Below are 105,833 nucleotides of genomic sequence, written 5' to 3'. Positions count from 1 at the left end.
CACACACACACACACACTTCTTTGGGTTTGCTAACACATGCATGCACAGTGCACACACCAAAACAAGCAGTGTGATCATTTTTATATCGGTGAAAGAATGGAGCAGACACACCCTCGGTATCAGCAGCAGCCGTGGCGTACGTGAGCCTCTGAGGTAATGTGTGTGTCTGTGTGTGTGTGTGTCAGGTGATTGGAGCTGTGCGGCATTGATGAACTCGTCAGGTGTGGTGGTTTGCAGGGGGGTGTGGTCGGTATTAGGAATGCGAACGTCCAAACGGGTTTTAATAGAAACCGGAGGAGCAGCTTATTTTATTTCATTCTACAGGGCGATGAAGATGATCCTGAATCGTGTTTGGAGACGACCATGGCACTTTGACTGTGTGTTTCTGGAGGTTTACAAAGTCTACTCCACTCATGGCAACAACAAAATAAAACAACTGAGTGAAACCTAACAACACTATTCATCGTGACGCCTTTATGTAGGCTACCACAGGAAAGTTAATACGATCACGTCATGTTTTGTTAACAATTGATGTGCAGTCAAATACAACCGCACCACAAAGTACAACCTCATAACAATCTGTACAAATCAAACCATAAACAAATGGACTGCTGGTACTGGTGTTTGTTCATTCCAGCCAAATTCATCCATCACACTAGTGCTACTTGTCTCATAAAACGCTGTGGTGCATAGCACATCATGGAATTTATTTTTTACTAACCATTTACTAACATTTTATTTACTCAATTGGCTCTATGCGCAGCTCCACTACTTCCTGAACTTAAGGCAGCTCCTTTGTTTCCTGTCTTACATTATTGGACAAACTGATTAATCCAGGTGTGTCTGACCATTGTGACTACTCAGACACACCTGGATTAATCAGTTTGTCCAATAAGGAAATAAAAGTGCTGCCTTAAGTTCAGGAAGTAGTGGAGCTGTGCATAGAGCCAATAACCATTCTCCACAGCTCTTTCTTCAGGGGCCCGTTTCAGAAAGCAGGTTCAACAAACTCTGAGTTAAAGCCTTAACTCTAGGTAGTGTTCGGTTTCAGAACAGGTGAAACCAGTTAGTTCAATCAACTCTGAGTTACTTTGACCCTGAGTTTAGCTCGTGCACGAGGAGACGAAAAGCCCTCATCAAGCGAAAAAAAAAAAAAAGCCTTGCCCCTCCTAAAAAAAAAAAAAAAAAAAAGTTTTATCTGGAGAGTTCCACTTATTCAACATTGTGTGTTTGAGCAGGTGCAACTCAACAGGCACAAACAAACTTGGCGGCAACTAAAGATGAAATATAATAATAGCCTATAGTTTGGGTGTGGTATACAACTAAAGATGAAATATATTAAAAATATAGTTTGGGTGTGGTATACAACTAAAGATGAAATATATTAATAGCCTATAGTTTGGGTGTGGTATACAACTAAAGATGAAATATATTAATAGCCTATAGTTTGGGTGTGGTATACAACTAAAGATGAAATATAATAATAGCCTATAGTTTGGGTGTGGTATACAACTAAAGATGAAATATATTAAAAATATAGTTTGGGTGTGGTATACAACTAAAGATGAAATATAAAAATATAGTTTGGGTGTGGTATACAACTAAAGATGAAATATAAAAATATAGTTTGGGTGTGGTATACAACTAAAGATTAAATATAAAAATATAGTTCAGGTGTGGTATACAACTAAAGATGAAATATATTAAAAATATAGTTTGGGTGTGGTATAATTTTTACACATAGCCAGATGTTGTTTAACCTGCATTCAACATATGTTATTAGAATCAGAATAACTTTATTGACCACACAGGGAAATTATTTTATTAAGGCTCCCGAACAGAGAAATAATTAATAAATAAATGTTATTAAATCTTATCAGCAAAAAAGTCGATTTTTCAGCTAACCCTGCCAGTAGCATATTTAAATATATAGCCTAACTTAGCCTATATGAAAAGAAAAGCAATTTGAACTGCATGCTTGTCCACAATGTGTCATGTGAGCGATGTGCAGGCTGAGAATATTGTTGCAGAAAAACAGGAACGTTCAAACAACTCAAGGAGGATAAAACATCCAGTCGAGGTCTAATAATCCTCCAAACACGTCCTGTCTGCCGCTGCTTTCAGTCTGCAGGCTTCAGATAAAGAGGAGAAACTTAGTTTAGGGTTAGTTGAAGGAAACCTGCTCCCGACCAGGTTAGGTTCACGGAGTGTGTTGCCATGGTAACTGACTCAGAGTTGAGCTGAACCGGCTTTGTGAAACCGAAAACCCAGAGTTTCCCCTTAACTCAGAGTCAACTAACTCAGAGTTTTCACTAAACCTGCTTTCTGACATTTGTAATGCACTTTTGTAAAGTCACACCTGCCAAACAGACAAAGCAGTCAGTTCAGCGTCGACAAAGGTGTGCAAAATTTCCACAAACCCCTTGAAGTCGCTTTTCTAAACACACACACACACACACACACACACACACACACACACACACACACACAGTATACACCCTATGTTGCATAATGCACTCAGAGCAAATCATGCCCACTGTGCAACACGTAGGCACGGCCACGTTCCCCCAGGAGCTGACAATGGAAACATACAAGTAAATAGGGCCAAGCAATCTCGTGACTCACTTGAGCATGTTAAAAAAGTTATTATATTAAATTGCTTATTATGCCTTCAAGTTTAAGGTTCATTTTACATTATAATAAAAAGACAGGAGCATTAGTATTTATATAAGTTTTGGTATATTAATGATAGAAGGAAAGATTTAGTTAGACTTTTCAAAGGCAATACTGAAAAAGTACACTGTGCTGTCAGTGTTGCTATTTTAACATTTTTAAAACATTTAGTTTTCCCAAACATCAGATTCTTAGCCACTGAGTACATATAACATGTAATCCTACAAGACTGTACATTTTCAGTTTTCAATTCTGAATGATAACATCCTGTCAGAGGCCAAGAGCTACAGCACTGGTCCTAGTTTGGTGTAAGAACATGATATGAAGTTTGTCTGTGGTTGAACAGAAACATTTAAAGTTTCAGGGGCCAGTGAGATGGAGATCAGGCGGCCACGATGGATCAAGCAGAAAAAACACACGATGATTAATTTGCTTCCAAATGTCAGTGGTGCTTTTGCAGCAATCGTCCAATCAGGACAACTTAATAGAATTTATAACCTGGTTATTAGTCATAGATGGTGGTGGTGGTGAGACATTTGTTGTTGATTTCAGTTGACCATTTTGAGCCGATCACAGACAGAAATACTAAGTTGATTTCTAAACAACCAGTTAACCTGTGACTTTGTGTGCGTGCTGCTTATTTGTCGATGTTGCATGACTTTGCTAAAGGGAACAGTGTGTCAGCAAGTTGTGAGAAGAGGAACATGCAATGTGAAAACTTAAGAGTCCTGTCATGTGAACGATTCATTCAGATTAGAGAATAATATGGAAACAACTCAGTTCTTTCCAGTAATTTGTGCCAAAATTACTTTATACTCTTTGCAATGTAATAGTGAAAGCAGAACCCAAAACATCTGATACTTTGAGACAGTCATCTCGAGATGTGTGATGGCCGTTTATTTTTTTCTTCTCCCAATTAAAAAAAATATTTTATGGACAGAACAATGATTTGATTATTCAAAACAATGTCTCAATACACAGTCAGAACGCCCACACTGGTCTTAATGTTTTAGCTCAGGGATAAAAAGACCAACCATTATTAGTTGCAGCTTTGAAATAAATTAAAAAACAGCCGACCTTTGACCCCTAACCCCACCAACTACACTTGACTGGACTACATACGACTCAAGAAAATCTCTTGGATGCCTTTCTTGGATGCATACATACTATATGGTGGCGGGATGTGGGTATGTAAATGTGGGGAAATGTATTTATGTATGGTGGCGTGGCAGACATGTGGGTATGTAGCCTAATTGTGGGAATGTATGTATGGTGGCGGATATACGTCTGTGGTTTTTGATGTCGTGTTTGTAAAGTGTTGTGTGAAATTTCTCGTGGCTGTACGGAAAGTGAAAACAATTATCCTGGAAAGGACATTAAAATCTAATCTAGTCTAATCTAATATTTTATTAAACATATAAGACATTCAAATGAGACAGTTTTAGCCGCTGTTGTCTTGTGTCAAACTTGTTGTTCTTCTATTTTATTTACTTCTTATTGTATTCGTTTAAATGTTTTTCCAATTGCTGTTACAGAAAATACACTGTTGTAAAAGTTTGCTATAAACATTTGATGGTGGGTTAAATGTTAACACAACTTGTAATACTTCACAAACTTTTAAAGATAACAAACATCGGCACTAGAAATGTGTCAACCCTTAAAGTCATTAAATCCAGCTTGAAGGCGTCACGTGGCAGCTGGCAAACGCTATCTCTGTAGCCCTTCTATTGCACATTAAAAACTACTGTACGGGCACATGAACTTTCAGCATCATGTTGTTGACGCACATTATTTTACTGTGTGGTGGAGCACAGAGAGTGAAAGGTGCATGGCTAAAAGGGCAAAAAAAAAATGTCATTAGGGAAATTCAAAACCACAGCACTTTGGGTACAGGCTGCTGCCTATTCATCCGCTCACAAACCAAAGTTTTGATCCTAACTCATGCACCTGGAGAGTCAGGAAGTAATTGACAGCAGCCTTGGTGAGCGATTTCTTTTACCGTTATACAACTTAACCTCTGCACAATGTTTTATTATAGCATAAAAATGAATTTGCCTCCCCATTTCCTGTCTATCTCTACTGTCATCACTATCAAATAAAGGCAAAAAGCCGAAAAAATATACTTTAAAAAAAAAAAAAAAAAATGAATTACACACACTGTTTGATTCAGGTGACAATAAAAGACTGTAGACAATGTTGTTCCTTTCATTCTGCAGGATGATAAAAACTCCTAAATTATTGTCTGTATAGTATTGTAATGTCTGAGAGTAGAGTTACCTAGAATGAATCCATATTTGTAGTTTCTACAAAACTGCAAAAATATAATCTTTATATACAGCGAGAAATGTCGATGTTTTCACATTTCATAGAATGTGCAATCGATCTAGAAAAAATGTGAAGATGAATGAGTAATGAAAATCATTAGTTGTGCCATTGTTTTCCTGGTTCAATATAAATAGCTCTTCAGTCAGTATGTCACATGGAGAGTTTCAATGATCCACTTCATGAAGAAAAATGCAGAAACAAAGTCCTCTGAGATTATTATGCTAAGCATGAGTTAATGCTGCATGTTTTACACAAACACATATTGCGCTCATCTCCTAAATGCAACCTAGAAATATACTGTATATTGACAAAGGTTGTGTATTTTTCAGGCCACATTCGTGTTAGCTGTGAAGCAGCTGTGAATGTAAACAAGTTATTAGAAACACGATTAAGAGCTTAATATGAAAGTTATTTCACAGCTCCACTCATTAGTCTCAGAATTTTTTCCACATCCTGCAAATGTGCTGCAGTTTGCTGCTTGTGGGCTGTGGGATATGACGACAATTCAGTTTATCTTAAGTTTATTTCTTCATGTTGACCCCTGAAATCTAAACACAGGTGTCGTAACAGAGGTCAGAGATCAACATCCATCCCACTGTCTTTTTCTTTCAGTCTATCTTCCACGACGCTCAGGTTCAGTTCACGTGCGCTGATCTGTTTCCTATAAACTACTGCAGCGGCCTCGACGTAAACCCAGAAAGCTAAAGAACAAATGAATGGAAAGTAATTTGCTAGCGTTTGAGTAAACACGGAAAGCAGGAGGGGGGAGGTCAGTCACTAATTGTCGGCATTCGTCTGTGTTCCTGTTGATGCAGGACAGGAGTGCCTGTGTACACTCCTCAGGCCTGAGAAGAGACAAAGGGTGACACACACCTCTGCTGTTTACGTTACTCTCAGACCAAGTCAGCTCATTGTCCTATGGAGAATGCCACCAACTGACTGCATTATACTGAAGTGGTCGACTCAAGGCGCATTTGTTGCATGAATCACGCTTGCACAGTGTGATTAAAAGCTTTCAGCAAGTTTACGCAACATACGTTTACAATTTACATCTTTAACCCAGCAAAAACTGACTCTTAATTATTGTAACTAACAAGAATCTATTAAATGAAACACACTCTAAAATCGTGAAAACAGTTCAAAGATGCCTTGTTAGAGGAAAGCTGGGTGAGTGAATAATCTTATTTTTACTGGGGAGAACGAGCTTAAGGAGTGAAACATAAGAGGGCTCTGTCCCTGCAGCAGGAGAAATATAAAAGAACAAGACAAAAAACAAAGGAGATGGTTAGAGTGGGGTGGCGATGTGCCCTGGTACCATCACAAAACAGAAACTATACTCAGCCGCTGGGAGAGGGGGAGGAGGAGGAGGAGGAGGAGGGAGGGTGAGTTAAATGAATGTTGTAGAGATGAATAAAACACATTTTTTAGAGACTATGTTTTGACTGTGATCATGATAAGAGACAATGTTGAACAGATTTAGGTTAGCATGACGGACAACCAGTTTGTAGACGTAGACGTAGCTATACTGTATATGGGTGAGGCTCCAAACTACAGATGTAGTTACTTCAGGGAGCTTAGGTGAGTGTGAAAACTATCCAATAGCAAAAAGACAAACTGTAAAATGCATTTAAAACAGATTAAAATATTAATTCCTCAAACCCCACTCCAGTTTATCCAGTGCAATTCGATTCATGATCTGTAAAGTGAAACACTTGAGATACAGAAACATCTCGTGCCACAGTTTCACCAGCCTAACCTTCCTCATTCAGTCAATATCAAACTTGAAACTTAGTTAGAGGCATAAACATCAGCAAGGACCTTTTCCCCAACTACACTAGTCAATCAGTAGAAACAAAAAACGGACTGAAGCCAACCCCAATACTTCACCAACAAAGTAAAATATAACTTTAGGAGTCGGAGTTGTCTGATGTGACTTTTTGTGCTTTGAGTTGTTTTACATTTCCACCTGTATAACCGTGACCAACTTTCTCTTCAGGTCATGTGTGTGTGTATGTGTGTGTGTTTCCATCACTGTGCTCTTTATGACTGGTGATCGGGAGAGCGTTGGGACTAAGGGTGGAGGAATGGTTGTTGGGCAAAGGTTGAGTTCATGTTGCCCTCTTAGGCAGCCACTATGTAAGCAGACTTAGTCATGGTTGGTTTGTCGAGTTGAGATTTTGTGATTAGAGGATGACGAAGATGTTATATAGGCCGCAGCAACGCAGCGATGCAGTAGTATCTGTAAAACAACTCACACAGACACTTAGAACCGAGTTACGAGCTCTGTTCATGTGAAGGTAATATGTGTCTTTTATGCCTCTAAATGAATACCAAAACCTGCAGTACTGGTTAATCTGCAGTATTAAGTAACGTGATGCCTTCATGCCCATTGTATAATAATCAATGCCACACTGAGGCAGTGTCGTAGTGGAGATTCCTCCTGGATTTTAGTAAAAAAAAATACAACATGACACCAAAGATGGCAGCCATGATGATACTGTGTTACACTTTCATAACCCTCTGCTCTGTGGTTACAGATGGAAGGGGCCAATCAGTCAACCTGTGAAGCCTTTAGTGGTTTATTATTCCTGAGCTGATATTACAGTTTAGTCAAGATGACACTGGAAACACACAGAGCACAACACTTTCGTCTCATGTACAATGAATGCTTTAGGTCAAAAGCAGTAACACCCATGCAACTACAATAAAATGCATTGGAGGAACGTGCAGCAGGTCAAACATGATCCCGTGTAAATTAACATATCATGGGATGAAAGGTGTGACGAGAGGAGCAGGGTGTGAAACCTGGATAAAAAAAAAACTTTCAGTGGTTTGGTGCAGTACAGTTATATCTAGTGTTATCTCATTATGTTAATTTTTGTACCTGTGCATTGCAACCTGCAGAGAACCGGGCTTTGTGACAACTGTGTGTACTGTACAGTAAAGCTGTTTTCACACAGTAATCGTATAGGAAATGATTAGATAATTAATTAAGATTTGAAATAGTACAATAAAACTGTAATTCCATAAGTGGTGGTCATATTATCAGAATAAATTGATACTGAGGCGATGCTGACCTCAATATCTACATGAGGCGGCTGGATAAAGCTAATCCAACCTTTTGTCTTCACACACACATACACACAGCACCTACAGGTAATGCCTATGTGTGTGTGTGTGTGTGTGTGTGTGTGTTTAAAGGTGTGTCGGCAGCAGTTCCCAGGTCGAATGCATGTGGAAAGAACAGGGTTGAAGTTCAGCAACACTGCAGTGCAGAGAGTTCAATAACACTGTGAACTGTCACTCTTCCTTTGATAACACGTTACACGTCAATAAAGACACGCATTTAGCAGAAAATCTAAGAGAAATTGGTTTGTTTACGAATCCAACGGCAGTGACGGACTGAAGTTTGTTGACCCTAAAGATCTATTTGACTTCAGGGCGGCAGCGAAACAGTCGGCCAAGCAAACGTATTGTAAGAGTAGCTGTTAGCTTGGATCGGTCAGTTGGGTGCAGTCACAAAGGCTTACATGGCTCATCCCTGCGTTTAATGACACATTTATTACATTCATTCAAGAGGAAGGAACTCCAGAGTGTGGGATCCTTTCTAACTGGGTGACACGCAACACTGCAACCATGTCATTAGCCTATCATTACCTATTTTACATACAGTAGGTGCTCCCTCTAACATTAGATAGCCCAGATAAATATGTGCTATCACGCTTAGCGTTGTGAGGTCAGGGCGGGCTAAACTAGCTGACTTAACTATATTCAAGCCATACAATTATTCGGTCCACCAATGTGGTGGTGGGTCATGTCATGTCAATGTGTCAAGATAGAGACCAGTCTTGTCCATGCTGCTAGTGCACGGACGCTAAAACTCTTGGTAATGAACAGCAAAGAGAGGAAAAACAAATCATAAGAAGGAAATTTTTGAAATTACTATGGTTTTCTTACCTATTCATTTCATATTTTATTAACAATTTCTATATATTTCAACAAAATGTTCAGTTATTTGTTGGTTGAGTCATTACTACTTTTGCGAAGCTGTTTCTAAACAGCTCGCTTTGTGTGTTTAGAATTCAATTTATATACAGTTTTGTATTTTTCTATGACACATATTTGCAGATTCTGTCCAAAAATCTATATTTAAATAATCAAATCAGTATCAAATCAATCAAGTAATCTAATTTTGTCTTACGTTATGATCAGATAATGACAGTACACCAATGGCTGTTTGATATATTCGGGGCAGAGACATTAAGATGGGTTTCATGAAGCCACTATGTGTGTCAGTTTTGTTATGGAAAAACGTTAACCTTAATAGCACCAAAGGCAGTAAAAAGCCCACCCAACTGTTAATTCATTACTAAATCACTGTGCTGCACACCTTTCAGACGTGATAACACTATCAGTGTCAGCAGTAACATCAGATGATTGTGTGTAAAGGTTGACTGCCCTCACGACTCTCACTTAGCTAGATGGGGGACAGATAGAAACCCACGCCCACACCTCCTGTCAGCCACAGATGCAATCACATCTTTCGCTGGGTGTCATCATCTCATCTCATTACACAACAACAGCATGTATCTCCTCCAAGGCTGAAATGTTTCACCGCTCCCACGTTAGCCAACAAACATCTGGATTAGGATAAATGCTGCCAAACCCTGTGTCACATGGCGAGGGAACGCAGTGTGTGTGGCTCATGGGGAAGCGCTGACTGACTATTAGACATTATCACATGAAACCATCACAGGATCTGGTGACAGACGTTTTGGAATCTCATCCTCATTGATACTGGCGTCAGCTGATGTGCAGCACATTGATCAGAGCCTTTAGAAACGCAACTGCATGTTCAATCAGTGTACATGAAGAAAACATGACATGTCTGTAGAGACAAGTGAGCCCAGTCCCAGCACATGAACATGAACAAAGCACACGCTCTCATGCACACCCTGAATGACAGGCACACAGCGAGGGACACTAAAGGCCTTGCAGTTATCCGGTTCACCAATGTCATGTCATGTCAATGTGTCAAGACAGAGACTATCATGTCCACGCTGCAGTGCACAGACACTAAAACTCTTGGTAATGATCAGCAAATAGAGGAAAAACAAATCATAAGTCAGGATAAGAAGGAAATGATTGTGTAGGAAATTCCTCTTTTTTCTCATCTATTCATTTTATTTTATTGACAGGGTATTAATTGACACCAGTTCCTTCAACCTTGTGTAAAACCCTGGTGGTGATGCTGCTGTTTAAGTTCATGTGCATCTGGCACTATGTCTGTCATCTCTTTCACAAGGTAAATGGTGCAGCATAAACAACTATGGTATCCTCCAGGTATGAAATGAATGTCTTAACACTGTACAGTACAACACATCAGGAGCCAACCAGACCTGTGAGGTTGGACAGCGTTGTGGGAGCCACACGTGTTTGAATTTGTTTGAGGGTTAAGACTGAGAAGAGGGTAAGTGTTGGATTTTTATAAGGTTGGAGTTCAGAGCTACAAACTGCATTACTTTGATGATGGGTCAGCAGGGAAACAATAAAAGGTGTGTGTGTGTGCATGTGATGTGTGTAGATAACAAGATCAGCCGTCTCCCTCAAACTAAAAAACCCGTCGGACCTGAACGGTCAGGACTCAAGAATCCACCTTTGCTCTCTTTGCGCCTGTTGTGTGCACGAGTGTACACACAAGAATCTGAGGCTTCGTGTAGCTACCTCGTTTGTGCAGAGGGTGTCATGTTACTACCTTCAGACAGGCAACAGGTGAGCTTAGTGCAATATAAATACTGACACCACCCTCACCATGTGGCAATATCCTGAATATGTATATACGTATACTGTATATATTATATATTACATGATTTCTCAATAAAAAAGTGAAGAAACTGAAGATACTGAGCTTAAATGACTCACTGCTTGGCCATGTAAACATAATCAACAAAGTCTCAATGTAGACAGGCATTTAATAATTAATCATCTTTACTGGACACACATAGGAATTCAACACAGCTGCACCAGTCTGCTAAATATCATGTTCCCATTCCCATTTTTCTCTCCTGTGCAGTAGAGAAGTCGTTGATTTTCTTATGGAATATCCAAACATACAGTATGCTGTGTCACTGAAGTGTCACTTGCACTGACAAGTATGACAAATATGACAAGTATGACATGCAGTTCACTCAAACAAAAAGTGAATTGTAGAACAACAACAAACACTTCTCGATCTGTCATCATCAAGGCTATGTAGTGGAAGGGGAGACGCCCTCAGTCGGCGTGTTTTCAAACTTTTAACAACCGCAGCGTCGTGGGGTTAGGGTTAGGTGTCCTGATTTCCACATCACATGACACAGAAACGTTCACTTTCAAGTTAAGTGAGAAAAGCAACCGTTTCTGGGCATCAAACGTGCATGGTCACATGTTGTTATTCAGGTGTGTGTGTTTGTATGTGTTGTTTCCATCACAGGAGTGTGTGTCTAATTTGGGACAAGAATACCTTCTAGCACAAAGTGAACAAAGTTATACTTTACCTGAACCCTGGACCCCAAGAAATATGAATTTACATGATTAAATGATCATAAATAAACCAACAACCATCAGTGGGCTGTGTAAATCTTTGTCTTATGAGAGTCTATATCACTGCTTCCCAGTTTAGCCTAAATCTGCAATGGTTAAAATCCAATATATTGGTGTGTAACATAACTTGATACTGAGTGAGTGGTAATAGGATTGGCACAGACCTGACATGGAGCTAACGAAGGGAACCAGTTCCCCTACACACATACTGTACACACACACATAGAACAGATTTATTTATTGTCGCTAATTGCAACTGCACACCGTCAGCTGACTCTCCACACCTGTTTCAGGAGACGACACGCACAAAGCTTCCCCTAACCTAACCAGATCATAGCCAGAGTCTAAACAGCAGCCAGGTCGTAGGCCGCTGTATGCAAAATACCCAGATCAGAAACGCCGGCCTTGTTCTCTCAACCTGTTCGGTAAGCACCACCACACAACGGCTCAACTCCTTCAGGCTGCCTTTATTTCCATCTCCTGCTCCTCCTCCTCCTCCTTCACCTCCGGGTGTGTCTGAGAATCTTGTCTGTTTCTCTTTTCTGCAACAGCACACCTATGAGTCTGTGTGTATGTGTATAGTATGTGTGTGTGTGATTGTTGGATCCCCCCCCCTGGGCTTTTAACCCAACCTGTTGTATCCCTAGATGCTGTATACACACGGCCTCACTCGCTGCAAAGAGCAGCTTTACTGTCTTTATGTACAGATGACAAGATGGACGGATGAATAATGGAAGAAAGAACAAGGTGGGATAAAGGGAACGACTGAGAGAAGGGAAGGGATATGACTAATAATGTCAACAATAAGCATATACACACAGACCTGACCCATTTAATTTACACTATGTAACCTTCCCTTTTTATACACTTTTAAATTAAGAATTTTATTATTTTCCCCTCTAGTATTTACTTTTTGCAAATGTCGTTCCTTATTTGTTTGGTAAATAAGTAACAGTATATCATAATACTCTGGGAAAAGTTCAATCCCATTGTTCATTTCTATATTATTACATATTAGCAGAGTGTCATATAATAAATAAAGGGTCCATCCGTGCGTAAAAGTAAAAGTAAAAGTCGCCGCCTCAGGACTGGCCTCAGAGAAACAATAAGAGAAAAGAGTAACGTCAGCTTTCCTGTGAGACCTTTGCCCTAATCAATTGCGCCTTTCAAACATACGCTGCTCTCCATCCCCTCTGACCGTCCACGGCAGCTTCCCTCCGCTTCGGCCCTCCTGTCCTCTCTCTTTTCAAGGTGTTACCGTGGCGATGAGTTGAGCCACCTGAGGCCCTGCAGTGTTAATTGCCATGTTGGCAGTCTCTATGGTAGCGGAGATAAACAACGTGCTTGGTAATGCATCACCGCGGCGATAAACCCCGAGCAGCTCTTATAGGAGTTGTAAAAGGTAAGTTCACCTGAACAGATTGTTGGGAGAAACCGACGACACGTAAACAGAGGAGCTGAGTCACACGGACCACAACACCGACCGCCATCTTGGTAAACACTGAGCCATTTCTTTATTGTGATGAGATTAGCTCTTACCCATGTAGATACCTAACCTGCCTGCGGTGATGTAGCGTTTAATAAATAACCCCATTTTATGACCAATATGCCGCCAAAAATAAACTGTTCCAACATGTGACCGTAACCACAAGGTGTTAATATTAAACTGAACATTAGAATATTAATATTTTAACCACTGTGCTCAGTCTCTCCTCTCTGTGTGTCCCCCGATGAAAGACAATCACATCATTGAGCAAAGAAAGATGCATGCATGATGAAAGTCCACATTCCAGCGCTGCACCAGTCCGACCCGCTCGCCCTTCAGCATTCCAGCTACAAAACTTATCAGCATCCATCATCACAACCTCCGTACTCTACTCTGCAAGCTAGAATACTAGTTTGTTCACACTGAATCTTTATTTTGGCCTCAAACTTCTTCCTGTTCATGCTCCTAAATTTAACTTTTGGTCGACTCACATCCTGTCCCATCCATATGTCCCAGCCCCGCTGCCATACAATCTCCCTTGTTCATGCATCCATTCATGGGGCACTCACTTAATTGTAATTCACTCATTCAACAATATGTGCATTATCCTCCCAAGGTCATGACTGTGCAGCCACATGCTCCTGTAGGTTAAGGCATACGCACGACAGCCGCTGCCCTTTGTCCCTGTTGGGATGGTTGAAATTCCAAGTCTGTGCTCACAAAGAAATAGTGAGACAAACATGAAAATTAGGCAGATTTCCACATCCTGTGCAGAGGTAGACACGCACCACAGGCTCAATCCCTTCCAAACAAAATGACAGAAACAGAGCAAACAAAGGTGCAGCTCCGTGATTGACACACCATTAAGCACCTCACCACTTTACTAAAGTTGCCCTGACAAGGTATACGCAAAACTGTAGTTAGTATATACCTTTACACCGGAGATTGAATGATTTGTTGGTTTGTAGTATTGAAGTACTGAATCATAACTTCCCTCAATAACCAGAGGGATGGAGGGATAAGAGAGGAATAAGAGAAGAAAGATGGGCCATAGGTCCAGATCAATCTATATTGTTGTGTTTTATTGATTAATTTATTTTACATGTAAAAATCAGTTCAGAACAGACATGATGTCTTCTTTGGCTTTGGAAAACTTTTGGAAAGTCTCAAAAAATAAAAATGTTATTCCTCATATTTGGCTATTCTTGTTCTTATTCTATTTTTTATCTCTTTGTTTTTTATTTTGGCACATAAATATGTTTTTAACATATACGATGCACACTGTTTTAATATCTCGCTTAGTGTAATATTGATTTGCCTTACGCAGCTGAATCTGTGAGCTTTGGATGCTAAGAAGACTCTTAAGCGTAGGTCAGCTCGATTTCCTTCTTAGTGAAAGATCTTCTTAAGCTAAGAGCGACTCTGAGAAACACGTCCTTCTTTCACAGCGTTCTTCTTCCTCTTAAGCGCTTATCGCTTAAGAGCTTCTTAACGAATCTGAGAAACGCGGCCAAGGGCATTCACCTCATAGTGAGGGCCTCTGGCTAAAAGATGCTACCAGGTTGCATTTTGGGAAATGTAGGAAGCAGCTGTCTTGAAACTTGACCAACAGTAGCGTCAAAAGGTCAGGATGTGCTGGCTTCTGTTGTGTTTTCCCCCAAACATGAAAATGGAGTTCGAAACAACTTCACAGGTTTACTTACAGTTTGTCTTGCACCTCTTATTGATTTCCTATTCCTAAACTGTTTAGTATATGTTCTGAATTTCTTGCATAATACAGCTTCATTTTTGTTAACGCAAATGATGGATATAGAGAAAAAAATGAAAAAATTTTTACCCCTGTTGCATCTGAAGCAACTAGACTTTTCAACACAATGCAACACAATCAAAGAAATGATCCATCCTGATACCAGTCCTGCTGGACAACAGCATCTCTACTACTGTGCTACTGTGACAACTCAACAACACCAAAATGGTCTTTTTGGTGACATTAGGGTGAATAATAAAAGTAAAGAACATGAGAGACATATTATAACCTCGAGCTGAAAGATCAAACTGTTATTTCTGGGGTCTTTCTCCAGTGGGGCAAAGCACTTAAAAACACTGTCTCTGTAGAGAGGCAATCTGCATCTAATACAAACCAGTTTAATTTGTTGACGGTGTAAACAGCACCTGTGTTTGATTGTAAACCTGCTCTCAAACACACGAACAAAGTCTTTACACACACACACACACACACACACACACACACACACACACACACACACACACACACACACACACACACGCACACTCTAAAAGTTATTGTCCAACCCCCCGTCCCAATTTTGCAGATTCAGCTCCAGGAGACCCTCCTCTCTGGTGTCCCACTGATGTCAAAAACACTGAGACATCAAGTCCTGCCTCAGGTGACTTCACTTACTCACACAACTTTGTGTTTGGGGGGAAAAAAAGGACGAGAATCCACCAAAAACTTTGTGAATGAATGGATTTAATTAGCACTAAGGTTTCTGGTAGTGGCTTATTCTTTATCCTTGAGTGACGTGTCTGGGTATTAAGGTGAGGAGGTGAATCTGTAACCGCAATACAAATCCTAACTGGAAATACTGGAAATGTAAAATTCACCAGTTTTACTAAAGGGTACACGTAGCCTCACCTCTTATGCAAACAAGAAAGATACCATCTTCCCCCCCTTATTGTCTTTCTAAGGCACAACCTAAACCTAAAACAAAGTCTTATATTTGTCTGTCTACGTTTATACTCTGTACAAACACAGAAAAATCTCAACAGCATCTCCTTCTGTTTGTTAAGTCTTGACAGGTCTTGTCTTGAAAATGCATCCAGGGTAGTACACTATAGTCCTGGCACCTACTGCATTGGGAAAACTTCATTAGATTTCAAACATGTACTGCTTAGGCTGTAGTTTGAGCATGTTAATTCCCCCTGAAACTTTTATCTGAAATCCAGGCACGAGATGACACTACACTACAGTATCATGATAGTTTGTCTAGTAAAACAATGATATAACCGTCTGATTCTGCAGTATCAGGATAACTGAGGCCAATGTTTCCCTGTATACATTTTTCAGCAGGGGTCTGCCCATTGCCGCCGTCTTGAAGTTGCAATTACAGCGACTGTGCAACGGGCTTTTATTGTGAAACTGGAGACACGTGGCAACACCTGACTGAGCTGAGACAGAGAGAGAGAAAGAGGAGAGAGAAATTGCTGTACTGTAGGTAGACTGGCTATCAATAAGTTAGATCTATTTTATGACCTAATCATTTTCACTATGAACTGTGACTATACTGTCTATCTGCCGTATACTGTATGACAAACCATCGAGCACACTGGCACAAATCTCTTTGGATATTGATAACACTAATTCGGTCACACAAACAAATCAGATCGTATCACAATACTGATTAATGAGGTTCCCACCCTGCACTAAAGCTCGGTCGCGCCTCAAGTCTAAAACTGCGTGACGTCCGCTGACATTCAAGTCCCACTGTCAGCTGCTCAGCGATGGAGAGAGTGATCCAACGAGGGAACAACAGACTTATTATGCAATTTCATTCTCCTCACAAACAACAATATTTGGCATAATGACATTAAATCCGTAACCGACCTTCCCATTGGACGCAAACCAAGGAAAGCATTAACTTTGCTTTTAAGTCATTGTGCAACTGAAAAGGTGACTGCACTGGTATTTGGCTGCTTGGTGAAAATGCCCTCCAAACCCCATCAGGCAAATTATTAAAGAAGAAAACGTGGGTTAGGTTTGACATTTGCAATTAGGCCAAGGTTCCTATAAGTGAGAATAAAAAAAGTGAACGTTTTGTACTCCTGGCATACCTGGAGGATGGATTATACCCCGTTTCATTAACCACTGGAATGTGCTGGTGATTCAGTCAGCGACTGGGCTGGAATTTTTCTCAAGACCTCCATTGTCAGACTTGACCAGAAGCTGGACGTGTCACCTGCTCAGTACAGCTGGCTCATCATAAATCAATACCAGAATAAACGTCTTTTCTACAAAATCATGAGGTGATGGTCGCATCTTATCTCATGACTGCATCGTGTGAAAAGAAGCTGTAATTAAAATTAAAAGGGGAAACGTGATGTTTAGTTTACTTTTTGCGGTAAATGACATGTTAGCAGAAAAAAGTGTAAAAAAAAAAAAAATGTGAGTATGATTCACCGTCAAACTATGTTTATAGCCTAACACCTCCTTCATCCTGCCTGTAAAAACTGGCTGATGTGAAAAAAACAAAAAACATACAACTTCAATCCCCCACCAACTGATGCATTAGTGTCCGCAGAAGATAAAGAAACAAAAAGGCATAAACTTTGCTTACCAACATGCGACAATGAAAACACACACACACGGACACACACATGAGAGTGGGCAAGTCATGTAAATGTCAACTCTGTTGGCATGAGATTTATGCAAACTCGGGTTTCTCTAGTCTCTGCTCTCGCACACAGAAACTCACACAGACGGAAAGAGCTAAATTGGGTGTGGATTCACCCAACAAGCAATGGAAAAGTCTTAGGTTTCCCCTCATGTTTTCCCTCGTTTGTAGCTCCCACCATGCTTACTGGGACAAGAGAAACCAGTTTTTGGTCTCTCTCTCTCTCTCCCACACACACACACACCTTTTGAATCATTCATGAACGCTGCTGACCCCCACACCCACCCTTCACCTACCCCTGAGGTCTACACTATCACCTACACCTGCCCTTCCCTGCTCTGCTCCTTCACCTCATATAGAAATTACACAAGCATTGAACCAGCTCCCTCCCTGTGTGTCTTTTTCCACTGACTCCCTCACTCCCGCCCCTATAATCAATACAGTCCAGGAGGAGAAGGAGGAGGAGGAGGACAGGGAGTTCCTTCTTCCTTCCCTTCTTCCTAAAAGTCTAGTAAAGTCAGGTAAGAGACAATTATTCACCTATTATCCAGTGAGCCAAACAGCTCCCGAGTCCCTATCGGCTTTCCACTGCCTCTAAACACCATTGACAAACCACTGTATCTGATATCATATGCAGTCTATAAACACATCCAAACCGGTTTACCCCAAAACATGTCGTTATAAGTTCAGAGGATATCACAGTGGGAGAGTTATTCAGCTCCTCAGGCACAGAACATACAGACACATGACAGGGTAGGCACGTGCCATTGTTTGCCAATCGATGTCTATGTAAAAAGAAACCAAACAACTTGTGTATTTTACTGTCCACATGCTGAAAAAACCACCTAAGGGAGCTACAACCTTGCCTGGAGGCCATTGTTTCTATAACCCAGTGGCCTGACAGATTCCTGAAAATTATAAACTTTCCCAAAAGATAACATGTGTTGTTTTGGCCAATAAAATTAGAGCAGATCACTCTCACCCAGCACACTACCTCTTTAATCTCCTCCCATCAGGCAGGAGATATAGAAGTATTAAATGTAGAACATCTCGCTTTAGAGACAGCACCTACCTCCAAGCCATCATACATTTGAATTTGCACTAATCGCACTTTCTCCTCGCACTGGCACTTATGCTGAATGTGACGCTGCTGGGCATTGTCCTCCCCATATATTGCATTGTACGGTAGCCTGTTGTGTGTATCATTTATTGTGGTGTATGCGGGGTGGGAGTACTGCATTGTTTCTCTGTGAGAGCAAAAACCAAGACACATTCCTATCAACTTGATTCTACTTGTTGACATGGCAATACACTTTTTAATCTTGAATCTTGTTAGTGTCTAATAGTTATACACTTTGCAACAGGTTTCGTCAACCTAAACCATGCAGCCAGCTAGTAGGCACAGGTGAGCAGGGCCGTTGCTAGGAATTCTGGGCCCCCTTAAAGAATACTAAAGTGGGCCCCTCCCCCTAACTTTTCCTTTTTTTTTCTTAGACTACGTACGTATGTATTATCGTTTTTTATTTAGCCTTCTTTGTTTGGATGCTAATGCAGCATTACACTGCAAAAACTCAAGTATCTTAGCAAGAATATTTGTCTTATTTCTAGTCAAAATGTAATTTCTAGTCAAAACAAATCTCATTATACCTAAAATAAGACATCATATTAAAAGTAGCTTGTTTTTAGACACTTTTTTACTTCTTTCAAGCAGATTTTCACTTGGAATAAGTAGAAAAAATCTGATAGAGGAGCAAGTTTTTCTTTCTTAGTACTACAAGCACAAAAAACTTACTTTCACTGGCAGATTTTTCTATTTATTGTGAATTTAAGTGAGAATTATCTAAAAACAAGTTATTTTTTAGGTAATGAGTCTTATTTTAAGTGGAAAGAGATTAGTTTTGACTAGAAATGAGACATTTGGACAAGAAATAAGACAAATATTCTTGGAAAGATGTTGAGTTTTTACAGTGTACTATGAGTATTAGTCAGGGTCTTACGCAGAATAAATCAGTCATACAAAGATTAGACTACTGGGGTTTTTTATGGGCCCCACTGGGCGCTGGGCCCCTAGAATTATCATCACCTTTCTCCCCTATACAACGGCCCTGCAGGTGAGGTCAGGTGTGAGGTCAAGTCAAGTCAAGTCAAGTCAAGTCAAGTCAAGTCAACCCACCTGTGCTTCGTCGTCGGCGCCGCTGTTTCTGTCCAACTCCCCGATGTAGTACTGCTCCATCCACCGCCGGGCGTTCTCCGAGTGCCGGTGCGGGGGTCCCTCCATCTCGGGGCTCACGTCCTTGCCCGAGCGGCGGAGGATCAGCGCCTCTCCGCCGGGGTGCATCCTCAGGAAGGCGGTGACGTCGTACACCCTGGTGCCTAGCAACACCCAGCAGGACTCCTTGGTGCAGTGGCCGTTGACCTCCCGCTCCGTGAAGAACCGGGGGGACGTGGACGGGGACATCCTTCCGTGATGTTGACAGACAGCTGGATGGATGCAGAGTGAGTGAGTGAGTGAGAGCGTCCACCTGATGAACCGAAAGCTTAACACACACACACGGGGAGGGAGAGAGGGAGAAAGAAAGAGAGAAAGAGGAGAGAGAGAGAGAAAGACCTCCTCGGAGGACCAACCGTCGACTTGACAACAAGAGCTCAACTCAGCCGTTTACACCCCAACGGCCGTGACAGTCTGAGGATTCGCAACTGCAAGTGAAAGACAGGGGGACCGACAGGGGGGCGGGGTCTGTGAGGCGTTCAGGAGCGCCAACAAAAGTCTGGGCGAAACGACGGCGTAACTTTCGTAACGCTTTGCATAAGTTTCAAAATGCGAAAAAGTGTAAAGTTTTGTCTTTGTTGGGGATTTATACTCGTTAATAAGTAATTTTCAACTAATATACAACAGTTTTATCCACCTTTAAGCTGATATAAGGTGAGTTTTTACATAAGACTGTGAGGGGGATACCCAATTACGATACGTCCCCTGAACGCAGCCAGCGAGACGCACCTGTTGCTGAGAAAACTGTCCCGAGGCTACAGGAATCTCCTCTCGTTTGATGTGTAGAGTAAAAGCTCAAATTACCCACTAATTAAATCAAATCTCAATCTAAAAAAACAAAACAAAACAAATTAATATATTTTGTTATGAATAATTTAAATCGACGCTGATCAGAGACGTGCAGGTGCAGATTGACATAGCATTCAAAGAACTGTCATGTTAGTCCGTCATCACTTCCTGATCCACCAGATAAGATGCCTGTCCATACTCTGAGGCATGTAACGCCCGGTTGCTAACACAAACAAGTTGATAACGTAAAGCTAAATGACCCAATCTGCAGTAAACCATACATTAAATCGCCAGTTTGTCCTGACTTGGTATAATACAGGCTAGCTAATATACCAACTTCCAAAAAACTTCCTTGATCACGGTTTCGTGCAAGCCGCTCACCCCAAATCTAAAACAGAACATTTAAAAAACAGATAACTTATTAACTTTTTGAAAATATGCGATAAAATTAAGGATTTTATCTATTCCCCTCATAAACTAAGGGGCGTGTTGTTGTTTTTTCTACGCACCCCCTTCGTCTTTATCTTCACCGAGCAGACAGGCGGACTGATGCTGCCTTCAAGTGGTATGGGGAATATGACCCACCACAGGTGCACCCCGAAATGAAGAACGCAAGAAAATTAAGATTATAAAAAATATAGGCTAACACGTGTTTTTATATCAGTCACATCCCACTGTTAGGTAGTGTAATGTTTAGGGGACAGACAACGTGTCAGTTTTTTTTTTCTTTTTAGTAGGCTATAGGACGCCATATGTAGGTTACCCTCCAAGATATTATCAGAGTTCACCTAAGGAGACATGAACTAACCGTAGCTTACAACTGTCTTAACGAAATAATATAAAACAATGAAATAAATAAATAAATAAATACAAACAAGATTTTAAAGCGCAACTGGAAATGTAGGAGTTCATTTGACAAAATCAGGGAAGTAGCCAGACCCAGCTCTTAGCCTATGTACTGGCGCCGCCTTGTGTGTCTGGGTGAACATGCAATGAGCTGTGGGTGTCATCATGAGGTCATGATGGACAGAGTGATGTTAATCATATGCAAAAACAAAACAAAACAAACAAATGGCTGGACAGGGACTAGCAGAAAAATAAGGGTGGGACAAGAAAAATAAAGTCTGACTCCAGGTGTGTCAATCTTATCTTATTTTTTAAATCTAAAATAAAAACACAGATGGCATATCAGCTGCAGGAAACCTCAGTGCCCTGGTGCATGGTTGCTGGTTGGACCTGGCTAACCATGACTGACTATCAATCAGAGTGAGATCACACCACTAACCATAATCTGATTAGAGTCAGTAGAATAGATTATTGCATAAATTTGTATAATACATTGCATTGTCTTATCAGTAACTAAACCCCACAAAATGCCACATTTGACCTGTTTGAGGTAGGGTGGTGTAGAAAACAGCAGGGGGCAGGAGAGGATCAAGATAGGCCTAGAGAAAAGCTTGAAATAGAGGGTTTTGAGAGAGTTGGCGAAACATGATACCTCTTGTCTTCTTTTTTTTTCAAATGAAACCTGTGAAGTCTTTAGTCTTTTATTTTGGCAGATAGTTTAACAGCAAAGTGATGATGAAACCATAATGAGCTGATGATGACTAAAGGGTGAGAAGGAACAGCACTCGAGGTGTTAGCAGGAAACTTTCACACACTCATTTCAGCTTTGTTTTTAGAGACAGGAGACAGGGTCTGTCAGAGTCGACAATTAATAAACTATGCACTGACTGGTGTTATTGATCATTGCAGGAAAAACAAGAGGTAGCAGGCCGCATTTCTTCTGTGTATTGTTCCAGTTAACCAACTCTTGTTTTTTAAAGACAAAAAGTTCAGATAATATCTCCATCTGTAGCTCTGGAATTAAAATGGAAAAGTGAAGTGATTTGATTACACGTTTTAATAAACACATATTCTCTTTTGTGACATAGATCAATATGAATATTTTAATCTAATTCCCCCCTTAACCCTTTTTTTTAAGGAAACATTGAAACAGGAAATTTGAAACATTTTAGTCCCTTTTACTTACAAAAAAGAAACAAATCAGTAAATGCAAATCCATTTCGTAGATTCCTGGAAACAGCTTCGTAATTTGATACTAATTGGGGTAAACTGAGAAGAATTAGCTCACTCACTCCTAATTAGCTACTTGCTAAACAATCTTTCAGTCTATGCTCGGCAGATCAGCAGGATAGACAATTATATATATACTATATGGAAATTACTGATAATAAACAAAAAACAAATATTTTCTCTGTGTGTAATTGGAGATTTACAGCATACTGTCAACTTTTTAGACTTTTTTGTTAATCGGCAATCGGAGGGAAGATAAATCTGAAGGGATGTTACTGTAGATGATTAAAGAATTAAAGAGATAATAAATTTCTAAAATTTCTAATAAATTCTCTAACCCTAAATTTTATGTTTCACCCAAATTTTCCAATTGTTATTTTTTCCTGCATATAGATAAATCCACTCCATGTGAGTGAACCTCAGCCTGTGGGTTCGTACCCAGATGGCATGTGTTTGAATGATGTTTACTGATGTTTTGATGCGTTGCCAGTTCAGCTCTTCTATTTTATTATGTAGGCTATAGTTTGTTCTTTATATTTTACTATTTTATTATGTATAGTTTATATTCTTATTCTTTATATTCTTATACTATATGTTGTTATCGTCACTGTGTGTCTGTGTAATGCTGCTGCTGCACTGTAATTTCCCAGATTGGGATCAATAAAGTATATCTATCTATCTATCTATCTATCTATCTATCTATCTATCTATCTATCTATCTATCTATCTATCTATCTATCTATCTATCTATCTATCTATCTATCTATCTATCTATCTATCTACGGTATCTATCTATCTATCTATCTATCTATCTATCTATCTATCTATCTATCTATCTATCTATCTATCTATCTATCTATCTATCTATCTATCTATCTATCTATCTATCTATCTATCTATCTATCTATCTATCTGTCTATCTATCTATCTATCTATTCTCCTCTTTCTCTTCTCTTCTCTTCTCTTCACAGAACAGAAAACACACCAGCAGAGTGAGAGAGTGAGTGAGTGAGTGTCCAGTCGTCTATTGTCACTTCCCGTCACTGATGTGTGTAATATTGGACTGACTGATGATATATAACGCATCGGTGCCTCACATTGTTCGGGCACGTCACCTTACACTGTGTGACGCCTGCTGCTTTCCTCCCTCCCTCCTTTACCCTGACACAGTCTTTTGTCCCCCATTGCTGTCTTTTTCTCCTCTTTTGTCACATTTCTCCTCTTTCTCATCATCTCCCACTCCCCCATCTGCCTCTTTCCCGCTCATCAACCTCCCCCAGGTTTTATTTTTTACCCCTCATCCTCTAAAATTACTTCTGCTTCTAAATATAACCTGCGACAACAAAAGAGTCCTCAGCAATAGGCTGCATGTCACTGTGTGTAACCCGAATCTACATGCAAGTGTGTGTGTGTGTGTGTGTGTGTGTGTGTGTGTGTGTGTGTGTGTGTGTGTGTGAGACCTCGATGTGGTGATGTCAGAGGTAGGCGGGGTTATTTTGTGTTTTTAGAGGAACGATTGGCCTGTCATCTGGCGCCCGGTCATGCCGGCGTGTATAAGAAGACAACGATTCACATGCTAACAATCATTTTCTTTGCTGCAGAGCTTCAACACGCATCCATGGCAACCGTTGTTCCTGTAAGTATCTCTGTATGTGTGAGTGTGGTGTGTATATATTTTTTTTATTTTTTTATTTAGGCATGTCTAGGTAAAAAACTGTAGAAATGTCTCAGTTATGTCCGTTATGTGCTGTGACTGATGTTTCAGGTAAAGGTGAAGAACTCAGTCAGTGGAAGTGACCTATAGAGGTTAAACTGTCTACAACATCCACATTTTTAAGAAACCTGATTGATTTGTGAAATGTAATTGTGTTATTGATGCGTTCTGATCAACAGGTTTTGCTTTTCTCTGCACATGACAACTCAGATATACTGTAGCACAGTGGTTCCCAACCTTTTTTTGGCTCGTGACCCCATTTTGACATCAAAAATTTCAAAAATATGTGCTGCATTTTATTTGAACTTTATATTCGAGAAAGTGAAAGTATAGAATACAGTTGTTTAAGATTGTGTGTGGTGTTTTTAATAATCATTTTTTAAAAGAATAATAATTAAAAGAATATTTTTATCAGTAATTTTTTAAAAATCAATTATTAGACATTTCAGGCGACCCCAAGGTTGAGAAACACTGCTGTAGCAGGTCAACTATTGTGTGTGTGTCAGTGTGTGTGTCAGTGTGCATGAGTAAACAACCGTTGGAAGGCCAGAGTACACGATCAAGTGTCGGTCCTGTAAATGAATCTGCACAGCTGAATTCACTTTGTGTGATCGGCCCTGTTTGTGTGTGTGTGTGTGTGTGTGTGTGTCTTGGGTTTCTGATGGAGCAGGTGATTAAGTCTGCCAGAGGAAGACAGTGGCTCGTACGCTAATTAAAATGGTGTGATATGTGCATGAGTATCACAGTTATGTTCTGGTAGATTAACATGTCGGATAGGGATGGCGACAATAATTGCAATTTATAAATAAATGATTGCCAGTATTTCCAATGATGCATCAGTGATCAGATGGTATGTAGTGTGAAAACAGAACAGAGTCAGTTGCAAATACTCACTACAGTTCATCAGCCACTGAGCAGAGGATGTGGGGAAACAGATTTGAGATCACAACATCTAATAACAAACTACTATACTCTGTCTCTCTCTCTCCTTTTTTCCATTACTGTCAGTTTGCGTCCTGCTATGCCATCATTCAGCCCCTGCAGCTGTTTGGGAAAGGACCCAGGGGGGGCAACTATCTGTCGCTCCTCACATACCGGGGCCCTCGCTGCACCCCGCGACCCCGCCTGACATGCCACGGCGCTCCAAAGATGACCCTGCGGCAGGTCTGTCGCCTGCTGAAGCTGATGAAGCAGGTCGGAAACAGAGACGCTGCTGCAGCCGCCGCCCCGTCCAGGTGAGGAACCGTCCTCCAGGAACAGACTGTGATCGATCAGCCAATAATACTCGATTTACTTTTTTTAGAAGATGATGTAAATGCCAATACATAGGAACCTCTGTCCCGGGACTCTTCCATCATTCAACCATCTGAGCTTTATGCAGCAACATGTTTAGTGAAGTCAAAGTTTATTTATAAAGTACATTAAAAAAAAAAAACTTCAGTTGAACAAAGTGCTGTGTGCAGTTATAAAAATGCAATATAGTTAATCATGGACAATATGATAATGAATAAAAAACAATAAAAGGAATAGTAAGAACTCAATTTAAAACAAAATGTAGAATAAAAGAGAAAAGTAAAAAAAGGGAGAGTCATGGTTAAAATGGATGTTTAAGTCTAATACAAAACAAATGTTGATAAACTTGAGTCACCATTAGGAACTTGTAATTGTAACAAACTTGTAATGATTAAAAAGTAGAAATATGGTAGATAGAAAGATAGAAAAGTTAATATATGTAGGAACAACTTTGTAATGAATGGTCCTATATACAAAAGGTTTTAAAATGAACTAATAATGTCAATTTTGGTTAATAGAGGATATAATATAATATATACACTGTTGTCCATAAAGTTGTAAGAATTTTGTTTTCAGACACATTCCTCTTTTTATTCATATTTATACACATCAGTAATCACCTTTGACCGGGTACAATGGTTGCATACTGAGTCCCAGTTATCAGTTTTGAGATGATATACATTTATCTATCAAGAATAAATCACATTGTCTCAATCATGACATGAGAAGAGGGGAAAAAAAACTTTATGGGCAACAGTGTATATAACTAATTAATCCTAATTATATCATAAATAAGAAAGTGGCACCTTAAAACCCCAGAGCTTTATGAATGTAAGTAATGTCATCAAAACTATACCCTCTACTTGGGATGGTGTTGTTGTTTGTTTTTGTTTAGTTGTTTGTAGAGTAAACAGGTGTCTGAACACACTCAGCTGTTCCTGCGAGGTGTCCACTCCACAGCAAATGTTTTTTTTTAATAAGCAGCGATTATTTTGGGATAATGAATCTGTGTTGAGTTATGTGTCCATCCCTCACACTCATTATTACACTACTGATGCATTTAGCGGAGGATAACAAACAACAACTGGCCTGTTTGTGCTTGTGTTGGCCGCCGCCACACTGGACTGTGATCACACCACCAGCACTTCTCTCGAGTCGGTCCGAGGCCACGGGAGCTTGTGTTTTAATAATTAAACGCTCCCATGTCCCTGCCAGAGCAAACATTCAATCACACTTCCTCCTCTCATTTCTCCCCCTGTGTGTCTGGTTTCTTTCTTTCTCTCTCTTTCTTTCTTTCTTTCTTTCTTTCTCTTTCTTTCTCTGTGCACAGGAAACAAGGGTCTGCTGCATCACCCACCCCGGCGTCGCCCGGCACCAAGGCGGAGAAGAAATGCATCCCGAGCTGCCTCAGACAAAGACGCTGTATAAAACGTGTCGGCTGACCCATGAGCCCTGGCCGACCGCGAGCACACAGCAGATATCCACTCACCTCCACAGTGACCTGGGAGCTCCTCTGGTGGACATGTTGATTCAGATTATCCCTCTTTGGACAGCTGTAATCTGAGGATGATACTGGAGGATGATGACTTGCGGTCTGTCAGGAGAGGATGACTTTTCCCCCCCAAACGCCCCTTTTTCTTTAGAAAGTGAAGTCTCTTTTGAGATTAAGTTTTTTTTTAAAAGACAATTTTTTCTGTCTTTGTTGACCCACTTCAGTTTCTAAATGCAGGACAAACATCAAACTTTTCCCTCTGATCTACTGGAGGAACGGACCAGACGATCATCCTCTTATCATCCTCTCCATGAGACTTTTTAATGCAGCTTGTGTGTCGTCTTTTCATATCTTTTATCAAGATCATTTTAATTGCTCTGATAACTTTGTGTTGCCTTTATATTAACCATCACTGTACTAATATATAATAAATATGTTTTCAATAACCAGTCAAAACGTAATCATGTTTTTGTGAATATCTTAAATGTGCAATAAAATGTATAGAATGAAATGACATTAGAAAAAACATATTACAACTTATTCAGTCTTTGTTTGAACAGATTTGAAAGGAAATAGGGAGCTCATGTAGGGACATAATAACTACAATAAAAGGTTTTGTGGGTTTTAAAGTTTGTTTGTTTGGGGTTTTTTATACTGATACTGATTTCCGATGATGGATTAACAGAGCAACACAATATGAGTACGAGTAAATCCTGAGTTTTTACCTTCCACCGCAATCTACATAATCTCAAAGACGTATAGATTGTGACATATAGAAGGCGGATAACTCAAAAACAACATTAAAAAGCGGGAGCATCAGTGGGTTTGTGTTTATACCAGGGTCAGAGTCAATAAACCCCTGTGTCTACTGCAGAGTCATTTGACCCAGGTGTGAATGCGGATTAAACTCTTTTCCATCGTTGGCAAGACACCGGGTATTAGTGAGTCTTAGCAGGGTTTTTTTTTTTTACTTGGCTTGAAAACAGCAGCAGCTGCTGAAACTGTACAACAGGCAAAAACAAACACTGATCTATTTGTACAAATTTGATCCAGTTCAATCCAAATGTTGCATACGGTCCAGAGCAAATTGAAAATCTACAAACTCTTGAATGTGATGAGGTATTAAAGACTTGACAACTGCAATAAAGGATCATTTCTGAACACGATGTCATGATGTTACAGTAAAGCTACCTAACCTAAGCTAAGGCCTTTATTATGATTTCACACAGTAGCAGTTTGTGAGCCCAGTTCATTGTGACAGTGTGACACTGACACCATCTGCACTCAAGAACCTGAAAGTGAAGCAGCAGTAAAACTAAAACACTGGTGTTTTTCTTTTGGGTCAAAATGTGTCTGACTTCAAAAGGACTGAATATGAGGATGATGCTCAACGGAGACAAACAAAGTGTAAGTGATAACATCGATAATGACTGTAGCCTATTAAAGCAGAAGTAAGCGATCCGGTCGTTTTCGCTAATGCTGCGTTCCAGGCAGGCTTTTGAAATCGTAAATTACAGCTTCAAGTCACAACTTACGACTTTGTAGCCACTCGTGTTTTTCCGACCTGTTTTACCTGTGAAAGTCACTATAACGGCCACTCGTAACTTCTGACCTGTGAACTCCTACCAGATCGAACTGATACAACTTCACAGGTCGGAAAAACAGGAGTTACGAGTTTCCTTGAACGCACCATAACAGTCCTCGTCCCTACGTCGCCACATTCACGGCGTTCCTTGGCTGCACACACAGCCCTGCATGCCGTTCTCTCTCCTCATTGGATAAAAACTGTAGGATACGATAAATGTTTTCTCCTTGACTCAGAGCAGAGCAGAGTGACTGAGAGACCCGTGTTTCGGTCCAAACACTCTATGTAAGTGATTGATGTTGGAAGATATAACTATTTAAGACTTATATTAACACAAATATATCACTTACTTCTGCTTTAAACTGATCATATTCAGGTGGAGAGTTGTGGCACTTAATGAAGCTGAGATATGATTAACTAAACGAGTTAGGCTACACCTGTAATTAACCTGCTATTTAAGTCAAAATGTGAGAAAAAACACTTTAAACTTCACAATGTATTTGTAAAATGACTGGAAATCGTCCTATATACTTTTATCTCATCAACAGAGGCCCCACACGTTTACCATCTCTTAATCTGCATAATAAATTGTACAGTATTAGGTTTAAATGGGTGAGTAGCTATCATGTTGACTGAACCACAGTTGGTCGGAGGTGGTCAGATGGAAAAGTACTCACTGCAATAGGACCACAAGGTGTTTGTTTGTTTACCGGCCAGAATTATTCATCGATGCACTAAATACTGTGGAAACTACAGCTCACCTATACGTTTGTACACGTGTGTGTGTGTGTGTGTGTGTTCATGTGATACCGGAGAACAGAGTCTGAGTGGACAGTAGCCACAGCTGAGCCGACACTTTGCTGCTTCTCATTTCAAGGCCAAGATGCTAAAAACGTACCAGTGTTCCTGTGCACCGGGGGTATAGGATGTGTCTCTGTCTATATAAGTATATGCATGTGTGTGTGTGTGTGTGTGTGTGTGTGTTTGAGGGAGGGAGGTTGTACCTGAACGTGAGCGAAGAGTCAGGTTGACGAACAGGAAGCCAAGGCTCTGGTTTCTATACAAGGAGGAAGCTGATACATCAGACCCCCCTCCTTCCTCACTCACCCTTACTCCCACACACAGACACACACACATAGACACACATACATTATTTGGATTGAAATAATATTGGTAACACTTTATACTAACTATTATCCATTAGTTAAGCAGTATATTATATTATATACACAGTTATAAACGTTTAACCATAGATTAATAAGCTCATCTATGATAAAACATCTAACACTGGAGTACACATCTGAATTATTGTATAAGTGCAGCATTAATGTGCATCTAAATAGTTTGTTACTTTTTGAATAATCTTATTAAGCACTGACATTTCCTTAATGACTGGTTTATAATGGATATAATACTTAATTTGTAGTGTGTAGTTACTTTAAAATTACAGATATTTCTATACCATGAAAACTGATCCACTGTAATACAAATTTCCTTCATCAAACGTGTTACCAAAATATTGTCTTAAGTGGAGTAAGTAGAGTAAATTGGTCTCTAATTTGCCTTTATATTAATAAGTTGAGGCCAACTAATCACTAATTAAGGCTGCGGCAACAGACACATCCCCCCCCCCCCCCCCCCCCAAGGTGCAGAGGAAATGGAAAGCTGAGGAGGCAAAAACAAAACATAACACAAAATTATCACGTGTCACGTCTTCGTCAACGCGTCTTTTGAAACTCAGCACGGTCAAATTTATGGCATGTCAGAGAAGCCGTTAACAGGCAGGTTAACGATGTGTTGACACGATGGGACTTCAGATGTTTCTTCACCTGCAGGGCAGCTCTGTTTATAACAGAGGTCAGAGGTCACTAATGTGGATCACGACCCCAGACGCTGTTTTATCCTGACATGTTTGTTTGACAAAGCATTTCTATCATATAGTTATTGTTAAATAGAGAATTACTGTTTATACTTTGTATGATAATCACTACAAAACACAAAGAACCAACATTAACTGGACCGCTTTGAAAACTGAATTGAAAACCACTGGTTTATATGATGAAACACAACGTTGATGAAGGTAACAACCACAAACTGCAATGCCTGCCACTGGAGTCAAACTGTTGCATCACTCTCAGCCTTATTTACTGTCTAAAATGACGTTAAAACATCTTGTGCTGTCTTGAGCACTGACAGTTTACACACATTGTTGTTGTTTTTTACAGCTGATTTTCGTTGTTCAGTATCTAAGCTATCTCTAAAACTTGTTCTGTGAAATGAGGGCTTTTATGCAAACTTGTTTTTCCTGTTTTTTTTTTTTCCAGGATCTGCTCTACAACCCGAGTTTACAAAACCAGCAAAACTACCTACAGTACTTTAGGGTAAAAAAAAAAAAAAAAAAGGAGGTGGAGCCCATTTTTACAGTTTCACTCCAATAAAACTAGTTCCTGTGGGGAATTTTATTTTTTACTTCATTGATGCCATTGCTTTGCTTGCATGCGCATTTAAGTTTAGTGACTTTTTATGCTCTTTTTTAAAATTTCAATTAGTTTCCTTTGGATCATCAACGACACTATTGTGAATGTACTGTCTACATTTACTAATTCCATGTCCTCTAATTATATCAATTACATTATCATGACACTGTGGCTCCAGTGAGCTTCAGGTTTAAATCTATATTTACAGACATTTTTGGCCTCTTGTGGGAATTAATATCCCGTGACATTTGCCATTTATGTTATCATTTCAGTGTCCTCTTTCTCTTTTTATCTGTTGCACTTTGTTCATCGTTCTGGATGTTGTAAGGTGCTATATAAATAAATAAAATAAATAAACGTTATTATTAATTGTAAATTAATAGTAAAAACAACCCACACACTTGTTAAAAGATAATAGGACAAACACATTTGTACATTCGGCAAACACAGGGCAACATGGCGATTCATTTGATTTGGAGTTTTCCAGTATTTATCTCATTTTATCTCCATTTTGGTCTCCACCACCTACTGACATAAACATTTTGGTTGTTAAATGTTATTTGCTAACTTTATTGAACCTGTGGGCGCTGAACTATTTTATTTTATTTTAGCTTTACACAACAAGGCTCAACTTCCACTGCTCTCATTACTGTGTCATAACACAGAGTGCAGGTGGGACATCATTTGGGAACATTTGAGTTTTTTGGCAATGGTTTTGGTTTCCAGCGTGGGCTCTAGCACATACGAACGAGGTAGATGTTACAGGTCGGAGTTTAAAATAGAATCAGTGGAAAGTTTTTACTGATTACATCGCTGTGTGGGAGAGAGGGCGACGCTGAAAGAGGAAGGCAGGTCACTCAGCTGAAAATACAAAAATACCAATAAAACATTAGTTTCTTGATCTCTTATGCATGTACTTCCTTTATTTTTATTAGATTTATTTATAATTAATAACCCAATAAGCTTTATATGCATTCTCTGCTTTATCAAAGTCGTATTAATATTATTATAATGGTGTTATTATTTTATCTTTTTAGCACTGCAATGTAAACAAGGGTTTTTACATTGAAACTACATAGTAGACTTTGATTAAAAATACTGTTCAATTTCCACATTAAACCAATTTACAGAGCAACAGAGGTTCAGACAACTGCAAAAAAACAAAAAACAAAAACATGACAATTAAACACATCAGACATATTCATTCTCCCATGACATCCGCATTTTAATATTACAGGTTATTTTTTGCACCTTTGTTTTATGTTTAGGCACTGATGTTGTTTTTCCAAGTCTTGTCTTGTTTTAATGTGGACATTTGTCTCACACTGGTTATGCATTTTGTTGTGTGTATTTTTAAATCAACTTAAAAACTACAAAGTTTCTTTAAGTAAATTAAATTTCTTCTTTTGATTGTCAACCATCTTGTCAACATGAGGGAAGTTATTTTCTGTTTCTTCATGTTCATGTCCATGCAAGTACATTTTAATCAAGAACTTGTGTTTTTTATGTTTTATATTATAAAGCTGACTGTATATTATAGATTTTTATTGTATACTGTTACATTTAAATAGTAAAATATTCTTTTTACACAGGTATATTTAACAGGGAGCAGCAGTTACTGGCTACTTAAATGATCTCCACCTTCACCATATAAACAACATTAAAATGCATCTCTAATAAAAAGCCCATATGTCAATAAATGATGATATAATGGTTTTTAAATACAGCATTTTGGCTTGTAACAGAGTATTTTAAAGGGATAGTTCAACATTTTGGCAAATTGGCCCATTGCATAATCCCTATAGTTTTAGCAGTAGGTTCGTTACCATTAATTGTTGGTGCAAGCTAATTTTAGAACGGCAGAGCAGAGCCGCGAGCTGCTCAGAGCTACGCGACGGAGGCTCATGGGATTGGTTTCCCTCATCAAACTCATCAAATACACAATCCAACAACTCCAAAACGCTCTGGTGGACAAGTTGTGACCTGCACATTCACCACGCTATGAGATAATAACACAACGTTACAAGACAGAGTTGTTTTTGAGGCAAATACAGAGTCTGCTTGCCGAAAAACTGCCCCCGACGGGAACGCGCATCAGTGGTTTTGCATGAATTTACTTCTAAAACAACTCTGTCTGGTAACGCTCCGTTATTATCTCATAGCGTGGTGAATGTGCAGGTCACAACTTGTCCACCAGAGCGTTTTGAAGTTGTTGGATTGTGTATTTGATGAGGGAAACCAAGAAATCCCATTATGAGCCTCCGTAGCGTAGCTCTGAGCAGCTCGCGGCTCCGCTCCGCCGCTCTAAAAATAGCTTGCACCGACAATTAAAGGTAACGAAACCTACTGCTATGACTATGGGCCAATTTGCAAAAAAGGGGCAACTATCCCTTTAACAGTTTATGTCAGGATATTAATACTTCCCCGCCATCTTGTCGTTACACTTGGCCACTTGCTTTTAATAATTTAGAAATAATCTTCATTAGAGATTTTTACTGGCCCATGTCGACACGTCTTTTAACATTCATGAAAAAAACAACAACAGATTCTCACCGTTCAAAACCTCTCACACTCCTGCAACAATGAAAATATAAATTCCTGTTCCTGCATTTCAAATGTTTGTGGCATTAGACAAAATAAAAGCACTATAGGCCCTTTGTATTTCGTATTGTGATATACTGTAATAAAAAATAAACAATGAATTCACTCCATTCAGAGGCAAAGTTCATCTAAATAAAAATCATTTATTTTCATTAATATTATTATTATTATCATCATCATCATTCTATCTAGAGAGAGTCCACCATGCCACTTTCAGAACTGGAGTAGTGCTAAGACGTCTGTCTGTCTGTTGGGGGACATGATGGAGGGAGGAAGAGGAGGAGGAGGAGGAGGAGGAGTAAGGGTGGAGGAGTAAGGGTCCAGACAGACGGATGGATGAGCCGGGGGGTTTTGGGAGGGAGGGAGGGAGGGATTTGGGGGGGCTTGTACAGGCTCACACTCCTGATCATTCTCCATGCTGATGCAAACAAAATGGGGATGATATAAAGGAGGGATGGAGGAGGAGGAGGAGGAGGAGGAAGAGGAGGAGAGATTGAATTGTCTTTAAAAGTAGTTTGTCCTTGTTGACCTACATGAGACTGAGCTGGGAGGACAGGAGACCATTTGAGGGGACGACTGGAGGGTCGGGGGGGTCGGGGGAGCAGCTTCAAGCTCATTGGTCAGGCTGCTGGACAGGGAACCAGGACAAGCCAATCACAGACTGATACAGAAGAGGAGGGTGTGTGTGTGTGTGTGTGTGTGTATACGTGTCTGCATGTGTGTGTGTGTAAGAGTCGTCGTAGTGTGCTTGCATTGATGTTCATGTTCTTGTCTGTGTTTGTGTGTATCCGTATGCATATATCTGTGAGTGTGTAACTGGTCAGAGTTACTTTGATCCATTGTCACTGTACACTTGTCAAAGTTACTGTCACAACCGGGTACAAAGTTGAGGTAACAAACATCCTTCTTCTTCCACCTCTGTGAAAAAAAACAGAGAAAGAGAGATCAGATTAAATCACTTCAATCTCTTTTGATATTTGTTTTTTAAATTTTTTCTGTCAAGATCATTTTAATTGCTCTGATAACTTTGTGTTGCCTTTATATTAACCATCACTTTACTAAGTTTTCAATAACCAGTCAAAACGAAATCATGTTTTTGTGAATATGTTTTTTTAAATGTGCAATAAAATGTATAGAATGAAATGACATTAGAAAAAACATATAGTCGTTTCTTATTCAGTCTTTGTTTGTTTGGACTGATTTTTTTTTTTTTAAAGAAAATAGGGAGCTCATGTAGGGAGATAATAACTACAATAAAAGGTTTTGTGGTTTTAAAGTTTGTTTGTTTGGGGTTTTTTATACCGATATTGATTTCCTATGATGGATTAAAAGTGCAACACAATAGTAAGTACTAGGGATGTCACAATTACTTGTTTTCACAATTAATCGTGGTATTAAACGCCACAATTAATTGATCGTAAAGATTCCTAAATACCGTCACTTCCCAAATAAGATTATGTTCCATATCGGCTGATGTGCGCAAAAATAAAGGTGAATGCACAGACATTGAACATTGAATTGGTAGGAATTTAAATGTTAGCGTGTCATTTGTATTAAAAAAAACACAAAATAAAACAAAAAATGATTAAAATAAACGTAAACATTTGGTATAGATAACAATTTATGACCTGAATATTTCAAACATTTCCCCTGGGGATTAATAATTGGTCATATATTAACAGATACTTGAAATATTTTGTGTAAACAATGAGTAATGTAATTATATTTTGACTATATTTGATTTTACACATTCATAGTGTTGTGAAATTAATTAATGCATAATAATCGTGACAATCGTAATACCGTGATTATTTCTCTGACAATAATCGTACCAAGAAAATGTATAAATCGTGACATCCCTAGTAGTAAATCCTGAGTTTTTACCTTCCACCACATCGATCGATCGATCTATACAAAAAACAAAACATAACACAGTAATTTTCAAGTGTGTACCTGTGTTTCATCGTGCTGTAGTGTTGCCACTGGAAACCATGTTGTTGTCAGAGTTTGACAGAGACTGCTCCTTTACTACTGGGTCTGCAGGAGGAGGGAGGAGCAACTTATTAAAACCACATTTTTAATGTTTTTACATTTTTCTGGTGTTTGCTTTAAAGTGTCAGTGTCCACAATACGAGGATATATTATTGGTTTTAAGAGCTAAAAAAAACCCATCTAACTGACATTTTACAGCTTCGCTCTGGAGCTCTAATAACGGCAGGTCGGTGTCAGCGAATCAGAAGAGAGGAGGATCAGGGAGTCTCTTCTGATTGGCTGACTGTTTTCTACATGGCCCAATAAAAATATGGCAGTGAAAAAGAACCCCAACAAATCCTGCAAGGTGGGTCCAGGTGGGCGGGACTTATCCAAGATATCTAAGGGTAGGGATGGGGATCGTTTAGTGCTTTTGAAACGGTGCCGGTGCTTAAATGGTGCCCAAACCGGTGCTTAAAGAATAGAAAACAGACCAACTTTGTCCAAAAACAGTGCCTTTTTATTTTTTAAAGCAGAAGTAAGCGATCCGGTCGTTTTGGCTAATGCTGCGTTCCAGGCAGGCTTTTGAAACCGTAAATTACAGCTTCAAGTCACAACTTACGACTTTGTAGCGTTCCAGGCAACCCACTCGTGTTTTTCCGACCTGTTTTACCTGTGAAACTGCACTATAACGGCCACTCGTAACTTCCGACCCGTGAACTCGTACCGGATCGAACTGGTACGACTTCACAGGTCGGAAAAACACGAGTTACGGGTTGCCTTGAACGCACCATAACCTCTTGTCAGCCGACGGAGTTAGCAGCCCCCGCCCTCGTCATGGATCTATTGGTCCTCGTCCCTCCGTCACCACATTCAGGCGCATCCCTTGGCTGCACACACACACAGCCCTTCATGCCGTTCTCTCTCCTCATTGGATAAAACTTGTAGGATACGAGAAAAGTTTTCTCCTCGGCTTACAGCAGAGCAGAGTGACTGAGATTCGGAAGATATAACTATTTAAGACTTATATTAACACAAAAATATCGCTTACTTCTGCTTTAAGGCATTTTGTGACGTGCAAGTTGAACAGAATATTGATTAAAATAATATAAATACAGCTAAGACTAAGAAATAAATTAACCAATATAAAAAAAAAAACTGTCTTTGACTTTGTGATTTTGACATCACAAAGTCACATAAGTCCTGACGACCTGTTTTAAGGCTCAGTTTCTGGATACAGGCTGCAAGAATTTCTCTGTGGACCGAGCTCTTTGACACTTTCACAATGTTGATATTGATCTTAGACTTGCTTTATAATCAAGTAAGTTGTCAGGCTCCAGTACAAATATGTATAACTCCAAATATTAATACTGTACCATTGTGCGGATGTGGTGTGTGTGTGTGTACTTACAAAAGTAGGGGTGCTCCATGGCCTCCGTGGCCGTCAGTCTCTGTTGGTGGTCGTAGCGTAGCAGCTTGTCCAGCAGGTCCAGAGCTTCAGGACTCACCAGGTGCTGGTTCTCTGTCTGCACAAACTGTTCCCAGCGCTTCCTGCTCTGCCTGCAGGGACACACAGCGCACACTGACACAGTCTGATGCTACCAGCGCTGCAACGGGGCTCCCACTCTTTTCTTGAAATCATTTTCCAGGACTTTTCCAGGCCATTTTCATGTTATTACACTAATCCTCCATCCCATTCATGCTTTGGAGAAGTCTTTTCGACAGTTGAACCTTATTTTGTACATTTAACCAGTTTGTTTCTGTGTTTATTCCTCTCTCACCCCCAGAAATCTGATTCAAAGATGTGCAGTCTATGGCTCTAACTTATCTATGAAATAATCTCTTACATGCTGCTTAGAAATGATGACAAACTTAATCATAGCACAATGCAAACATGCGGTCCAACACTCATCAACTCAAAGTCTCTAGTTTTCTCACTAGGCACTTTTTTGGAAAAGAAATCCTTAGTGGGGTCTGAAAAGTCAAATAGAGCTCTGGTAGCTGATGCCACGGTGTGATTAATAACTTTCCAGGACAACTCAAGCTGCAGCGACATTTGACTTTTTTTCTCGTTTTCTCTCTTTAGTCCTTCAGTGCAGAGGGCACAGGTCAAGTTTAGGATTTGAGTGGCACAAAAGGAGCAATATGTTAATGAGTGGGTCCATGTTTTCTTTGTAATTTGTGTGTGCGCAGATGCTGCTTCTTGATTAAAGAACAACATGGTGACTGATGTAAACAAAACAGGGATCAAAATGTTTTTTAAAAGTGACTTTGCTGTGTTTTATGAGGAGGTAAAAGTCTCTTCATCACGTTTGTTTCACGGCTTCAACTTCTCACAGTTTGTTTTTGGTGAGAAACGCTGACTGTTGGGAGAAAACTCTGCAGGGCGTCTGCAAGTAGCAGCAGAAAGAGTCAGAGTCACCTCCAAATGTTGCCCTGGACAGATTACGTAAGAGCAGCTGCAATTAGAGGCTGCGGTGGAAAAGGTGAACTCATTATTTGTAGTGCAGTTTCAACCCAGCACGTTTCATAACAGGAGGCAGGACGACATGTTTGTTACACAACTAATAAGGACGAGTAAAGGCCGAGCTTCTGCACAGGGGTGTCGCATACTAACTTTTTTCCCTTTTTGCCTTCCTTATTTCTTGATATTTTGTTATTGTGGCTGGCAAACAACACTGTGGTGAATTACTGCCACTAACAGGAACCGAGTGGGAGTCAGGAAAGCAAACGTATGAAATACCAAACCAACATGGACAGAAGTTGATGCATAAATGTAGCTTGAATGTACCTGAATCAACTGACTCTGTGAACCTAACCTGGTCGGGACTTGGAGCAGGTTTTCTTCAGCTAACCCTGAGTTTCTCCTTTTTATCTGAAGCCTTAGTTTTAGGGTTAGGTTCGTTACCTTTAATTGTCGTTGCAAGCTGTTTTTAGAACGGCGGAGCCGAGCCGCGAGCTGCTCAGAGCTACGCTACGGAGGCTCATGGGATTTCTTGGTTTCCCTCATCAAACTCATCAAATACACAATCCAACAACTCCAAAACGCTCTGGTGGACAAGTTGTGACCTGCACATTCACCACGCTATGAGATAATAACGGAACGTTACAAGACAGAGTTGTTTTAGAGGCAAATTCATGCAAAACCGCTGATGCGTGTTCCCGTCGGGGGCAGTTTTTCATCAAGCAGTCTCTGCATTTACCTCAAAAACAACTCTTGTCTGGTAATGTTCTGTTATTATCTCATAGCGTGGTGAATGTGCAGAGTTGTTGGATTGTGTGTTTGATGAGTTTGATGAGGGGAAACCAAGAAATCCCATTAGCCTCCGTAGCGTAGCTCTAAGCAGCTCGCGGCTCTGCTCCGCCGTTCTAACAACAGCTTTCTCTCTGCAGGTTTGTTTTCAGGTTTGGCTGCTGGCTCAGCCCACTTTCGCTAAAGCGTTTTGGACCGACCATTCCTCCTAGTGAACATCCTTTTTTCTGTCTTTCTATTTCTTGCAACTTCCATTTTAACACACAACTGCAGTTTTAAGACAGTGGAGGAGTGTATAATAATATTTATTAATAATATATTTGATTGCTAATGCATCACTAATGGTGTGATTGCATTGGTGGACAGATAGGTGGATTTGACTTTGTTGCTTTAATGGTGTTTTGGGAAACTTCTGTACATCAACATAACGGGTGTGTGATGGGAGGACTCAGAGTGGACTTACTGTCCCAGCAGGTCTTTGAAGCGCGGGTCCAGTTCAATGTGGTATTTACGCAGGTACCCGAACAGCTCGTCTGTCCCCAGCACCTTGGCGATTCGCACCAGCTACAAAAACACAAACAGACAGTTGTGATGTGACCTCACTTTGAACAATACAAACTGTCGTTGGCTTCACTTGTTGCCATTTCTTCTCCGCTCGTTTAATAGAAGAGGATCCGTGTGTTTAAACTGATCCCTCAGGTCAGACTTGAACACCTCACACTGTCTTGTCACCGTGGGAACCGAAGCGCCCTCTTCCCGTTGTCTCCGTTCACACTGGAGGGCGACACACTACAGGCAACATCTGATAAAGGCCCAGGTCACAAAGCCTGCTCGTCTCCATTACATGTTTAGGACATTTAGACATTTAGATACAAAGCCCTGTGTGTGTGTGTGTAAGTGTGTGTGAAAACTAAATCTGACTTTTTAAATTTATCATTATCATCGTTTTTGTAGTTACAATTTTAAATCCTTCTTTAAAACCCCCTTTTTTTTTTATTGTGCTAATTCTTTGTGCTTTGTTTTCCTTTTATCTCTCAACTGTACTTTACACTCTGCCAGACAACAGAGGAAGGTGAGGATAAAAAAATATGATTAAATATGATCTGTATGTTTTAAGAATGACGTATTTTTTCATAAAAGTCTGACTATAGTATCCAGGAAAATAAATCGGGACTTGAATGTGGAATAAAATTAATTAACTTTTGCAATGCAACATTGTGTTTCTTGACAAATTTTGCATAATTTGTCACATTATTTAGAAGAAAAGCGGTGGTTTTAGGATGAGTCCTGACCAGTGTTGCTATAATGCATGAAACGTCGCATAGGCCTATATAGAAATACAACAACAACAACAAAATCTATTTCAATTTAATGTTTTCAGAAGAAAGTATACTTTTTATAGAAACACTTAAATCCACTCTGATAAAATATCTTTTGTGGTTACACCATTTGACATTCTCAGGGTAGTCTTACTTTTGTTTAAAAAAAAAAAAAGGTTCAAATGTCATTTCAAATAACATAAAATCAACATGAATACAAAATGTACATTTATACAAATCTGATGCATGCTTTTAAAACAATTATTTATTTATTTTAATTTATTTAAAACAAATATTTATGTGTCACTGACCTGTTTATATGTTGCCTAAAACAAAAACAAAGATGATCAAGATTTGCTCTTGCAATCTCCCACACTGTTTTTTTTTAAATTGCCCATTTTCAGGCAAAACAATCAAATTAAAATATTTGTCGTTCAGACATTTATATATAGAAAAGATAAACTTTTTGACTCCGTCTGCAGAAAACGGACTTCATTAAACTCTATATGTAAGGCCCTAAGTAAGACTTTAGTTTATTATGACTATGTAATGTGTAATTCTTTTTAAAAAAATTTGATTTCACTTAGTTTATTATATCCTCCTCCATTCATGCTCAGTTTCTACTGTTTGTATGTTCACACTTGACGTCTCCCAACACACAAAGTGCTTCAACTCTGAAATCAAAACGCAGCAGACCTTCAGGTTACGTGTGTGTGTGTGTGTGTGTGTTACCTGGTCGTAGTTGTCTTGTCCGTGGAAGAATGGCTCTTTCTGAAAGATCATACTCGCCAGCATACAGCCCAGGCTCCACATGTCTAGACTGTAGTCATACATCTGAAACACAGAATCATCAAACAGCACTGACGACGATGACGACAGACACACATCATCCACCTGTCATTTCCTCACATCAGCAGAAAGGTTGTGTGCTCTTGAATTGTGGAAATATGAAGCAAAATCAGTTTAAAGCAGGAGTAAGCGATCCGGTCATTTTGGCTAACTTCCTGTCAGCCGATGGAGTTAGCAGTCCCCGCCCTCGTCCCTACGTCACCACATTCACGCGCATCTCTTGGCTGCACACACAGAGAGGAGCGCCCCTTTATGCTGTTCTCTCTCCTCATTGGATAAAGGTTGTAGGATACAAGGAAAGTTTTCTCCTCGGCTTACAGCAGAGCAGAGTGACTGACAGACCCGTGTTTCAGACCAAACACTCTATAGAGGTGATTGCTGTCGGAAGATATAACTATTTAAGACTTATATTAACACAAATATACCGCTTACTTCTGCTTTAAATATGGTCTATATAGAGTATATATATATATAATTGTATATATTTATATATGTGTGTGTGCTACCTGGTAGTCCACCAGGAGTTCGGGGCCCTTGAAGTATCGCGAGGCCACTCTGACGTTGTACTCCTGCGACGGGTGGTAAAACTCAGCCAGGCCCCAGTCTATTAGACGTAGCTGTGGAGAAACACAGAGACGAGTCGGCTTCAGCTTTTTACAACACAACACAACACAACACAACACAACACAACACAACACAACACACAAAGTGAGTTTGTAACTGAACAGCTGAGACCGAACATCTTCTCTGGTTCATCATCTGGAGGTATTTACGTCGGCCTGCTGCCCCCTGCTGGACAAGGCCGGGAGTTTTCTTCTTGAATGAATTATTATGATGTTGAGTAACAGGTGGTGAAGCAACAACATCACTGCTTTATTATTATGTTCCTCTATGGATTCATCACCATTTCCTTAATCACATCCACATTTCCACAGAGAGAAACCCAACAATGTTGTGACACAGAAACAAAAAACAAAATGCAGCTTCTGCAATTTGTGATATTGATTACTTTAGGATTAATTGTGCAGTCTTAATACTGATGCAGATATTTGAACAAGGTGAAAGATCAGAGTGCATCAGAACAAGATGAACATTTTGAGGCTAAAATTAAATAAAGAGTAAATAGACACTGTATATTTTAATATGCACCATCTTTCACTAGCTTATGAATTTCCCGATGGGGATCAATAAAGTCTACTTTATCTTACATATTATAATTCAATTCATTATTATACCAGTGGGAAAAATAAGTATTTGGTCCCCTGCTGATTTTTGCTCTCATTTCACTTTATCAAATTAATTTACAATCTTTATATGATGATATAATTTTTGGTTGTTTTGTTGATATTCTGCCTCTCTGTTAAAATAAACTTGCATAAAAACTATAGACCGCCCATGTCTTACACAATCAGCAGGGGATCAAATACTTATTTTCCCCACATATATCTATAATATTTATACTATAATAAATAAAAGTTGATATAGTACATTAAATAAATAGTATATTCTATATATTTAAATGCTGTGTTATGCTGTGTTATATCACTTAGCACAATGACTTGATGGCTGTCAAATATAGTGGAGGAAAAATCTACCAAATAAACCACAACTCATTCATAAAACTGTGAACACAGAGCTGCAGTCTCATAGACTTAGCTCTTCTAGATTTTGTGAAATCATTAGAAATAAGAAAAGGAGTCCACATTGGTTTGATTTATTATAACTGTTGAAGTACAGATTCAGTTCAGAGCAACACTCACGTTTATTTAGACTTAAATTTCATCTGTTGTTATTTCAAGAATCATCCTCTCCTGATGTACCAGTGCTGATGCATCACCAGCAGCTACCAGTGTATAGCTCCAATTTCACAATAGGAGGAGAAAATAAGGAATAAGAAAAAAAAAACCAGGGGGTGTGATGAAAGGACGGAGGGAGCCAGAGAGAAAATAAACAGTGAGAGAGGAACAGACGGGCTGAAATAGCAGAGTGAGAGATAATATTCAGAGTGTGTGTGGGTGTGTGCAGAGAGAAAATAGACTATATAGGGCACCACCTACCTTTCTCAACTGGTGGTCGATCATCACATTGTGGGGTTTGACGTCACGGTGCATGATTCCCATACTGTGACAGTAGTCCAGAGCCTGACACACACACAGACACACAGACACACATATAGATACATTTTATGTCAGAGAAGACAAAAACACACGTATGTGCACACACATCTTTTGAATTCCTGGGAAGCCAAGAAAACAAACTGTCTGCTCCTCACACAATAACACACTCACCGTCCCAGTAACACTTCATAATGACTACACACTTTTACTGAGAACAGATGTTTTACAAAGTACTTCACTAACTAAAGTAGTAAGTAACCTGAATTAATCATGAATTGCAGCATTAATAAATGTCTGAAAACATCTATTAACACACTTGCTTAACCTTAACATACATCATGTATTAAGTGGTCTTGAAAAGCTTCAATATAATAATTTATATCATACTTGATTCATAAAAGCTGAATCCATTCTTTATTTTAAAAAAATAAAATAAAAACATTATAGATGTTTATTAAGAATTGTACTGTTTAGAAATGGCATACAAATTAGTATCAATATAGAAGAATGCTATATAAACGATGAATTCAATCAGAATGTAGTTATTATGAAGTGTTACAACAATTTCTGCCATTTTCCAACTTCTGCTTATCAAGTTAACAAATAAATAAAATAAAAAAAAGAGCCTCACCTTCAGTAGTTCATACATATAGAAACGGATATCGTAGTCTGTCAACTTCTGGTACAACTCCTGCAGGATGGAAACACAAAATCTATGTGAGGATTCGAAGAAACCTGTGGCGGAGTAAAATAACTTCACTGTAACTTGACACACAGACGCAGTAAACTTCACTTTCTTCATGGCCTCAAACTTTACAATTAAACTGCAAACTAATTTGGGTTTAATTCAATTTTTGCATTAGTTGATCCACTATGAAAAAATAATGTTCAGTCCCATCATGTCTATACTGTAGGCTTGATCCACACAACACTGTATGACTGAAGTGTGTCATTATTCATTAAAGGCTATTGTGCAGCTATTTTTATCTATGTTTTCCAGCAGAGCTGCACTGAGGGCATTTTGAATACTAAAAGTCATGTATTGTTTAACAGTAAAACGTTGAGCCTCCAGTACATACTGTGTTTGTCACAGTTGGAGGGATCACTGCAAAAAAAAAAAAAGTGTCTTTATCTATGTGTGCATGAGGAATATTAATTAGTGATAAGAATGTTTTTTATGCGTCGGCACCAAAAACTCAGATTTAAGACAAGCCCTTTTGAAAAGCAGAGAGTTGGCGTCAAAGAGCAGAAGCAGAGAGGAGGTGATGATCTGTACCTTGAAGTCTGTGTTGTTGATGCATTCAAAGACGAGCGCCGGAGTTCTGGACTGCGCAGAGAAAACAGAGAGTCAAGACAGAAGACGACGATCATCAACAGCAACATGACGGCTCGTTATTACTTCAGTCAGCTGATTGATCACAGATTTGACAGCTCCACTGTGTGATCTTTGCAGGGAATAGAAAAAAACCACCTGCACACACTTTACTGTTGCTTCATTTAAACCAACAAGTCCCAAAAACTGATTATTAATAATAATATCATTATTATTATTAATACAGTTTGCAGGAAGTTTGATCCCGAACAAAAAGATCCTGCTAGCCTGACAAGCCAGACTATATCAATAAAATGTATAGTCTGGCAACGACCGGTAGACCTCGGCTCAATCCAGGGGGCGGGATGAAGGCTGTCTTTCAAACTGCATCTGCACGCAATAGGGTAGCGCTACGACCAATCAGAGCAAAGAGCAGGATGACGTAGTCAGAGCGGAGCAAGCTGGTAGATTAAACTTTTCCCATATCCCGTCGGCAAAACACCAAATACATCCTTCTTCGAAATGAATGACTTCGGTGCAGTTTCTTGCTCAGCTTTTGAAAGAAAATGACAAGTTTAATTCTTTCAAAGTTGATGCCAACCAAGGGGGCAGTTGTCGGTCTGAGAAGTGAAGCTCACTTCCGCGTTCAAAAAACTGCAATCCCCCCGGCTTCCTCTGGGGGCTGGTGTCGGAAGGGAGCATTCTCCATAGACCCCCGTGTTAAAATCGCCGACTTTACATCCTCAATAGACCGAATCGCCTTGTTGTTTACATTCTACTTCCGGGTAGAAAACCAGCACGTAATTTGAATGAGATCAATAGTAACGAACGAGAGTTTAGCTATATATATCATATTTTTCACGCCCTATCACTGTTTAGACAAATCTGAAATGATTGAAGAAACATTACTTTTTCTGTGTGTGTGTTTTGTGTTGCTATGTGTTGTATTTATTCAGTTTTGGGGGAATCACGGTGTCTAGAAAGCATCAGTGGCTGCAGCTGACAGGGACAGCTGACGGCGGTAGCTAAGCTAACGGCGGTAGCTAAGCTAACACCAGGACGTCAGCTGTTAAAACCCTCCCGTTGTCAGACACGACACGAAACTACTCCAGTTAGCTCAGTCATGTTGTAACTAAGATATCCGCTGGAGAAAATATTTTTTCATGGACCGTTTATTGAGTCACTGAGTTATTAAAGTTAAACAGGTAGCTAACCGTTAGCCCAGCTAATCTCTGATAACCATGACTAACTTAATTACAAAAATGTGCACACGTAAATAGTAATGTTTGTCCAATCATTGGTTTTATAGACTTTACAAACATCAGATTAGTCTAAACGGTGATATAATGACATGAAAAAGTAGATATATATAGCGAAACTCTCGTCCGTCACTATTGTTCGAATGCTGGTTTTCTACCCGGAAGTAGTTGTAAACAACAAAGCGATTCGTCCTATAAACATGATCAAAGCCTGGTGTCATCACGTTTTTTGGTTTTTGGTTTTTTTAACTCTACTGTTTTACTATTATTAGGTTAAAACTCTGGCCAATTAGGGCGCGGAAACGTTGAGTGACAGGTCCGGAGCGGTCCGTGGACAGGCTGCTTCGAGGCCAGTGGGCGGGTTCTCGGCTGGTAAATCCAACATGGCGCTGTTCAGGCCGCCATATTTGAGTCACAAAAACGACTCCCCAAAACCAATGGGTGACGTCACAGATGCTACGTCCATATTTTTTACAGTCTATGATGCCAACGCCGATTCAAACGATTCCCTTGCCAAAGCCATCTTGTCATGTTTTTCACCGTCGCAAGTATGTCGTCATCGCGTTAAGCCCGCCCAACGACTCTCTAAACAGATAGAGCGCTGTGATTGGTGAACACAAACGGTGTTCGAGACTCTAGGGCGCGTCTAGATTTCTAGGCTAAGATCCTGCAGGTTTCTGAAAAGACCTCCTGGTAAAAGTCCACGTGCTGCCACGGCCTAAAAATACTCCTCCTTCCTGGTGTGTTGATGTTCTCCAGCTCAGAAAAAAAAAAAAAAAAAAGCTGTGAAAGGAGTTATTCACAGTCTGGTTTCTGGTGTCGTCTCAATTCAATTCTCCTGATAATTGATCAGATTTATTGACTTTGCTTTGATCACAACAGGAAAATCCAGGAATTAACCACAGCCCCCAATCTTGTAAAAGCAAAAATAATCACAACAAGGAAAAAAAAAAAAAAAAAAAAAAAAATCCCATTTGTTCCTCAGACATGCAGCTTTCACCCATCATCATCACATCACATCCAGCCCATAATCAAAACAAATCATTACCTCCCAACAGTGATTGGATCATCAGCGACATGTGATCACGCCAAAAGCCACGATTGTTTAAAAAGCCCATTACACTATTTACAGGTTCTTACTTTCACTCTATTTTCCATGAGGCGGCCGTTTGATCATCGCACGCTGCAAGAAGAGTCCATTTTTTTTGGGAGTGGATGAGAGTAAATGGAAGAAAAAAGAAAGAATTGATTCTCTCATAATAAACTAATAAAATGCTTGTGATGGACAAAATAAAGATTCCTTCTGTTGTTTTGGCCTCAGGTGTAAAAAACATTGAACATTTAATGCAAGAACAAACACCAGGACTGTTTGGTGACACACTAATCTAGTACACTGGACTCTATTGAATAATATAACTGTATAATATAACTAATATAACTGTTTTTAAAGCCTTGATTTGGTTTCTTTATCTCAGACTCGTAGCAGCTTCAGACTTTCAGACCCCATCACCCTGAGGTTTCTCCGACTTTTCCCTGTTAAAAGGGTTTTCCATGGAGTTTTTCCTCAGTCGATGTGAGGGTCTAAGGACAGAGGATGTTACGATGCCATGTAAAGCCCTTTGAGACAAACTGTTTGTAAAAACGGGCTATACAAATAAAATTGCCTTGCCTTGCCTTGCCATCACATCGGATGGGCATAGTCCAATTCCTGGTACGAACAGGATGGAGGAGCGATTACAGTATGAACTTGTTATTCGTTGCTGTGAGCTGATGCTGCAGCTCTGGAGTTATTGCACAGTTACACTACAGAGCGGTTTCTCTCTGTGAGCAGGTTTCAGGCGACTGCACTAATCTAGAGCCGGAGGAGGATAGAGGAGTAGTACGCTTAAAGAGAAAAAAAACTACTGTGCAAATGTTTTATGGGGAGGAAAATTCACTTAGTTCAGAAATGTGTTTGTTTACATGAGCTCCCCCAGTTGTGAAGGAGCATTTGAAGCAAATCCTGTCACCAGCGACTGTTTGAGCTTATGTGGCACTTTCTGCATCGACTTTTTTTTTTGTTCCTCAATCGTGCACTCTTTATTATACAAGGAATAGTTGAAAATTTTGGCAAATTGGCCCATTGCCATAATCCCTATAGTCATAGCAGTAGGTTCGTTATCTTACATTGTTGGTGCAAGCTATTTTTAGAATGCCAAAACGCTCTCTTGGACAAGTTGTGACCTGCACATTCACCACGCTATGAGATAATAACAGAACGTTACGAGACAGAGTTGATTTAGAGGTAAATACAGAGGCTGTTTGACGAAAAACTGCCCCCGAAGGGAAAAGAATATCAGAGGTTTTGCAGGAATTTGCCTCAAAAACAACTCTGTCTTGTAATGATCTGTTATTATCTCATAGCGAGGTGAATGTGCAGGGTGTTTTGGAGTTGTTGGATTGTGTATTTGATGAGTTTGATGAGGGAAACCAAGAAATCCCATAGTAGTGTAGCTCTGAGCAGCTCACGGCTCTGCTCCGCCGTTCTAAAAAATAGCTTGCACCGACAAATAAAGGTAACGAACCTACTGCTATGACTACAGGGATTATGGCAATGGGCCAATTTGCCAAAATGTTGAACTATCCCTTTAAAAAACAATGGCTGAGGAGTCTGTGGAGAGGAGCCTACCACTGGGTCTTTGACTGTGTCCACCAGTCGGATGATGTTGGTCCCTCCTCGCAGGTTCTCCAGGATCTTGATCTCGCGCTTGATCTTCTTCTTCTTGACCGGCTGGTTCAACAGGTGAAGACAAAAAAAAACAAGACAAAAAGACGAGAAATTAAAACACGGACAAGTCAAGTCAAGTCAAGTCTGAGGCATGAAAAACAAACAAACAAACCAAAGAAAATGGCACTGAAATGTAAAAAAAAAAAAAAAAATGCAGAGAGGTTTTTTCCCCTGAGCTGTTTCTGACTCCTCCATCTTGAACCTGCTGATTCTGCTTCTGCGTTCCTCAGCATCGGGGCCGTCAATCTCACTTCAGAGACGTTTAGCGCATGCAGCCAAGACGAGGTTGATGCTTACATTCAAATGAGCGGCAGAGAAATCCCCCCCCCCAACCCCCACCCTCCTCCACGACAACATGAGACCAGCTCCGAACAATATCCATCTTCTCTTCGAACGTTAAGTGGCTCTAATCTCCGCCGCCACAGCTGAGCAGATGCTGGTGCAGCAGGAAGTCATGAGGAGCCCTGTAATTTGTTAGGGGGCATTTTAGCCTCTGCTCCAGACTGTGGCAGAGCAACAATGGGCTAATTGTGCTTAATTTATTGATTTCTCTGCATAATTTACAACAAGGGTTATTAAAAACCCCTGAATAACACTTGCTGCCCCGGCTGCTCGACATGAAGGACGATAAACGACTTAATCAACAGTAAACAGATCAATACATATATATGAAAGCATCTGAACTAAATGAATAAATAATGCTAACCAGGCCCTTATTATGTTGCAGCTATAGCCAACGTCACTGGTGTGTGTGTGTGTGTGTTATATTAAGAAACAGCAAAGTACCAATCAGCCAATCAATCACCAATCCTGCCTCAGTGTGACTTGTGCCGCCCACCTCGTTAGCATTCACACACACACAACAATAAACAAATGTTTTAACGACAATAGTACTTTTTTAAAACACGCTTTTAAAATAAAAATGTGGAAATACACAAATGTATAAATGATATAATTAGATTTGAAGAGATGATTTAAAGACATTTTGTATTTACTCGTTACCATTATTTATGCATTTTCATATTAATTTTACCTTTAATTTATGCGTTTACTTTATTCATTAAAATATTCATTAAATTATGTAATATATATGTATTTAATAACACATCTATTCACTTTTTGTCACATCTGTTTTCCTTTGCATCCTCATTCATATAATGTTTGAACCATAAGGAGAGATCAAAGATGGGAGCACAGCTGGCATCAAGTTTTTTTTTATCTTCCCACTGGGAATCCAGCAGCAGGTGTTTCTTCATTCAATTATTATTGTTATGGATGAATCTATGTATTATCTGCAGCAGCAACAAAAAGTCGACCAATAGAAAATAAACCAGAAGCTATTGATAGTAATCACTTAATCCACCTGGTCAGGGTTCAAGCAGAAGTGTCAAACATTTGATAGTAAAATAGTTTAAACAAGATTAAAATCACACTTTAAGTTGAAATTCAGTTCCAACAAACTAGCGTAAATAAAGAAAGATTCAATTTAAGAATTATTCAGAATAAATACAGGTTTAACTTTTACTGGGTTACTGCATTTTGCGATGGGTTTGACCGAAATAAAGTTCCTCAAAGAAAACTGAGAGACAGACTCGTCCCCGTTGAGTTTAATGGTAAAGACGATTTTACCAAGTTACTGGTTCACAAAGGAAACGACTGGTTTGGAGCTGAACATGACGGCACAGACCGTTCCTGTATCTTCTATAATTTGGCCATACTAGTCAATATGGTCAATATATAGTTTTTTCTCAAACCATATTCATCTAATTTTAATTCTGATGTGCACACTCACAGTCCCTACTGGGTAAAGTCTAAATAAATAAACGTGGCTTTACTAAACTAACTGCAACTGAGCTTGACCTGGTTTTACTGAACTCCGATTAGAGCTAAACTTAGATTAAACTAAACCTTCGTGGGGCGACACATCTTTAAACTGTTATTTCACAAATCGATGCAGCTTCACTGAGAAGAAGCAGAAAGTCTGGAGACAAACTCAGGTTGGGTTGGGTGGGTTAGGCAGGGGGTCTGGCTGGCGGCTGCTCACCTTCAAGATCTTAACGACCACCTTCTCATTGTTGGTGATGTTGATGGCCTCGAACACTTCGCTGTACTTCCCTCTGCCCAGCTTACGGACCAGCTGGTAGTCCTCCTGGTTGCTATAGGGACAGACAGAGAAACAGAGGCAGAGCAATGATGAGTGGCTGTGTGAGAAAAGACAGAGAGAGAGAGAGAGAGAGAGAAATATTTTCAGCATCAAGGTGCTATCAGGTCGGTGTTGCTAAGTGTCCTTGTTACTGAGATGAAGCTGAGCTTTGGGGGGAGTGAAGTGTTATTTTCTTTTGCCTCAGAGTTATTCAAGTTAAGAGAGTGAACATCAGGACAGAGATGGAGATGAAGAGGAGGAAGGAAGAGTGTGCACAACAGCTGGACAGAGAGAGGGGTGACTGAATGTACCTTATTATTATGATGATTATTATAATAGTGACATTTATGTGTTATAATAATAGCAGACCAGCCATCTACCACACATGCACACACACAAAGGTTATTTATTGTAATTATTATTATTATTATTATATCAGCTGTGATCAGGAGCCACAAGCACGTGATGAGAGGAGCAAAAAATACTGCAGGAAAACACACAAATTTATGTCCTCACTTCCAGTTGGGCACATGAGCCTCGTAGTCCCAGTACTCCCGGCTCTTCAGGGTGTTCACGTCTGCGTACACACGGGACTTGCTACCAGCCACCGGACCCGGCATGGCGAGACCCGTGTGTGGTGGAGCTGGAGGCTGGGATGCTGCGAGGCTGGGAGTGGAGGGGAGTGGGGAGGGGGATAGATCCGTAACTGGATTTTGCAGATTGTGTGGGTGTGAAGTGGAGTGGAGTGGAGTGGCAGTGGGAACCGGCCGAGCTATAGCTTTCCCCCTCTGCTGCGACCACCAGGAACTTGTGCAGAACCGGAGATGATGAGGAGGATGGATGGTGGTGATGATGATGGAGGAGGAGAAGAGAGAACCGGGTTTGCCCACCGGGGATCGCCGCAGCCAGTGCCCGCCGAGCAGCGCTCCTCCTCGGTCAGATTGTCAGCAGCAGCAGCAGCAGCGGTAGTCCGGAGGTGGAGGTGATAGTGCAGCTGAGGTTAACTACACTACACACGGGGATGGAGGAAGAGGAGGAGGAGGAGGAGGAGGCATCGGGGTGTTGAGGTAGAGAAGAAGCGGACCCCAGAAAAAGGCCACAGAGGATGAGGATGAAGAGGAAGAAGAGGAGGAGGAGGAGGAGGAGGAGGAAGAAAAAAAAGGGGGTCGGTGGTGGTGATCTATTAAAATATCACGGGTGGAAACTCCGAGGATACTCCCTCCCTTCTTCTGCGGGCCCTAAAAAAAAAAAGAAAAAAAAAAAGGGTGGGCTTCCTGCGCTATAGGCGGCGGACGGTCGGTCGGTCGGTCAGGGTGGAGGAGGTGTTGGTGGTGGTGGTGGGCTGGGGGTTGCCCTCGGTGGTCCGGTAGTGTTAGCAGCAGCAGCTATCAATCAGCTGTTGATGTGACGGGTCGGTAGCTCAGAGAGAGAGAGAGAGAGAGAGAGAGGAGGGGGAGGAGGAGGAGCAGCAGCAGCAGCAGCACGGATCGATGTTGTTAGTTAGCTCACGTTAGCCGGCGATGCTACCTCCGCTCGCTCGCTCGCTCGGCGCCGTCGTGCTCCACCACCGCAGCCCGCGTCATGTGCGGCCGGCGGCGGCGGCGGCGCGACGGGAGAGCAGCGCCGCGGTGGAGGAGGCGGAGGAGGGGGAGGAGGAGGAGGGGGGAGTGTGCACGGCACGGCACGGCCCGGTTCGGCAGGGAGGAGGAGGAAGAGGAGGAGGAGGAGGAGGAGGACTAGGGGGGCGGTTACCACCACCACCACCAGACGCCGACGGACGGACGAAGGGGCAGCGGCGGGTTTCGGGGGCTGGCTGGCTGGCTGGGTGGGGATACGGCTTCTCCTTCTCCTTGTTGTTGTTATTCCTCTGCAGCCGCCTGCAGCCAGGACCAGGACCTCCCCGGCGGTCGGAGCGCAGCCTGGGAAGCGACCGGACTGGGGGCGGTCGGATGGTTGCGGTGGTTGAAGAGCAGCGAGCGAGAGAGCCGAGCCGCCGCCCGGATGTGAAAGCCGCGCTCTGCCGGGGTGGAGGAGGTGGACTGGGTGGGTGGGGAGGGAGGGGGGTTCAGCTGAGCGGCCGGGGAGACAGCGCCCCCTGGTGGCCGGGCGGCGTGGGTGCTACTCATAATAGATCCATGGTGCTACGAGATAACAAAGATATTCAATAAATTATAAACCGTCTTTGGAGATAACACCAGAGAGGCTTTGATAACACAACCTAAGATCTGTATCCACCTTTTTCCGAACGTCAAAAACGTAAGCCGGTTTTGCTCTTCCTTTGGAATTTTATGTTTACGTTTCCATGGTTTCGGTAGTCGCGGTAAATGCATGGGGTTTTTTTTCAATGAAAATCTGTAAAAATAGTCTACTTGCCAGCCCATAGGGCCCCATTGTGAACCCGGAAATGTTGAGTACCCCAAAGTTTTATGTTAGAAATATATAGTATGGGTCCCCAGTATTCAGAAACTGCCGGATGCTAACTTATATATATTGGGCAATTAGCACAATTGACATAATTAGCATTAATTAGCATATTTTGCCTATATGGGCAATATTTCAACAAAATTGACTTGGCTGATCTGGGCAATATTGGAGTGGTTTTAGGGGTTATTGATGATGCTGAATCCATTTCTGACATTTTCAAAATTCAAAATGGCTGTCTAAACCGGAAGTGACCAGATTTTAACCGCCAGTGGGCCGATTTTGATGGATTTCAAAATCTGGTCACTTCCGGTTTAGACAGCCATTTTGAATTTTGAAAATGTCAGAAATGGATTCAGCATCATCAATAACCCCTAAAACCACTCCAATATTGCCCAGATCAGCCAAGTCAATTTTGTTGAAATATTGCCCATATAGGCAAAATATGCTAATTAATGCTAATTATGCCAGTTGTGCTAATTACCCAATAAGTTAGCATCCGGCAGTTTCTGAATACTGGGGACCCATACTATATATTTCTAACATAAAACTTTGGGGTAGCCTACTCAACATTTCCGGGTACTCATTGTTGGCAAGTAGACTAAAACGCATGGACCATCCTTCTTTTTACAGTCTATGGGATCATCACACCAGCCTTTAACAATATAGCATCACACAAATTGACATCCACGTTAAAAGCCAGCGTTAATAGATCCATGCGTTTACCGCAACTATGACAACGACTGAAAACCATGGAAACGTAAATGTACAATTCCAGAGCGGTTGTTATCAATCTTTCAGGGCCCTTAAAACTGTACTAACTTTTCACCCTCATAAGACCCCTGTGAACCTGATTTTCAGAATTTGGTGTCACATTTAATTTCACCAAACTCACCAAACCACTGAAGTTTAGATCAGTTCAGAGATCTTTTGTCCCTCGAGGGGAAATTCATCTGCAATTGGCAGAACCGAAAACAATTAAAAACACAAAGTAGCCTACAATGGACTTATTTCCCCACGTTAATTGTGTTGATTCAACACACTGAAAACAGAAGAACATTTGTGCCTATTTGCTCTTGAAAAATAGGGAGGCCATATTCCCATCCAGAGTGGAAATAAGAGTGAGAGGGTCAGTAACTTTGTCAAAGTCGAAATCCAACAGACAACTAAATCACTATAATAAAGAATTAAACTTCTGCCCAGGCTGAAGCTAAACTGTGTTGCTTGCAGCCTTAAGACATTGCCCTTGGGACTGAGAGTTAGGGTTAGTTTTATGGCATTTTATGAACAATAATAGTGGATGAAACATTAATTACACAATTGGACATTATGAAATAACAGTTTTGTCTCAAAATGCTTGGTTGGGCTACAGACCAATTAGTTTCTCTTCTTCCCCCACCATCTGAACCAGAGCAGCAGCGCCGGTGAGGACTCTTATTCAGATGCCTGTTTACATGTGTAATATTCATTTATTTTGGTGAAAATCGTCAGAATTAAGATTCATGATCATCAACATTAACTTAAATTTAGAAAGTCAGGGCCTGAGGTCTTCTATATCAAATCCTGTGGTTTCCATATGTAGAATTGTTGTTGTTGTTGTTGCCGGATTTGATTAAATACATTATAGATCAACAGTATGTAACGTATGGCTGCTCTTAGGAACATTTCTGGGAAAGATCAGCTAGAGCAAACATGTCATCACTTTCCTAACAACTTCAGGCACAAAAAACCAAAGATTGTTAATCCATACAGGACTCTCTTGTCTCTGATGTTCTTCATATTTTGCCTTTGGCCTCAAGCTGAACTAAATGAAGTGTGTCAGACCTCACAGTGTGAGCTCAGCTGTTCTTCGCTGGTAAATAAGAACTAAATGCAACATAAACTATGAATGCTCTTATATAAAACGTGCATATTTTTCTATTTGCATGTTGCAGTATGAGATCCATTTCTGTTCCTAAATCTTTATCTAATGTCAATATTATAGAGACTTCAATGACACTGTGTGTGTGTGTGTGTGTGTGCTGAAGAATAAACTATGTCATGAGAGAAATAACTCCCCATAAGTCATAAAAGTTTTATAAATGAAAAAAGAAACATTTTATTTGTTAGTGCTGTGTGTAATTGAATGCTACATACATACAGATAATCTTAGCATGAATGTACACATACTGTACGCCGCCACAAAGTTTTTTTTCCTTTTTAAACTTTTTTTTTCTCAACATCATTCACATAAACTACAGTACAATTTGAAAAAAGCTATAGGAGGGAACAGTGCTGTAAGGAGGGGAAGGGGAAGGGAGGAAGAGAGCGAGGAGGCGAGGGAAGGGAAGGGAGGAAGGGAGGGAGGGAAGGAGGGCACCAGTTCCCAGAGACTGAACACAGGAACTAACACAGCAAGCATGCAGAGAGCAAGAGACACCAGGGTCTGATGGGTTTATTCACTGGAACTGAAAAGAGGGGAGGGGAGAGAGGGAGGGAGGGAGGGAGGATGGCCGGTGGGTGAACTGGTGCCTAAACTGACTTTTTCCCACTGAAACCAGCAGTTTAAGATGCAGAGGGCGTTTTATTTGTGCTTATACAGGAGGTCTTCCTCTACCGGTCCCACTGCTTTGCTGGGTTATGAAGATGGACTTTTATTTCCGTTTTTTATTCCTAGACCAATAATAGATCGAGAGATGTGACTCGTTTTAAGTGCAGCTCTCCTTTACACTTCCTGATTGGTCCGTTACTTTCACTACGAGTCCAATTTATAGAGACGCAGGACGAAAATGCACGTCCAGACGAGCCGACCTCACCGGAGCTGCTGGGCATGAATTACTCTTTGGCTTTTTAAAAACAAAACGTTCACTTGTATTGTTTCTATCATGATACATGTTAAGTCTACTGTCAGCACTAAACAGTGTGTGAGGTCGTCCTGCAGCTGGAGTGTCTGGTTTTTATGTTTTACATAATATATATATCACGCACATCTGATGATGTGCCAGCACCAATTAACAAGTCAAAGTCCTTAAGCACTTGTAGTTCTTGGCAAATACGAACAGTGTTTGTGTTGTACTTTTCACCTCTTACACCTCCACAGAAATACTTGTCTTCATCTGTGATTTATGGCCTCAGATAAAACTCTAAAACTATATTTTGAAATCTGATTTTTAAAATAACAAAACAATGATACAGCCATCTTTATCTCAAACGTGCCCAAAGGCCCTGGTCTCTCCCTCCAAAGTTTATAGATCATATCAAGTCAAAGAATATTAATAAAAATATATATGTAACAAATGCAAAACTTTGAAAAACATACAGTACTTTTTTTTATACTTTCAGTCCAAGTTGTTCTCAAAGCCTTATAATGCCAGATTCAGAAAATAAAATAAAAATAAAACCACCATGGTTGATGTGACCAATCATTTGACCTTGTGTGATGAGGAAGGACAGACACAGAGAGCAGAAGAGGAAGAAGAGGAGGCAAGAGAGAGGTACCAGAGAGGCTCCACCGTAAGGCTAAAGAATTAAAGAAATTATAATTAAACAAAAAACTGTAATTTCTGTTTCCTTGGCCTCCTCTGATGTGTTAAATACTTTTCAATACTGCACTCAAACCATGAATCAACGGTGAGAAGAGGAAGGCGGGAAGAGGAGGAAACGGCTCCTCAGGCAGACAGAGAAAGGAACAATGGCGGCAACGGCTGACACGTAAAAAAAGAAAGAAAGAAAAGAAAACCAAAAACAACTGCTGTTCCAGGCTTCGTAAGAATCTCATAGCATTCAGAACAAAAAAAAATAGGAATGCGTCATTCACTCCGGTATAAACCCACCCTGACAGACACAAAACGTCAAGCTCAACGCAACTTGTAACAGGAATAAACAGTATTAATATTTCTTTCAAAACCATGGAAAATATTCAACACAAAAAACAAAAACACAGCTTTCCGACAGACCACTAAAGTTAGTAAAAGTAAAATAGAAAATTTAAATTTAAAAAAAGGCGCAGGTCTGTTGAAACATTTCTAATACAATTCTCTTCAGTCAGTCTGAATTTCCCTGTTTGACAGAATACCATTTACATTCACACACTCAGACTCACACACACACACACTCACACACACATGCAGGGTGCTCTCTGAGATTCCCTGCAACACACCGATACAATCACTACATGGACTACAAAAACAACAAAAGAGCATTTGTCAAAACATTTCACATGGTAAAAAGTAGCAAGAATACAAAAACAGTTCTTCGATAACTTTGTTTTTTGTGTTTGTTTGTTTTGTTTTTTCTTAAAGAAAGACACGTTCTGACATTTCCAACTCATCTGGCTAAGTACACTCACACATCCACAGTATGTACAGGCTGAGAGAGGAAGTGTAATGATCAAATGTGGACACTTTCAGGTACATATTGTTCTAACAGCACTGACCTCTGTGGGAATATGACGAGTACATTAGTGTGAAATATATATTTCTATATATATACGTCTTTACTGGAGGGTGAGATTGGTGTCAACCGTTTGGGATTTTTTATTGAGAGTTAAATTCTGCTGGTTGGTTAGTCTCCGCAGCGCTGGGATCAGCTGCTGCTTTATACTTTATACTGGTGTTTTGGTAAAGGCAGCGATAGCCATAAAAACAAACATCACAGATACTTTTTTATCATCGGATTATTTCTCTACAGGACGATAAATCAAGCGTTCCTTCCCTTCACACACGCTGAGGACATTAGCGGCTACTTCATAAACAAGAAGTGTAAAAAACTCTAAAACCCAGAGATGAGGAAGCCGTGGTGTTCACTCAGGACCCAGAGCTGGTGCTCCGTTTCTCTTCTACTGTGGGAAAATAAAACCAAAACGTGTTCGAAGTCACTCTTCACCTGACTAAAAGATAAATGAATGTAGGTAGGTATGCATGTATCTGGGGAGAGGGGGGTTGTTATACAAATTCTGCAGTCGAACTGAGGAGACGGAGGGAACTGTTACTGCAGGAAGAGTTGGGGAATGATCCTGTTCAAGTTTTGGCTCAATGAGTTTAGATGGAGACACGGCTTTACCAATAGGCCTTCTCTATAAAACACACTCACTGTTGGACTATTAAAAACATCTCTATAATTTTATCAGGACAATTTTTCCTTCTCTGAGGTTAAGAAATTAGGATCGATTGCTTGATACACCTGCATTATGGCACCTGTTTCTGTTGGGCTTGACTGATGGGAGTTAACTAGTTGTGGCCTCGTTACTGCTATCAACTGTCTGAGTGTGGGGTTGGGGAGAAGAAAAAAAAAAGGGAGGGCAAAGGAAAAAGTGCTCCTCAGGATTTCAATGGAATAACAGAGTTGGTTTATGTAACGTCAGGTTTGTAGAGCAAAAAAGACACTGGTGGAAATCAATGCAATGTAGTAGCTTCAGGCTGTTCTGTAAATGTGACGAATGATAGGCGGAATAAATAGCCCGGAGGCTATAGATGAGAGGACAGGGAGTTCAGGGAACAAAAACAAAAAAAAAAGAAGTCTCAAGGGATTCATAAGCACTGAGGCACCGGGTATCCGCCTCCGTCCGCCGTGTGCTGCACCGTGTGATCCTGCAAAGAGCCCAAGTCACTGAAACGCTCTCCACACCAAACACACTTGAACTGGCCCTCTCTGGAGTGTGTGCTCGTGTGTTTTGTCAGGTGCTCGCGCTGTTTGAAGCCCTTGTTGCAGTGGCCACATTTATACGGCTTCTCCCCCGTGTGGACGCGCCGGTGTCGGTTCAGGTCCGACGAGTATTTGAAACGTTTTTCGCACTCCGGGCACTTGAGCGGCTTTTCCCGGGACGGGTCGCAGCGGTGCTGTACGAACTCGGAGGAGGACAGGAAGCGGCGGTCGCAGAGCGAGCACTTGAGCGGCTTCTCCTGGCAGTGAGAGTTTTGATGCCGCTGTAACGTGGAACTCTTCTTGTAGCCCTTGCCACAAACGTCACACTTGTACGGCTTGTCGGGTGAGGAGTTGGACGACTCGCCGCATTTGTGTCTGAGCAGCTCCCCCGACTGGCTGAACTCCTTCTGGCATGAGGCGCACTTGAACAGGTTGTCCATGCCGTGGACGTGCTGGTGGTAGAGGAGGTGAGACGGCTGCATGAAACCTTTGTCGCACAGATTGCATTTGAACGGCCGGTCGGTGGGGTCTTTGTGCGTGCGTCTGTGGCGCACTAGTGCGTACTGCTGTTTGAAGCTCATCTGACACTCATCACAGTGGAAGGGACGCTCCTCGGAGTGCGTGCGCTCGTGCTGGCGGAGGTCGGACGGTCGCTTGAAACCCTTCCCGCACGTGGCGCAGCGAAACGGCCGCGAACCCTGCGGGTGGCAGGGGTGGTGCAGGAGCTCCGACGACTCCTTGAAGTGCAGTTCGCAAAGGTTGCATTTGAACAAGTGCTCGCCCGAGTGCACGTACATGTGGCGCACGAGGTGGGAGCGGTGCTTAAAACTCTTTTCGCAAACGGCACACTTGAACGGGCGCTCGTTGCTGTGCGTTCGCTGATGGTGCTGCAGGTGCGACGACTGGCTGAAGGCCTTGTCGCACGTGTCACATTTGAAGGGCTTCTCTCCCGTGTGCACCCGCTCGTGCCGCGTGAGTTCTGACAGGTGTTTGAAGCCCTTCTGGCAAACAGGACATTTGTACGGCCGGTCTCGGGCCGAGGGGAAAGGGAGGATGGATGAGCTGCTGCTGGCTGACGCCCCGTCGCTGCTGGGCTGCTGGGGGTTGTTTGGCGTGCCGCTGCCAGAAGAACCAGGTCGGTAGGTCTTCTCGCATATCGAACACTTCATTGGGTTGGTGCTGTTGTGCGACGTGTGGTGCTGGGCGAGAGAAGTGAGGAGGGAGAATCCCATCTTACACACCCCGCACACAAATGGCTTTTGCTCCACCTGCACACACTGGTGTTCGAGCAAGTCCGTGGCCTGATGGAAGATCTTCATGCACTGGGTGCACTGGAACGACCGGTCCTGACTCACCATGCACTGGTGCTCGTGTGGATTAGCCAGGTGGGAGATATCGTGTCCACAGGCCCCACACTTGTGTCCTCCCTCTGCCCCCACCTGCAGGGAAGTCTGCTGAGCCTGGCTGCCGTGCTGCGGCTGACTATGCTGCCCGCCTCCATGCTGACTCCCGCTGTGACCGTGCCCGCCGTGCTGCCCGTGCTGGCTCTGCTGCTGCTGCTGTAGGGACGTGGCGTCCGGCTGCAGCACGATACCGTACACCGCACAGCCCAGCGCGTTCTCCGCTCCTGGAGGGATGGTGTGGACGACCGGAGGCGGAGCGACGGCGTGCTGCTGCCAGGCCTCCGTCATGCGGGCTCGGGTGTAGGGATTCAGTTTGGCAGCTGGTGTGGCCCAACTGCAGAGAGAGAAAAGGGAGATCGGCACATAAATAAGTCATCGGCTGAACTCTTCAGAGTGTGTGAAGAAAACAGGACAGAGACAAAAAAACCCAACTCACTCCATCTCAGCAAGTGGCACTGAAGAACTGGAGAGGGTGTTTGGTGAAGGGGCCGTGACGGAGGATTTGATGACGGGAACAGCAACGCGCAGAAGAGAACAAGCTGTGTTGAGACCCGCGTGGAGAAATCTAGGAGAACCCCATCCTTTTACATAGTCGTCGTCCTTCAGGTTTTACCTGTATTAAAAAGAAAACCAAAGTGAGTCATAACATCAGTGTGCAGCGAGAGATTACTCAGTAATAAACGTACAGTAACAGTATCTCCTGCCTGAACAAGAATATGTTAAAGCATAACGCTTAGAAATTTAATTTGCTTCCATGCAATTGTGCAATCTCAGCTTGAGCAGTAAACCTGCAGACACTTGCACATGAAACATTAAAGTGTAATAGTATGTTTACAACAACCACATGGTGATGTTATTATAGATGCAAACAACCTCCTCTGTCTTAAAAAAAATATCAGAATAGATGTTCCACTACTTCTCAATGGGCAAGTCCCAGGAAAGTTTGTTTTGTAGTCATCCACACAATGATGAGAAAGATCTGAGCATTCACACAGCGCTTTGTACTTCGTGTTGACATTGCTCACAGCATCTGAATGCAATAAAAATATCAGTATATAAACAAACAATGGCTTACTTGGAGTGCAACATCCGTGCACACACACACATACAGAGAAAAACAAGAAGGCAAGTTGAAGACTCATTACCATAAACACTTGGACAGCAACGATTAATGCTAATTCATTACTTTAATTCTCTATTATATTGGTTATTATGTAGTTCCTCCCCTTTCTGTGCAGAAATCCAAATGCTCAACCATTCGCCGTTTTGTTTAGAAAAAAAAAAAAAAAAAAAAAGGTGGAAGGCAGCGTCTGCGCATCATAACGTTTTCGTCTCCAAGCAAAGATCACTGTAATCAGGATAGGTTAGCCATCAGGGGCTAGTTAGCTTAGCCTAGCCGCTTGCTAACGCAGTGGAGGGAGAGTGTTGTTACCGTTAGCGGCGTTGCTAACGGCGGGGAAAATAATAAGCTGCAACGAGTTTGTGTGTGAGTAAACAGCGCTGAGAAAGTCAACATTTAACATTTACATACCCGGTGGGTCCAGTCAAGTAAATCCAGATGAGATGCCAGTGTATCGTAGGTTAGCTGCTCCCCCATCTAACTAACGCTAGGTCCCCCCACCACCACCACCTTCACATCCGCAAACGGTGCTCGGCTGCTCTCTCTTGTTCCCGGGGCCGAGGATATATAGGTCTTTTCGGGTCATTAAAATGAGGGGAAAATCCCCCGCTGTCTTCCAGGTCTCCCCATAAATGCCCTTTCGTTTCACGCGAACATTTATGTTTATGTGAGCCCCTCCACTAAAGCGCCCCCACGTCCGGCGAAAAAATATGCATTTTGTTCTAAATTTGCTAAGCTAGCTACATCGGCTAGCTAGTGAGCCCCTGCCCGCCCCGCGCACGGGAACATGAATAAACCAAGAGTTAATTGGCATGCTCACAAAACACACACACACACACACACGGATCATTGTGTGATTGATGTATCAAACGAAACACAACGAATTCACACTAAGTATGTTTGTGTGTGTGTGTAATGTATTTTTCATGTGGCCTGCCTACTACATATTTGTGTCCAATGAGTGAAATTCATCGAGTGATTAAAAAATAATCACATCTTCCAGTTTTTTCAGTAGCTATTTTATGTTGAATTGTTTTTTTGTTTTTTTAGATAAATAAAAAATATTTTAAAATTCGCACACAAATATATGTTTATTAAATTTTCAAGAGATGAAACAAGAACACATGACAAAACAAACATACATTTGGCTCATATACACATTGAAATTCAAATGTATACAGGCGAGAGATTCAGGAGTCACCTCCTACACAAAGAAAACAAACAAATAAGTGAACAAATAATATATAACGTTATGTATATATTTATACATGCACATGATACACACACATAAAGTAAAATAAATTGAGGGCACATTGCCATGCATGATAAATACATACACATGATCAGAGAGAGGTACACAGAAACAAAAAATACATCCATCACCATATTTTAATATTGTTTAGGTGTACCCCCAATTGCACGCTGTACAAACATAATAATATTAACAACACACAAAAAGTAATAAATGTGTGAAAGCGGAACTGATTAGCAGCGGTGACCGTGTTTCACTAGGAACTATTATCACCAACACCAACAGGTTGTTTACACCGGAAGCGCGGGATCCAACGACGCCGTCGACTCGGCTGATTTGTTTGACGCAGAGGAAACATGATGGTTATATGATCCGCTGCCTTTTAACACGACGTTACTCCCTTTTTTGGGGGGAGTATAACGTTAATTTACACGTTTGTCTATAAAGTTTAACGCGGGGATGATGTTGGTCGGCTACAGCAGCTCCGAGGACGAAGAGGCGGCGGACGGCGGCGGCGAGGGGGCAACGGCTGGTTCAGCGCCTGGCAACGGTTGCTATCGAAAGCGTGAAGAGGAGGATGAAGAGGACAACGATGGCTGCCCGGTGAGGAAGAAACCCAAAGCGGAAGGACAGCACACCAAAACAAGGTGTGTGGTGGTGGTGGAGGTGTTGTAATAGCGATTTACTAGCTGATGTTGATTTCTCTTAAGTTAGTTGAGTTATTCATTTAATTCTACTTTAGATAACTTTAGTGAACTTGTTTTAATTGTTTTACACTCATCAATTTATTCACATCGCTTGGTTCTTTAGCTTTATTTCCCTATTGTTGGGTAGCTAATACTATGGGCACACTATAAATAAAACAAGTATGGGATCAGTACAGTATGAAAGTAGTCATTTTTCAGCCTGTTATGGATTAATACATTAGTAAGAAAATGAAATGGACAGTGGTTTACACAGCCTGATGAATAAACTACTGTCCAAACAAGGTGATTTCATTTTCTTAGTAATTTATTAAAGGTGCAGTAGTGTGCTTTTGATTTTCAGTTGAATTTTAGTTTCTTTGGGAATAATCAGACACAATAGGCATTAAAGCAGAAAGGGGCCAGTGAGTGTCGTCATCTGTAACAATACATACTGTACAGGTATACAGCTATGAATATGCACTGTGGCATACTTTGCAAAACATGTCACAAGATGAGCCCCTGGAAAAAAAAGAAAAAAAAGAAACGCATACAGTTCAGTGCAAGAAATTAAAACAACGTTAGAAACTAAGTGATTCGTCATCAGTGATTTGTGCTAAGAAAAGTTGTTGAACAATTCAACATCAGCCTGAGCTCAGCAGTGATAAAGTTGTATTATCAGTTCCCACATAAAAGTGACCATGAGATAGTATAGTATTAATAGGCTTGATTGTCTTAACAGCTGCTGGATACCATGATGTTTGTTAACTTCAATGTGAAAAATGTGTTTTAAAATAGTAAACTAATTTTAACATATGATCATGATGACTGAAATTAGCCCTTGAATGTAATTTATTAACCTCGGTTTTCCTAATTATGGTGTTAGATGTTTTTAAATGAGATTGAAGACATATTGAAGGACATTTCCTGTGTGTCCTGCAGGCTGCCTCTCCCTGGTTCCCTGTTGGACATGTTTCAAGATGAGGAGGACACGGAGACAGAGGACAGCTCTCTTCACAGTGGACGTGTCCGCTCTTTCAAGCACGAGAGAGGAAACTGGGCCACATATGTTTACTTGCCATGTAAGACTTGATGATTTGACATTGACCGAAGTCGCATCCTGATTACTCCCATCTTATACTCATGTTTATTTATTTTTTCCCTCTTTTGTCTCCTGTCCACATCAGACCATCCTGAGGAGGAGTTCATGGAGCTGCTGGAGGAGCTGCTCTCAGCTGCGAAGGCCCACGGTGTGGTTTTGACCCCACAGGAGGAGTTCCACCTCAGCCTCTCTCAGACCGTGGTGCTGAGACACCACTGGATCCAGCCCTTCACACAGAGCCTGAGAGCAGACTTGGCTCCCTGCAAGAGGTTTGTTTTACACATGTTGTCAGTTAGCAATAGGATAGTGATTTTGTCCTTTTTCTTTTTCTTTTCTTAGTGTCCACTAATACACTGGACAAGTTCAATGAATGGATAAGAGTTCCTTAATTGAGGCCACGAGATGCAGCTCAAAGCTCCTGCCAATTTGCCAACAAGTGACTTTGAGTGACAAAATCTTAATGAAAAAATCCTATTTGATTGACTCTTGAGTGACTCAAGTCAACTTCTATGTATCTGGTTTTTCAGCACACGACTCATGTAACATGAACATTACAAAACAACAAAGCTCTTGGACCATCGAGGACCTACAGCTTTGCTGCATGCAAAAACATGTTTAAAAAAGACCAACAAATGAAATCAAATGACAAAAAAATGAATCCTGCAAAAGGTTTTTTTTTCCACTCATGTTGTCAGTTAGCAATAGGATAGTGATTGTCTTTCTTTCTTTTTCTCCTTTCATTTACACACATGTGGGACATGCAGGCATTGCAGACATACACATGGAAGTAAATGAGAAAACAGTAAAAAGACACACCAGTAGTTCGTTAGAGAGAAGTAAAAATAGAAAACATCCCAAAAAAATTAACTAATTAGGATACATTAATTCATTGATAGACCTAACAAGGCAAGGTGATTTAAGTTGGATTTGTTGTAGCAGTATCTTTCAAAAATAGATGAAGTTAAATGTATTGAACTTTTCATTCTGGCTGAAATCTGCTTGTTTCTTGTCTCCAGGTTTGTGTGTTCAGCAGGGAAACTGAAGGTCTACTGTAACGCTGAGAGAACAAGGTACTGTCCAAACTTTTTCTCATAGTCCAAATATTTGAATTTCTCACCCACCAAGAGTTTAAATTAAAAACTAAAAGTTGCTGATCTCTGACCTGTGTTTATGTGCTGCTCATGTGTCCTAGTGATTTTTTATTCACTTTCCCAAGCATCACTTCTTCGTGTTTTGACCACGTGTGTGTGCGTATCTGTCTTTTCTGCCCCCTGCAGGACGTTCCTGGGTATGGAGGTGTGTACTGGCCAGGCTCAGCTGTTGGACCTGATCAAAGTTGTGGACAAAACAATGACAGAGTTTCGCCTCGACACTTTCTACAAGGTCATTAATCAACAAGTGGATTTTATCTTATGAGCTCTGTAGCTTAAACAAAGTTTGTCACTGTGTACATTAGTTGTTTTTTTTGTTACTGTAAGTGTTTATTATACCACATTCATGTTTTAACCCTCCAATCTTCCCTCTGGTGTGTTGTGTAGGATCCATCTTTCCACGTGAGCCTGGCCTGGTGTGTTGGAGACCTGACGCCACAGATGAAGGAATGTATTCAGGAGCTGCAGGTAGTCAGACCTCTCGTTTCTGTCCGTTCAACAATCATTGTTTCTCCTTATTTCAAAATCTAAAGGTTGGCTAATTCAATCCATTTTAAGGTGACTGATAGATGAAGACATCCTGTACTTTTTGAATAGTCTATCCACCAGGCACTGATCATGATCATTATCATTATTTTTTTTACGTTTTGGTATCTTGGTTGTAATTCTATTCTTATGAACAGATATAGTTAATCTCAATTTGAAGTAACACATTTTTTAAAAACTCAAATACCTCTATGGACTGAATATTCACAGTCTAACTGGGGTTGTGGTTTCATATTCATCCACTGATGTATCAGTTTTTTCCAGTGATGAGTTCACTGGTCACATATGACGCACCTCGGCCTCAGCTACAGCAGTTTTGTCCGAGTTTAACCAACTAATCAAATTTTGTGTGTCCAATTATTTTATTTATTTAAGCGTCTGGTTGATGAACATGAAGACGGACCGTTTCTTCTGAGGCTGGACGGCGCAGAGCTGCGCTGCAGGAGTGGGAACAAGACCTTCCGTTTCCCCCTGAAGCCGTAAATCTAGACGGGATGGAAACCTCTCGTGTGAAGTCATGAACCACATGGCAAAGCCAGATCTACTACAGCCGCGTTCTGACCATAAAGGTGACACTGACTCATCAGCTCATCTGACTGACATGTAGCACGTCATGTCCCAACTAAGACAATCAAGGTTAAATGGTAAAAAAAAAAGGTTATTGTAAAATATTTTTTCACTATTTTAATAATGAATGAGAATAAAGTTGCTATTTGTTTTATACTTACATTGTTATGTTTCATACTACTATACTACTTGAGAGGGGGCGACAATCTTCAATGTAAGAGAAGCAGCACTTATGAAAACCTCAAAGACAGGAAGTGGTGATTCGATCAGCACTGAAATCTCACTAAGTGGTTCTGACACAGTCAAATTTTGCCAGTGACCTCACTGACAGGAATACAAAGTGTTAGAGGAAGTGATTTGTCATCACTTAATATGCTTAAAACTCATTTCTGCCCTGTGCTTGTTCACTGAATGACTGAAACGACCAAAAACAACATTAATGCTATATACAAGGTTTAAGGGGTTTACTTTACTTCACAAAAAAAAAAATTGTCAGATGCAATCTTTGACATTTTACTCTGCTGAAGGCAACACATGTATATGACACACAATCCTATGACAGTTCACAGCAGATATGATACTTGCAGTATACTGTATCATCTTGATCTTCCTCACTGAGGGCTGGATGGCACAGTACAATCACACAAGTCACAGAGGTTCTGGCAGCATCTCAACAAGTTAACGCTTTCAACTCTGCATAACTTCCACGACTAAACAGAGAAGAAGTAACAAATAATAAAACATAAAAGAAAAGATGTGGTCAGTCCATAATGCAATAAAAAAAAAGTCCCGTCATTTGTTCCTGTGGAAATCCAGCCACCCAACCATCAAAATACACTTAATAAGAGATGGAGAAAGTTAGAAACGGCTGTTCCTTTATGTTGTGAGGAACTGCAGGAGTGTGTGCTGAACAGGTTGAAGTTAAAAAAAACAACAACTTCTATGACACATTAATGTTAAATACTGAATTACAATGCCACATCAAAAGCTGAATTTAATTAGATGAACCTTAGAAACAGGAGTCTGACATAATAAAACACCAAGGTCCACTTCCTTTGTGGTGCTTTTTCAACCACATCTAATGATCTTCATCAGCAGATTAAGTTGTAAACATGAAACCTCTGAGGTTGAGGGTCACATGAGGACAACCGAGCTACTTCCACAAAAACTGATCAAAACTCTGTTTATTGATGAAGGGCATGAGATGCAGTTGAATGTCTGAAACAGTGAGTGGACCCTAGATTTGATGGTGTTTTCAGCTACATTTCATGGTCTTCATAAATACACAGGACAAGTTCAATAAATGGAAAAAGAAAATTCATTAGTTGAGGCCACGAGATGCAGCTCAAAGCTCCTGCCAATTTTCCAACAAGTGACTTTGAGTGACAAAATCTTAATGAAAAAATCCTATTTGATTGACTCTTGAGTGACTAAAGTCAACTTCTATATTCCACGTATGTTTCCGGTCTTTCAGCACACGACTCATGTAACATGAACATTACAATTAAAACAACAAAGTTCTTGGACCATCAAGGACCTACAGCTTGGCTGCATGCAAAAAAAAAAAAAAGTGTTAAAAAAAGACCAACAAATGAAATCAAATGACAAAGAAAAATGAATCAAGTCTTTTTTTTTGGTAAAAGTCTGTTTAAACTTGTTAATGCTTTTTAAATATATACCAAATATGTATCTCTATATATGTATATATACCAAGGACTGACTCACGTGACCTGTTGCACTGAGAAAGATACAAATAAAACGTGTGGTTGACGGTTGTTCCTATGTCAAAATCCTAAGTCATCTCTTTCTCAACACTGATAAAAGATCCGACTGATAACTCAGAAAGTGGCACATAGAGTAGATCCCTGTTTTTTTGTTTTTTTTTATCATAACATGGATTTAGTAGGTAAAATCTTGAGCTCTTTCAAATCTGAGACCAATATAAAAGTCTTCGTATTGAGGCTTTCTCAACAGTAAACAACCTGACGTTAACATAAATTGTACAATTACAGCTATAAAATTAATTTAAAACCTTAAATCTGCGATATATATTGTCCTACAAAACTTCAATAGGTTTTTTTTTTTTTTTTTTTTTTTTCCTGGAGCAGTGTGGAGGAATACTTTGGCAGTCTTATGATGTTCAGACATGAGTCAGTTCCTGTCTGTCCTTCCTATGGCTGAGTGTGCGACTGACTGTATAGACTTAAAACATTACAGCGATTACGGCGAGAACAGCACGTTCTTGATGTAAGACACGGTCGTCATGTTCAGCAGCATGTTCACGTGTTCGTTCCCCGGGAGCTCTTTCAGCATCACCGGCTGTTTCTGCTTCCCTTTCCACCTCTTGCACTGGACGGCGCTCAGCAGGTTCACCGTCCCGTCCCCGTCCCCGTACACCACCGTGGGCTCCACGTCGGGGAACTTGTCGGAGTACTGGAAGCCCTCGGACGTGTCCACGCCGCTGCCGTACAAGCAGTGGATGGCCACGCCGGGCGGTGTGAGGTCGTTCACCAGCGGCTCTGTGTCCTGCCGCATCTGCCAGCCGTCCTCGAAGCCGATGGCCGAGTAGAGGCGCTGGTAGTCCTGCAGAGTGTAGTTGGCGGTGGGCGTCTGCACCAGGACCTTGAGAGGGAGAGAAAATCTTTGTTTAATTTGTTATTTCAACCTTTATTTAAAGCAGAAGTAAGCGATATTTTTGTGTTAATATAAGTCTTAAATAGTTATATCTAACGACAGCAATCACTTACATAGAGTGTTTGGACCGAAACACGGGTCTGTCAGTTACTCTGCTCTGCTCTGAGCTGAGGAGAAAACTTTTCTCGTATCCTACAAGTTTTATCCAATGAGGAGAGAGAACGGCATAAAGGGGCAGTCCTCTCTGTGTGTGCAGCCAAGGGATGCGCCTGAATGTGGTGACGTAGGGACGAGGACCAATAGATCCATGACGAGGGCGGGGGCTGCAAACTCCATCGGCTGACAAGAGGTTATGGTGCGTTCAAGGCAGCCCGTAACTCGTGTTTTTCCGACCTGTGAAGTCGTACCAGTTCGATCTGGTGCGAGTTCACGGGTCGGAAGTTACGAGTGGCCGTTATAGTGACTTTCACAGGTAAAACAGGTCGGAAAAACACGAGTGGGTTGCCTGGAACGCTACAAAGTCGTAAGTCGTGACTTGAAGCTGTAATTTACGGTTTCAAAAGCCTGCCTGGAACGCAGCATTAGCCAAAACGACCGGATCGCTTACTTCTGCTTTAATCTCGAGATATCACATTTTCGATGATGTCGAGAATACAAGACAGATTACAGACAGTTACATTAATAGAAACAGTTACACCCAAACAGACATACCGGTACATTCATTTCAACTAAAGCTAGTGAGAAGTGAAACGAGTGCATCATGTGACGAGCCTGATAACCGTTCAAGCTGTTTATTTCTACTTCAGTTGAGATGAGATGAGAGTCTTTACTGTCATAAAAACATACAGTAAAAAAGAAGAGAGGACTCGCCATACTGTAGCAGCTCCTAAATATACAAAAAATTTGTTAGAGGACTACAAAAAGGGACAACGTTTCGAAATGTTGTCCCTTTTTGTAGTCCTCTAATAAATTTTTGTATATTTGGGAGCTGCTACAGTGTGGCGAGTCCTCTATTCTTTTTGATGTTCGCCTCCCTGGACTCAGCACCTGGTTGCACTTCTGGATGTGCGTGAGCCTTTTCTGTTCATTAAAAACATACAGTACAATAATAAATAGAATAGAAATACAATTTAATAAATAAAAAGTATTGCATGTAAGGCACACGTCTTGTATTAGTTCTTTTTTTCTTTTTTTTCCCTGTGCAGGTAACATCATTCTTGATTTCATTGTCTGAACACAAGAAAAAAAAAAGGTAATATATACGAGAAGACAAAATGAACATAATCAATCTAACACGTGTTGCAGTTCAATGTTGCACAATTTTTTTATGGCCATCTTTGGGCTTTGTGAGTCATTGTTATTAGCATTCATTGTTTTTGTCAACTTATGTCCAGTATTCATTCCTTTTAGCTCTGTTTTTGATCTCTACCATCTTCTTCCAAGTATGTTAAAGAACCAGCAGCTAGTTGCTAAGTTAGTAGCATGCAATGGGCTTATCTGAGCAAAGTAGGTGAAGCAGACAGCTAGAAGTGAAGTGGATGAGAGTTGAGTTTGCAAGCTGGAAAACCAAAGGAGAAGAGAAAGTGAGCAGCATGTTAGCTTGGTTTGCTCCATGTGTGTCCACAAAGGAGGCCTGAACGCATCACCACCACCACAGACTCAGTGCTGTGTTTCAGGTCAGCAGTGTTTTGGGAGCAGGAAATTATCATGCATCGAACATAAAAATGCTGTTATTAATATACAAAGATGTGTTTTCTACTGAAATGTTTTATGTGACAGAAACAAACAAGAGTACTCGTCTGCAGGGAAGATGGCAGACAAGGGCGCTGCCATAGGTCCATACCGAAAGACACAACTGGAAGTCTTCTGTCGTGTAGGCTATATTTTTATTTTGCAGTTACATATTTACCATAACTGCATAATTTACTAGATAACTGACTCTAAGTCTTTTCACAATTTTATACAGGATGTAAAACTGAGATCTTAGCAGCAATTAGAAGCCACACAAACACACACACAAACCTTATCTTTGGGCCACGTGTGGGCGTAGGGGAGCAGCCAGGAGGTGGAGACAGCAGAGCGCTGCTGGGAGCGAATCTTCAACGGGCTGATGACTGGGATGCGGTTATTGTCACCTGTGGGCAGAGAAAAGAAACCAGCGTCAGAGAAGTGCAACTTGGACAACGGATTTCAAGACCACGGCCCCTCCCAAAAAAAAAACCACACTTCTCACATCCTGAGAGACACATGATGGCTGCGGTACATACTGACGCAAACCTGCTCGAATCAAAACTGCAAAACTTTTTTGTGTCTGTTACTTCTGATGTAAAATCCTTTCATGCAGTTTGGCCTTAGCACAAAGGGAGGATGGGAGTAGTTCATGTGTCGTATCTCTGGGTTACACAGCGTTGCTTCATGTGGAGCTGCATTTGGCAACTTCCCACTTTGGTGTCCGACAGAGACACTTCACAGGTGACACCTCTGAGTCAGTGCAGACAGGCTGTATCTAAGCCTATTACCAAGTTTATGTGTAAAATCATCAGCGTGTTCACAGTTAGTTACCACCAACCCACTGTGTAAATCAAGTTCATGTGGATGAATGACACACAGGCCTCAACTGCCAGTTCTTTGGAAAAGCAGGTTTCACTGTGTCTTATTTATCTTTCAAATATTTTTATTAGAGCACATTGTAACATTGTTATATTATCCGCATCATACACACTAGTATAATGTATATCCATATAGAAATGTGTGCAGTTAGGACATACACTGTCTTATTTAAAGGGATACACCAACATTTTTTTTTTTTTACGTGTCTTGCCTCACTCCCGAGTCCATGACAAGCAGATAGACACCATCCTTGGAGAGCCCATATCGCCCGTAATTAGCTTAGCTCAAAAGCTGGAAGTGCATAGGTAGTGGTAGCCTGCCTCCACCTAAAGTCATCAGAGACACTCTTCAGCAACTCTAAACGGACCGATCTTCGTCTCACAGCTGACAAAACTCTCCGGTAAGGCATCCTGAGCGGTCAAATGAATGCCGGTAACGGGACGAAATCGGTCAAAACGGGGGGTTCAAGCAAAGACGGTTTATTTTGGTCCAAGCTAGCTACATCGAGGGTAGGTTAGCTTCCTATTTCAAAGTAAAAGCACTTCTGTATGTAAAGGGCAACGGGTGTTTTATTTTGTGAAATTTTTTCTGCTTGTCATGGACTCGGGAGTGAGGCAAGACACGTAAAAAAAAAAATGTTGGAGTATCCCTTTAAATCTGTGTGCACAGGGTCAGCGCCACAAACAACCTGATTATTTTTGTTTTTAATTGGTTAATTTAGCAATGCACAACACTATCAATATTTAGCATTTGAATGATGATGTGCTGGTTTAGTTTAAATTTTAATTTTGTAATTTACAGTTGCTTCTCTCCACATCGTGATTACACTTGCATTTTATAAAGTCTCACGTGCGGCCTATCTTCCACTTTATCTCCTTTAACCATGAAACCATGTTGGCTTAGGGCATGAGGAATTTAGTAAGTGTGTTTATGGTGCAACACGGACAGAGACCACTGATGCAAGAGAGAGTGAATGTTTTATTTCTATAGGCTACTTTTGCAATATGTTGGTTCGTGCTTGACTGGTTGTTGCTGTAATATAAATCAGATACATGCATTTCAGCTTTTTTTTCTTTCTTTCTTTTCTTTGTTCAGTTTCTTACCAGAGATGAGCACGCGGAGGGTCTTGGCCACCCCGGCCCACGGTGGTCCCAGACAGACGAAAGCTTTGATGTATTTGTCTTTCCAGGCCTGAGGCTGCTGGTTGAGGAAGTACAAGGTGTACATGTTGCCCATACTGTGAGCGATGAGCACCACAGGCCGACCAGCTCTCGTTGCCATGTCTTCTATCATCATCTGGAGGTTCAGGAAATACTTCTTGTTTTCATCTAGAAGAACGACAGAGGAGATGAGTAAACACACGTGTAGCCTATGTCAATGTATTTTTCAATTTTAGGGTGGTGCATTTGTTTGTATCTAGGTTTGGACAAGAATTTCTAACACTGGTAACACTTTATAATAAGTACACACTATTAAAGCAGAAGTAAGTGGTCCGGTCGTTTTCGCTAATGCTGCGTTCCAGGCAGGCTTTTGAAATCGTAAATTACAGCTTCAAGTCACAACTTACGACTTTGTAGCGTTCCAGGCAACCCACTCGTGTTTTTCCGACCTGTTTTACCGGTGAAAGTCACTATAACGGCCACTCGTAACTTCTGACCTGTGAACTCGTACCAGATCGAACTGGTACCACTTCACGGTCGGAAAAATACGAGTTTCCTTGAACGCACCATAACAGTCCTCGTCCCTACGTCACCACATTCACGGCGTTCCTTGGCTGCACACACAGCCCTGCATGCCGTTCTCTCTCCTCATTGGATAAAAACTGTAGGATACGATAAATGTTTTCTCCTCGGCTCAGAGCAGAGCAGAGTGACTGACAGACCCGTGTTTCAGTCCAAACACTCTATGTAAGTGATTGCTGTCGGAAGATATAACTATTTAAGACTTATATTAACACAAATATATCACTTACTTCTGCTTTAAGCATTAGTTAAGCATTAATACATACTGAATTCTTCATTTATAACGCATGAATACTCATTAGTATGTAGTTTATAAATACAGATAGACAGTGCTTATCAATGATGAGTAAAACATTAGTAACTGTGTTTATAAACTACATACTAATGAGTATACACGTGTTATAAATGATGAATTCAGTATTTATTAATGCTTAATAGTGTGTACTTACTATAAAGTGTTACCCCAACACTTCTGAAAGTTAGTCACAGATTCTCACTGCTTTTACTATTACTGACACTACGTTTTGTTCAAGACAGAGTCAATACAGGCTCCATTTAAATTCATTAAATGCCAGAAGTGCGTCACATGGCAGCGATTACTCATTGTGTCTGTGTGTAGCATGTTGAGTCAGCTGCTTAGACTGGTTTTCCAAAGTGAGCTGCGGCTATCTCAGGAATTAACCAAGTAAGGGTTCATCATTCAAGTGTTAGTTAGACCAAGGAAACAGTTGGTTATTATCAGCATTTCTCTGAGTGTGTTTGTTTGCTTACTTGGGGCTTTCCTCCAATCATACGGAGCTCCTCTGACATCGGCATCCCTGGTGTAGCCCCAGTCTACCAGCGCTTGCACTATGGTAAAGAAATACATGCCTGGGAGACACACACACAAAATTAAAGGGACATTGTGTAACTTCTCCTGTTATCTATTCACGAAAATCCATAATTTCGTTCAAAAGTCTGTTTTTCATTAATCAGTAATCACCCCCATCAACAAAGTGAAGTGTTCCTTTCAGCTCTGAATTAGCCGTTCATATCATTCATATCTACATGGAGCGGGTAAGCTCGGTGCTGGCCGCCATGTCGTGTCGCCATGAGCATTACACTGATGCTGCATTCACTTCCAGTCGGTAACAAACCAGATGTCATTTTAGTCACAGAAGTCGAGAGAAAGCCGGTAAAACGTGGGTCAGGTAAACAATACGACATCGCCTTGACAACATATTGTCAGGTGTATTGTTTTGCCTCGTGCTGACGGACCACTTGTTTACATAGAGGCTTGTTTATGCCGTTATACGTGCAGCGGCTGTCGTCCGTCTGCAGTCTGCCCAATTTCACGTGAATGCAGCATGAAAAATACGATTGAGTTGCTTGCGATATACAACCGCAACGCTAGATGGGAGTAATTCCTACACAATATACCTTTAACATCACACATTTTTGTTTCTTCCCCCAGCACGATTATCTTTGTGTATGTTTGTGAGGGGATATGGGGATATTTTTGGCGGTTCTCACTTTCCTCATGTGACTGTTTCCACTCACCAACGCTGCGTTTGCTGGGGTCCAGATACTCCAGTGAGTACGTCTGTCCGAACCCTGGCACCTGGATGTCCACGCCCGGTGGGGATGAGGTGGTGTGCGTCGTACTGTTGTAGATCAATCTGCGTACATAATGACATCAGCCTTACAAATGGTCCCAAAGAGAGTTTGATCTCCATTAGTTCTTTATCTCCGGTGAACCACACAGAACAGAGCCACTTCCTCTTTTGTTGCTCCACAGCAGCCAGATACGAGAAAGGACATCTGGGGTTTTGGCAAGCAGAAGTGAACATTTGTACCACATTTGTACCACGGCATGCAAACCTGTAGCACAGCATTCATGTCTCACCCACATTTTCTTTTAGCATGTCATTCAAGTCATTTAGATTTATCTCTAATTATAGCTGGGATTTGTTTTTTGTAGGTGAAAAGCTTGATGTTTGCTAATGTTTTGAGTATCCAGTTCTCTGAAGACAAACAACACGTTTGTTGATTTTACAATAAGTTAAAGCAACTTATTCAATAGCTTCTGACAGCTAATGTCAATTAATATTAGCAAACTGTGGATTGATATTGTTGTGTATATCACACTGGTTGAGCAAGCTGTGTTATTGTTAAATGCTGAGCTACTTAAAGGGATAGTTCAACATTTTGGCAAATTGGCCCATTGCCATAATCGCTATAGTCATAGCAGTAGGTTTGTTACCTTTAATTGTCGGTGTAAGCTATTTTTAGAACGGAGGAGCGGAGCGGCAGGCTGCTCAGGGCTATGCTATGGAGGCTAAGGGAATTTCTTGGTTTTCCTCATCAAACTCATCAAATACACAACCCAACAACTCCAAAAGGCTGTCGTGGACAAGTTGTGAGCTGCACATTCACCACGCTATGAGATAATAATGGAACGTTACGAGACGGAGCTGTTTTAGAGGTAAATTCATGCAAACCGCTGATGCGCGTTGCGTTCAGGGACACTTTTACAGCAAGCAGACTCTGTATTTACCCTGTATTTACCTCGAAAACGGCTCTGTTTCGTAACGTTCCATTATTATCTCATAGCGTGGTGATTGTGCAGGTCACAACTTGTCCACGAAAGCGTTTTGGAGTTGTTGGGTTGTGTATTTGATGAGTTTGATGAGGGAAACCAAGAAATTCCTTTAGCCTCTGTAGCGTAGCTCTGAGCAGCCTGCCGCTCCGCTCCTCCGTTCTAAAAATAGCTTACACCGACAAATAAAGGTAACGAACCTACTGTTATGATTATAGCGATTATGGCAATGGGCCAATTTGCCAAAATGTTGAACTATCCCTTTAACAGTATCCTGTAATTGTCCTTGAAAAGGATTTCTTGAACTATCTTAAAAGTATTCATGATTAGCTCAAATGGGTTTAACTGCCTTTTTCTGAGAAGAATGCTCAGATATGTTGCTCCAATTTGATGTTGGATGCAAACATGTAGATTACGGAGGAATAGTCAAGATCTAGGAGAAATTTTACAATATTCACATTCACAATAATGTTTTACTAACACACGAAAGAGCATGCAACAACACCACTGGCAAAGAGAGGCCAATAAAACTAAATATTTCAGGTTATGTTGAGGATAACTAGTCAGTTATATATTAACTTTAACGCAGCATGACAGCCATGCAGGTGCAATCATGTGATCAGCAAAGGTATATGAAAGTTGACAGTCGTTTTCCACTATCTACTTGTCTGTCTATGTTGTTTTCATTTCAAAATAAGAGCCCACCATTAGTTAAGATAACTTTGTTCAAGATAAACAAATCAATCCACCGACTCTACTATTTAATTGCATCATGGAAAAGCTCTTACTACAAGACATTGTAGTTCACAGTTAAATACAATTTGGCTGGATTTTGCTCCAGTTAAGATAAACATATATGATATGTTCAATGGCTAAAACATTGGCTCACATTTTGTTGATAGCTGATGGAGACATAAGGAACTTGTCTCACCCTCTGTTTCCATATATGCTTTGTTGATAAATGGACAGTTCAAAGATCAGTTTACATTGTGTAAGTTGATGAGTGTTAACAGAAACTCAGGCAGGAACATTGAACCCATATTACCTTTTCCCTACTGAAACTTGGAATTTGTACCATACGATGTTTTCACAAAAACCTAACTCCACAAATAAAGCGAAGGGAAAACAATGTCTCCTAATTGGTCACGAGTCGACCACGGAAAAGCAGCACACTTCCCATCACATAATGGAAATTTTAAAAAGCATCTCACTCCCATGTTATAATGTGATTAAGCTGGACAATTGGACATTAACAAACTGTTCATAAAAGACATTTCAGCTGGTGTTTTGGGTCAAATCAGGGGCTGAGAAACCATCCATTACTGGTGACTGTACATAAACAGAAAAGACCCACAGAAACAGAGATGCCCACATCACACACACACACACACACACCTTATGTTGTCTATCCAGCAGTCGATGGCGACGGGGACGAGCAGCTCCAGGTTGAGCCACAGGGTGAAGAAGGTGTCGGTCTTCTTGTAGCAGATGTAATGGACCACACTGGGTTTATCCAGCTTTGCCTCCAGCTGGTTTCCCAGATCCCCAGGAACTGCAAAGGAACGAGCAACACGAGTTACTGCAAAGTCTTTCTCAGACATATGTCATGTATGCAAATCCAGAAGTTGACTTGAATTACCATAATATCACCATAATATCACTCAAAACATGTAAATCTGACAATATTCCCATCAGCCCCAGCTCTACATTGCATTTCCGCTGATTATAGAAGGTTAACAACTGCACTAAACTAACCCAGTGAACATGAGAAACACAGTGAACATCATACTTTCTAACTTAACAGTAAATTATGTAAATTTCCAAATAAAAACGTAAAAACAAATTTGGCCATTTATATGTATAATATCACAGAAGTCCTTAATAGTATGCCTGGACTTGAACAAAACTACACAAAGATCTGTGTGCTACTTTAAAAAAAGAAAACAAAAGTTAATATCTCCCTTATAAGTAAATAAATCAATGCTGAAATTGTATAAGCTCTTTATTTAGCTGTCATACATAGGCCTATTATAGGTTGTCTGTGCAAGTTAAATTTGGTTACAATGAGTTTGTTGAATGGCATTTCACACCCATATACATATATAAAAATCAAAGGAAGATGGGAATAAAGCAAATACATTTCTTTCTCTACTCCTGCTTTGATGTGTACATTAAACCAAATACCCATTATCTTAAACTACATTGTTCAAGGTACACCACTGAGTTTGCAACGTTTTAATGTGAACTGTTTAGTGTCAGAATAATTTAGAGACACAACTTTATTAACCGTTTAGGTTGTGACCCGAATCTTATTACAGGAGGAAACATTCATGACAGGATTCGGGCGAGGAACTAGTGAGGAACTAGACTACTTTATAATGCAGTGTGAAATATGGTCATTTACATGGTACATTCACAGACATGCAAAGTGCAAACAAACAGCAGTTAGGTCACCGTGTGGATCAAGGAGTTAAACAGATCTTGAGGACAGATAGACCTCGACAGAAAGACCTTGGTTGGACCTTGGCCAAACACAGATAAGATTCATCTAAACCCAAGACCCCTGTTCAGTGAAGGAGTGGAAGAAGGACAGATTGAAGGATCTTATGATTTTGTATTGTTAACACTTCACTTGGATTGTGAAAGTAAAGTTGCATAAAAAGCTACACACTCTTCATTGTAGGGTTAAACAGAGTCCAGACATGTTGAACAGAGTGAGACTTTCCCAGTGTCCTGACAACTTGGCTGCAGCTGCAATGTAATGCTGGAGAGTCCAACTCTAAGCCAAGTCATATGATCAGGAGGCTGCGACTCTGACCGTAAACAATCACCCTTTACACACGCTCATGAAGATAGCAGCCTTAATTCAATACAAGATCAACAAGCAGCATGTTGAATTAACTATATATATACTTTTTTTTTTTTTTTTGCAGATGTGTGCTTTTCTGTTTGTGATAATCCTCCAAACTAAACTCTGTTCATGAACCTCGCCTTCTTTGAAAGCGAAATTGAATGATCAGACGATGAGTAAGTAGATTTTCGGCGTCGTTGGAAACCTATTCATGATACAACAAAAATACTAACACTCAGACATATAATAGCTAATTTTGGCCCAAATATTGTCCATCCTGCTCCACGCCCGCCTCTCCCTGTGATGCTGTGTGTTTTTTGTTTTTTTTTGCTGGAGGAAGAAAACGAGACCAACAGGCCAAAACATGTGATAAAGTTCAAATTATTGAGCAGGACGCACAGATTGGGTGGATGTGCACCAGCCGAATTGAAGAATAGTCCAAAAGCGACATGAAAATATAGATTTTTTCCCCTTTTAATCTTATTATAACGCTTGTGAACAGCTGCGATGTCTCAAATCTGTTATATTTTCAATGCACTTTGGTTTGGATCTTGGTTATTAGCTGCTGCAGCTGCTGCTGTTGCTGCTGTGCTTCCTGAGAGGCGACAGTACAGCAGGCTGCTACGGTAAGTTGCGCAATTAATCAGTCAACAGATGTTTCGGTGAACAACAGGCCTGGAAAACACAGAAGAGCGGACTTACTGAGCACCACGGGAGGTCTGGGGTACTGACAGGACTTGCCGTCGAGACATTTCTCCAGCGGTTTCCCTCTGCTCCTCTCCGACAGCAGCAACAACAACAAACCGACTTGAAGCAGCGAGGACAAAGTGTTTATCTGGTGCCAACCCGCCATGACTTCTGCTGGTGTCTCATAGCCACACGGTCATTTTTCTTTTTTTGCGTGTGTGAGTGTGTGTATGTATATGTGTGTGTGAGTGAATATATGCAGGTATCTCCGATGTGTGTGTGTGTGTGTGGTTCTGCGTTGAGAAGAGTTTCACTGGTTTGGTGTGTTTTCTGCTCGCCACGACGTCACCGCTGACGCTGATTGGTTGAATGAGAACATGACGGTCACGAGGATGTTATAGTAGATCACAGAGCAATCCACCCGGTAACACAACCATACAACACAACACATAACATCGAGGCAATCAAGTAAAAATATCGATTTATCGTGTTGTAAATGAATCTTCAGCCCCTGTTGGATAATCTAGTCCAGATTTGAGAAGTCTTAGTTTTTGATCTGGACCTGGTCCAAAGTGGTCTAGATGCTTAAAAAAAAACGGTGAAATGTGCCTTTATTACATTTTCACAAATAGAGTAGCTAAAGGTGTCACAAACCAGAAACTGTTTTTGAATTAATGTTCAGCCTCTAGGATAATCTAGTCCAAATTTGAGAAGTCTAGTGTTGTTTTTTTTTTTTTTTTTTTTGGGTCTAATGAGGTCTAGGTGTAAGACAAAAACAATTAAATTTGAGGATTTGCACAAATATAATAAAAGTTTCACAAATGCAAAAGTTGCTTAACCCTCACCTAAAATGTCTGAAATGTTTTTACATAAAGAAGTGTCACAAAAAACGGACAATCAATGGACAGTCACACTGCGTTAGGTTAATTTTCCCTATAACTTCAGCGTCATCTCAGACGTTATGTAGGCTAGTAGTACAATCAGAAAGTTTGACATTTGCATTGCATGTGGTTCATGATCTAATCACTGGACACGTGACATTTGTTATCATATATATACTTTATTATAGGTGGAAACATTCAAACTTGGCACGTTTATATGACAATACAAAATATCCTTATCATTTTACGTCATTGGTTTCATCTGACTGTGCAAACTAGTACTATAGGTTTATACATTATGTGACTGAGGGAAAAAAAAAAAAGATATGATGATTTTGTAACATCTTTAAAAAATATATAAATCCTAATAGAAATATAACAATTGTCTCATACACAACAATAATATGTTAATGGTGAGGTGCCTATAACCTAGTCATGACAGTAAGGTCTAAATATCCATAATACATGTCATTGGGTTTGTGTGTGTGTTTGTAATACAATAACTGTGATGATTAAATCATCATCCATCAAAAGTAAACAGAATAAAATTGGGATGTAACATCATAAAATGCTAATAATTATTGTGATAATTGTGTACTATGATTACCACATCATGTCTGTTGGTCACCATTAAATATACGGCAGACATAACAAAATAGACAACTTGGGACAGAGGCGATACAACCCATTTGGCAAGTCATCAGCTTTTGAAGTTTACATTAGTTTGGACTTGGCCAAGACAAAAACGTTAATAAATGTTGGAGCTATGTGGAATGTGTATTTTTGCACGACACTGAATAAACTCAAACTCATCCGTGTAAAAATCCAGTTCTAAATGTGTTTTTGACAAACTCTTAAATGCTGTTGTTTTCTATTTAGTCCCATATCTGACATCAACTTCTTCAGGTGTGTCTGAGTTTCCCTCTAGGATATCCTGGATTTGGTTCAGCACCTTTTCATTGAACACTATATCGAGGTGGGTCAGACCTTGGTACGCAGTTACATGGACGGGCTTGTCCTGCTGTCCTTCCCAACGTTTGCAAAGACTCATGCTAAAGCTGTCCACCGTGTCGTCCCCGTCGGCGTAAACAAAGTCCACCGGGTCCGCGTTGGGAAAGCCATCGTCATAAATGTATGTGACGGGGGTTGGAAGCCCTGCCCCATACATACACCACACCTCCACACCAGGCGGGTGGAGGTCCCCCGTGAGGTTCTTGGTGTCGTCCCACATGTACCTAGAAACAACAAGACGACAAGGGGTTGAAAAAGAGCAGAACAAAACTCAGGAGGAAACGGTATAGATTTACATTTTACTGTTCACTGTTTTTCCATTTGCAGGCTGCTGATGTTTTTCGGCCCACACACATTCATAGTTTCGGTCAATGCTGGGATGCTCTTATTATTGTGTTGTGCTCTGCCCTTCCAGCACCAAGTGATTGGCCAGTGAGCAGTAGTGTAGCATTTAGCAGCTAAAGAACAATATAGTATGGCCACAGGAAGTTTGTGAAGACCAAATGAAAGCTAATACTTGAGTGAAAATCTGCCATTATCAGCTGTCAGTTAAACTGCTTGTTTCTGCCGCCACCAAGTGGAGAAATAATTGTATGGTAGGCTACATTAAAATAGTGAACGACCCTCAATGCTAATGTTGCCCTATACCCTGCCCTACAGCAAAACTTACATATAGCTCCTTTAAAGCCCCTGCTATATACAGTACGTATGTAGGTTTTTAAAATGTCTGTCCATAGCAACTACACGCAATAAAATAACTACTTTTAACAACGTTTTGACAAATTGGCCCATTGCCATAATCCCTATAGTTTTAGGAGTATAGGTTTTACCTTTAATTGTCGGTGCAAGCTATTTTTAGAACGGGGGAGCAGAGCCGCCAGCTACGGAGGCTCATGGGATTGCATGGTTTCCCTCATCAAACTCATCAGATACACAATCCAACAACTCCAAAACGCTCTGGTGGACAAGTTGTGACCTGCACATTCACCACGCTATGAGATAATAACAGAACGTCACGAGACAGAGTTGTTTTCGAGATCAGTTTTTCGGCAAGCAGTCTCTGCATTTGCCTCGAAAACAACTCCTAGCGTGGTGAATGTGCAAGTCACAACTTGTCCACGAGAGCGTTTCGGAGTTTTTGGATTGTGTATTTGATGAGTTTGATGAGGGAAACCACGCACAGCTTGCGGCTCTGCTCTGCCGTTCTAAAAATAGCTTGCACCGACAAATAATGGTAACGAACCTACTCTGAAAACTATAGGGATTATGGCAATGGGCCAATTTGCCAAAATGTTGAACTATCCCTTTAAGCATTTGATTAAAGGGATGTACAAAAGACGTGCATCTAAAAATTTAAGGTGAAGGAATAAACTTTGTAAAGCAAAGATGTGTAATAACAATGAAACTGTCCAAATTACCATCCATCCTCAAAATTGATGTCTTGGAAGAAGCGATGGTAATCCCGGTTGGTGTAGTTAAAGCTCGGTGTGGAGATGAACACGTGATCCCTAGGCCAGGCGTCTTGAAACGGCAGCATCCAGGGATTAGTCGTTGCCATCCTCTGCTCCTCGCGGATCTTTATGTTGGAAATCATTGGGATGCCGTCATTCTCACCTGAAATGAAGAGAAAGTCAAAAATACAATAGAAAAGCAGCCCTCTCTGTTCTGGTGCATTGAATTCTTCTTCAATTGTTTTGCATTACCTGACGCCAGGACTCTAAGTGGTTTCACAGCGCCGCCCCACGGAGCTCCCAGGGAAATGAAACCCCTGATGTACTGGTCCTTCCAGGCCTGAGGCTGGTGGTTGAGGAAGTAGAGGACGTAGTGGCTGCCCATGCTGTGTCCCAGCAGGTAAACACGACGCTGGTACTGGTTGTACGTCTCCTCAACCAGGTTCTTCAGCATCGCAAAATACTCTGTATTCTCATCTAGGGGAGGAGAGATGACAGAGGTGTCGCAGGGACTTCAATTAGAGTCTGTCTTTTTAGTTCTGCTTTGATGTACATCTAAACTATAACATTTTTTTTTAATCTTTATCCAGTAAATAGTTAACAAAATTAATTTTTACTTTTTTACTTTCTTATCTGGGCCTCTTAGAGAAAATACAAAATCAGATTCAGATATTTTATTCATGTGCTTAAGAGTAAAATATGTTACACATGAGCCGTTGCAACAGGTGTATATGAAAGGGAACCCCAAAGAAGCAAAAAGTGCTTTTAAATAGGGGACCCAAACAATCGAGGGGAAAAGCGAAGGGAAGGGAAAAAGCTCAACTGACTCCTTTCAACCTCAGATGGACTTTTTACTTCAAGCCAACACATGCAAATTTTCAAACCTTCATTTACATACACCCTAAAGATAAAAATCCCACGGGTATGCGTATTCGTGTTACTTACTGGGAGCTAATCTCCAGTCGTAAGGGGCCCCTCGGATCGTCTCATTTCGGATGTAGCCCACATTGACCAGATGTTGCACCATGGTGTAAAAATAACCTGCAAAAAACAAGAAATCAACACACCTGGCGTTTGAAGCGATAATAAGCAGCATTGATATTTGATTGTAGACATGTGTAGGTGTGGTATTTTGAGTCCAGTAGATATTTATACAATAGTTTTCTCTCACCAGCCAGTTTGTTAGAGTCAAGATACTCAATGGGATAAGTCTGCCCAAATCCTGGAACTCGCACCTGCACCCCTGGAGAGTTGGAGGACTGCCGAGTCGTCTTGTTGTAAACAAGTCTGAGGCACACACACATTAACATTCATATCAATCTAATTGGGCAAAAACATTCTCTACTACTACTTGGTTGGTTACCTGAAAAAGAACAAAAAATATTTTGGCTTCTTCAGTGTAATTGGTCTTTGATCAAGAACAGAAATTAAACATGACATTAATCAGGATTCTCCACTTAAAAGACAGCAGGGACAGCATGATGTAACTTCTGACTAATCAACAGGGTTTTTTTTTTTTTTCAAATATGTGGTAACAGATGCTGTCATCAAGCATTTTGAAGGTGAAAGGTACTAGGTAGGACAGAATAGATGTTAAAGGTTGATGAGTGTTACCTAATGTTATCAATCCAGCAGTCTAGACCTACTGGCATGAACATGTTGAGGTCAATCCACAGTGGGAACCAGTGTTCTGTTTTCTTGTAGCACATCCAGTGGACCAGTGTGGGCTTGTCTATCTTAGCTTCTAGACGGTTCCCCAGGTTCCCTGGTACTGCAAACACAAATGCATACATCAGTGAGTAAATCTGCAAGGTCAGCATAGGAAAAGGCTAAGCTGACTTCCAACCGGGGGGTCCTGGGCAAGATGATCAATGGAAATGGAAACGGAAATTGAATGGTCATGAGGAGATGTGTGAGTGTGAGAATCGACACCCCAAAAGTTGAGTGAGTGTAAAGAGCACCTCCGTACTTAGATGAAAGCAAAACACATGTCAGTAACGGCGATAGAGTAACGTGCTGCTGTTTAAACTAACTTGTTTCTAGATAAGACCCTATACCCTATATAAGATATCAACTTGCTGCCTTATCTCTCTTTACATTGTGACACAACAGAGAAAGTTTCTGATACTGCACAAAATAATATAATAGGAAATTTCCAAAGGGGTCTTGGATCAAGAGGAGACACAACGTCAAAAGTGGGCAAATAAAAATGGGCCAATAGCCAAATTCATGTACATCACAAAGGCAGACAGAGCGAAACTCCTAAAGCTGAAGTCATCGACAGTCAGTGCAAAGCATGACCACTCAATCACGTTTTGGCCCTTTGTGCCCAAAAAGCCACAGTTTGACCTAGATAAGCAGGCAACAAACAGAAAAATTCAGGGGTCAAATGTACAGAGTACATTGCACAGTCTGACTGATTGCCTAGACATCGATACACAAACAGACAGTTTATCAGATAGATAGATAGATAGATAGATAGATAGATAGATAGATAGATAGATAGATAGATAGATAGATAGATAGATAGATAGATAGAGTTCTCATTGACCCCTTATTTCTCACACTCTATGCAATTTTTCTCTATGCTTTGAACTTAACCACTGGCCTGCTCTGTCATAATTTAATATAGAAAAAAACCAAAAAACTAATCAAAGTAGTCAGTATATTTAATATATAATCTAATTTTAGAAAATGAGAAATGACAAAACACTGCATGGTCAACCTTAAAGTTACTATGACTTCAGATGGTACTGCAGCTAAATTAATGGATATTCCCAGATATATCTATTATAGTAATTCAATTATCACAAATCAAGTGACACTCATATTGTAATGCTGCCCATGGAGTTATGAGCTCTTGCCCATCACTTTATCAGGCCAAAAAACATTTAAGATTCTTTGCAACACTACTTTATTTATCATTGTTATAATCCACACTTACCTATGATGAGTGGTGGAGTGCTGTTGCTTGGTGCTTTGCTGTTGGATGCGTTGGATTTGGCATTGGGTGGGAAGATAACGTCGAAGACCCAGAAACTTGAGGAGTGATGAAGCCCCAGCAGAAACAAAACCAGCACCGAGCAGAGGTGAAGAACGGACCCCATGTTTCTGCTGTTCCCCGACCAGCTGTGCCGTCGGACAACGCTTTGTCTCGGGGTTGAAAGCTGCTGGAGTCGGAGGGAGGCAGGGGGAGGCGTGCCGTGCCGGTGGTCACACCAAATTTACGTGACGTCTGACCAGTAGGAACGTCAAGTTGTTTTTTTTTTCTTTTTCTTTCTTCTCTTTGTTACCTGTTCTACTGTAAAAAAAACTATATATTCACAGTGTGGGTGGGGAGGGCAATTTGTCCTGATGTCTGACTTCTTTAAATGTCTGAAAAACTTAGTGTGGGAGGCTATGATTCACCAACCCACGCGCGCACACAAACGGACACAGACAAATAAAACGAGTGGCAGTTACCCATTGCCCTATTGATTCTTCAAAGCCTCACGCATTTATTTACACAACACAGTGTAAATAATTAACAAAGACCCCCGACGAGACAATGAGACAAAAAGTTCACATTTAGGGACATTTCAAAATGCATAGGCCTATTCATTTTAAATCAGTAGCCTACAGTGCAGTTATAAACAAATATTAAATTAGCCTACATCAGAAAACTTACTTAGGGTACACAATAAGTTATATATATAGGCTATAAAAAAATTACCCGAGGTTCGGTTATAATGTCGCTGTATCAATAAAACAGACTGAACTTCACACACAGTAGAGTCCAGCTGAGTGTCCGGAACGGCACTTGGAGGTTTCTGGTCAACTGGTGTTGCCTTCAGGTTTCCACGTAAAGTCCAGAACTTTCGAAAACATATGTGAAAATAGGGCTGGCGGTAGAAATTACCACAAACACACACATTATCACACACAAATTAGCCTATATAAAATATTTCTTCGATTCTGTTTAAGCTGAGAGTGACAACATCCTGAGCATTATGCACTCTGTTCACACAGCCAGACGCACATTAGGCGGCCAACCTTTCTCCAAATGAGGTTACTATAGTGCATCAACTTATGGTGCATGTCCGGTCCCTTTAAGTGGAACACATTGTTATTGCTAAACTTACCTTTCTACCTGGAAATGCCCTAACACCATTATAAACATGATAAGATGAAGGAAAAAGGTTACACTGCTATTATAGCCTATACCTACCTAGGTAATGGACAAACATTCCTTATAAAGGAGAGTTTATAGGCTATAAAGAGTGGCCTATACTTAGACTAATAGTTGCCTCTAAGTGAGATAGAGCACTTATATGTTGTTAATTTGACTATATCACATGTGTACTGGGCTATGGGCACCTAGCTTTAACATATCTCCAGGTCCATTCATTTTTTATTATACGATACGAGTTACTTTATTAATCCCCACAGGAAAATCTATTTGTCTGGCAGCTCGTCTACCATTTGCTGATGAATTAAAAAGCCTGATGGCCGTAGGTAGGCTACAAAGGATCTTCTATAGGTATCTTCTCATCCTGCATTAAAGAAAAAGAGGACGTCCACCACCACCATTTTGAAGTGCATGATCTGACTTTTTAAGAATTGCCCCTACCATCTTCAGTGTGCATCTCTCCACCACATCCCCCAGTGAATCCATTAGGGAAACATCATTATATTATTATAAAACATTATAATATTGAATATTCTTCTGCAAATGGTCGATGAGCTGACAGACAAATGAATTTCCCTTTGGGGATTGAACTGTTGAGCGGTTGCCGTGGGTGGGATGTACACAAGTATTGTTATGATAAGAAAAAATGTCTACTGCCTGAGTCTTCTCCGGCTCATCACTCTTGTTGGGCAGAGAGTTGACATTTCCCACGATGACTGGCGGCAGAAAGGACCTATACAGTACATCTCCACTTCCAAGCCTTCACCTTTGCACCAGCACGGCACAAAACCAAAAACAAACTCTTCATCTCAGCTGGAACAGGGATAGGCATCCTCCAGACTCCAGGCTCTGTTTTCTTTTTCTTTTTTTAGTTTTCCAATTTTTATTACAATTATCTGTACATCACAGATTTACTTCAGCTCCTTCACAGCCAGACCTGGGGGCAGGGACTGTTTGAGCTTCTCAGCCTTCTCCTTGTCTGTAATGACCAGGCTGTACAGGGACCTGCTGCAGTGGACCTTGAACTTAACTTGGCATCCTTCCTCCTGAAATCTTTGATTTCTTCTATCTTGCGAGGCATGTTGTCGTTTCAGCGGACTGAGTTCAGTCTGCCAGAGAGGGGATGAAAAGGGCCAGGCTCTGTTTTCAATGAAAGAAGCTCCTCTCCTGAACAAACTCCTCTCCCCACAGAAGTATCCTCTAGTAGGCTAGTTGACAAAATATGACAAAAACACAACTAAAATAAAACAAAGGTTGAATAAAAACTCAGACACTTTGCTGCTACCAGTGCCTACATGCTCATTTACTCCACTTAATGCATTGTCTCTAGTCTCTAATGTCTGCTTTGAGTCTGCCAAATAGATGGTGAAATCTGGCCTACATCACAGGGCATTAGTGATTCATGTTTGTTGTTTGCTTTGAAGATTTGTGCACACTGGTTTTTGCTCAAAATCCCAAAGAAATCATGTAAAGAAGGGTTTTTTTTATTATACGCTGTTCTATCTGATTGAAGATTTTCATGATATGAACATCAACAAAGAATTGATAATGTTATTCATCTGAAAAGAAAATTATAGTGCGGGGGGGATGCCACTAGAGGTCAGAAGACAACTGTTAATAAGTAACTACTGGGCCTGTAGTTCAGGACAAGTGAAATGGTCTACAAAAATAGTTTTGTGGTAATGCCACATAAGCAAGAAAAAAAACATTTGTACGTGAACCTCATGCTGAATAAAGCTCAGGGTATGTCCCTGTAGAAATAAGATGTTTTTCCACACGTGGCGACACACACCCACAAGCTGCATGGCTTTCCAGTCGCTAAACAAATCCAAAAAAGAGGAACAGGGCAACAAGACAAAAGAGAAGGAGTAGTTTTCAAAGTGGGGGTCGGGGCCCCGTGGGGGGCTGACTGGGGGTGATCAGGGGTCCTCAGCAAATTGGAGGGAAGATGAAAACAAATGCAAATAACAAAATAAAATCGAATTATTATATTTTGAGCAATATTATAAATTATAATGTATAATAATATAACATATTGCAATCTTATTTGCCATGTTCATCTTTCTAAGTGCCCGCCAGACAAAATATCAGTAATCATGACCTAACTGCATGATTGCACCTAACATCAAGCCTCAAAACTCGATAGGTTCGCAAAGGGGGTCCCCAGCCAGAGGCTAATGCTATTTGGGGGGGGGGCTTGGCATGGAAAAGTTTGGGAAGCCCCCGTTAAACTGGATGTCGATTAAAGTTGGAGTGCAATTAAAGGAAAAAAACTTGGACTTCTTAGTGAACAACTTGATCATGCTTGGAAAACATTTCATTCACAGATGTACCTCAAGGTGAAGCCCCACATCAACGGATGGAAGAATGAACACAAATTAGGCCTATACAATACAAAAAAATCCTTGTACTACATGACAAACAAAAATGCCGAGGCAGAGACTCTTTTCTTTATTGAATTTATTTACCCTAATAGAATAAGACCCTCACATTGTTATTCTCTTTTCTTTTTATTTTCATTGGCTTGCTAGCTGATTCAACATTTTCAATCTTTGTATCACAAAGTGCCTTAAAGGAGCATTATCACAAATTACAATAAATTTGTTCGGCCACTAGATGGTGGTGCAGCGTATCTGAAGTAAACATCCTACATACAATACAATGCAATACATATTTATTTATATAGCATATTTAAAAATACAACCCAGGTTGTCCAAAGTGCTGTACAATAAAACACACAAGCAAAACTAGTGGCAATAAAACTAGATGGGATATAGGTAATGTAGCTACAATAAAACATGCAATACATAGCATGCCATTCAGGAGCGGCTGGGCCAGCTTGTCTCATAACAAAAGTTGCTGTTGTAGATATTTGCTATTTGTCTTAATGTAATTTGCTACCTTTATTATAGGTCTCAGCCATGCTCCATCCGGCAGGGGGACTGCCAACGGAAATTAGCCTATTGGCTATAATTGGGTGCATTTACATTTTATCTTTTTAAAATGTTCATTAATGTACACTGTCCCTCTCGAACAAATAAAGGAAAATGAAAAAAAAAGAAATTCTGCATTTGCTCCACAGACACTATTGGCTATATTTTGTACATACCGTAGTTATGGCTCCCCTCGACCTATTTATTGCATATTTCAGTTTTTTTTTATTGCTATTAATGCTGTATTTGCGATAATGCTCCTTTAAATGTTTGTAATTTGATGATACTTCAAATAAAAGAAAAAAGAAAAAGCAAAAAAAAGTTTGGGAAGCCGTCCCAAAACCCCTGCTCAGTAGGTGGCGGTAATACTCCCTAAAATGTGTAGCAAACCGCCATAAAGCAGTAGAAGAAGACGAGGACAACGAATGACCCGGAAGTGGGTGGGGCTCCGTGTCTAAAAGAGAAGAAGCTATCCGCTAGGCTAGGCTACGCTAACACTAGCCTCCTCCTCCTCCTCCTCCTCCCGGTGCTGTAGGCTCGAGTTCAGTCTCTCGCCGCCGGTCGACATGGTCCAACTGGTGGGTTCCCTCCGCAAAGAGCTGGCCGACTCGCTCTCCAGCTGCAAGGTGCTGGTGGTGGGGGCCGGGGGCATCGGCTGCGAGCTGCTGAAGAACCTCGTCCTCACCGGCTTCAAAAACATCGAAGTGGTCCGTCACATTTATGTTTGTTTGTATGTGTGTGTGTGAGAGAGAGAGTGTGTGTGTCAGTGTATGAGTGTGTGTGTGTGTGTGTGTGTGTGTGTGTTAGCTGGCTACCATGCTAGGTCTTTGTGCTGGACAGACACACTGCGCTTGAAGTGTGTATGTGTGTGTGAATGTGTGGGCTCGGACTAATTCCTGAGACGTGGCATTGAAAATAGTAAAAAAAAAAAAAACACATGCACATTACACCGGTCTCGATGCTCCAGTTTATTCCAAATACACGGTTAGATGGATGTAGTGGGAAAAATAAAATGAATGCTGTCGTAGTAATGTAACGGGGGCATTTGGCGCCATCAACACTGCTAAGTTAGCTCGGCAGCGTCTTTGTACTGAGACGACACAGACCCACTTAGACATCCATTTGTTAAGTTTTATAAGGAAAAAAAGTAAAATTATATTACTACTATTGTTATAAGTCAGACATAATAGCTTTAGTTTGGCTTCACAATTGCATAATTTGCCCAGCACTTGCGCATATGTTACACTTTTTGAAAGTAGTGGTGGTTGTGTGAGAGATTTATTGGTCAGTCGGCAAATGTTTACAATTTGTGACTCAGACAGAGTTCATGTCCCTCTCTGGTCTTTGAACGGTAGACTAGGTGACAGTATGCGGTCACTTTTATTGTGTATTTTTAATTCAAAAGGAGTAATAATGCGATGTTTCATTTCTTTTTATATGTTTGTTCAGATAAGCTTATGGTAACCGAGGAAATATTTTAAAGAAAAAGCGGGAGGGGGGTTAAACATTAAAGCCAGAGCAAAATTCATTATAGTCTTTGATTATTTATACTCAGTACTTGAAGTTTAGTTAATTTGACCAACATTTCACACGCATGACCTTGGGATTGTAAGGCAGCTGGTGTTTTTACAGATCTTAGTCATAACATAAGCCACGTGTTTTAGACACAATTGACACTCCAGTTTCCTGTTGTCATTTTAGCCTTTGTGTAAATGAGCAGGTATCTTTGTTGGTATTAGTATGAACATAATTAGTTGAAGTTGCCTTAAGCTGTATTTGTGTGTGTCAAGTAGTTTGATTTCCTCTGATAAACATGACTGACATTACAACCCTAATGATTTTTGGTAGATTGACTTGGACACTATTGACGTCAGCAACCTGAATCGCCAGTTCCTCTTCCAGAAAAAACATGTTGGGAAGTCTAAAGCACAGGTATCCGTCTTCAAAACTTCTCATCAGATTAAATCATTGTTATCAATGTGTTATGTTTTCTAATTTCTTTTCCCTCGGACACTTATTTTTGTTTCTTTGGTTTGTAGGTTGCCAAGGAGAGCGCCCTGCAGTTCTGCCCCAGCGCAAATATCATTGCCTACCATGACAGTGTAATGAAGTGAGTTTCTATTTCTTGTCCCCTTCGCTTTGCTTTTTTTCAGTTTTATCTCTGCTTTTGACTTGAAACTGAGTGATCAACATTGATTGATGATTTTATATTTTCCCCAATAGCCCCGACTACAATGTGGAGTTCTTCAGAAAGTTCATGCTGGTGATGAATGCTCTGGACAACAGAGGTATCGTCTTCATCTGACTCATAATAATAACACCCTTCTGTTGATTTGCCAGCCGTTTAAAAGAGAAAAATAAAACTCTCTTTTGTCTCTGTAGCGGCTCGCAACCATGTGAACAGGATGTGTTTGGCGGCTGACATCCCACTGATAGAGAGCGGCACGGCCGGTTACCTGGGGCAAGTCACCGTCATCAAGAAGGTAAAACTTAAAAATAAAAAATAAAAATTAGCTTTCGCAGTCGATATCTCATCTTAATCATCTTTTCCGTTGTTTCCCCCCTTCCCATCCATGCTGTCCTCCTACCCCAGGGACTGACAGAGTGCTACGAGTGCCAACCTAAGCCGACCCAGAAGACTTTCCCAGGATGCACCATTAGAAACACACCATCGGAGCCCATTCACTGCATCGTCTGGGCCAAGTATCTCTTTAAGTAAGGCTCACTCTGAACTAGGGATGCACATTTTGAATCTTTTTTTCTGACCGATAACCAACGCTTGATTGATTATTAACCGCTAACCGATAAGATTAAGACACTTGCGAGTGCAATCGACGGTGCTTTCCCCCCCCCGCCATTAAACACACATGCGCTGCAACAGCTGATCAGTGCCACATCCACTGAGATGGAGGTTAGATCGTCCAATGTTGAACTGTTTTTATACAAAGTGCACTGAAGAGAGAGGCGCAGGTGAACCGGTTGGAGAGCAGAGCCTTTTTTTCTTTTTCTTTTTTTTCTTCCAGTGCCGTTGTTACAGGTGACGTACATCTATGTACGTGTAGGCTACATTTATTGTCTGAACTTCCTTCACGGGGACTGCGCTGCATAACTGACACATACTGTCAGTCCTCCTGTGTAACTTTTTGCTGCGATATATATGACTGAAGGCATGTGGAAGTCTGCACGTGTAGACACACCCCCATGAGTTGACGACATAAGGAGCTAACAAAAAGAAAAAACGATAACCGATAGTATTAATTGGTTAAAGTTCTTGTTATCGTTTAAATGGTTAATCATGTGCATCCCTACTCTGAACTGAACATAACTACAATGAACACATGGGCATATTTGTAAAATATATAGTAATATAATGTATAGTAATGTACAATATGTGATTAACAAATGAAAACACACCACCAGCAAAAACCACAAAGATGAGCATGTTCTCTAATGGTCATCTTGTTGTGTTTGTATCACAGCCAGCTATTTGGAGAAGAGGATGCCGATCAGGAGGTGTCGCCTGACACGGCAGATCCAGAGGCTGCATGTGAGTGGGAATTTGGCACCGAGTTATGTCCTTGGACCTCCTCGTTCATATTTAATCCGTGACAGAAATGGATGGACAGATATAGAAATAAGCAACTGCCTATGAAAAACCTGTGTTCGGTCCACAGGGAACCCCGCGGAGACAGCAGCCCGCGCCACGGCCTCTGAAAAGGACGGGGACATCAAGCGCGTCTCCACCAAGGAATGGGCCCGCTCCACCGGATACGACGCCGTCAAACTGTTCAACAAGGTAACAAAGCTTTTTGTTTACATAACAAAAATATGAATGGGGTGGTTTTTATTTTCACCACTAATCATAACGGGGTTATGTTTGGATTTATTCTTCAGCTTTTCAAAGACGACATCATGTACCTGCTGACCATGGACAAGCTGTGGAAGAAGAGGAAAGCTCCTACACCTCTGGACTGGCAGCAGCTAGAGAGCAGTGGTATGTATGTTGTAGGGATCAGCTGAAGATTAAGTTACAAAACGAGGACATTCAAGTGTTTTTTAAAGGGATAGTTCAACATTTTTGGCATTTAGGTTTATTACCTTAAATTACCAGTGCATGTCGTTTTGAGATCTGTGGGGCAGAGACAGAGCTGGTGAACGGTACTGGTCCCCTGTCCCTCATCAAACTCATCAAATACAACTCCAAAACACTCTGGAAGACAAGTTGTGACCTGCACATTCACCACGCTATGAAGTAATCATGTATAATTTTGTAACATTATGACACATGAAGCAATTACTTAGAGCTACTTTGAAATCACTCCGCCCAGCAGCCGTGTCTGGAAAGTAGTTCCGGCTACGCTTTTGCCTATGTCTCGTAATGTTGCATTATTATGGTAATGAACCTACTCCCATGACTGAAATAGGTGAATTTGTTGAACTATCCCTTTAAGCTAAGTGGTCTGAATCAAGGTTTTTATTTGACGGAAATTTTTACAAACAAAACAGATTAAAGCATATGCAGAGGTTTTTGTTGGAATCACTTGAGTTAAAGCTCCCACATACTTCAGATGTTTTCTGACCGTAATGGTTATAACAGCTGCATCATGAGCCAACAAGTACACGCCTTTGTCTTTAATGTGTGTCAGTCAGTGTGTTCATTCATATTTCCGTTTGTGTCGTCCATATTTTCAGTGCGTCCACAGGAAGAGATTCCAGCTTCGGGTCTGAAGGACCAGAAGGTTCTCGGTGTTTGGGGTTACTGCCAGCTGTTCCAGCACAGCGTCGAGACTCTCCGCTCACAGCTGCAGGAGAAGGGAGAGGGCGCTGAGCTGGTCTGGGACAAGGTAACACACAACTAATACAAAGCTGCAGGGAATGTTTAGACAGCTGATGAAAACATCTGAGACCATGTCAGGTTTACACGGTCATAGTGAAATGTTAATGATACATGTCCTGTGTTGTTGTTGGCTCATGAGTTTAATGCCGTCACTGCTTCCTCTCGCTGTCAGGATGACCCTCCAGCCATGGACTTTGTTACTGCAGCAGCGAACCTACGGATGCACATCTTCAGCATGAACATGAAGAGCCGCTTTGATGTGAAGTGTAAGTTGGTCACCGCATGTCTTTTATTATTTGGCAGCAAACTGTCATTTCTATTAGATTTCTGTGTTTTTAATTTGACGGTCTAAAATTGTTTGAGTTATCTCTTATATTCCATTAGACAGCAGTGCACATGCAAACTCGGCTGTCTCTAATTATGGCTGTTTTTTGTTTTTTTTGTTGACTTGCTTCAGCCATGGCAGGAAACATCATCCCAGCTATCGCCACAACCAACGCTGTCATCGCTGGACTCATTGTGCTGGAGGGACTCAAGATCCTGTCAGGGGAACTGGAATCCTGTCGCACGGTTAGTTCAGCCACTAAACCTAAGTGTTAACTATGTGTTTTCGGCATCTGTCGGCGGCGCTTCCCTCTCATTATGCCGCCTTGAGCTTCTAATTCTCCAGGTGCTGAAAACCTGTTATTCAGTTAAAGAGGAACTATGCAAGTCCGTCACTTTTCAGCTGTTTTGCTAACCCTCCTCCCGGCCATGTGCATTTGTTTACAATGAAGCCGGTGAGAAATCAATCTATAGAGCGGAGTCGATGACGTTATATCATATACGATGTGTATAGTATTTGCGTAGTTTAATCTGTCATAAACAAGCGATTACCGGTTACGGGGTGTGTTTGTGTCGCGGTGCTGCAAAGACGAGATCTGGGACACTGTGGGGGTGGCAGCCACGATCTTGCAAAGTTGTTTTTCAGCCAAGAGATGCAATAAGTGATACACACGTGGAAGGCAGAGAGCCTCCGTTCTCCCTCGTAACAAGTTAACCCATTTATTAAACCATCACAATTACTCCAAAGCTGTTTAATTAAGGTAAAAATGTAGCATAGTTAAGCCACAAATCCTGCAAAGTTCCTCTTTAAAGTGTTGCTCAGGTGCTTGTACTATTTGGGCGAATGTTTCACACACTTTTATGTAAGAAAGACATGGTGGTTGGATATGGATACTAGATTTACTGTAAGAGTTGTTGCAGATTTGGTGAGGCACAAGACATTGGAAAATAGTGAAAGCTTTTGCCACAATAATTGGATTAACATCGGAACGGGCCAACGGGGTTAAAACTGCTCTTTATTTCTCTCATCTCCAGATCTTCCTGAACAAGTGTCCCAACCTCAGGAAGAAGCTGCTGGTCCCGTGTATCCTGGACAAGCCCAGCGCCAATTGCTACGTCTGCGCCAGCAAACCTGAAGTCACAGTCAAACTCAACGTCCACAAAACCATGGTCATCACTCTGCAGGACAGGGTGAGATGATGAACTGTGTTTTGTATGTTCAACAACCTGATCTGTATCATTTCTGTATATTCTTGCATCCATCCTAGACACCCTTCAAATGGTAAATGGCCTAAGAAGCCTGATAAAAGTCTGTAAATCATGCATCTCAGTTTCTGGGGTTTAAATATTGGGGTGATGTTCTCTGCTGCCTTGTTAACTTGTGGGTTTGTTGTCCTTGTGTACCTGCTTAGATCCTGAAGGAAAGGTTTGGCATGGTGGCTCCAGATGTTCAGATAGAAGACGGAAAAGGGACCATCCTCATCTCCTCCGAGGAGGGAGAGACAGAGGGTAAGGACGAAAGAGGAACATTTTTTTTTGTACTTTGTACTTTTTGTACTATTCTTTAACTTATTGTTCAGTGGCTGTTGTGCATCTTTTATGTGCAAGTCACAGAGCCAAATTCCTTGAATGTATGCAACATACTTGGCAAAGAAAAATCAGATTCTGACTGAATCACTGGATCACAGGTGGTTTAATGAAACTGTAAACTTTGTGTGGTGGTGAGTCTCTGTTTGGACAGGAGAGGGTGCTCTTACAGCATTATAGCACTCATAACAGGGAGTAGATGCATATACTAAGAGGCAGTATTGTTCATAGTTGGAGTGTGTATTGATGTCACAGCAAATGGCATTACATGAAGAAGCCTAGGTCTTATGAAATGTAAATACATTAAAGCGCTGCCTAGGCATGGGCCGATAACCGGTTTCAAGGTATACCACGGTATGAAAAAGTCAAGGTTTCAAAACCACTCAAATTTTCCGTCATACCGTTCCTGCGGTATGAGCCGTTTTCCCCAGATCTTGTGCAGCTGCAGCACAGACTTTCACGTGTGGCGCTGTAGTGCTGGCTGCCACACAAACACACCAACAGAGAAGAAGAGTGAAAGCTGCGCGCTGGATTCAAACTCCAAACATTATGGACTAAATGTTGACTCAGAGTCGTACTAGTGCAAACACGTCGATCGATGCCGATTTAACTGGACGCGTTTCGGGCACAGTGTCCGAGGGAGCCAACAGTAACGTTAGTCCGCCATGTTGTTGTTGTTGTTGTTGTTACCTTCCGTCCAGCGGTGTGGCTCAGGTTACAGAGGTGTAACGTTAGGTCTGTGACAACACTGTTTGACCGGACGTGTTAAAAGGATGACGAGGAGTTGGTCACCAAACCTTCGTTTATTACAGGAAAGTACAGTGACTGTCGGCCGTAACCGCGACAACAACAACAACAAACTTATCCTCTTGCGCGCACACACACACAGGTGCTGTCTTCCTCACACTCACCCCTCCCCTCCACTCTCACACAGCCGCTGCACCAGACACATTCACAGACAACCAGAAATCACAGAACTCTTCAATATTATAACCAGAACATTACTGCAGGGTCGCTACAATACGTTTGAGGCCCGTTTCCAAAAGAATTGCCTCATATAGGATTGTATAAGGGTTAGAATGACTGCATTTTAATTTTATTGAGAATAAATATTTTATTATTTATTTAAACTTGACACACAAGATTTACTAATGACCCAAATGTTCAATTTGTTGTAAAAAATAAAATAAAAGTTCAGTTAAAACTTTTTTTTCATTTCAAAACAACACATTTCTAGAGCTGTAACTGCAATACCGTAATACCGTGAAACCGTGATATTTTTGCTCAAGGTTATCATACCGTCAGAATCTCATACCGGCCCATGCCTAGCGCTGCCCATACATGTACTACAATACAAGCACGTACTTGTTGTGAGGTGTGTGTGTAACAACCATCCTGTCTTCACAGCCAACAACAACAAATTTCTTTCCGACTTTGGGATCCGTAATGGCAGCCGTCTCCAATCTGATGACTTCCTGCAAGACTACACACTCCTCATCAACGTCCTGCACACGTATGTCTTAACTGTATTATGTGCTTGTATTTTTTAGTTTTTTTTTCTCCAGTGGGTGAACTTGGAAAATTATACGTTGTTTTCTGTCTTTTTTTTGTTGTCAGTGAGGAACTGGAGCGGGATGTGGAGTTTGAGGTCGTAGGTGAGGCACCAGACAAAGCCCCGCCCCCTCAGACCAACCAGGAAGAGAATAACAGCATCACCAATGGCAACAAGGACTCTGCCCAGCCGTCCACCTCCTCTAAAGGTCAGTGTGACATCAGAGATACTTGTTTAGTTCTGTTCATCTATTTAATTATCTAAACGGTGAATGAGCCGGCTTGTGTGTGCGTGTCCACTGGTCTTCATCGTTTGTTGTGATAACTGGATTCCTAAGTATTATGCGATGGAAGATGATTGTAGATGCGGCACACTTGACTGACCTGGCTCAACGTGTTTTACAGGCTGCAGGCAAGTTCAGTCATTGTTAGACCAGTACGACGTGGCCGTTCCCATGATGTGAAATAAAAATAGATTCAGCGGATTAGGCCAACTGAACAAGGGAGACTTTAACACTACAGCTGCCTTGTTTATTTCATGAGGCCTACAGTTGTATAGGAAAAAGTTGTTGGCCCAGTTTTTGCTACAGCACAATGCAACATTATCTGCATTTGAGTTGCATTTCAACCAGCCAGTTAAATACAAACATCGTGCTGTCCGACTTTGCTTAGTTTCACTTTGTTTAGTAAAATAAACTGCATTTGTACCATGCTTTTCCTTCAGATAGCACAAGTATAAAAAATCTGCATGTCTACAGTTTTGGGCTGTTGTGTATTACTGCTGGTGTTGGTTGTCTTCCCAGCTGTTGCTGGTGCATGTTGGCTCAGCTTGACATCACATGGTTTTCATCAGTAGCCTCATACAACTGAAGAGTATTTGTCTCAGTGTCACTCTTGTGTCCTTTTGTCAGGGTTTCACTAGTTGCACTTCATCTTAAGCCGCGTTTCCTCCGAAAGTTTCAGGAACCTTTTAGTACCCGGAACTAAATGGCTCCTGTGGCCTGCTGTTGTCTGCATTTCCACTGGGGCCCAAAATCTCAGGAAGATTATGCAAATTGCAGCTCGGAGCCGATCAGGAAAGGCGAAGGATCGGTCGGACGGTGGGTCGGCCAGCCTGGTCTTCAGGTCTCGAGAAACACCGTGTCGTGCCACGGCCGAGGCAGACGGGGCGTCTCGGTCTTGCTGACTTGTGGCGCACCAGGGCCGCGGAGGGTAGCGATACCGAGACACTGCATCTGCGTTGGCCGTCTTATGACGGTTCTTCCTCTGCAGTCCCAAGCTGCGGACACGCCACGACTGGTTTTGGTCACATAATGGAGACAATAACTTATTTCTCCCACAATGTTGTAACCTATCGGATCAATTCTTTATTTATATCTGGTGGAAAACATCAAACAAATCCACGCAAAAAAACAAAACAGTGGGCTTGCAGCTGGAATTGAATATACCGGGTAAAATGCGGAAATGAGTGCTCATCCAATCGGAGATGTTCAGTGCGCAGATCACGCCCCTAGTTCCTGAACCTTTTTGAAAGTACCTATCCCCGACCAGGGCCGTTTTTGGGTGAACTTTTCTACCCCGGAACTACATTTTGGTTCCTGGTTCCCGCGGTCGAAACAACTAGTTCCTGACTTAAAGCAGAAGTAAGCGATCCGGTCGTTTTGGCTAATGCTGCGTTCCAGGCAGGCTTTTGAAACCGTAAATTACAGCTTCAAGTCACGACTTACGACTTTGTAGCGTTCCAGGCAACCCACTTTTTCCGACCTGTTTTACCTGTGAAAGTCACTATAACGGCCACTCGTAACTTCCGACCCGTGAACTCGTACCAGATCGAACTGGTACGACTTCACAGGTTGAAAAAACACGAGTTACGAGTTGCCTTGAACACACCATAACGTCTTGTCAGCCGATGGAGTTAGCAGCCCCCGTCCTCGTCCCTACGTCACCACATTCACGGCGTCCCTTGGCTGCACACACAGCCCTTCATGCCGTTCTCTCTCCTCATTGGATAAAACTTGTAGGATACGAGAAAAGTTTTCTCCTCGGCTCAGAGCAGAGCAGAGTGACTGAGAGACCTGTGTTTCGGTCCAAACACTCTATGTAAGTGATTGCTGTCGGAAGATATAACTATTTAAGACTTATATTAACACAAAAATATTGCTTACTTCTGCTTTAACTGACTTGTGGAACAGTTTTTTATTCTTAAACCTAATTTAGGCTCTAAGAGGGGAGTTTTTGTCTGAGGCTCACTGCTGCTGTCTTTTGCACCAACATCGTCCTCTTCTCCTCAACCTGAGTGTGAACCTTGTTGTTTTCTGTTTTTCAGCTCCAGCGGATGACGATGACATCATGATTGTCGACTCTGATGAGGAAGAGGCGGTGTCATCCAGCTCTGCAGCAGCAGCAGTGAGCAGCACCACCAAGAGGAAGCACTCGGATGCAGAAACCGGCGAGACCTCCACCAAGCGTCCACGGACGGAGCAGCCGAGCGCAGCGGCCGACAACGACGACGACGATGATGATATCATCGCTCTGGACTAACGACTCCTCTGGTCTCCTGAAGGACTGAGAACTCTTTGCAAGCTTGTCGTTTTGACTAGAGAAAGACAGTAGGCTCAAATAAAACGCCTCTTTTATGAAGAACAATTTACTGCCCTGCTTTATCTTTCGTCACTCCCTCCTCCCCAACTCTGTGTTTGTTTGTGCTTTCATATCCCTCTGCTCTCCACATGATGCTGTAAATAGATTCTACACTTAAAAAAAAAACATTTTGAAAAACACATGCAACTGCTTTTGTTATTTTTATTCATTCCTTGTCCCTATAAAATACTTCTGGATGGTTTAAGAAAAACAAAACAAAAAAAAAACAAGTGCTTTTTTTGTATTTTTTATAAACGTACTGTATTTCTCATGCTATACAAGTCAGGGTGTTTTTTGTGCTTTGTGGTCAGGTTGCAAAAGATTTAAAACCAAAACATTTTCTTTGATTGTAATATTGATATCAATTGTTGTGAAGGGATGGTAGAAGACAGACTCCAGCCCAGGTGCTGCTTATGTCTGACCGCGTTGGTAAAGCACAGAGGCACAGACGGGGGGGGAGTTTGGCCATGTTGTGCCACGGGCCGTTAGTTTGCTACCTCTTTTCTAGAACTAACATGTTTTGGCTGCAAATACGTAACCATGCCCCCCCCGCCCATAACACGGCCACAGTGAGGTGCCCAGCTCTTAGGGAATAAAAAACAAAACAAAACAAAAGTTACTCAAACAGCCATGGAGCAAAGCTAACATGGCTCCATCGTGAAACTGTTAATGACTGCACTGTATCCTTGAACGACTGACTAAGCACGAGTGGCTTAGATCCAGGCTAGTAGTAGTTTGATGTAAAGTGTCACAGTGGGGTTTAACTATGATTAATTGTCTGAGCAAAGAGGTATTTGCTATTTGTTTTTAAAATGGTTAAAGACAGTCGACGCAGAACCACCGATGGGGGTTAACCAGTCATCCTGTATCATTCTGCAGGGGTTAAACTGGATTGTAGCGGCAGTAGAGTCCTGCTACTGAGTAACAGAAGAATAAGAAGCACTCACACAGAAGGCAGCAGTTGAACACCTGCTGATTTCTCCAGTTTAACCCCTGTGCCAGTGTCCGTAATTTTATATTTCATTGTGATCTGACTTGTTCTTAAAAGACTGAGAATCCTTTGATGCGATTTGGTGAAGACAATAAATTCAGTAATGCAGCTTGTCTTGTCTTGTGTCTGTGTATGTATAAAAAAGCTCTTGGGAGATCCAATAACATTTGCCATTGGAATATATATATATATATACAACATTCAATTACAAAGATATATAATTGAAAATATGACACAAATACTGATGTTTTCTGAATGAGGACAGTTTAGAGAGGCTTGGCATTGTAGACCTAGTTACTTATCTGGAAGGACTGTTGTAAAAGAGTTAAGCGAGATACAAGAAGAAAACAAATGATAACAATGAAAACATCTAAGTAAAGTAAATGCACACACAGAAAGATGAGTGCCATCATCAGCAGTGTCTGGTAAATATTTTGTGTGTTCAGGGATTAAAGTCCAACAGTCATGTGCTCAGCTCTGTAAGGTACAGTATGTGACAATCTTGAGGTGAGTGTCCATAATGCAACACGACTAGGCCACATGCACAGTACTACTTTGCTGTAAACAAGCTTATAAAATCCAAATTTGATGAGATGGACCTTTACTGTGCACCACGAGAAAAAAACATGCAATGGTATCATAATATTATTTTATTTTTAATTGGTAAAGTTATGCTATTAATTTTATTATGTAATGGAATATATTTTATACAGCCTTCACATAAGAGTATAAATTGATATTAATAATTATTATTATTATTTGTACTAACCCTAGTATTATTTTAGTAATCTGTGTCTTTGTTTTGTATTGTACTTCCTTTAATGGCCCATGAGTGCATATAGGCCATTAGAATAAAGATAAAGATATGAATGAATGAATGAATGAATGAATGAATGAATGAATGAATGAATGAAAAATAATATGTTTTCCATTGTAATTTGTATTACAGGATTGTAAAATGTTAAAAGACCCCCTAAACCAAAAATAGACCTGTTTTTAGCATCTTTGAGAGTTAGTTTAAACAACTTTTTTGTGGGTAAGCAATTTTAATCAAAAAATAGTCATAGCAGAGCATTTTTACACATTTTAAAATGCCTCTTTAGGGGGTCTTTAATACACTGGCTATAATTTCTTTCACCTTTGACCCTGGAGACAATTCTGATTTGACCCCCTGACCCCCTTTCAGAAAGTATTTCCCTTTTGTGTTTACTAGTTTTCTTTCTTTCTTTTTTGGCAAAAACACATATAATCAATGTTTTATCTATTCATTTGTATGTTAGTTTAGTTGACCTCTCAGGGTCACCGTAATTACGTCTGTTTAGTTTTTAGCCCACATTAGTAACAGTGTACTCGTGCTCCACTACCACCACCACCACCGTCATTATCGTCGCTAACGCCCCTCAGAGGACGCCGCTGATTGGTTTAGGACTGGAGCCCCCTCGCGCCCCTCCCCCCGCCCTGCGGAACAAACAGTTTCCAACAGCAGCGGCGGCGGCGGCTTTATCTTATCACCTATCGAGGGTCCACACGCGATTTAACCGGCTTCAGACAGACGGCAGTCCGGATTTTACGGTCACTTTTTTTTTTTAAACCCGAGTGAAGTGGGTGAAGCCTTCCCCTCTCTCTCTCCACCCCGCCTCCTCCAGACAAGCCGCGGTAGGAGGGTAACTTAGAGACGGAGAGGAGCAGCAACAACCAACCGACAGTTTTGTTTTGAACGGACTCAGAGCTACAGAACTTCTGTGGAGTCAAACTAACCGTTCTATTCGAACCGTTACCTTTTTAAAAAAACGAACTCGCCGCGGCGCGAGGTGGAGAGAACGTTGACGTTGACGTTAACGTGTTGTGTACGCGCCGCCTGCCTGCAGCTGAACTGGTGGTGCTGGTAACATAAGGGGACTGACTGACTGACTGACTGACTGACTGATGATCATCAATATGGTGACTTTGTCATCCGTAATAAGACCTCTGGCTTCACAGCTTCACCGGCAGCTCGTCAGGCACGCCAAGAGTCACCACCGGATAACGCCAGTCAGAAGATGCAACCTCACGGCGTGCTCGAGCAAATATGTGCTGTCGCAGAGTAAGTAGCCTAAACGTGAATGTTTATTATTGTGTAGCTGTACGTGCACATGTTGTCTCGTCTTTCCAGCTTGTCGACGCAGCTGTTCGTTGTTACACAGCTTCAAAAGCGTGATGTGATACTGAAAATGCATTAATATTTAAGTATACTCACTACAACAAAACAAAAACAATGTAACTATAGTCTCTGTGATACAGGTATGAACAGTGTGTACCCACTACAACAAACAAGGAAGCATTTTTTTTCATGTCAAAATGTACCTCCCACTGTGGAGATGTGTCTGTGTGTGTATAAGCACGACAGGGGCTCTGCTTGGCACTCATTGTGGCTTTGAAACCTTTTCATTATGGGTCAGGCAGCCATCAGTAAATGGTCACTTTTGTTGTCATCTGAAAAACGTGCGAGAGGAGGCTCAGAAAGCTCGGACTGGAGTTTCCTCAGTCAGCACTGGATCTGGATCAAACACTTCCCTGTTGACTCAGCTGTGTTTGGGACTGAGCTTCAGGCTCCATGTTTTCCAAACAAGTATCAATATCCCTGATCACTGGCCTACATAGGGGCCATATGAAGCCCTTTCACCTACATTGCGGCCTCTGTGTTAAGTCAGTACATGCTGTCAAGGAGGTTTTCATTTAGTTTTCAAAAAAGCACAGATGATTTCGGACTATATGTCACATTTTGATCGTTTTATGTCCTTATTGTTTCTATAACATCCATGTATATCATCTCTGAGGTGTGTGTTTTATCACACGAAAGGCTTTGGATAAAATTTAAATATTCAAAACACTAATAGTGCACTTATAACAAACACCTTATACCATTATTATACTAGTATGCCCCGAAAAGCCTTTTTAATGTCAAATCTCTGGTATGATCCACTTCCCTTAGTTTTTTGTGTGCCCTGTGGAGACACCTGAGCTCATCTAACAGGTTTCAGCAGCTTCCTCGCCACACCCAGAGACATGAGCAATGTCTTGTTCAAGGTCTCATGCCAACTGCAGCCACATAGTCGACATGAAAATAAAAGAAAAACCTTTGGAAGTGGGAAAAGAGTCCAACGCAGCCAAGCCTTTATGTTCAACCGCGATAATAAACATGTTTCATGTTTAACTTTTACAAGCTTGTTGTACTGCAAGCTGCTTGGCCAAGGATTTATGAAAGGCCTTTTGTGTCGCTTTGAAGTGCGCAACACTAGAAATTAGGTTTCTTGTAATTTTCCTTGACCCGTACTTTTATCTGCCCTGGTGCACTTTCTAATTTTTCTATTTAAAGGCCCATTTTAGTTTTGGCTAGTCTTCACATATAAACATCATTCACAAGAAATTGTGAGTCATCATTGAAGCATTTTGGAGTTTAGAAAGGCAGAAGGTTTCACCACTTGGTTCCCTGAGTTAAACCTCCCAGAAACTACCCCTATCGCCTCAGGTGTGTTTGGTAGACCCAGTGCCCAAGATGAACCTTTATTTTGTAGCACAAAAGAGTTTGGTAGCACGTACACCCAGAGAGGAAAGTGCTGCCTGAAACCATTAACTTGGGAGGATCAGTTGACAACAAAATACGTGTCGTTCCAGTTTCCCTGATGTTATCTAGTCAGGAGGACACGTGGGTTTATCTGCAGATAACTGTACTGTAAACAGTTTTT

At 41.1% G+C, this 105,833-nt stretch overlaps 8 protein-coding genes and 2 pseudogenes across 10 annotated transcripts in view; 4 read left to right on the top strand and 6 right to left on the bottom strand.

Annotated features, from left to right (window-relative positions):
• Positions 1–19,643: 19,643 nt before the first annotated feature.
• LOC146986216 (fatty acid 2-hydroxylase pseudogene) lies at positions 19,644–20,117 on the bottom strand (annotated as a pseudogene).
• LOC146986215 (uncharacterized) lies at positions 19,847–27,318 on the top strand. Of its 2 annotated transcripts, none has more exons than XM_085779915.1 (4): positions 19,847–19,979; positions 24,215–24,249; positions 25,336–25,562; positions 26,951–27,318. In XM_085779915.1, the coding sequence occupies exons 2-4, from the start codon at positions 24,232–24,234 to the stop codon at positions 27,060–27,062; spliced, it is 357 nt and encodes a 118-aa protein (XP_085636041.1). In that variant the 5' UTR covers positions 19,847–19,979; positions 24,215–24,231; the 3' UTR covers positions 27,063–27,318. The 2 variants fall into 2 exon arrangements, with proteins under 2 accessions (XP_085636041.1, XP_085636040.1); XM_085779914.1 differs by having other exon boundaries at positions 19,881–19,975.
• A 6,580-nt stretch (positions 27,319–33,898) lies between these two features.
• Positions 33,899–51,529, bottom strand: csnk2a2b (casein kinase 2, alpha prime polypeptide b). Of its 2 annotated transcripts, XM_085779921.1 has the most exons (12): positions 51,282–51,529; positions 50,667–50,778; positions 48,524–48,625; positions 44,561–44,611; positions 43,916–43,975; positions 43,225–43,308; positions 41,674–41,784; positions 41,051–41,152; positions 39,463–39,563; positions 37,158–37,306; positions 35,729–35,812; positions 33,899–34,693 (listed from the first exon to the last, which is right to left on the bottom strand). In XM_085779921.1, exons 1-11 carry the CDS (start codon positions 51,383–51,385, stop codon positions 35,736–35,738), a joined length of 1,053 nt encoding a protein of 350 aa, XP_085636047.1. In that variant the 5' UTR covers positions 51,386–51,529; the 3' UTR covers positions 33,899–34,693; positions 35,729–35,735. The 2 variants fall into 2 exon arrangements, with proteins under 2 accessions (XP_085636047.1, XP_085636048.1); XM_085779922.1 differs by lacking the exon at positions 44,561–44,611.
• A 7,157-nt stretch (positions 51,530–58,686) lies between these two features.
• znf319b (zinc finger protein 319b) lies at positions 58,687–62,124 on the bottom strand. Its single transcript, XM_085779910.1, has 3 exons — positions 61,743–62,124; positions 60,648–60,824; positions 58,687–60,545 (listed from the first exon to the last, which is right to left on the bottom strand). The coding sequence occupies exons 2-3, from the start codon at positions 60,650–60,652 to the stop codon at positions 58,694–58,696; spliced, it is 1,857 nt and encodes a 618-aa protein (XP_085636036.1). The 5' UTR covers positions 60,653–60,824; positions 61,743–62,124; the 3' UTR covers positions 58,687–58,693.
• Positions 62,125–62,866: 742 nt separating this feature from the next.
• On the top strand, positions 62,867–66,792 carry usb1 (U6 snRNA biogenesis 1). The gene is made up of 7 exons (XM_085779909.1): positions 62,867–63,230; positions 64,209–64,348; positions 64,454–64,637; positions 65,385–65,438; positions 65,646–65,751; positions 65,907–65,987; positions 66,441–66,792. The coding sequence occupies exons 1-7, from the start codon at positions 63,043–63,045 to the stop codon at positions 66,546–66,548; spliced, it is 861 nt and encodes a 286-aa protein (XP_085636035.1). The 5' UTR covers positions 62,867–63,042; the 3' UTR covers positions 66,549–66,792.
• A 290-nt stretch (positions 66,793–67,082) lies between these two features.
• pla2g15 (phospholipase A2, group XV) lies at positions 67,083–80,067 on the bottom strand. Its single transcript, XM_085779908.1, has 7 exons — positions 79,750–80,067; positions 77,592–77,748; positions 75,158–75,276; positions 74,390–74,488; positions 72,980–73,204; positions 71,289–71,401; positions 67,083–69,254 (listed from the first exon to the last, which is right to left on the bottom strand). Exons 1-7 carry the CDS (start codon positions 79,898–79,900, stop codon positions 68,853–68,855), a joined length of 1,266 nt encoding a protein of 421 aa, XP_085636034.1. The 5' UTR covers positions 79,901–80,067; the 3' UTR covers positions 67,083–68,852.
• A 707-nt stretch (positions 80,068–80,774) lies between these two features.
• On the bottom strand, positions 80,775–86,468 carry lcat (lecithin-cholesterol acyltransferase). The gene is made up of 7 exons (XM_085779907.1): positions 86,022–86,468; positions 84,692–84,848; positions 84,249–84,364; positions 84,023–84,118; positions 83,330–83,554; positions 83,045–83,240; positions 80,775–81,850 (listed from the first exon to the last, which is right to left on the bottom strand). The coding sequence occupies exons 1-7, from the start codon at positions 86,182–86,184 to the stop codon at positions 81,487–81,489; spliced, it is 1,317 nt and encodes a 438-aa protein (XP_085636033.1). The 5' UTR covers positions 86,185–86,468; the 3' UTR covers positions 80,775–81,486.
• A 1,629-nt stretch (positions 86,469–88,097) lies between these two features.
• On the bottom strand, positions 88,098–88,397 carry LOC146986209 (large ribosomal subunit protein eL38 pseudogene; annotated as a pseudogene).
• A 2,314-nt stretch (positions 88,398–90,711) lies between these two features.
• Positions 90,712–102,219, top strand: uba2 (ubiquitin-like modifier activating enzyme 2). The gene is made up of 17 exons (XM_085779906.1): positions 90,712–90,885; positions 92,027–92,110; positions 92,218–92,288; positions 92,402–92,466; positions 92,561–92,661; positions 92,772–92,893; positions 93,658–93,725; positions 93,853–93,974; positions 94,073–94,172; positions 94,871–95,022; positions 95,188–95,281; positions 95,473–95,585; positions 96,375–96,530; positions 96,752–96,848; positions 98,334–98,439; positions 98,544–98,686; positions 100,804–102,219. The coding sequence occupies exons 1-17, from the start codon at positions 90,745–90,747 to the stop codon at positions 101,016–101,018; spliced, it is 1,950 nt and encodes a 649-aa protein (XP_085636032.1). The 5' UTR covers positions 90,712–90,744; the 3' UTR covers positions 101,019–102,219.
• A 1,785-nt stretch (positions 102,220–104,004) lies between these two features.
• ca5a (carbonic anhydrase 5a) overlaps positions 104,005–105,833 on the top strand; it is a 10,522-nt gene continuing 8,693 nt past the window's right edge. Inside the window, exon 1 of the mRNA XM_085779905.1 lies at positions 104,005–104,191. Coding sequence (XP_085636031.1) covers positions 104,035–104,191 — 157 coding nt within the window. The 5' untranslated portion in view covers positions 104,005–104,034. The remainder of the gene's footprint in view (positions 104,192–105,833) is intronic.

The sequence above is a fragment of the Trachurus japonicus genome, chromosome 6, assembly GCF_045865225.1.
Source record: "Trachurus japonicus isolate A0001 chromosome 6, Traja_1.0".
NCBI classification, from domain to species: domain Eukaryota; kingdom Metazoa; phylum Chordata; class Actinopteri; order Carangiformes; family Carangidae; genus Trachurus; species Trachurus japonicus.
This window is presented reverse-complemented; position numbering and strand designations above follow the sequence as displayed.

Coding starts and splice junctions, on each gene's coding strand:
- LOC146986215 (XM_085779914.1), top strand. Junction 24,250..25,335: donor CCATGGCAACCGTTGTTCCT/GTAAGTATCTCT, acceptor CATTACTGTCAG/TTTGCGTCCTGCTATGCCAT. Junction 25,563..26,950: donor GCAGCCGCCGCCCCGTCCAG/GTGAGGAACCGT, acceptor CTCTGTGCACAG/GAAACAAGGGTCTGCTGCAT.
- csnk2a2b (XM_085779921.1), bottom strand. CDS start 51,385: ATGCCGGGTCCGGTGGCTGGTAGCAAGTCCCGTGTGTACGCAGACGTG. Junction 44,612..48,523: donor ACACAGTCAAAGACCCAGTG/GTAGGCTCCTCT, acceptor TTCTCTGCGCAG/TCCAGAACTCCGGCGCTCGT. Junction 39,564..41,050: donor GACAAGACAACTACGACCAG/GTAACACACACA, acceptor GTGTTTTTGTAG/CTGGTGCGAATCGCCAAGGT.
- usb1 (XM_085779909.1), top strand. CDS start 63,043: ATGATGTTGGTCGGCTACAGCAGCTCCGAGGACGAAGAGGCGGCGGAC. Junction 64,349..64,453: donor CACATATGTTTACTTGCCAT/GTAAGACTTGAT, acceptor TGTCCACATCAG/ACCATCCTGAGGAGGAGTTC. Junction 65,752..65,906: donor GCCTCGACACTTTCTACAAG/GTCATTAATCAA, acceptor TGTGTTGTGTAG/GATCCATCTTTCCACGTGAG.
- pla2g15 (XM_085779908.1), bottom strand. CDS start 79,900: ATGGCGGGTTGGCACCAGATAAACACTTTGTCCTCGCTGCTTCAAGTC. Junction 77,749..79,749: donor CAGACCTCCCGTGGTGCTCA/GTAAGTCCGCTC, acceptor GTTCCTTTGCAG/TTCCTGGGGATCTGGGAAAC. Junction 71,402..72,979: donor CCTCCGCGTGCTCATCTCTG/GTAAGAAACTGA, acceptor CTCTGCCCACAG/GTGACAATAACCGCATCCCA.
- lcat (XM_085779907.1), bottom strand. CDS start 86,184: ATGGGGTCCGTTCTTCACCTCTGCTCGGTGCTGGTTTTGTTTCTGCTG. Junction 84,365..84,691: donor TGCTGGATTGATAACATTAG/GTAACACTCATC, acceptor TGTGTGCCTCAG/ACTTGTTTACAACAAGACGA. Junction 83,555..84,022: donor CGACTGGAGATTAGCTCCCA/GTAAGTAACACG, acceptor CTCCTCCCCTAG/ATGAGAATACAGAGTATTTT.
- uba2 (XM_085779906.1), top strand. CDS start 90,745: ATGGTCCAACTGGTGGGTTCCCTCCGCAAAGAGCTGGCCGACTCGCTC. Junction 90,886..92,026: donor GCTTCAAAAACATCGAAGTG/GTCCGTCACATT, acceptor GATTTTTGGTAG/ATTGACTTGGACACTATTGA. Junction 98,687..100,803: donor GCCGTCCACCTCCTCTAAAG/GTCAGTGTGACA, acceptor TCTGTTTTTCAG/CTCCAGCGGATGACGATGAC.